At 42.4% G+C, this 144,179-nt stretch overlaps 1 protein-coding gene across 1 annotated transcript; it reads right to left on the bottom strand.

The window, feature by feature from the left end:
- Positions 1-35,710: 35,710 nt before the first annotated feature.
- On the bottom strand, positions 35,711-98,617 carry LOC124613546 (CD63 antigen-like). The gene is made up of 5 exons (XM_047142261.1): positions 98,476-98,617; positions 58,402-58,590; positions 53,973-54,143; positions 36,903-37,127; positions 35,711-36,029 (listed from the first exon to the last, which is right to left on the bottom strand). The coding sequence occupies exons 1-5, from the start codon at positions 98,539-98,541 to the stop codon at positions 35,964-35,966; spliced, it is 717 nt and encodes a 238-aa protein (XP_046998217.1). The 5' UTR covers positions 98,542-98,617; the 3' UTR covers positions 35,711-35,963.
- Between the last annotated feature and the right edge of the window lie 45,562 nt (positions 98,618-144,179).

The following is a 144,179-nucleotide window of genomic DNA, read 5'->3' as shown; positions in this document are numbered from 1 at the left end:
ACAAGACCTCAGATATATTTTGTGTTACAATGTACTTGTGATGGAAATTTCATTGCTTGATTTGCGTAATGTTTGCGTGTTGTACTCAAATGCTGAAAATATGTTTTATTATGAATAAGGATCTTTGTAATGTATATGCGAGTGATATATTGGACTCCTATAAGTGCTTAAACAATTAATTTGACAGGGTAGTATAAGTGGATTATTTCACTCTATTTTTGATATCGGAATTGCGTCAGCATTCCTTTTGTCTCCAGCATTAGCCAACAGAAATACAGTATTCTGAGGAGAGATGAAAACCTTCATCTTTGTGTTTGGAGACCTTAGTTCACACAGAAAAGCTGAAAGTGGTCTCTTGTGAGAGACAGGAAGCAAGTCTGGAATTAGCCGATCAACGGTATGTCGCCACTTGTTGCTTTGTTTGGGGGCTGCGAGATCAAAGGACGCGAATATCCAGTTCTTGGTCGCTGATATTTAGCAATGCGATGTGTAATTAGGACATTGGGCTGTTTTAACCTTCGTGGCGGCTCCCTGGCGACAGGCACACTCATGCAAGAGACCCACACTTCATTCCATTCCCTAGTGATTACAGTTATTATGTCATGGGGATCAAGGAGGATGAGGGTGGGGGGGCGGATGCAGTGAAGATGATTACCCAAGTGGGGGAACCCTGTCTCCCACTAACTGATTACATAGAGAATATGTATCAACATATTATTGACCTTTATTTGAATTTCATATCGTGAGATCCTTCCCGTCCAACACAGAGTGGTCTCTTTCCTATCAATTTTTTCTGGACTGGGTGCGGAGGGAGGGCGCGAGGGTTAGGGGTATGGGACGTCCTCTGGTGGTGGCACTGTGCACTAGCGCAGTCGATCCCTGCATGTCAAGGTGAGCACACACATGAAAACTTTTGCAATAAGACGACACCACCAATCTACAGCAGTGTAATTATGTAATTAGGACATGTAGTTGCTGTATGTGAGCTTTACCCACCAAATAAAAATCCCTGCTAATTGAGTTTTGTAAATAAAAAGTATATATCCTATGCTACATAACTGAATTTCCTGTTGTGAGATCCTTCCTCTACAGCACAGACAGCAACTTAGAGCCCATAGCAGGCATTTGGCTTGGAAGGAGTTCTCGTGTGTGCCGGTATTCCGCAGGGGTTCACCGGGTGTTTGCAGTTCGTGCCGACCATAACCGACGGCGCGTAAAGCCCTGGCAATGCGACACTACAGGAGGAGAAAGAGGCCATGTTTCGATAGGAATTTCTCAGGTATCCAGTATCAAAGGGTTGCCGCCACCTGATGCTTTTGTTCGGGAATTAGAGTGACATCCAGTGTGGCAGTCACGGGGCCCGAGTAGACACCTCTTGGACACAGGCACGTTGCGTGATCGCTGACGGAAATGTTGCTTCTGAGGTCCCGGCGCACCCCAGCTCCAGACAGCCCGCATGGGTGCCGCGAGGCAGCACTGGGTGTGGGATGGGGAACAGTGCATGCTTAACGATCGAAAGATTTTTATTAGTGTAATTACACGTGATGGGTGTTCCACAATGGTATTTCTTGTGCAATCAGAATGAAGAAGCATCGCAACTGTTTAAATATTCCGTACATCAAGTTCTATTCCGTGAATTCTTTATTTAAACAATATTCTACACGTTGTCTAAATTCTCTAAACAATATTTCATACACTGCAATTGATTTCCCACCAAATTCTTTAAATAATATTCCATACACTGCAATCGATTCCCCTCCAAATGACTGATCAACTGAGTCTTTTTCCTGCCAATTTCCGGAAGAGGTAGCGTAGGGGGAGGGCTGTGTGGCGCTTTCCAGACGGCGAATATATTTAATTGATCGATTTAATTAATTAGTTATCAAATTGATATCAAAAGTATGCTTGTACTGGTGAGGAGAGTTCCCAGAAGGATGGGGAGAGTAAGGGGGAGGGGGAGGGCAACAACAAGTTAAGGACCTATCAATCAAAAGGATAGATTATTCCCAGAGGGTCATAATCCTCTTGGCAGAACAATTGGTTAAGGACCTGTCAATCTAAAGAGAGCAATAGGTTTTCCTTGGAACGTATGCTTGCCCCTGATGTAGGCGACCTGCAATGTTAGGTGACATGAAGGTTGTCTCACTATTAAAATTTCTTTAAATTGAGGTTACAGCCCATTGTAGCTAAGACAGAATTTTCAATGATTCATCTAAACAATAAGTTGCCCAACAAAGAACTCAAAGTCTACTTTGACAGAAGGCTACTCAGATATAAAAGAGCCACAAATACGAGGTTCATTTTCAAAGTAAGATCTTATTTGTGTCACAAACTACAATGTGTACATTCTTCACTATTCATCATAGTCACCATGAACATTTAAACATTTGTCAAGCCGTGGCAACAGCGTTTGAATCCCAGCATTAAAGAAGTCTGTCACCTGGCCGTCATCATTTTCCAAGTGCTTTCCACCAAGAAATTCCTTCAGTTTTGGAAACAGATTAAAGTCGGTTGGTGCTAAGTCAGGACTGTATGATGGACATGCAGTAATACCCAATGAAAGTTGTCTAGTTGCGTCTTTGTTCTTGCCATAACATGAGGCCGAGCATTGCCATGAAGCAGAGCGACACCACTAGAGAGCAATCCCCGCCAGCAATCTGAATACCACACCTAAGCTTTAATGATGTTTCAATTACCTATCAACATCTGTTGCCTTTCCTCTTGGCAAATGCTTTTCTGGTACCAAAATGCGTGACTATGATTTTCTGTGTTGAAGGTTCTTGTTTGAATTTTCTTGATTTTTTTTTCTTCAGAGAGTTTGAATGATGCCACTCACTGGACTGACATTCATTCTCTAGAGTGTAGTGCAGAATTCACGTTTCACCACCGGTCACAATGTGACATGAACTGGTCATTATCCTTGTAATATCGACCCAAAGTGGACAAAGAATGGGTCATTCGCTTTTTTTGTGTTGTCTTGTTATGTCAATATTTTCGGCACCCACCTCTCTAACACATTTTTTTAGTGGGTTTTATCAGTAACAATGTAATGAACTATTGATTTTGAAACGTGTGGAAATTTCAGATGCAGCTCATCAATAGTGAAGTGCCTGTTTTGGCGAATTGCCTCATCAGCCTTTTGTGTCAAATCTTCGTTCATCTCAGTAGGCTGTCCAGATCATGCATCACCATGAACATTTCTGGTTCCTTCATTAAGGGGGAATGTAATGGATTTTGGTCCAAAAAACTGATTTTTCAAAAATATCATGTTTTTATCTATACAGTTTAATCTATGTTGTGTGTGAATTTAATCGTGATATCAGCTTTAGAAATGCCTTTAAATTGTTAAATTGATTAACTCTGCACTGGCGACCACTCCCACCTTCTCCGACATTTGGGAAACTGCTTGCATGCAGTAGAATCCTCTAAATTATAGTCGCTCAAGCGAGGGCATGGAGGTTGCTGCAGTTGTGAGGATGTTCTCCAGATCTGATGACCAGTATGGTGTTAGATATGCTAAATACCTTGGTGACAGTTACTCCTCTTTGTTCATAGCTGTAACAGATAAAATTCTGTAAAATACAACAGAAAAGTTGGAATGTGTTGGCCACATCCAAAAGAGGCTTGGTGGCAGCCTTCGTCGCTTGCTAAAAGAGAAGAAATGCGAAGTACTTGTGGATAGAAAACCACTAGGAGGAGAAAACAGGCTTACTCCAAAAGAAATTGATTCTCTTCAATTATTTTATGGGAGAGCTATCAGGAAAATCATACATAATTTAGAGGCAATGTGGCGCGCTGTGTGGGCAACTTTTTTCCACAGACTATTCACTGACCAGACACCAATGATCAATCTGTGTCCAAAAGACGACTGGTGTAAGTTCAACAACAGAAATCAGACGTATTCACATAAACACTCATTACCAGAACCTGTTATCAATGCAATTAAGCCTACATTCAGGTTTCTTGCAAACACTGATTTACTGAGGAGGTGTCTTCATGGAAAGACACAAAATGCAAAGTACTCAAAATAGGTGTCTATGATGCAGTTTTATGTTACAATAATGGAAATAATGGCAGAATTGGTGCTGAAGAGAGTTGGTATAGATCCTGATGTGTTTACAACAAAAGCATTTTACACCATCGACGAGAGCAGTGTCAAGAAAGCTAACAGATCGGTGTCTTACCTGCAAATACAGGCCAGGCAGATTCGAAGAGGAGAGGAGAGAAGAGAAGAGAAGAGAAGAGAAGAGAAAACCTGGAGGATGAGGAGTATCAGAATCGAGGATTTTTAAAATTGAGGTAAGCTTATTACAGGTAGAAGCATGAGATGAAAATCTTAGAACCTCATTTTCTCTATTTTACAGTTTTTACGTTATTAGAAGCTTTTTCTCAAAAAGTAAATGCGCTAATGCTATGAAATTATCAGGAACTGTTTCCACTGTGTTGCTGTCTCCCTGGTACTAAAAAATACGAGATCCTGTAATTACATTCTGATTTTTAGATGATTGTATGAAGAAAAAGAAGTTAATTTTGGATGTGCAAAATTAATAACTCTGTTAATGATACAGTTTATACCATGAATTAATAACTGTAGTTCAGTGGTATTATAACCTCCTCAGGACACTACAATAAAATTTTCAGATTAATTGCATGATTAGAATTTGAGTAATGGCAATTTATAAAAAAGACAATAAAAATTCAAATTTCTGGCAAAGTATTAATCCCGCATATTTTATTATATTTTCCATTAAAACACAGAACTTTTGCGTTACACATGCAAAATTTTATATTAGTACATTTATAAATATGGCTGTAATGCTTTTTTAAATAAATTTTTACATTTTCCGGTACATCCTCCCTTAAACATTCTACACCATTTACGCACATTTCCATTATTCATTACATATGCACCATAAACTTTAGCTAGCTGCCGGTGTATTTCAGCAGGACGAACTTGTTTTGCATTTAAGAAGCAAATAACCATGCGCACTGCACAATCGGCGGGATTACAGATTGACATGGCGACAAACGCTGGTCCAGATCTAGGGGGTTGGCAAACCAAGCTATCTATCCATGGCGGCAATTTCAGGGGGCGCTAAATTCATATTCTTGAAGACAAAAAACCTTGTTTCACAACGCTCCTAGCATCCAGCGCACGTTGGTCGATCGATTAGTCATACGATTTTGAAACGCATCCCTGTTGGTTTATGAACATTTGTGAACACATTCTGAGTTGCTTTCTGAGCGAATCATAGGTTGATTTTTGAATGCGTGCATAGTGTAGTGACTTCTCTGCTAGGGGAATCCCCATAGCATCAAAAAATGAACTTTCCCAAAAAGAAAACGGGACGGAGCTATAAGATCTGAGTTCAACAAACCTGAACATGTGAATACCAATCGCTGTTTGTTTGTTTGACTAACTGTGTGTGCAAATGATTAGCACTATTATAATTATTAGCGAAATCCGTAGATTCAGACTACCAGAGCGGAAATAAACAACTAACAGGAATAACAGGTACGAAAGATTACAAAATACCTTCTCGGTGTATCTAAGAAAATGAAATTTCGATAGAAAATTTTCGCCAGATCGCTGTACTACAAAGGGCCAGTTGTACAGTCCCCGGTTAACAGCCGCTAGGTTGTATTTCTGGAATAGCGTGGAGAACGCGTTATATGAACTCGTAATAACGCCTAACCGGAGAATAAATGCGAGATAACTGAACTGGTGATCCTGGCGGGGTTAGTGATATCAACAGGAGAGTAAGTTTTGACGATGACAGGATTAGTTACAGAATTAGTGATGACAAGATTGTTTGTTAGAGCGAAGAAGAGGAAGAAGAAGAAACGAGGACATCTCACAAATTATATGGATGAATGTGACAATTCCAAATTTATATGAAAATTTCGTACTACTACTACTACTACTACTACTACTACTACTGCTAGTTTACGATCTCATGCTTGAGAAACTGGAGCATATGAATGAAATGTGAAACTATTTCCTAACGTAAAACTTTTTGCTTGTAATAGGCCTAACAGGCATTTTATATCGGTACTTCGTGAACTATATTCTGCCGTGTTATTTATGTAAAATAAAATAAAAATGACCATTATTGCCAAAACAATCTCGCTTATTTGCCGTGTGTTGCAACTGCTGCAATATTAAAAAGGACTGTTTCGTTTTATCTAGCAGACAGTGACAAAATAGACGCAATCAGAATGAGAAACCACACCACTCTTGGGTACTATTCGCATTAACAGCTTTTTCAGTATTAGATAACGACATTTTGATTTTTCATGTAGCAAAACGTTTGACGAACCTTGATGAGGTTAGATTCTTTCGCAGAAAACAAAGCACTCTGTGTCAAGTTGTAAAAGATAGCTGGGATTAAGGATTGAAGATCCATCTTAGGGCCATTGCTTTTTCTTTTGTAAATTAATAATCTCTCATCAGTTACACTGCCAGAAGCAGAGTTCGTTTTGTTTGCAGATGACACAAGTATTGCAATAAATAGTGTATCGAGTGTAGTTTTAGAAAGATCTACTAATGATATTTTCATAGATATTAATAAATGGTTTAAAGCCAACTCATTGACATCAAACTTCGAAAAGACTCACTATATGCAATTCAGAACCTGTAAGAGGTTTCCACCCAGCGTATGCACAAAATATGAAGAAGAACAGATAGAAGAAGTTAACAGTCTTAAATTCCTGGGATTACAACTTGATAATAAATTCAGTTGGGAGGAGCACATCATAGAACCGCAGAAACGCCTTAACAAATCTGTATTTGCAATTCGAGTGTTAGCTGACATAGGCGACATAAAAATGAAAAAGCTTGCATACTTTGCCTACTTTCATTCCACAATGTCATATGGTATAATATTTTGGGGTAATTCTTCAAGTCAAACAACAGTTTTCAGAGTCCAAAAGCATGTAATACGTATTATTTGTGGAGTAAATTCACGGACGTCCTGTAGAAACCTCTTCAAAGAACTGGGCATACTAACTACTGCCTCTCAGTATATTTACTCCTTAATGAAATTTGTTCTAAATAATATATCTCTTTTTCCGACAAACAGCTCACTTCATACATCGAACACCATGAACAAATATGATCTGCACAAGGACTTAAAAGCACTTACTTTAGTTCAAAAAGGGGTCCACTACTCAGGAACACTCATCTTCAATGATTTGCCAGCAAACATAAAAAATTTAGTTACAAATAAAGATCAGTTTAAATGGAGCCTGTGACTTACTAGTGGCCAACTCCTTTTACGCCATTGACGAATTTTTTTAATAGAAACAAATGATGTATATATTCATGCTATTAGTATTGTTATTTCAGCTTAAAAAAATTTTGACATGTTCCACATCCACGAGGATCTCCTCAGCATGGATCCATGGAGCGAGAAACTAATCTAATCTAATCTGATGGATGTGTGTGATGTCCAAAGGTTAGTTAGATTTAAGTAGTTCTAAGTCTAGAGGACTGATAATCTCTGATGTTAAGTCCCATAGTGCTTAGAGCCATTTGAACCATTTGAAGGATGGAAGAAATGTGTATTGGCTTCATAGTCTTGTTTTTACTGGTTTCAAATTTCATTAATTTAATTTTATGTCACACAGAAGAGAAAGTTACTAGCTAATAGATAATAAAGATTGAAAATTTTCTGAAGAGTATTATTCTCCTATGCACAATTAATCCCACCCAGTATTAATATTTTTTTATTTTGTTTTAGGGGGTTAGATGTCAAACTGACCATATTGGAGTAGGAGAGGCACCACAGAACTATTTAATTTCCACTATTCTGAATATACAGGGTGATTGTAATTGAATTATATGAAAAAAACGTAAATTAGTTACCAACTATGGTGTGCACACACTTTGTTCAACATGTAAGCATCACTACAAAAATTCGGATTTAGGTTATGACATGTTCGATATGCCTGCCATCATTGGCGATTATGTGGCACAGACGAATAGCTAAATTGTGCATGACCCACTGACGTGCTGAAACATCAGTGCTGAAGTGCTGCTTTCAGCTCAGCAATGACCTTTCATGTTATTGCTGCACACCTTGTCTTTAATATAGCCCTCCAAAAAGGAGTCGCATGTGTTCAGATCCGGAAAATATGGCGGCCATTCGAGGCCCATGTCAGTGGCCTCTGGGTACAACAGAGCCAGAATGCGGTCCCCAAAGTTCTCCCGCAGGATGTGACTCTCCAGCTTCAATGGGGTTGAGTTCTGTTTTGCATGAACCACAACTTGTCGAAATCTGGGTCACTTTCGATAATGGGGTGAAATCATCTTCCAGAACCTTCACATACCATTCGGTAGTCACGTGACTGGACATTGCACAACACTCAGTCACCTGTTGAGGGTGAAGAGACTTCTCTATCGCGAAATGCGGGTTATCAGTCCCTCACATGCGCCAATTTTGCTTGTTGACAAACCCATCCTAATGAGAGCGGACTTCATTGCTGATGCACATGCTAATTCCCATCTTGCCTGGCAACCAACCGTGCAGTTTGAACAGCCTAACACAACCGTACATAAGTTATGACGATTTTATTTCCTCTAGATCAATAATTGTCACACTGTAGGTTTGATGACCTCTGTTACAAAATATGCACGTTAATAGTAGGACAAAGAGGGCATGGCCCACATTGCACTGTCGCCAAATTTTCAAGATGGTGGGTCCAAGACGGTGGCGATAGATGTTGCAATGTCACAGTTCTGTCTTTGCGGGAAGTTCAAATTTTGGTGGGAAAGTAGGTCACTTGGGCTACCTCCACTAACCTAAGTCATCTGACTGCCACCTCTCCCTTGGAACTGGTGGGAAAAGTACTCAGCCTATGCTGGGCTGTTGGATAGGACAGACATGAGTCTTTATTTTGCATGCAGTTCTCATTTAAACAATTTGACACAGTAGCTCAATTCAGTATGTTCACCACGAGGACTGGAGTCCAACTGACCTAGTACACAGTACTGCCACCAGAGGGCACTGTCGCCCCATGGTGGTCTGGGGAAAAATGGCAGGAAAAGGACTCATTTTGTGTCCAGCTGCTGGAGAGACGAAGGAGTTTACTTTATTTATTTTGGGACGAATTTCATGTAGTTTATTTATTACACTGATTCAAAACTCTCGCCCAAATGTGCTTGGTGTCACAGTAAATAGTCTACAGACTACTCATAAATTAACGAAATAATGCAATTCACTGATGTGCAGACACGCAGCAACTCGTAAAGTGTCAAAATAATGCATGTAAAAGGCCCTGCAAACACACTTGCTAATTGTCAACTGTCGAAATTATGCATTGCACAGACTGCACACCTGTTCACAAAATAATGCAACAGACACGAAAGAAACCGTAAATTGTCTAAAGATGCTTTCGAGCTATCGTCAACTGCAACATATCTGCGAACTCTTCCATATAAAGGTCTCAAGTCATACTTTGGACGATGCATTCACGCCAATGCCACACATGAGACACCTATGGGTCATGCGCTTGTGTTTACCATTGCCTCTCTAACTGCAGTCCAGCTAAGACCTAACTGATGAGCGTCTCACCATCGTAGGCACAGATAAAAGGTTGTCAGTGTTATACTGACGCCACATGGCTACGTAAATAAGAGCCAAGTCTACCTTCCTGAAATCGTAAAGTGCCATAGAAATACTTAATGTCCGCTTTAGTAGGAACTTTCATGATGTCTCAGCTTGTCTGCATGGAAATTCTTGTCCTAATAGAACCTATTTACGAAAATAGCCCAGAATAACACCGAATACATTCCTCCTGATTGTCCTAATGTGGCACCCCATTCATCACATGTTACCCTTCCTGGAAATCGTTAAGTCCTGCTTTCAACTAACATCTCCGAAACTCAGACGTTCTCACCACTATGTAGGGGCTCCTATGTCCAAGAACAAAGCATGTCTTGCGAATTAATGGAGCATTCTGATTGGTTCTTACTGAATTTACCCTACAAATTACTGATGCTGCTGGTTTGGACGCACTGTGCGCCTTTTTTTCCGCAGACGAGACTTTCAGCAGTAAAACTATTTTCTACAGAGCGCCATACTGCACTCACAGTTAAACCCTGCAAAAGTGACCTACAGATCGGCAAATACAGAAAGACTTGCTCAATTACACCGCTCTGCCACTGAATATGGAAGCTTGACTATTTCAGCATGAAACCGATCTCCACATACCATATCGATATAGTAAACATACAATTCCTATCCTGCGCCATACAAAATCGCCCGCTTTTGCATCATACATATAGCTATCAACCACCAGACACTCGTACATATACCGCAAAGACAGACAGCATAAGCATATGAGGGGGGGGTCCCAAAAATAACCGGAATTTCTTTCTAGAAAGCATATACATTATTGTTTTCATATACAACCTTAATCTCTTTCAAAGTACTCTCCATTAGCATTAACACACTTGTCCAAACGTTCATTCTAGTGTTCAAAGCACCTTTTGCATTCGTCCTCTTTGATACCTGCTAGCACTTTCATGACATTGCGTTTTACGTCTTCCACATCCTCAAAACGCTTCCCTTTCAAGTATCTTTTCATCCTTGGGAATAGGAAGAAGTCCGAGGGTGCTAAATCCGGCGAATAGAGCGCGTGGGTTAAGGTAGTCATCTACGTTGAGTCCAAAAACTGGCGAACACTGAGAGTTGTGTGTGCGGGAGTGTTGTGATGCCGGAACCATATGCCAGAATCCCACAAAGCTGGACGTTTTTGCGACAAACTTCTGTGAAGCTGTTTCGTAACCTCCAAATAGAATTGTTGGTTTACTGTCTGGTTTTGAGGGACAAATTCAGAGTGTACGATCCCTTCAATGTCAAAAAAAAAAACAGGTCAACATCGTTTTCACATTCGATTTCACTTGTCGAGCTTTTTTTTGGTCGAGGTGAGCCAGGTGACTCAATTGTGATGACTGTTTACTTTCTGGATCGTACCCATAGCACCATGACTCATCACCTGTAATGATATTGTTGAAAAAAGGTGGATCATCTTTGAACGCTTCCTTCATTTCGAGACAGGCTTGAACGCGACGATCCCTTTGATCTCTGGTAAGAAGCTTCAGCACGAATTTTGCTGCCACTGTTCGCATCCCTAAAACGATGGTCAAGATGCGCTGAATTGAGCTCCAGGACAACCCAAACAAGTTCTCGAGCTGGTCGAGTGTCGTGCGTCGATCCTCACTGATGAGATCACGGATTTTGTCGATTTTGTCTTCGCTTCGAGCAGTTGAAGGTCGACCAGAAAGGGGCCGATCTTCAACCACCATTTCTCCCTTTTTAAACCGAGAAAACCATTCGTACACTTGCATTTGACTAAGGCTATGGTCTTTGTAGGCTGTCTGAATCATTGCAACAGTTTCTGCTGCGTTCTTGCCGAGCAAGAAACAAAACTTCACTGCTGCACGTTGTTCGTAAGAACTAGCCCTTTCCTCGTGTCACGTATGCACTGTACGCACACTCAAAGAACTGCCAAAGAAACCACACTTCTCGCTGTTGGCTGATGCCGCGTGGCAGAATGACAGCAGAACTACTATAACCCTCTGGCGGTGCAACCTGCTACTACAAGTGCACGATGTGCAGCATTACGATTCCGGTTACTTTTGGGTCCCCCCTCGTATGCACCATATAGACACCTCACAGCACTAGATATTTCTCATGAGGTCGGGCAGGCATCCACTGCAGCCAATGATCACAAGTCATCCGCTCCCAATGCATGACCAGAGTGCCCTCAGTGCAATTAAGTCTCTCTCCAAACTGCTGTACAGAGTAAGTTTTGTATCCCCTAGGCACAAACGTGTTACTCTTTCTGGCCATGACCTGCTTGCTTGCTTGCTTTCTACACCCATCTCCAGACTCCAGGATTACAAGAACACACATATTTTCACATGGTTTGCCGGAATATTATACCATTTACACGATGATTCTTGATATCAAGCACACAGCAATATCGCTTGCATAGCAGTATCGCTCACACTGTATAATTCTGAAGATACAGACTCGAAATCAGTTTTCCAGAAAGTTGAAACCTTATGGAGATGGAGCATGCTGTAAACCATTGAGTAAGTAGAAACTTATCCCATGTGCGAGACCATTACGTGAGAAACATGCTGTCGCATCATTGGTTGGTGTTGAAATTACTGTAAAATTGCTAAAATTGTTCGCACTATCGATTGTGATGCTTATTATTACCATACATCGATGGTGTCTTTTCCATCACATCTGTCTGCTGGCATGCTGTTGGTTACCACGGAATGACTGACTGACATTGCTTGTTTGAGATGGAGGAAGAGCTTTGATGGAGGGGCAGCACCTTCTGGGGATGGCTAGCACTGAAACTGTGATCACATACATGACTTCAATATGAGGAATCTTTCACTGTGAAAGATGATTTTAAATGTAGACAAGCTGAGACATCACGAAAGTTCCTACAAAAGCGTCCATTAACTATTTCTATGGCACTTTACAATTTCAGAGAGGTAGACTTGGCTCTTATTTACATAGCCATGTTACGTCAGTATAACACTGAGAACCTTTTAGCTGTGCCTGCAACGGTGAGTCGCTATGCGAACAATCCACGGCAATGTGACATCTATGCTGGGCAGGCCGGTGGCTGTGGCCAAGCGGTTCAGTTTGGAACTGCGCTGCTGCTACGGTCGCAGGTTCAAATCCTGTCTCGGGCATGGATGTGTGCCATGTCCTTAGGTTAGTTAGGTTTAAGTAGTTCTAAGTCTAGGGGACTGATGACTTCAGATGTTAAGTCCCATAGTGCTTAGAGCCATTTGAACTGATGTGTTGGCAGAAGAGCCAACACCGTTTTACTAGAGGAGGCCAAAATGCACGCTTTTAAGCTCACGCAGTCTGGCATGAGGTCTGGAACAGGTCAGAGAAATAACACTAGAAAAACAGGAGGTAACTGGTAGAATACTTAACTTTAATCCATAAGTGGTGTACATCGGTCTGACGGTACAGGCATCACAAGTTAAATCAATTGCTATGGCGCCTTGCTAGGTCGTAGCAAATGACGTAGCTGAAGGCTATGCTAACTATCGTCTCGGCGAATGAGAGCATAGTTGTCAGTGTAGCTTCGCTAGCAAAGTCTGCTGTACAACTGGGGCGAGTGCTAGTAAGTCTCTGTAGACCTGCCGTGTGGTGGCGCTCGGTCTGCAATCACTGACAGTGGCGACACGCGGGTCCGACGTATACTAACTGACCGCGGCCGATTTAAAGGCTACCACCTAGCAAGTGTGGTGTCTGGCGGTGACACCACATGAACCACATTGGGCAGGTAAACCTGTGCACGGCTACACGCATCTTGCGTGTCCCATTAGGATCACTAGGAACAATGCACCCTGTGCTGCTCTGGGAAGCATTGTAACAGATTGCTATAGCGCATTCAGAGAGAGAAAGACTTTGCTGATGTTTACATAGGCTTGTGACGTCAGTATAACACTGACAACCTTTTATCTGCACCTACAATGGTGAGACGCTCGGCAATTAGGTCTTCGCTGGACCACAGGTAGAGTGGCATCGTGCCAGCAGTGGTAAACATGTGCATGTGGCCTGGAGGTGTCTCGAGTATGGGACCGGCGTGAGCACACCATCCAGTGTGCCTGCCTTCCGACCTTTGTAGGGAAAAGTTCGCTGATACATTGTGGTTGACAACAGCTCGAAAGCATTTTTTTTATGTGCAATGAGTGAGTGTGCACAGCATTATTTTCGTTGTTTAAGTGTTGTGAGTGTGTTTGCATAGTGTTAACATGCATTATCTTTTGACAGTTTAAGAGTTGTTTCAGTTTATGTTGATTTATTTTGTGAACAGATGTGCAGGCTGTGCAATGCATAATTTAGACAGTTGATTAGCAAGCATGTCTGCAGAGCCATTTACATGCATTATTTTGACAATTTACGAGTTGCTTTCGTGTCTGTACATCAATGTACTGCATAGTTTGCAGGTCTGTAGACTATTTACTGTGACCTCAAGCACGCCAGGGTTAGTGTTTTGTATCAGTGTAATAAATAAGCTACGTGAAATCTGTCCCTAAATAAATTGTTCCAAAATAAATAAAGTACATTCCTTCCTTTCTCCAGCAGCTGGACACAGAACGAGTCCTTTTTCCACCATTTTTTCCCAGACCGCCATGGGACAACAGTGCCCTCTGATGGCAGCACTGTGCACCTGGTCAGTTGGACTCTGAACCTCATAGTGAACATACTGGATGGAGCTACTGTCTCAAATTGTTTAAATAGAGACTGCATGCAAAATAAATACTTATGTCTGTCCTATCCAGCAGCCCAGCACAGGCTGAGTCCAATTCCAAGAAGGAAGTGGCAGTCGGATGACTTAGGTTAGTTGAGGTAGCCCCACTGACCTATTTTCCTGCAATTTTGTCAGGTTAGTGTAGGAAGCCCAATTGACCTATTTTCCACCAAAATTTGAACCTCCTGCCATTTTCTGGGGGAGGGGGTTTGGTTAGTGGAGGTAGCCCAACTGACCTATCTTCCCACTAAAATTTGAACTTCCCACCATTACGTCATTGTGATGTTGGCACACATGTTGCAGCTATCTTGGATCTGCCATCTTGAATAAATTCGGCAACAATGCAATGTGGGGTCACGCTCTCTTTGTCCTACTACTCACGTCTGAATTCCTCAGAGCAAAATACAGTGCTGTGCGATAGAAGAATGCTGTGGGAAGTGGCGTGGTGCTGCACTTTGGCACACTTAGGACCACATAGCATGTCTTGTGTTCCTTGAACTCTTCAGAAAGATGTGCACTACAAAGCGAACATATTTTTGATAAATCGATTTTTTATTTTTATTTTTGATATCCTATCTCAAGCGCTCATCTCTAAACACATCTTGTTGCACATTAGTACTTGGAAACAGTTTTTGAACATGTCATTGATGAGATTGCCAAGTTTGAGGCTTGGGATGACTTGAAGTTTCAAAATGACACCTTACCTCCAGGCAATATGACATGCAGCCACCATATGCGTACACATTGCAGACTAGCTCACCTGTGCTTTCCTCTGCCCTCAGTATGTAGCTTTCGCTTTTAAAATCCCTATCTCTCCCGTCATTTCTTCTCATTGTTTCCATCTTCAATTAAGACTCTCCTGCTGCTCCTTGAACCTCAGTAAATTCTGCACTTCCTTATTTCCAAGACGGGAACCAGGCACATACTGCCTGTTCCTTCACGCACATTTCTTATAACTTCAGTCATAACCTCACAGTTGCTCGTTTTCAGCTATTCCGTAGCCTCACACAGGTTCCATTTGATTTCCTGCTGTATTCTTGGCATCACTACTTCTGCCCCTTCAGTTCTCTATCCCACTTCCCCCATATGGCTGTCTTGTTTGTCTTCTTGTGGCTTACTTCGTTGATTCACTGTGACCAGTGTGAAGGGGTAAAGTCATAAAAGTGTCTTGGAACTGGCAGAGGATCGTCATGACGAAACCGGGCCACCGCCAAGTCGGTCACAGGTGTTTGAGGGGCTGCAGTTTCATAATGCTTCTGTGACATTCTGCAGGACTATACCTACCAAATTAAGACAGCCAGATGGTCACCAACACGTTCCAGATGTAAACAGCGCAGCAATGTAAACAGCAGAAATCAGCGCAGAGAAGAAGTATTTAAGACTGTGTGAGTCAGCCCATCGTCGTCGATTAGCCAGCCAATGATGTGACGTCGAGCCTATGCTACTCCACATTGCGCCAATGACAGACGCTTCTGCTTCAGTTTGAACATGAACTCTGCCAGCTGCCCAAGCCCAGGGGGAATCTCACACTTTGCCACCATCCTGGGAATTCAAAGCTGGGATCCAGCTATCTCTGCTCTTGTCAGAGTGCCAATAAAAGACCACTACACCTCGAGCTCAAGAATGTTACAGCCTGACGTCCCCATAATTGCCACCACCAGCCACAGTCAGGCAAATGGGAATGTGGTGATGCATCAGCAAACTGAACACACTGCCAGCAGCTGGTGGCCATCACCTGTCATTCTGTTGTAAGTCGTCTCCTTCAACACTTGGACGCATGAGTGGCTGGACTAACAAAAATGCGTGAGGGGTTTGAACGACCCGTGTCTTAAAGCAAATACTAGATGTTGGTATTAAAAGAAATATTATCAAATTCTGAGGGGATTGTTGACACAGGAATAAAATATTTATGATATTGTGACCTTTATTTTCGTATAATACTATTACATAAATTACGCCAAAATTTTCCCGAGTTGAATAACTGACTTAATTTTACTGATCCATACCAGATCATTAAAAATACTAGGGTTGGATAAAAAGTGGTGGCAATACTGCTGTAACATGAAGGACGTACATCCAGTGTCATGGGCTGTGTCTGTAGCTGAGAGCAGTTCAGTTGAACTAATGCAGTGAGCAGCAATGTCTGTATTCGAATCGGTTGTAGTGTGTACTCCCTGAAAGTGTGGCAGAACAGTTCAGGCGCCCTAACAACATGTTTAGGAACACTACATGGAAGGATCAAGAGTGAAAGAGCACAACAGTGTTTTCAGAGATTGCATGAGGCGAGTGGTAATGCAGTATTGTCATGTCATATGGTGGCGAGATGGGTGAAAGTATTTCGAGAGAGCAAGGACGTCATTGAAGATCAGCCCCATTCGAGACGTCTCCCCATCTTGTGTTCCTGTCATACACTACTTGATAGAGCACTGCACTGATCCCCACAGGAACTGTCATTTGCAAGATGAAACAAGACGGATGAACTGAAAGTCAGCTCTGTCTCGATCCTACAGAACTCATTTTCATATTGCTCCTCCCACTACCAAGATAGATTCTTCCCAGTAAGGGCTAAAATATGTGGTGCACTGAGAGTGACTGATGTACTTCCTCTTGTGAGGTCTGATCCGAGATTGATAGAGGCAGTGTGAAATTTTCCAGTATGGGGAATGAGCTAGAAGTTACAGTCTTTTCTGGGCTTAATGAATTATGATAGAAAGTTCGTGAGAGAATCTGCAGATATAGCTTGGCTGGTTATACTGTTACTACACAAAGGCATCAAGTTTGTCTGGCCTGAAGAGTGCCAGAGCGTTCGTTGAATCAAAAGAGGTGCTAACTCTGAATCCAGTGTTGGTGTTCCCAGATTTTTGTAATTATTTATATTATCATGTGACACATCAAACCATGCTCTCAGGTGCATTTTCAGCTAGGAAGTCAATGGACAGGAACATCGTATTGTTTTTTCATCAAGACAACTTTATGGAGAGGAGATGAATTTTGAGAGAGAGAGAGAGAGAGAGAGAGAGAGAGAGAGAGAGAGAGAGAGAGAGAGAGAGAGAGGCAGGCTTAGCCTGGGATCCTAGGGTACAGAGTAACGTACTTCCAGTGTTACCTGTATGGAAGTAAGTTTAAAGTAGTGGCAGACAATGCTTCTTTGAAGTGGTTAGTAGGTTTGAAGGGCCCACACAATAAACTGACAAGTTAGGTATTGGAACTCAGTGAATGGGAGTATAAAGTATTCTACAAACCAAGGAAGCAGCACAGAAATGCAGACACACTAAACAGCAAGAGAACAGTGGCACAGGCACTAGGTCAGAATCTTAAATCTTGCTGAGTGGCAAGCAGGACAGAATGCTGACAGTGTAAGCAATATAGCAATCAGCAGCAGTTTAGCACGTATGCCTGATTGTTGTGTATGGAGATGAAATTAGGACCATGAGTGGATGTACCAGCGAAGTTGAGGAAAGAAGTCCTGGGGGAAATGTGTGATCACGTTTTATCTCCCCATGAAGGTTGCAGAACGATGAATCAGAGGGTGAGATGGAAATACTAGAGGAGAGAACAGAAAATTGAGATCAATCAGTATGTCAGGAATTTTATACAGCGTGCACAGCACTCTTATTTGAGTCAGAAATAAACTATTGCAGAGGTTGCCAGAAGCCATGGAACATTTTAGTTTTATGATATTGCAGTGCCTGTGTTATTCAGAAATATGATGCAAAGGTCGACAGCATGCGGAGGTTTGGGTTGGCTGTGAGTCGTGTTTGGATACCAAGTGAGAGAGACCACTTACAGTAAGTGGAAACTGAGTTCAAGTCCCAGTCCGATGGTAATTTTCACTGTCATTCCATTACACAGTTTATGGTTGCCCATATTCGCAACTGAAAATACGTTGAATGACTTAGTTTCATGGAGGTGGATGTGTTAGGACCATTAATCATCTGGATGACCGCAGGAAACAGGTTTGTGTTAATCATCACATATCATTTTTCTCATTATATCAAGATGATGCCGATGCTGGACAGGCAGGCAGTCACAGTGACGCAAACAACAGCGAATGGGTATTGAAGTTACCATAAAAATAACTGCTCACGTAATGAACTTTATGTCCGACCTCATGAAGGAATTGGGTCAGTCGTAGAAATTAGAAACCATTCCACTTCATCCTCAGTCAAACGAAAGGACAGAGTGAGTTTATTCAACAACTGGCAGAATGCTTAGTTATTCGATCTCCCATCATACAGATTGGGACACATTTATCTTTTGTGGTGAGTACTTTTAATTCAAAAGTGCATACTAGTACAGGATTCTCACTGTTGGAAGTGATGTACAATAAGGTTATGCTACCGCCATTCAGTATGATTAAGCAGAAAGAGCAGGAATGGAAAGTCAGTCTGAAAATTGCGGAAATAGTGAGAGATCTGGAGGAAGGATTAGCAAGCAAACAACAAGGCATTGGAAAAACAAGAGGCGGCAATTAAAATAAGTAAGATTTTAATTCAGTTTTTTTGTTTTGGTTTTAGGGCGCAAAACTGCTATGGTCATTAGCGCCCAGTCCGTGACTTAGGAAACAGTAAAAAACCGAGAATGGAAACCAGCAGCAAAGGGAACGAAAGTCATAAAATTGGAGAAACAAAGCAGAAGGAAGTCTTAAAAATCCACTACAGAAAGGGGTTGGTTGTCCCCAAAAAAAGCTTCAAATGACTGACGTCATTTCACTGGCACTAATAAACTTGAGAACGCGGTCGGCTGAGCGCGTGTCATCTGCTAAAATCGACGATATATCAGGCGATAGCTGTAGACGGGAGCGTAACGGAATAAAATACAGCTCTCAATTAAAAGGTGTCTTACCATCCACAGCTGAGAGCAGTGGGGACAGAGTGGGGGAGGATCGCCGCTTAAAAGATGTCGATGGCTAATAAGACAGTGCCCTATCCGGAGTCTAGTTAAAATTACCTCCTCCTGACGACGCGTTCGGGAGGAAGAGGTCCAAGCACAAGGAAGAGCTTTCACGTCCCGCAATTTATTATGGGGGAGTGTCGACCTATGCGCGTGCCATAAATGAACACGACGACATAAAACGCTCCGTAGATCGGCGAAGGGAATCGATTGAATAGCTGGCCAAAGAAGAGACTGCAGCCTTGGCTGCAATATCGGCCGCCTCATTTCCACAGATACCAACGTGTCCCTGGAGCCAGAGGAACGCCACCGAGACGCCCCCCAGGTGGAGCAAGCGCACACAGTCCTGAGTCCGGTGGACCAGAGGGTGCACAGGATAAAGAGCTTGGAGACTGAGGAGAAAGCTGAGAGAATCTGAGCAGATAACATACTGTATCCGCTGATGGCGGCGGATGTAGTGGACAGCCTAGAGAACAGCGTAAAGCTCCGCAGTATAAACCGAACACTGGTCGGGAAGCCGAAAGTGATTTGGGGTGTCGCTAACAATATAGGCACTCCCTACACAGAACGATGTTTTCGAGCAGTCGGTGTAAATAAATGTGGCGTTCGTCATTTGTGCACATAGAGCAGCAAATGCCCGACGATAACCAAGTGAAGGGGTACCATCCTTCGGAAATCGACAAAGGTCACGGAGCAGGCTGATCCGGGGACGGAGCCAAGGCGGTGCTGTACCCCAAGTTGTTAAGAAGGTTTTAGCAAAGCGGAAGGAAAGAGAATGGAGTAGTTGACGGAAGCGGACTCCCGGTGGTGGTAGGGAGGAGGGGCGGCCTGCATACCCTACATCAAAGGAAGCGTGGAAAAAAATGTCATGGGCTGGATTAGCAGGCATGGAAGACAGATGGCTAGCATAACGACTCAGGACTGCTCCTAGATTGGACAGCAGAGGTTCAGCAGTCTCAGCATAAAGTCTTTCCACAGGGCTGGTGTAAAAAGCTCCAGACACTAAACGTAATCCACGGTGGTGGATAGAGTCGAGACGCCGAAGAATATACGGCCGAGAAGAGGAGTAGACTATGCTTCCATAGTCCAATTTCGAGCGCACTAAGGCGCGATAGAGGCGGAGAAGGACCACTCGGTCCGCTCCCCAGGAGGTACCATTCAGGACACGGAGGGTGTTGAGGGATCGCAAACAGCGAGCCGAAAGATAGCAAACGTGGGAGGACCAGCACAGTTTTCTGTCAAACGTAAGACCCAAGAATTTAGCGACGTCTGAAAACGGAGGGTTGACAGGACCTAGATGTAAGGAGGGCGGAAGAAACTCCTTACGTCGCCAAAAATTAACACACACGGTCTTACTGGGAGAAAAACGGAAGCCGGTTTCGATGCTCCAAGAGTGGAGGCGATCGAGACATCCTTGAAGACGTCGTTCAAGAAGGCTGGTCCGTTGAGAGCTGTAGTAGATCGCAAAATCGTCCACAAAGAGGGAGCCCGAGACATCAGGAAGGAGACATCCATAATTGGATTTATGGCAATAGCAAACAGTACAACACTCAGCACGGAGCCCTGGGGTACCCCGTTTTCTTGGGAGAAAGTACGGGAGAGTAGTGTTCACCCGCACCCTAAATGTGCGCTCTGCCATAAATTCGCGAAGAAAAAGGGGCAGCCGACCTCGAAAGCCCCAAGAGAACAATGTGCGGAGGATGCCTGTCCTCCAACAGGTATCGTATGGTCTCTCCAGACCAAAAAATATTGCTACTGTTTGGCGTTTCCGGAGAAAATTGTTCATGATACAAGTGGAGAGAGCAACAAGATGGTCAACTGCAGAACGATGCTTTCGGAATCCGCATTGGGCAGGTGTTAAAAGACTGCAGGATTCCAGCCACCACGCTAAACGGTAATTCACCATACGCTCAAAAACCTTACAGACACTACTCTTGAGAGAAATGGGGCGATAGCTAGAGGGGAGATGTTTGTCCTTTCCAGGTTTCGGAACAGGAACGACGATAGCTTCCCGCCATCGTCTGAGAAAAGTACTGTCGGTCCAAATTCGATTATAAAGGCGAAGGAGATAACGCAGACTATGGGTTGATAAATGCAGCAACATTTGGACGTGGATACCATCCGGTCCTGGGTCGGAGAAACGAGAAGAAGAGTGCATGTTGGAGTTCCCGCATGGAGAAAACAGTATTGTAGCTTTCGCGATTTTGAGAGGAGAAAGCAAGAGGTCGCATTTCCGCTGCACGTTTCTTCGGGAGGAACGCTGGCGGGTAATTTGAAGAGCTCGAAATCTCAGCAAAGTGCTGACCCAACGAGTTAGAAATTGCGACGGGGTCCACTAATGTATCATGCGCGACAGTGAGCCCAGAGACCGGGGAGAAACTAGGCGCGCCTGAGAACCGTCGAAGCCGACTCCAAACTTCCGAGGAGGGAGTGAAGGTGTTAAATGAGCTAATAAAGAATTTCCAGCTTGCCTTCTTGCTATCGCGGATGACACGACGGCATCGTGCTCGGAACTGCTTATATCGGATACAGTTGGCCAAAGTAGGATGGTGACGGAAAACGCGGAGAGCACGTCGCCGCTCACGTAGTGCATCACGGCATGCCTCGTTCCACCAAGGAACAGGGGGGCGCCGGGGCAACTCGGAGGTGCATGGTATGGAACGTCCTGCAGCTGTAAGAATAACGTCGGTAATATGTGTGACCACATCGTCGACGCTGGGAAAGTGACGGTCATCGAATTTCGCTAGAGACGAAAAAAGTGTCCAATCAGCTTGGGCAAACTTCCAGCGTCGCGGGCGCATATATGGCAGTTGAGGCTGCAGTCTAAGGACACATGGAAAGTGGTCACTCGAGTGGGTATCATCAAGGGCGAACCATTCGAAGCGCCGAGCCAGCGGAACAGTACCGACCGCAAGGTCCAAATGGGATAAATTTGTCGTGGAGGCAGACAAAAATGTAGGGACCCCAGTGTTGAGGCAAACTAGATCCGCGTCGTGGAAGACGTCCAGCAATAGTGAGCCACGTGGACAAGGATGTGGAGATCCCCAAAGCGGGCGGTGGGCATTTTTTGTTTTGTTTGTGGTTTTAGGGCGCAAAACTTCTATGGTCATTAGCGCCCAGCCCGTGACGTAGAAAACAGGAAAAAAACGAAATTTAAAATCAGCAGCAATGGAAACAAAGTCAGAAAATTTGAGAAACTAAAGGCAGAAGGAATGCTTAAAAGTCCACAATAGAAAGGGGTTGGTTGTCCCCCAAAAAAAAGCTTCAAATGACTGACGTCATTTCACTGTCACTAATAAACTGTAGAACGCGGTCAGCTGAGCGCGTGTCATCTGCTAAAATCGACGATAGATCAGGCGATAGCTGTAGACGGGAGCGTAACGGATTAAAATAGGGGCATTCAATTAAAAGGTGTCTGACCGTCCACAGCTGAGAGCAGTGGGGACAGAGTGGGGGAGGATCACCGCTTAAAAGATGTCGATGACTAAAAAGACAGCGCCCTATCCGGAGTCGAGCTAAAATTACCTCCTCCCGACGACGCGTTCGGGAGGAAGAGGTCCAAGCGCAAGGAAGGGCTTTCACTTCCCGCAATTTATTGTGGGGAAGTGTTGACCAATGCGCATGCCATAAATGAGTGACTTGGCGACATAAATCGCTCCGTAGATCGGTAAACGGAAGAGACTGAAGAGCTGGCCGAGGAAGAGAGACTGCAGCCTTGGCCGCTATATCGGCCGCCTCATTTCCACAGATACCAGCGTGTCCCGGGAGCCAGAGGAACGCCACTGAGACGCCCCCCAGGTGGAGCAAGCGCAGACAGTCCTGAATCCGGTGGACCAGAGGGTGCACAGGGTAAAGAGCTTGGAGACTTAGGAGAGAGCTGAGAGAATCGGAGCAGATTACGTACTGTATCCGCTGATGGCGGCGGATGTAGTGGACAGCCTGGAGAACAGCGTAAAGCTCCGCAGTATAGACCGAACACTGGTCGGGAAGCCGAAAGTGATTTGGGGTGTCGCCAACAATATAGGCACTCCCTACACCTAACGATGTTTTCGAGCCATCGGTGTAAATAAATGTGGCTTCCGTCATTTGTGCACATAGAGCAGCAAATGCCCGACGGTAAACAAGTGTAGGGGTACCATCCTTGGGAAATTGACATAGGTCTCTGAGCAAGTCGATCCGGGGACGGTGCCAAGGCGGTGCTGTACCCCAAGTTGTCAAGAAGGTTTTAGGAAAGCGGAAGGAAAGAGAATGGAGCAGTTGACGGAAGCGGACTCCCGGGGGTAGTAGGGAGGAGGAGCGGCCTGAATACCAGACATCAAAGGAGGCGTCGAAAAAAAGGTTATGGGCTGGATTAGCAGGCATGGAAGACAGATGGCTAGCATAACGACTCAGAAGGATTGCCCGCCGATTGGACAGCGGAGGTTCAGCAGTCTCAGCATAAAGGCTTTCCACAGGGCTGGTGTAAAAAGCTCCAGACACTAAACGTAATCCACGGTGGTGGATAGAGTCGAGTCGCCGAAGAATAGACGGCCGAGCAGAGGAGTAGACTATGCTTCCATAATCCAATTTCGAGCGCACTAAGGCGCGATAGAGGCGGAGAAGGACCACTCGGTCCGCTCCCCAAGAGGTACCATTCAGGACACGGAGGGTGTTAAGGGAACGCAGACAGCGAGCCGAAAGATAGCAAACGTGGGAGGACCAGCACAGTTTTCTGTCAAACGTAAGACCCAAGAATTTAGCGACGTCGGAAAACGGAAGGTTGACAGGGCCTAGATGTAAGGAGGGCGGAAGAAACTCCTTACGTCGCCAAAAATTAACACAAACGGTCTTACTGGGTGAGAAACGGAAGCCGCTTTCGATGCTCCACGAGTGGAGGCGATCGAGACATCCTTGAAGACGTCTTTCAAGAAGGCTGGTCCGTTGAGAGCTGTAGTAGATCGCAAAATCGTCCACAAAGAGGGAGCCCGAGACATCAGGAAGGAGACAATCCATAATTGGATTAATGGCGATGGCAAACAGTACAACACTCAGCACGGAGCCCTGGGGTACCCCGTTTTCTTGGGAGAAAGTACGGGAGAGAGTAGTGTTCACCCGCACCCTAAATGTGCGCTCTGCCATAAATTCGCGAAGAAAAAGGGGCAGCCGGCCTCTAAAGCCCCAAGAGAACAGTGTACGGAGGATGCCTGTCCTCCAACAGGTATCGTACGCTCTCTCCAGATCAAAAAATATTGCTACCGTTTGGCGTTTCCGGAGAAAATTGTTCATGATATAAGTGGAGAGAGCAACAAGATGGTCAACAGCAGAACGATGCTTTCGGAATCCGCATTGGGCAGGTGTTAAAAGACTGCGGGACTCCAGCCACCAAGCTAAACGGTAATTCACCATACGCTCCAAAACCTTACAGACACTACTCGTGAGAGAAATGGGCGATAGCTAGAGGGGAGATGTTTGTCCTTTCCAGGTTTCGGAACGGGAACGACAATAGCTTCCCGCCATCGCCTGGGAAAGGTACTGTCGGTCCAAATTCGATTATAAAGGCGAAGGAGGTAACGCAGGCTATGGGTTGATAAATGCAGCAACATTTGGACATGGATACCATCCGGTCCTGGGGCGGAGGAGCGAGAAGAAGAGAGTGCATGTTGGAGTTCGCGCATGGAGAAAACAGTATTGTAGCTTTCGCGATTTTGAGAGGAGAAAGCAAGATGTCGCACTTCCGCTGCACGTTTCTTCGGGAGAAACGCCGGCGGGTAATTTGAAGAGCTCGAAATCTCAGCAAAGTGCTGACCCAATGAGTTAGAAATTGCGACGGGGTCCACTAATGTATCATGCGCGACAGTGAGCCCAGAGACCGGGGAGAAACTAGGCGCGCCTGAGAACCGTCGAAGCCGACTCCAAACTTCCGAGGAGGGAGTGAAGTTGTTAAATGAGCTAGTAAAGAATTTCCAGCTTGCCTTCTTGCTATCGCGGATGACGCGACGGCATCGCGCACGGAGCTGCTTATATCGGATACAGTTGGACAAAGTTGGATGGTGACGGAAAATGCGAAGAGCACGTCGCCGCTCACGTATTGCGGCACGGCATGCCTCGTTCCACCAAGGGACTGGAGGGCGCCGGGGCAATTCGGAGGTGCGTGGTATTGAACGTTCCGCAGCTGTGAGAATAACGTCGGTAAAATGTGTGACCTCATCGTCGACGCTGGGAAAGCGACGGTCATCGAATGTCGCTAGAGACGAAAAAAGTGTCCAATCGGCTTGGGCAAACTTCCAGCGTCGCGAGCGCATATATGGCAGTTGAGGCTGCAGTCGAAGAACACATGGAAAGTGGTCACTCGAGTGTGTATCATCAAGGGCGAACCATTCGAAGCGCCGAGCTAGCGGAACAGTACCGACCGCAAGGTCCAAATGGGATAAATTTGCCGTGGAGGCAGACAAAAATGTGGGGACCCCAGTGTTGAGGCAGACTAGATCCGCTTGGTGGAAGACGTCTAGCAACAGTGAGCCACGTGGACAAGGATGTGGAGATCCCCAAAGCGGGTGGTGGGCATTGAAGTCCCCAACCAGCAAATAGGGGGGTGGAAGCTGATCAAGAAGATGAAGGAGATCAGCTCGTGCCATTGGTGTAGACGATGGAATGTATACCGTACAAAGAGAGAACGTGTATCCAGAAAGGGAAAGACGGACGGCGACAGCTTGGAAGGAAGTGTTTCAGGGGATTGGGTGATAATGGAGAGTATCATGGAGCAGAATCATGAGTCCTCCATGGGCTGGAGTGCCTTCAACAGAGGGGAGGTCATATCGGACGGACTGAAAATGAGGGAGAACAAAGCGGTCATGGGGACGCAGCTTTGTTTCCTGAAGACAGAAGATGACCGGCGAGTAGGATCGTAAGAGGATCGACAATTCCTCCCGATTGGCGCGAATGCCGCGGATATTCCAGTGGATAATGGACATAGGGTGAACAGAAATGGAGGAACGTCACCAAGGGTGCTGTCAACTCAACGACTGCTCAGAGCTTGCGACCGACAGGATGGAATGGCATTCAGTCGAAGGCAGAAGATCCTGATCCATAGGTTGGTCAGGAGCAGCTCCTGCCACCAACGATCGGCCAGTTGACCGGCCACCAACAGTGCGCCTCGGCGACACAGAAGATGGCCGAGGGCGATTTCCGCCAGGTGGTGCTGTAGATGGGACACGCCTTGGCGGAGAAGGAGAGGAACTGTGTTTCTTCGTAGCCTTCTTGGAGGTATGTTTAGATGAAGGAGGAACCGATGGTTGTGAAGTTGCAGTACGTAAAAACTCTTCACGAGAATGCTCTTTTTTGGAAGACTTGGCGTCTGACTTTTGGGCTCGAGATTTAGCAGAACCCGACGAAGGGTGAGCCATAGAGTGGGCAGGCGAAAGAGGTGAGGTTGAACGGGCGATCTTTGCGCTGGCCGATCTGACGACCGTGGTACTAAATGTGAGATCGCAAGTCTGCGTGGCCGCCTCCTTTGTTGGCCGAGGAGAAGCAAGGACAGTGCTGTATTTTCCTTTCTGAGGCACGGTGGGCTGTCGACTGGCGAGTAACTTTCGAGCAGCAAAGGTCGACACCTTTTCCTTCACTCTTATTTCCTGGATCAGCTTTTCGTCCTTAAAAACAGGGCAATCTCGAGAGGAAGCAGCGTGGTCACCCATACAGTTGATGCAGCGAGGGGATGGAGGTGGACAAGCACCCTCATGGGCATCCCTGCCACACGTAACACATTTGGCCGGATTGGAACAGGACTGGCTGGTGTGATTGAACCGCTGACATCGATAGCAACGCGTAGGGTTTGGGACATAAGGGCGAACGGAAATTATCTCATAGCCTGCTTTGATTTTTGATGGGAGTTGAACTTTGTCAAATGTCAAGAAGACAGTGCGGGTTGGAATGATGTTCGAGTCAACCCTTTTCATAACCCGATGAACAGCGGTGACGCCCTGGTCAGACAGGTAGTGCTGAATTTCTTCGTCAGACAATCCATCGAGGGAGCGTGTATAAACGACTCCACGCGAGGAATTTAAGGTACGGTGCGGTTCCACCCGGACAGGGAAGGTGTGGAGCAGAGAAGTACGCAGCAATTTTTGAGCCTGGAGGGCACTGTGTGTTTCCAACAACAGGGTGCCATTCCGTAGTCTGGAACAAGACTTTACAGGACCCGCAATTGCGTCGACACCTTTCTGAATAATGAAAGGGTTGACCGTGGAAAAGTCGTGACCTTCGTCAGACCGAGAAACAACAAGGAACTGTGGCAACGATGGAAGAATCGTCTGTGGCTGAGACTCAGTGAACTTACGTTTGTGAGCAGACATAGTGGAAGGTGAGGAAACCATTGCGGAAGAATCCCCCATGATTACCGGCGTCTCCGATGGCGCGCTCCTCCCTTGTGGGGGCCCTCACCGAGGGCACACCCGCCTTAGGTGATTGTTCACACCTCAGGTCACACCTCCCGACAAACGGACGGAGGGACCAATCGGCACTTTCGGAAGGTATCAGCTCGGGTAATCACCCCTCCCTGGGCCTGGCCTTTACCAGGGGGTACGTACGTGTCCTACCTGTCTACCCGGGGCGGGGAATTACGCGTTACCCCGTCACCGGCTACGCATGGAAGTGCGTGGGTCGGCCTTCAGACACGCACAGGGAGGAAGAAAGAGAAAGGGAAAGGAAAGAAGAGGGGGTCTCAAACGCCGCAGCGGAGAAAAGGGTAAAGAGAAGAGGTAAGGAAAGGAGATGGACAAAGGAAGGAAGAAGACATACAAGCAAGGAAGAAGAAGAATGCGGTACATTTACAAGCGTCCGTCTCCGGACGTAGGCGCAAACCATACTCCCAGAGGGGGAGAAAGTGAAGGAATCAGCCAGAGGTGAGGGGGGGAGGGTGAAGACAGGGGATGGGGAAGGATGCGGAAAGGGAAGGTATGCAGCCCGGAAAGGAAGGAAGGCCACATTAGCTCGGGGCCCCGTGCTCGCTACGCACGTATCCACAAAAGAGTTGTGGATCCCCTGGGGGGGGCGGTGGGCATTGAAGACCCCAACCAGCAAATAGGGGGGTGGAAGCTGACCAAGAAGATGAAGGAGATCAGCTCGTGCCATTGGTGTGGACGATGGAATGTATACAGTACAAAGAGAGAACGTGTATCCAGAAAGGGAAAGACGGACGGCGACAGCTTGGAAGGAAGTGTAAGTGGATTGGGTGATAATGGAGAGTATCATGAAGAAGAATCATGAGTCCTCCATGTGCTGGAGTGCCTTCAACAGAGGGGAGATCATATCGGACGGACTGAAAATGAGGGAGAACAAAGCGGTCATGGGGATGCAGCTTTGTTTCCTGAAGACAGAAGATGACCGGCGAGTAGGATCGTAAGAGGATCGACAATTCATCCCAATTGGCTCGAATACCGCGGACATTCCAGTGGATAATGGACATAAGGTGAACAGAAAATGGAGGAATGTGACCAAGGTTGCTGTCAACTCAACGACTGCTCAGAGCTTGCGACCGACAGCATGGAATGGCATTCGGCCGAAGGCAGAAGATCCTGATCCATAGGTTGTTCAGGAGCAGCTCCTGCCACCAGCGATCGGCCGGTAGATCGGCCGCCAGCAGAAGACGGCCGAGGGCGATTTCTGCCTGGTGGTGCTGTAGATGGGACATGCCTTGGCGGAGAAGGAGAGGAACTGGGTTTCTTTGTAGCCTTCTTGGAAGTATGATGTTTAGATGGAGGAGGAACCGATGGTTGGGAGGTTGCGATACGTAAAAACTCTTCACGAGTATGCTCTTTTTCGAAGTCTTGGTGTCTGACTTTTGGGCTCGAGATTTAGCAGAACCCAACGAAGGGTGAGCCAGAGAGTGGGCAGGCGAAAGTGGTGAGGTTGAACGGGCGATCTTTGCGCTGGCCGATCTGACGACCGTGGCACTAAAGGTGAGGTCGCAAGTCTGGGTGGACGACTCCTTTGTTGGCCGAGGAGAATCAAGGACAGTGCTGTATTTTCCTGTCGGAGGCACGGTGGGCTGTCGACTGGCGAATAATTTTCGAGCAGCAAAGGTCGACACCTTTTCCTTTACTCTAATTTCCTGGATGAGCTTTTCGTCCTTAAAAATGGGACAATCTCGAGAGGAAGCAGCGTGGTCACCAATACAGTTGATGCAGCGAGGGGATGGAGGTGGAAAAGCACCCTCATGGGCATCCTTGCCACACGTAACACATTTGGCCGGATTGGAACAGGACTGGCTGGTGTGATTGAACCGCTGACACTGATAGAAACGCGTAGGGTTTGGGACGTAAGGGCGAACGGGAATTATCTCATAGCCTGCTTTGATTTTCGATGGGAGTTGAACTTTGTCAAATGTCAAGAAGACAGTGCAGGTTGGAATGATGTTCGTGTCAACCCTTTTCATAACTATGAACAGCCGTTACGCCCTGGTCAGACAGGTAGTGCTGAATTTCTTCGTCAGACAATCCATCGAGGGAGCGTGTATAAACGACTCCATGCGAGGAATTTAAAGTGCGGTGCGCTTCAACCCGGACAGGGAAGGTGTGGAGCAGAAAAGTATGCAGCAATTTTTGTGCCTGGAGGGCAGTGACTGTTTCTAACAACAGGGTGCCATTCCGTAATCTGGAACAAGACTTTACAGGACCTGCAATTGCGTCGACACCTTTCTGAATAATGAAAGGGTTGACTGTGGAGAAGTCTTGACCTTCGTCAGACCGAGAAACAACAAGGAACTGTGGCAACGATGGAAGAACTGTCTGTGGCTGAGACTCGAACTTACGCTTGTGAGCAGACATAGTGGAAGGTGAGGAAACCATTGCGGAAGAATCCCCATGATTACTGGCGTCTCCGATGGCGCGCTCCTCCTTTGTGGGGGCCCTCTCTGAGGGCACTCCCGCCTTAGGTGATTGTTCACACCTAGGTCACACCTCCCGACAAACGGATGGAGGGACCAATCGGCACTTTCAGAAGATATCAGCTCGGGTAATCACCCCTCCCTGGGCCCGGCCATTACCGGGGGGTACGTACGTGTCCTGCCTGTCTACCCGGGGCGGGGAATTACGCGTTACCCCATCACCGGCTACGCATGGAAATGCGTGGGTCGGCCTTCAGGCACACACAGGGAGGAAAATAGAGAAAGGGAAAGGGAAAGGGAAGAAGAGGGGTCTCAAACACTGCAGCGGAGAAAAGGGCAAAGAGAGGAGGTAAGGAAAAGAGAAGGACAGAGGAAGGACAAAGACTTGCAAGTGTAGAAAGCAAGGAATTTGTAACAGTTTCGAGCATCCGTCTCCAGACGTAGGCACAGACCATACTCCCAGAGGGGGAGAAAGGGAAGGAAAGAGCCATTGGGGGGGGGGGGGGGTGAAGATGGGGGACGGGGAAGGATGCGGAATGGGAAGGTATGCAGCCCGGAAAGGAAGGAGGGCCACATTAGCTTGGGGTCCCGTGCTCGCTACGCACGTATCCACAAAAGAGTTGTGGACCCCCTGGGGGAATTTAAGTCAGTACGAGGTGGGCCAGTGGTAACCAGTCTGCATACAACAAAAGGAAAGATGTTAGTGACAAAGCACCAGGGTCTGTACCAAGTGATTGAACCCATATCCCAACAATGTCAACAATTTTACATGTAGGGCATCTGCTAAAATTCAAAGGTGCCCCAGAAGCAATCCCAGTCGGAGTATTAATGGAAGCGAGGAAAGAAGTGAGAAAGCTGTGGAAGAATGAACGGCAGGAGATGGTACATATACATCTTATGGCATAGGCATTAAAGTTTGAAGTAGTTAATCTATATTGTGTTTTGTTATGGTTCTTGTGAATTTGGTTATTTTATTTGTGTGTGGTATAGATTGTTGGGGGTAGCTATTGTATGTTAGGATAGGCAATATACGTAGTTACTGTATGGAATATGGAGGTTGTGGAGAGAAGGGGATACATTTAGGGTGTCTCTTCAGCCATTCAGCAGAAGTGGAAACATAACAAGTGGTTGCACATATCAGTGAAAGTACCAGTTTCAGACGAGCATGCATTTGTCAATTGTTACACAATGTACACCCATCTGGTGAGGCTACAAACAGTGGGGTAGATTATACAGATTAAAGGGCCTGTCATGTTACATTAGCATTGCTGAAACTCCCTCAGTTGTCACCACATGTTTATGACTGCGGGAGAGTTTCAGCAATGCCAAAGCAGGGAAGTTACTATATGTCCTACTTATGAGATTTAGATGGAAGTACTCCTGCCATGCAGAAGGAGGTGATGAAACCAAAATTCTTCCATTGGGTTGGGATACACAGGGTATATTCAGTGCATGACAACACAGTAGTGGTTGCACATTGCTATGAGCAACAAAAGTTCGTGGGTGTCAGATGCTCAGAACTAAGAAGAAGTCAGTTGTTTATAAACGAACTACTATGATGTGTGATATTACAGGACCAACTTCTCATCTAACAGCTACCGTGATGATTGCCACTGTGTTAAACATAACACAACAACAGCTACATTGGCCAGCTGAGCCCTTAAAGTATTACCTAAGCAAAATATTACCCTTTCTAGACAATACCTGGTAACCATGCCTAGTTCATTCACTGGGTCAGATGATAGTCGCAAAGGAAGGGCAGATCACTGGAGCAGGTAATGCAGCATGTGGAGCAGTATCAGGGTGGTAGACAAGTCTCCATTACCTTTAACACTGCAATTCCTAGTGCCATGATGAGATACTTTGCTCTGCAGAGCTTTTGTTTATCTGAGAGGAGCTGTACAAAAATTTATTCTACCAGTAATTCAGGTTCTAGTGGACTGGATCCCAAGAGCAAAAGATCGACAGTGAATTTGAAGAGTAAAGATGAGAGAAGCTAGCCATGAAATTTTAGTATAGTGAATGTATCATGTCTGAAGTTGATAGCGTTGTGTAAAGGTGGAAGTGGTCATTGTGGAGAACCAGTCCTAAGCAAAGCCTGAGGGGCTGGGTCTCAGCCACACAAAATAGTGTCACTACCTAATTCTGGTAGAACCAAACTACTGCTGGGCAGTCATAGGAACGTGTATGCTAAAAGATTTCAGGACAGGCTAGCCAAAATAAGTGGAAGTCTACTCTGTGCAGTGGTAATGGGCATGACTGTGTCGTTACACCAATACAATAATCCTGTTAGCAATGCGACTGGGTGCAAGCTTTTAGTGTAACAGGTGTACACCGGAGCCATATAGTAGTAGTAGATATAGAGTCCAGCAGCAGCACTGTGATGCCAGGACCACACCAGGTGACAGGATGACTGGAGAGCACCAGCTGCAGCAACAGGTTCAATATCAGTTCGGGCCCGTCGCCGCCGCCGCCACCACCACCACTGTCAGTGAGGCTGCCTGTGGGATTTGGTGCCACAGAGCAGCTATCTGCTACTGTCCAACTCCTGCCAGGGGAAGCCAGTTGTGTCTCATGCATGGCACTCTTTCTTCACCTTTGCAGTGGACAGCACCGGGTCTAAGCCACCTACGTGCGGGCATCGGTCATTGCAGAACACCATCACGGCACGCCATGGAGCATGCAAACATCAGAATGAACAATGGCCCACTGCCAGGCCATTGGACATCACTCTGCCCAATATAAGCATTTGAGGACACTGATTCTATTAGTTTTTGCCAAGGCTGAGGCCTTCATCTGCGAGCTTTTGCCAGCCAGAATCAGTGGAGTGGGACATGTTAGGATTACATTTTTCTGTAGCATTGTTTATCAGTCATCATTGTATCTACTGGGTCCAATCACCACCACCACTCACCCTACTGAGTGCCGCCAGCAGTCATCAGTTTAAACGTTTTCCAGGTCATTGTCTCTAACAAATTTGACAACAGCATTAATTTATGGTAATTGCAGACAGTATACATTCCTTTCAAGAAGGGAAAAATAGTGTGGCATGATATTTTACTTATTTACTTACCTGTAGGAACTAAACTGCAAATGCCGGTTTACCATGAAACTGATTATGCACAAAACTTGCAACTTAAAATTCACAAAAGTACTTTTGCAAGCATCCAAAAATTCTCAAAAATATATCTTTCACATAAATACATGACGAAATTAGTAAACGACTGGTTTTGAACAGGGATGTTGTGTCCCTAAGTTTCTAGAAAGCACAAATTAAAGTTGCGACTGATGATAAAGTATTTTGTTTGGCACCACCCATGTTACGGCCATCAACACGCAAGTGTTGACAATGAAAGACTCGGTGAAAACAGCACGAGCAGTATTTCAGAAAATCAGTCTAGATTTTTCGGATCTGACTTATCTGGCATATGCACTCAAAAGAAAATTCAAGAATCTGCTTTTATAAGCTGTCCTGGGAGGAATGGTCAACATTTGACGAGATGACAGGAATGATCATTTGAAGTAGAAGACTTCATATGGACATGCCATATTCAGAGTGGTTTCTGAACTAAAACACGTAATGTACATTGTTACTTTTCTGTATTATGCAACACATTGTCAGGTTTAACATGCGCAACCTTCACAAAACATTACTGCATGCGTTTTGAAAGTATAGATGGAAAAATACACATGTTTTACACGTTCACGTCTAAGCATTATTGTACATGTCACATTACAGCTGTTTTATGGTTCCCAAATGTACGAATATCCCACCACCAATTTCAGTCTATTGGTGCACTCTTGGGAGAACGTGTTTCTTGCGAGTGTGCCTCTGCACACTCCCTAATGAGGGCAGCAACACAGTCGTTGCACACCCAGACAATGAGAATTTGAAGTGTGAGCTCATGCAACATGCAGCCATTACCTCCAGATTTTGGCATAATTCATTTGGGTGATTAATAACCAATACAGATTTGTCCATGAACAAAAATATTTATTCAGAATTTCTATTTACATGAATAAAAACAATTACCACCTGTGATTAAGAATCTATGAATAATCCAGTCACATTCATTGCTCCACTTTGTTATACATATGTACATTGTTATTTCAAATTTATTTTCAGGACAATTCTTCAAGCATTTCATCAGAAATCGTTTATTTTCAAAGACTGGCCACTGTGACAGACTACATTCTCTACCTTCAAAGATATCACCTGAAATCATTTCATGTATTACTTTCAAATCACTATCTTCACCAAAAATTGAGAACTAATTCTGCTGTGATTTTTGGCACAGAACTTCCTGTGATTCCACGTTAGTGTAAGCTCTTGGACCAATTTTCTTTTTACATTTCCCATTACTTGTTTGGCTGTTATGTCTGTAGTTTGCTATCATAACTTTGTCATTGATAGCACAAGTCAACTGTTTTTAAATTGTAGGTAAGATATTGTAATAATCTCATTTGGTGAAGAAAGATAAGGGTCTTCCAATCATCTCTGAACTTTGATAAAGTTGCCAGTATTCTAGAATTCCATAAACACATGGTCAATTTCTCTTCTGAAATTTATCCATCTTTAAACTATTTGCTGGCCAGAGTGGCGGAGTGGTTCTGGAAGCTACAGTCTGGAACCGCGCAACCGCTATGGTCGCAGGTTCGAATCCTGCCTCGGGCATGGATGTGTGCGATATCCTTCGGTTGGTTAGGTTTAAGTAGTTCTAAGTTCTAGGGGACTGATGACCTCAGAAATTAAGTCTCATAGTGCTCAGAGCCATTTGAACCATTTAAACTATTTAAATACATAAAAGCATGTCTGATCTGAAAGCTATCACATCTCTTAGTAGAAGGCTTACCCCATTAATCTTTGAACACTTTCAGATGACGAAGTCCAGTAGCATTCCACACATACATATTTTAGTAGCTTTTCAAATCTGTTGGCAACCACTGAGTTGTTCTGAAGTGCTGTGTAGCATGCACACCTGTGCAACAAGTCTACATCAATTTTCTAAAGAAGCTTTCAAATGTTTATTCATATTATCCAAGTGAAGTACAAATGTGGGGACATTACGTAACACATTTACTTTGCATCTTCAAGTTATTTTTGCCCATACTACCTTTTTATGCTAACATTTCCCAACCCCAGCAATTTCTGTAATTGTACAATGTGTTGACAGTTCACTTTGAACAATGTTCTTACAGAGATGTGTGCCTGCCTGAAGGAACAGACATTGAATCCACAGCTGCTTATTATGTAACAACATTTGATTTGCAAATTATGAACATTTATTTCAGCTGTATTATTTATTGGCAACAAGAAAATTTTGCAATTTTGGCATCACTGAAGGAATCTACAATATATGCTCTCAATGTACTAATCTCCACTTCCAACACAGTCCTTCACATAATTGAAGTATTTATATCACCAAGGAATGTGGCAACTAGAATACATTGATCTCTCCAGACCCAGTACATTTTTGAATTTGTTGTTCAGCAACACTAGCAATTTTTGTTTACTGGTGTGATACAAGGAAGTTTGAAATTAAATTTTCTAAAGTCACCATACATTGTCTTTGTAGACCAGACCAATAATCCCATCAGTAGGATTAATTCACTGTAACTAAGTTGGAAGGTAGAGTAGAAAGTTTTTCACTATAATCAAACTTGAGCTCAATTTTATTTGTTAAAATTTTAGTTTTAATACAAAAGGAACACAGAATTAGCCATTATTTATTTACACAACAGTTCTCAGTAATTGTCTTCGACCAACAAGATCAACTGTAATAACTTTCAATGCTTTTAATTTTGAGTATGGCACAACATGATTTTACTTCATTTAACATGCATCAGTCCGAAAATTGCAGTTGATGAATCTTGTACATGTTTGCCTTACTTAGAGGAATTTCTAATGTTACACAGATTCATAGTGTTTTCGTATGGACTTGGCGAGACAGCAGGACAGAATAATTCCCAGTAGCTGAAACAAAAATATCACAATAGTACACTGCAGGTGTTGTGAGAAAGGAACGTATGGTGTACCTGTTCATAACAGGAAACATTCAGACAAAATTTTAAATCCTTCCAAAAATATAGGGTGTACTAGTTCCCCTTGAATTATTGTTATCACAATTAAAGTAGTTCATCTATTATCAAACACAGGAAGTATGTAATGCACCACTTTAAATGCTGTTAAATGCTTTAATTTCCCACACCATTCATTGAACATGCTCAGGTGTCAGGTACCTTGCACCTTGTGGAGTTGCACATGTAAGCATTTTTAGTAGCCTGTGGTTTATAGCATTTAGCAGCAAATGTAGTGGTAGTAGTAGTGGTGGTGATTTACATGTACTTTACAGTATTAACACCTGTGGCAGCACAGTGTGGAACATGCGTGAAGCTTTTTAATGGTAAGTATTGTTCAGTTCACACACAGTAAGAAATGGAGTGTGAAACCTTTTCTTGGCTGTAAAGCAATACATTAATCAGCAATTTAAATGGAAGAGGGGCTGACTATCTCCCTTGCCTCCTCACCAAAGTATTTCAAACACTTACGTTAACTATCGCCATATCAAACATTTCATTATTTATCCAAAGGCAGCACCACAACTGTGTTACAATACTTTTAAGGTTCAGAGGAAGATTGTTTACTGTAGTAGCTACATGACAAATTTTGGTAACCATCACTCAGGACTAAATGATTGGATATAAGGTAATATCCTTTCAATGAAGGCACTATTAGAGTTACCACACGCTATGCCTGGCATAGTATGATTCCTTTTTGAAGGAATCATCTGTGCTTTGCTCACAAGTGACAACTTTACCACAAACCTCAATTTTAATTTACACTAACCTGAATAAATGCTATTCCAACACCAACACCACCCAGTGTAACAGCATTTGCTATTACAGATTCTTGAACTGCAACATGACAGCTCCTAATGTGATGCTCTTCTGCCATTGTGACATTACAGCTGTACTGTGTATGTAAGAAACTGGCACAGCAAGAGTCTGGTAGTGACTCATTTTTGTATACAACACCCCAGTCTGTAATATTATTGGTCCCACAGCAACTGAACTGGAAAAGATGAATACTAATTGAGTACATACTGAATTAGGCACACTTTGTGAAACAGACATTTTAAGTTACATGACAATTGGCAGACATGAGGCATAGAAATAACTGAAGAGGGTCAGCAGAAGAAAGTACTAATAAACAGCAGCATATTTTGCATTACTGTCTTAAGGAAAGAAGATGTCTTAAAAGGCTAGGACATACAATGATACCAAACAATTTATGTAGGAGATAATATTTTCTGATAGTTGCCTACTTAAAGAACTAATTGTTACATTCAGTACATAACTTTATCAGATCAATCATTATTAAATGAGAGTTAGCACTTTTTGTGACCCCTTCAATTCCTGGCTACTCAAAACAAATTAAAGGAATTTGTTAATGAAAACTTGTGTAATTTTGAAAATATTTTAGTTCATGAGAACCTTCAACTCTCATTAAACAGATCTCAATTGTCCGTTTACAGACTAATGACAATATTCTGTTTAGTGTTACGTAAATGTTATTAAGTGTCTAGAAACAAATGCTAAGTAGCTTAAGCATAAAAGCCGTAATTTTTTCAGATTAGTTATTTTTCTCCAAATGGACAAAGTAATACAGCACTCAGCTTCTCTTATTTGCATGTGTGTGAGGTAGACAAATATAAATGCAACAAGCCAACAGCTTCTCTTAAATAGGAGCAAAGTTTCTTATCCATTCCTTGGTGAAGGCTTTTAAATTCCAGGTTTCTTCCAACTTTTGTAAGGTATAATGTCAGATGTGCCTTAAGTCACCTTATGGTATTTGCAATGGCAGCATGCCTACTGTGGATGTCTACTCAGCTCATATCAGCACAATCATTCCCTTGAATGTGTCAGTCAGCATCTAGAGCTTGGCCTCTATGTATGAGAATCAGGTCTTTCTACTGCTGTGTGTGCTACAGGAATAACTTGTACACTAGAATATCTTTAACACAACGACAGTAGTTTATTTGTTCATAGAATGCCAAATACAGAGCTCAGACAATGCTGAACTCGCGGACTAGGAATGTGGGAACAGATCACTTGCACTTTGTGAGTTCTGTTTGCCTGCATTACTAAATACATTGTGCATAGGAACCCACACAAGACAAAGTAAAAAACCAAGAACAACAAACATACAAAATGTAACAAAAGGGAGCTTTGCATGTCATGAGAACAAAGACAGCATCCCTAGTGGAATGTGCCCAACTACTTAGCGCACAAATGAAATTGACACTTGAGACTTGTGCACTAACAACATGTACCAGATGACATCTGCGGTCCCTACAACAGCCCCCTCAGTGGGAGCAGAGTGCCGTCTAGAAAGTACACTGCTAAGTGCACGTGACTGCCAGATCTTGTGCACTGTGGTACAGAGGTTGCTGGCTTCTGGGGCACAGGTGGAAGCTGGACCAGGCAGCAGAGTAGGTAGTGGTTGTCAGCCCACACATGGAATACATAGACTGTCATGTCTGGTGACCATGGTCTATTTTTGATCTAAGATAATATCCATGGTGCAGTTTCTCCTGCTGACAACCTCGTGTGGCCCTACGTAGTGTGGCTGGAGAGCCAGTCTGTCACCTCACAACACTACACTGCATCCTGTAAGAACAAGCTGAAGTCCTTTGTGTGTGAATAGTGGACCAGTACCACGTCTGGATAGCTGTGGGGGTGTATCTCTCCAAGATGCCCAATAAGTGTTGATAGGTCTCTTGATGGGGGACCGGGGTGTGGCAGCTTCTATGAAATTGCAGCATATTCTCAGTGTTTCTCCATGTACCAGCTGCCAAGGAACCACCCAGGTCTGGTCTGTAGGTGTTGTGAAGCCCAAGAATAACTGGTAGATCCTCAGTCCACCTGACCACAGAGTATATCAGACCCACTTTTAGGGTGCAGTGCCATCATTCCATGATTCTGTTCCTGGCCGGATAGTAGCTGGTCATCCAATTATGGCTCATGCTGCAAAGTGCTGCCTGTTTTGTGACTGCCTCTATCTATTGTGAAATGGGAAGGGCAGCCAAACTGCAAAATCCAGTGCCTTTTGAAGGTGTCAAGGTTTTGACTAAGATTGGCTACTAGGACTGCTTCAGGCCAACAAGTAAATCTGTTGAAAATGGTGAGCAGGTAATGTTGATCATTTGAGGGTGATAGCGATCAAAAGATATTGGTGTGGAAATGTGTAAAGCACACTGACATTGGGAAATTACCTAGTAGTGCATGAACATGCCTCCTAATCTTGCTGATTTGGTACTGCAGTCAACATTTCATCCACTCTCTGCAGTCCTCCATTTCCCCTGGATACACAAAGTGAGCTAAAATTAGATGGAGCATAGATCTTCTGCCTGGGTGGCTCAGGTTATGTGGATATTCAGACACTTGCTGACAGACGTTTGGAGGCATGTATGGACGTGGGCATGGCTATGGATGCATCACAATACAGTTGTACACTGGTTCCAGAAATGTTCACAAGCTGTTGTAATGATGACTGCATGTCTTCACAGGCCTTTAAGCTCCTGATCAAACTTCTACACTTTTGTAAGTGCCATATATTCCATTGTAGAGACTACTCTGATGCAAGAGGCATTCTGCCATAATGTTGTCCATACCTGAGATGTGCTGGACATATGTGGTAAATTGGGCTATGTACAGCAGCTCAAAGTATTGTCTCAGCAAGTGGTTCAGGTTATTTTTTTGCCATAATAATAATAATAATAATAATAATAATAAATCCCGTGGAGGCCCGGGAAAAGAATAGGCCTCCGGTATGTTCTGCCAGTCGTAAAAGGCGACGAAAAGAACAAACCACTAATAGGGCTAACCCCCCTTTTAGTGTGATTAGTTGGTTCAGGACAGAACTAATGAAGCCTCGGACAAGCGCCGTCATGGTCGGGGACGACGCTTGAACCCTATGCCCGCCCACAACGGTAACGACACTGCTAGCCAACTGGAAAATGATTTAAATCCAAATAGAGGTGTTTTTCAGGATATGCTTCCTGCAACCACCCTAGAAGGAAAACAAAGACAGAGGATGAGATGGTCAGATGAAGTTAATCTGACACCTCATGTTCTGTTATTACCAAGCAACAAACCTAGGAACCAACACAACTGGATACAGATTACGAGTATACACAACATTTATTACCAGATACCCAGAATTAAAATTTTTAACAGAACAACGACTAGCTGATCAGATCCATGTAATAATAAAAAATAACAGGATACCCCAGTCAGAATTAGATAACATCAAACAACAAGTACAACAAATACTGGAACAAAATAATGTGCAATCAGAAGAAGAAGAAAATACAGTAATGGACTCAAACATCCCAGAGCAAACAAACAAAGAACAACACGCACCAATTAAACAATCAGAGGAAAATGAAATCATAAGGCAGCCACCAGAACAAGCACAAATAGAACACAAAGTGACACAGATGTTAGATGTAGAAGAAAAATTTCAGCTAACATATATAGAATACAAAGACACAAATACAGACATTAGACCATTCTTGCATAGACCACCAAATAACCCACAAGTCGAAACAACAATAAAAACTATCAACACAATCATACACAACAAAATAAATGAAAACACAACTATGGAAGAGTTACAACTACTGGTTTATATAGGAGCACTCACTACACTAAATATACACACTAGGCAGAGATCAGAACCAACCAACACACAGAAGAAACCCACAAAACCAGCATGGCAACACAGGCTACAGATCAAAATAGAAAAACTGAGAAAAGACATCGGACAGCTAACACAATTTATAAGAAATGAAATCTCGGAAAAAAAAACGAAAAAGGTTAGGTAAAATCTCACAACAAGAAGCGACAGAGCAATTAGACGAAAAGAAGCAGAAATTACAAGCATTCGCCAAACGACTCAGAAGATACAAAAAAAGTGAAAATAGAAGGAAACAAAACCAAACATTCAACACAAACCAAAAGAAATTTTACCAGACAATAAATAACACACACATTAAAATAAACAATCCACCAAACACAACAGACATGGAACACTTCTGGAGCAACATATGGTCAAACCCGGTACAACATAACAGGCATGCACGGTGGATACAAGCAGAAACAGACACGTACAAGATGATACCACAAATGCCTGAAGTGACAATTTTGCAACATGAAGTCACCCAAGCAATTAATTCTACTCACAATTGGAAAGCCCCTGGAAATTATAAAATAGCAAATTTCTGGTTAAAGAAGTTCACCTCAACACATTCACATCTAACTAAATTATTTAACAGTTACATTGCAGACCCATACACATTCCCTGGTACACTTACACACGGAATAACATATCTGAAACCTAAAGATCAAGCAGACACAGCAAACCCAGCTAAATATCGCCCCATAACATGCCTACCAACAATATAAAAAATATTAACTTCAGTCATTAAACAGAAACTAGTGACACATACAACACAGAACAAAATTATAAATGAAGAACAGAAAGGCTGTTGCAAAGGAGCACGAGGATGTAAAGAGCAACTGATAATAGATGCAGAGGTGACATATCAAGCTAAAACTAAACAAAGGTCGCTACACTACGCATACATCGATTACCAAAAAGCTTTTGATAGTGTACCCCACTCATGGTTACTACAAATATTGGAAATATATAAAGCAGATCCTAAATTGATACAGTTCCTAAACATAGTAATGAAAAACTGGAAAACCACACGTAATATCCAAACAAATTCAAATAATATCACATCACAGCCAATACAGATTAAGCATGGAATATACCAAGGAGACTCATTAAGTCCTTTCTGGTTCTGCCTTGCTCTGAACCCACTATCCAACATGCTAAATAATACAAATTATGGATACAATATTACTGGAACATACCCACACAAAATCACACATTTGCTATACATGGATGATCTAAAAATACTGGCAGCAACAAATCAACAACTCAACCAATTACTAAAGATAACAGAGGGATTCAACAATGATATAAGTATGGCTTTTGGAACAGACAAATTTAAGAAAAATAGCATAGTCAAGGGAAAACATACTAAACAAGAAGATTACATATTGGATAACCACAGCGACTGCATAGAAGCGATGGAAAAAACGGATGCCTATAAATATCTAGGATACAGGCAAAAAATAGGAATAGATAGTACAAATATTAAAGAAGAACTAAAAGAAAAATATAGACAAAGACTAACAAAAATACTGAAAACAGAATTGACAGCAAGAAACAAGACAAAAGCTATAAATACCTATGCCATACCAATATTGACCTACTCATTTGGAGTAGTGAAATGGAGTAACACAGACCTAGAAGCACTCAATACACTTACACGATCACAATGCCACAAATATAGAATACATCACATACATTCAACAACAGAAAGATTCACATTAAGCAGAAAGGAAGGAGGAAGGGGATTTATCGACAAAAACAAACCTACATTATGGACAGGTAGACAATTTAAGAAAATTCTTTCTAGAACGTGCAGAAACTAGCAAAATACACAAAGCAATCACCCACATAAATACATCGGCTACACCACTACAATTTCATAACCACCTCTACAACCCTTTAGATCACGTAACATCAACAGATACAAAGAAAGTAAATTGGAAAAAGAAAACACTACATGGCAAGCACCCGTATCATCTAACACAGCCACACATCGATCAAGACGCATCCAACACATGGCTAAAAAGAGGCAATATATACAGTGAGACAGAAGGATTCATGATTGCAATACAGGATCAAACAATAAACACCAGATATTACAGCAAGCATATTATTAAAGATCCCAATACCACAACAGATAAATGCAGACTTTGCAAACAACAAATAGAAACAGTAGATCACATCACAAGCAGATGTACAATACTAGCAAATACAGAATACCCCAGAAGACATGACAACGTCGCAAAAATAATACATCAACAGCTTGCCTAACAACAAAAACTTTTAAAACAACACGTTCCTACATACAAGTATACACCACAAAATGTACTGGAGAATGATGAATACAAATTATACTGGAACAGAACCATTATAACAGATAAAACAACGCCACATAACAAACCTGACGTCATACTCACCAATAAAAAGAAGAAATTAACACAACTAATTGAAATATCCATACCCAATACAGCAAATATACAGAAGAAAACAGGAGGAAAAATACATCCAACTGGCTGAGGAAGTCAAGGACATGTGGCATCAGGATAAAGTTGACATTATACCAATTATACTTTCAACTACAGGAGTCATACCACACAATATCCACCAGTACATCAATGCAATACAGCTACATCCAAACTTATATATACAGCTTCAGAAATCCGTAATTATTGATACATGTTCAATTACCCGAAAGTTCCTAAACGCAATGTAGCATATACCGTACAGTTAAAACGAAGTGACGCTTGATCAAGGTCCGCGTCACTTTCATTCCGAACCAGACCTAAGGTCTGAGAAAGGAAAGATAATAATAATAATAATAATAATAATAATAATAGTCAGCAGCTTGGGGACAGTAAATATTTTGAAGGCATGAGCCTTGACATGAGGGTAGAAATACTCTATAGCTTCGTAAATCCCCAGTCATTTCCTCTCATATGTGCTCCATTTCTTTATGAGGGAGTCAGCTTTTTACAAAAGAAAGTTAGCAGCTGCCAGGTTTAACTGACATTTGAGAACACTGCCCACTGCAGTCTGATTCGCATCTACCACCACAGCCAACAGTGCATTTGGCTCAGGATGTGCCACCAGTGCCACATCCACTATAACTTGTTTAGACAGGAAGTCTTTAGGACATGCAAAGAATTATGGTGCTATTTAGGCACACTGAACCTTTGACAGTATATGCTGCATGCAATTTAGTTAGAGCCACTAATAGCCACTCTGATGGACTGACATCCTCAGGATGAGGTACTTTACCACAGTTTTGTTATGGTAAGTTGATATACGTTGATTGAAAACGTTTTTTACCTGTATCTTTAAATTTATTTTCTTTGTTGGTTTAAAGGTTTTATTTATTTCATTTATTTAGTGAAATAACGATGTCCTCAGGTCAGTCCACCAGAATGGATATCAGTGGCTTTAACTAAACTACATGCAGCATATACTGTCAAAGGTTCAATATGCCCTAAATAGCACCATAATTCTTTGCATGTGGCTGGCTGGGGCAGCTGGCAGATAACATCAGCCTTGCTTATCAATGGTACTGAGAGTGAGGGGGTAATGTGGTTGCCTAGAAAGTCTATTTGTGGCTACTCTGAGATGCACTTCATCACATTCAGCATTATTCCTTGTTCAATAAGTAACTGGAAAACTTAGAGATGCTGACAGCATTGTTCTGATGGTGCTGAGAAGACAGATGTCATCCAGGTATGTGAAGCAAAACACCAGACCATGCATCACTGATTCAACAAACCTCTGTCACATGTGCTGCATTCTGGAGGCTGAAAGTCATGAACTTTCAAATAAGCGAAAGTGTGTAGTAATAGATATTGATATGTCATTGGGATGTCATTTGCTACCAGAATCTGTGTGGGCATTGGCACAATCTAGTACACTGTATACACAAGCATCAGTCAATGCGTAGTTGTAGTCACAGAGCAGAGCAGAGCTGGTGGGCACCTGTGCAGGTGTTTAAAGCTCTAGTCTCTGCAAGGCTGCCCACGCACCCTACTTCTCAAATGAGATGCAGAGGAAAGAGCAGGGTCTATCAGATAAATGCATAATGCCTTCTTTGACCCATGTTATCAAACTCTGCTTTTGCTATCTTCAACTGGTCTGACACCAGTCTGATATTGGCAGGAGATTGGTGGCCCCTCATGTTGGACAGTGTAGTGTATGATGTCCCTCAGTATGCCTGGTGGCTTTGTTAAAGCCATAAAGTCTTTCAGTAGTGTGGCATATTCACAGATCACAGTGGTCATCTGGGCAGATTGGGTGGGTGTCTGGTGCTGGAAGCCTCTGGTTGTCAGCCCAGTGGTCCAGTCTGCAAGGCAGGTATTGGAGATGTCTTGCTAAAGATGCCAAGATATCTGTGCCTTAATTGGTTCACCAATGTCTGCCATAGTGAAATTCCATGGGAAGAGACAGCCGAGGCCGAAATATAGATTCTCATTCTCTGTGGCTCTGTGAAAAAAGCCGCGTTATTTGCAGATGCCGGGCAGAACGTCATATGCAGTTGGCACCAATGTAGACAGGGTGTGTGGGTAGATGCATAAATCTGAGCTAGTGTATCAGGTATTTACAGACAGTGGATCAATCCCTGATGAATAGACACTGTGGCATTAGCCAGCAATCTGACGAAGAGCCTATGGTCGATTGTCATCGGCATTTGGGTACACATACATCTTGGTACAGCATTGCACATGTTCTTTGAAACACAGATGCTACCAGCAGACAACACCCTGCATGTTATATGTCTGCATAGGCGAGTGAGATGCGGCACCTCTGCGGGAGCACCTTCTACCCTTCACCAGCTGCAGTCTCCACTGATGCTGCAAGACACTACCAGCTGGCTAATCTACAGCATCAGCTGGCCAACTTTCACCACTAATGCTTGTACTCTGCACATGCTACTGTGGTGGTTGTATCTTGCACTACGCAGTTGATACCATGATAGGCACAGGTGATATGGCATCCAGTACTCAGTTCTGCCTTGGCACCTAGTGATCTCTGAATTGCAATAATCACCTTGAGAGAGGGTGGCAAGCAGCTGCTTCAGATAGTACACAACAGCTGATTATGTATGTTTAACTGTGCCAATTTTGTTTCCAAGATGCTACAAGTACTGTTACAGTCTTCAGTTGCCAACAGTCTTGGATCTGTACCTGTCTAATGCACTACTCTTGAGAGGCAGAAATACAGTGGATCAGTTTCAAGTTCAATTGGTCATATGCATTCCCTTCAGGTAGGGTGACAGTGATGTCCTATCATGTCTTTCTGTTCTTTAGGCCTTGAGACTAGTTTTTGGCCAAACTGAAGTCTTAGAAAGTAAGCCGTCTGCCACTTACATTCTATTATCCAACTATACAAGTATCATGTCTGAAGTTGAAACAATGCAATCAGCATTGTTTATTCACATTATTTCACTGATTTATCAATAAAACATAATATGTCTTATCTTTTATCTTACCTCATGTAATTCAATTGGAACCACTGAATGGTAACATTTTCTGTAATTTTTAACCACTGAGTAATTGACAAAAATTGTTTGAGGAAGTGTTTCAATTGGGATGATAGCAAAATCTTTAATGGGGGCCACAAACTCATGGGAGTACTTTTTAGGATAAAGTCAGTATCCAGTCATCCTACATTGATTGAAATTAAGCTTAATGAAAATTTCAGGCAGGCAGGTACTACTGATGTGAAAATATCACAAGATTCTCATAACAGTACAGTGAAAAATAATAGTATGTCTAAAGATTCACTTAAAGGCACAGTAAAAAATGTTAATATATTGCATCAGAATATTAGGGGATTGAAAAAACAAAGTAGATGAGCTTCTTGTTTGTATACAAGATTTAGGAACTGAGGGTGGAATAGATGTACTATGCCTGTGATGATCATGTAGTCTCAGGTATGGAAATGGTAAATGTAGGTGGATAGAAGCTTTCAGCACATTTAAGTGGACAGACTATGGAGAGGAGTTGCCATATATGTTGAAATCAGTGTGAAAAATTTGGAAACTAAAAAATTTTGCATAGAGCAACACACAGAAGCTTGTGCATGTGAGCTTTAACTAAATAAAGGCACTTTTATAATTGTAGCTGTGTATAGGTCCCCACTGGGAAATTTTCAACTATTTTTGAAAAACTGATTCTTTGTTGTGCTATTTGTCAGACAGAAGAAAGCAAATTATTGTTTGTGAGGATTTCAAAGCAGATTTTCTGAAAGAGTCCAATAGAAAGCTTGACCTTGAAGTATTACTTTGTTCTTTCAACCTGGCATCAGTTATTGATTTTCCTACACGGGTGGTTCAGGAAGGCAGCACACAGAATTATTTCATAGACCAAGATAAATTTAATCAAATAAAAACTTTTCCTGTTGAGAATGGTCTGTCTGATCATGACACAGCTAGTTACAGTATATGATATTGCTCCATACAGTAATGCAAAACACTCCTCCAAAATAGTGCATTCCATTAACAATTCAACACTTCAAAATTTTAGCGAACACTTGCAACAACTACACTAGGATGAGATGTACAGGGAACGTGATGCTAATTTAAAATTTAACCTATTTCATTATACCTTTGTGAGTATATTTGAAAACAGTTTCACTAAGAAAACAGTGAAATATAATTGAAGAAACCATGTAGAAAGCCATGGCTTACTACAGGAATAAAAATATCTTGTAAACAGAAAAGGGAAATGTATCTTATAGCTAGGAGTAGTAATGATCCTGAAACAACGAAACACTATAAAAACTACTGCACTGTATTAAGAAAAGTTATTAAAAAGTCCAGAAGTATGTGCATTATGTCAGATTAGCACATCTGATAATAAAATTGAAACAATTTGGCGTATTGTAAAAAGGGAAACAGGGCAACCAAGGCATCAGGAAGACACTATCAAACACAATGGAAAGTTTGTTAACAAGAAGTCAGAAGTAGAAAACATAAAAAATCATTTAAGTGTTTTCTCTAAAACTGGTTCCAGCTATTCATTAGAAAATGCAAGGCAGTATATGGAAGAGGCAGTACCTATGCAATTTGATAAAGTTGAAGTTCAACCCATCTCTCCTACTGAAATCAGGAAAATAATAAATTTACTCTAAAGTAGCTCACATGGAATTGATGGCATTTCCAATACAGTACTAAAAGATTGTTCCCGACAACTAAGATTCTAAGCCACATATGTATCAGCTCATTGAAACGGGGAATTTTTCCAGGTAGACTGAAATACACTACTGTTAAACCATTGCGTAAAAAAGGGGATAGATCTTATGCTAAAAACAACCATACAATCTCACTGACAGCTTTATTTAAAATTCTTGAAAAAGTAATGTATTCAAGAGTAGCATCAAATATTTGTAAAAATGAAGTACTAACAAAATGTCAATTTAGTTTTCAGAAAGGCTTTTCAACAGAAAATGCTATATATGCTTTCACTGATCAAATATTAAATGCAATGAATAACCGACCATCACTCATTGGGATATTTTATGATCTCTCCAAGGCTTTTGATTGTGTGAATCAAAAAATTCTTCTAGATAAGCTTAAGTATGGTGGTATGAATGGGACAGTGCACATATGGTTTAATTCACACTTAACTGGAACAATGCAGAAGGTTGAAATTAACAGTACAGATAGCTACAAAAACCAGCAGAGTCCTCTAAGCGGGGAGGTATCAAGAATGGTGTCCCACAGAGTTCAGTCTTGGGTCCTTTATTCTTAATATATATATTAAGGACTTGCCACTCTATATTCATGAAGATATAAAGTTAGTTCTTTTGGCTGATACAAGTATAGTAATCACATCCAAGAAGCAAGAATCAGTTGAGGAAATTGTAAATGATGTCTTTCAGAAAATTATTAAGTGGTTCTCTGCAAATGGACTCACTACATTTTGAGAAAACACAGTTTATACAATTCTGTACAGTAAATGGCATAACACCATTGATAAATATAGACTGAATGGAAGTCTGTTGCTAAGGTAGATTACTCAAAATTACTGGGTCTGTACATTGATGAGAAATTGAGCTGGAAGAAACACATCGATGATCTGCTGAAACGGTTAGGTTCAGCTACTTATGCTATTAGAGTTATTGCAAATTTTGGTGATATACATTTCAGTAAATTAGCCTACTATGCCTATTTTATTCACTGCTTTCTTATGGCATCATATCTGGGGCAATTTGTCATTAAGAGAAATTATTCATAGCACAAAAGCATGTAATCAGAATAATAGCTGAAGCCCACCCAAGATCGCCTTGCAGACATTTAAGGAACTCTGGATATTCACAGTACCTTCACAATACATATATTCACTTATGAAATTCGTCAATAACCCATCCCAATTCAAAAATAACAGTGAAGCGCATAGCTACAACACTAGAAGAAAGGATGATATTCACTAGTCTGGATTAAATTTCACTTTGGCACAGAATAGGGTGAATTATGCTGCCACAAGAATCTTCAGTCATTTGCCAAATAGTATTAAAAATCTGACAGATAACTAACCAACTTGTAAAAGTAAATTAAAAGAATTTCTGAATGAGAACTCTTAGTCAATAGATGAATTCTTAGATGTGAAGTAGTAACTGTAAAAAATTATTTTGTGTGAAGAAAACTAACTTACTTTTACTAACTTGCTTACTGTCAGCAATTATGAGACCTGAGAATGTGTGTGAGACAGGGCCAGTACCTTAAAGACTGAGCTGCTCTGTGTGATGTAATGCCAAGTCACAGAAAGCAACTTTCAGTGTTCAAAATCTGAACACACCTGAATTGCTTTCACATTATCAGACAACCATGGTGTTCTCTGGACCACAACAACTACAGAAATTTATTAGAAGAGTCAACTGCAGCAGAGCAATGAGAAATTAAGTTCCCACAAACATTTATTTTTAAGCAATCAGATCTGTGCAGCTTATTTCAGCTATCTCCTTCAAAATTAACATTTGTAAAGACTTATTTTTTCAACAATTATCCACAGCAAAGGGGTTACATTGCAGTGCTGTTTGGTTTATCCATACAGTATGTCAGTTAATAAGTAACTGAACACTGTGCAGGGCAAAGATGCAATATAAACATAGCCAAACCAAAAAAGAGAGATGCATGAAGGAAAGATGAACATATCTGTAGTCTAATGTTATTGTAAGGTGACATCAAATTTTTCAATCTTTAACTTTCTTCCCCTGACCATGATTCTGGGTGGATGTATTGAATGTGTATGAGAATACATCTGCATCTACACTCCGCAAGCCACCCAACGGTGTGTGGCGGAGGGCACTTTACGTGCCACTGTCATTACCTCCCTTTCCTGTTCCAGTCGCGTATGGTTCGCGGGAAGAACGACTGTCTGAAAGCCTCCGTGCATGCTCTAATCTCTCTAATTTTACATTCGTGATCTCCTCGGGAGGTATAAGTAGGGGGAAGCAATATATTCGATACCTCATCCAGAAACGCACCCTCTCAAAACCTGGCGAGCAAGCTACACCACGATGCAGAGCGCCTCTCTTGCAGAGTCTGCCACTTGAGTTTGTTAAACATCTCCGTAACACTATCATGGTTACCAAATAACCCTGTGACAAAACGCGCCGCTCTTCTTTGGATCTTCTCTATCTCCTTCGTCAACCTGATCTGGTACGGATCCCACACTGATGAGCAATACTCAAGTATAGGTCGAACGAGAGTTTTGTAAGCCACCTTTGTTGATGGACTACATTTTCAAAGGACTCTCCCAATGAATCAACCTGGTAGCCGCCTTACCAACAATCAATTTTATATGATCGTTCCACTTCAAATCGTTCCGCACGTATACTCCCAAATATTTTACAGAAGTAACTGCTACCAGAGTGTTCCGCTATCATACAATAAAGGATCCTTCTTTCTATGTATTCGCAATACATTACATTTGTCTATGTTAAGGGTCAGTTGCCACTCCCTGCACCAAGTGCCTATCCGCTGCAGATCTTCCTGCATTTCACTACAATTTTCTAATGCTGCAACTTCTCTGTATACTACAGCATCATCCGCGAAAAGCCGCATGGAACTTCCGACAGTATCAACTAGGTCACTTATGTGTATTATGAAAAGCAATGGTCCCATAACACTCTCCTGTGGCACGCCAGAGGTTACTTTAACGTCTGTAGACGTCTCTCCATTGAGAACAACATGCTGTGTTCTGTTTGCTAAAAACTCTTCAATCCAGCCACACAGCTGGTCTGATATTCCGTAGGCTCTTACTTTGTTTATCAGGCGACAGTGCGGAACTGTATCGAACACCTTCCGGAAGTCAAGGAAAATAGCATCTACCTGGGAGCCTGTATCTAATATTTTCTGGGTCTCATGAACAAATAAAGTGAGTTCGGTCTCACACAATCGCTGTTTCCGGAATCCATGTTGATTCCTACACAGTAAATTCTGGGTTTCCAAAAACGACATGATACTCGAGCAAAAAATATGTTCTAAAATTCTACAACAGATTGACGTCAGAGATACAGGTCTATAGTTTTGCGCATCTGCTCGATGACCCTTCTTGAAGACTGGGACTACCTGTGCTCTTTTCCAATCATTTGGAACCTTCCGTTCCTCTAGAAACTTGCAGTACACGGCTGTTAGAAGGGGGGCAAGTTCTTTCGCGTACTCTGTGTAGAATCGAATTGGTATCCCATCAGGCCCAGTGTAGTTTCCTCTGTTGAGTGATTCCAGTTGCTTTTCTATTCCTTGGACACTTATTTCGATGTCGGCCATTTTTTCGTTTGTGCGAGGATTTAGAGAAGGAACTGCAGTGCGCTCTTCCTCTGTGAAACAGCTTTGGAAAAAGGTGTTTAGTATTTCAGTTTTACGCATGTCATCCTCTGTTTCAATGCCATCATCATCCTGGAGTGTCTGGATATGCTGTTTCGAGCCACTTACTGATTTAATGTAAGACCAGAACTTCCTAGGATTTTCTGTCAAGTCGGTACATAGAATTTTACTTTCGAATTCACTGAACGCTTCACGCATAGCCCTCCTTACGCTAACTTTGACATCATTTAGCTTCTGTTTGTCAGAGGTTTTGGCTGCATTTAAACTTGGAGTGAAGCTCTTTGCTTTCGCAGTAGTTTCCTAACTTTGTTGTTTTACCACGGTGTGTTTTTCCCATCCCTCACAGTTTTACTCGGCACGTACCTGCCTAAAACGCATTTTATGATTGCCTTGAACTTTTTCCATAAACACTCAACATTGTCAGTGTCGGAACAGATTTTCGTTTTGATCTTAGTCTGAAATCTGCCTTCTATTACTCTTGCTAAACAAATAAACCTTTCTCCCTTTTTTTATATTCCTACTAACTTCCATATTCAGGGATGCTGCAACAGCCTTATGATCACTGATTCCCTGTTCTGTACATACAGAGTCGAAAAGTTCGGGTCTGTTTGTTATCAGTAGGTCCAAGATGTTATCTCCACGAGTCGGTTCTCTGTTTAATTGCTCGAGGTAATTTTCGGATAGTGCACTCAGTATAATGTCACTCGATTCTCTGTCCCTACCACCTGTCCTAAACATCTGAGTGTCCCAGTCTATATCTGGTAAATTGAAATCTCCACGTAAGACTATAACATGCTGAGAAAATGTATGTGAAATGTATTCCAAATTTTCTCTCAGTTGTTCTGCCACTAATGCTGCTGAGTCGGGAGGTCGGTAAAAGGAGCCAATTATTAACCTAGCTCGGTTGTTGAGTGTAACCTCCACCCACAATAATTCACAGGAACTATCCACTTATATTTCACTACAGGATAAGCTACTACTAACAGCGACGAACACTCCACCACCGGTTGCATACAATCTATCCTTTCTAAACACCGTCTGTACCTTTGTAAAAATTTCGGCAGAATTTCTCATACATACTTGCATACATACTTGCATAAAAGTCTTTACAGTACATCCTCTGAAAATGATACCTGGATATACCATAATATGGTAACTTTGGAAGCCATTGTGGCATGATTTATTACACAGCATTCTTTATCACAAAGCTGGATGATACCGCATCTCCAAGAAGGAAGAGGTAAATATCTCTCTTTTCAAATGAGTGAATATTTCAATTTAGACTGCTACAGCAGTAATTTTAGTGAGACTAGAGGTGCAAGCCTGGATGCTTGACTTGCCACTGGTTAAAGTATCCACCAGCCACACACCTTGAATGGTCTACATTCACACCACCTTACAGCACCAGTATTTGAACACTGGTAGTGTTATCTTTTGCACATTAAATATTTTTTCTATGTATTTTAATTATGGCCATATCAGTGTCAGTACTTTAATACTAAATAGATTTAAAAATTTTGGTCCATGAGTACTACCATCCAGTATCTGGATTTGCCCCAAATTTAACATTCCAAAGGTACACCCAGTTTTGCTGACAGCCAGAACTGCTTTGTTAATGATAGTCTTAATATACAGCTTTTCTTTTCTCTTTTCTAAAATTTGCTTCTTAAACGTGTACCATATGAAAACAGGAGTTATATACTTTAGTACTGTGATACCCTTTACACAAGCTTTACTTTGTGTACTTGTCTTAGTCTAAGGATTTAGGTTCTGCTTGACTTTTTGATCGTTGGTCAATTTCTATGAAAATATTGTTTTCATCATCATTATAATTATAATGTAGAAATGCACAAAACTATCAGAACAGTTGTGTATCACCCAACTATATTATATTTTGCTGCTTGTATTATAGACACTCTGCACAACATTACTTGTGTTACTAGTAATCAGAAATTTTATGAATGAAAATATACTGAAAGAACACAACTACTCCAGACAAATAGAGGTTAAATATGCTGAATCGTATTTTTGTACACAGAAGCAAAGGATCAAATCACCAAATCACCGGAGTGGGGAGTGGGCATAATAATTACGATGATAAATAATCACTCACTCCTGTCACTATGAATACTTTTATTCTCGCAACATATACACAGTGCTTGTCACATAGAGCACATACTACAGATAACTGATCTGGCGAAGATACAGTTGGTATTCCTGCAGTAGACTAGTGCTATTATTGGGGGCGGAGGAGAGTAGAACCAGTGGTTTATGTCCCCAGAAAACCATATGTTTTAATTCCAAATGAAAAGTCAATGTGACCAAAATTGCAACAGTAGTGTAAAAGTCAGAGTACTTACTTCTTTTTGAATGCTGTCCCATACAATAGTTATTTCTGGACTATCTCTATAATGCACCATACTGTCATTCATTCTCTTGTTTATTACTTCCACAGCTGCATCTTCAAGAACATAACCAGCTATTCCAGCTGCCAATTCTAAGATGAATATAACTCCCAACAATGCAGAAAACTGGAAAACATTGTATACAAAGTTAACAGTAATCTTACACTTGAGAAACATTGCATATGTATGAATATGTGTAATATTTGTGAGGGTATTAGATATTGAAATACCCATTAACTAAACATCATAATTCTTACTTTTTTCTATACGCACAGTTGGGTAACTGTTGCATGGATTAATGATCATTATTTACTAATTATTTGAGGGGAAAGTTTAATCTCTTTCAAAACAATACTGTTTCAGTCATGGTCTTCATTTCCGAAGTCAGTCACACTCATGAATCCACAATATATCTTTCTGTCCTTTTTCTTATTGGCTCTGCAACATTACAATATCATTGTAAACTCTTAGATAGTACCTCAGGCCTGAAGGTATGATATTAGCAGATTAGTTCCACAAGAAATCTGAGCTCTCAGTCACAGTGTGTATCCATGGAGCATGTATTTGTCTCCCCTCTTGAGTACATTATTTCATAAGAACAAACTTAACATTTAATTCCACAGTAATTTTATTTGGAATGCCAGAATGTTTGAAATTTGTAGGAATTATTTTTGGAAAGGCCTGTAGGAGTTTCTTCTCACCCAGTCAGTGCAGGCTGTTAGTAGTACTGTAGTCAATTTAAATAAATATAATTATGTATTAAGAGTAACATTCTTTGACCAACTAGCTGTTTACATTTAATGAACAATGATTTCAGATTCTTTATTCACCATTGACCACCTGAGGTTGAATAGGCAATTTACATTGATAATTTAATATTTTCCTTGAACAGTAACTTAAAGCTAAATTAGCATTGCAAATAGTGCCCATAGATGATAACATAGACCCTAACATAAGAAATACATTCAGTGACATCACATAATGAAATCCTTAAAAATTAATGTCAATTGATTTTATATTCATAAATTGTTATAGTGTAAAAAGGATTTATAGTAACCAGTTTAGTAGCTTGCTCCTGAATCTACTTATGTGAGGTGACCGAGAAGAAAATGGAAGTTTATTAAATATTTTTAAACTATTGATTAGATGGGAATTCCCTGTTCTTGTCAGCCTGTGCCTAGGTACATCTAATTTTGTTTTGCTCTGGTATTATTGTGGTGTATGTTTTCCCTCATTTCAAAATCTGTTATATTGTTTTTGCATACAATGCTGAGGCATATATAAAAAGATTAGTAACTTAATATTTTCAGCTGACTGAACAATGGCCAGCAGTGCTCTGATCTACCAGAATTGCTCATTGCCCATATCACTTTCTTCTGAATTTTTAGAACTTCAGGGATGTTAAGAGCATGTCCCCATATCAGCACTCCATACTTTATGTGTAACTGAAAGAGTCCAAAATAAATAACACTTAAATATTCTTTTGTCACCAGGCTTCTCAGTTTCCACATGAAATACGTAACAAGAGGCAATTTTGTGCAGGTATGGTTGGTGTGTTTCCCACATTAACTTTGAGTCTACATGAATTCCTAGAATTTCAACTGCTTTCACCTCAACCTCTTGACAACCCTAGTATAATCTGTTGGTTTTTATCAGGATTACAAAGCAGTGTATTTGATGAGAACCAATTTAGTGCTGCTTCCAGGCCATCTTGCATCGTATCTTGCAGAACTGATGTTCTCATGCTGAGCAAGCAAAGTTGTCAGCATAACAAATAACAGTATTGGGGATGCAATGGGGTAAATCATTGACTGAAATTATAAAAAAGAAGGGTCCAAGGACAGAACCTTGTGGGACTCTTGTCTTTACTTCTAGCAATTGAAGAGTTTCTGACAGAGGTAAACTGATTCCTATTGTTTAGGTATGATCCAATTACTGCCAATGCAGAATCTTGCACATCATAGAATTTGAGTTTAGCAAGTAAGATGATATGAGAAATGCAGTCAAATGCCTTACTTAAATCACATAAAAGAAGTGAGGCTTTATTTTTATTCTTAAAGGCCGTTATTACTTTATTCACAATTGAAAGAACAGCAGTGGTGGTATTTCTTCCCTTGCAGAAGCCAAATTGGCTATTAGAGAGTAAGTTATGTGACTCAAAGTAATAGTTTAGTTGGTTATAAGAGATTCAAATATTTTCGAGAAAACGGGAACTATTGAAACTGGTCGGTAATTTTTGAGATCATGTTTGTCCCTTTTTTATACATTGGGATAACTTTTGATATTTTTAAAGTTGTAGGATAGACTCCAAACTCTAGATACCTATTAAACAGAAAAGCCAATGGTTCACTAATTATATGCACTGTTTTTTAATTATGTAACTGGATAATAAGAGTAGTCCATGCTCTTAGAGTTTGAGAACTTTGCCACTATCTTTGTAATCTCCACTTAAAGGTATTGTTTGCAGGTGGTTGTTGCTTAAGTAGATCACTTGCATTAGTGTGTTTCAGTTTTGTTCCTAATCTCACTTAAAGAGTCCATGAAAAAACAATTAACTTTATCCGGGTCAAGAGCTATGCTAAATTCACCATTCCTGCAATGCTCTTGCACAACATTCCATGCTGCTCTGCACTTATTAGGAGCCCCTTCAATGAATCTTTCGTATGCTGTTCATTTTGCCATTCTAAGCTTAGTTCTGTAGGTTCTCTTACATTCAAGATACACTTTGTACAGTTCATATTTCTGCTCCATTCCATATTTAAGAGAATTTTTATACATGTGGTACAATGATAACATTTTCCCTCATATTGGTAAGTTCATCTGTGTACCACTTAATGTTTTTCTTTATATGTTGGCTTTTATGATTAATTTTTATAAGAACAAGAATACCACAAATCTAAATAAATTTTAATGAAGTTCTCAAAAGCAGTTTCAGTTTTATTTATTCTCACTTGACAGTTATATATACAATCCACTACTTTAATACACAACTGGCTCTGCAAAATAGCAAGATTTAATATTTATGTAATTCACTGAAGAGCCAGATAAACAGTACCCTTTTACATGAAGATTTCATAGCCAGAAGTTATGCTTAACACTAAGGCTCTATTAAATAGGTTTATACTGAACAAGCTCTTATTAAGCACAGTATATTAGAACTTTACTCAACCTGTTCATTTTAATAACAGTTCTTTAAAAGCACAAAAATTATAAATACCTCTTAAAACTTATCTGAGTGCAGCCTGTATACACTTCAGTCTATTGGTATGTGTCTAAGGGTCACTGAAGTTAGATAGTTGGGCATTGTTGGAAAGAGGTTATCAGTGCTGTCAGTTAAGTATTCAGCCATTACCATGAGCCAAAGCAGTGAAGTTCTACTTTGCAATGGTCAATTATGGTTCATAATTCTAGTTGATTGCTTTCAGGTACTCCATGAGAATGCAACAGAACTGTGTGCTACCTTCTTGAAGGTAATTTGAGGGCTTTTTCAACCCAGAAAGTTCACAACCCTCTCCACACAATCAATGTAGCTTCATTATGAACAGGAGATCTGCTCAGCGTGGGTGCATGAGGAAAGAAGACCAGAGGGCAGGAAGCACCTGCAAAGAAACCTGGAACAATATAATTGCTATTTTGTCACCAATAACTGCATGATGTATGCAGCACCCAATTAATGGAGAAGAGTAGGTTGCCAGGCATGCAGTTCCATGGGTTCAACAGGAAAACTGTTTAGTCACTTTATCTTATCACATATGGATGTCCAATGTCATCAAGGGTAATTTGAGGGCTGCACAATCCCAGGAAAGAATCCTACAACCAACTGTCCAGCTACCACCAAAGTTTTGACAGTGAATTCATCTTTCAAGATGAATGCTGGAGTAACTACACCTTCCTGGTGAACACTTCCCATGAGGAGTTGAACAAATGGAATGTCTGCAATATCACCAGACAAACCTGAAAGAACATAATACCAGTTGAAATGTGCAATGTCATAGCAGTAAGCCTGCTTACATAATGGATGACCTGAGGGCCAATCAGAATGGGATATACTTCAGCAGCAATGTGTGTACCAGCTATCAGACAACGTACCAAGGAACAGCCAAACACATTACAATGCACAATGTAGGGCAACACTATTCAAACTTACCAAGCAGCAGATTTTGTAATCACAGATGTGAAAACCACCTTGCCTTTATTTTGGTTCTTTTTTATTTCACAGTAAAGTTATTTATTAGTTTCATTATCTCAGCCCTTTAATCTATGCACCACTAAATTCATAGGTATACAGGTGGAAAGAAACTGAGCAGTTTACTGTTTTAAAAGGGAGTGTATTACAACCCCTACAATTAACATTTAAAAAGTCACTTTCAAATTTCTAACTTACAGTAAGTATCATACAGTGGTTCTCTTTCACAGCACCACAGCATCCAAAAAATGATATTATCAGCACAATTGTTCCCACAGCAATAAGCAGTGCAGGTGCAGAAAAGAATCTATTATCCAGGAAGTGTTCATATTTGTAGTAAACTCCCTGAATGACAGCACCAACTGACAGGATAATTACTCCTGTAATCTGAAAAAGAAAAGAACACACAAAGAATTACACACCTCTTAACAAGATTTGTGTTACACCTGACCAAGGTAGCTGACTCAAGAGTAAGTAAATTCAAATAAGCTGTACCTAAACAATACAAAGTGAGAATGCTGGAATTAATTTGATGTATGCCTCTGTAATCATCCCGCTGTCATGATCTGTAGATAAGTTTCAGTAATGTATAAATCAAGTAATTTGAAAGAAAGTGAAATGCCTCATTAAGAAAATAACCTCTCAGCACATTAGCTAACAAAGCAAAAATTCAAACATTTATAGCTGACTATCAGTCATGTTCCTAGAGTAAAATTACGTAAAGATATTTTTCAATAACTTTAATATTAAAATCTTTCCCCAGCTGTGATTTAATAATACTTTAAGGTTTCTTATTTCCTTTGTTACTGTAAGTGAATTTCAGCTTGTGGTCATTGAATGTTTAAAATAACAAAACTTAATAAAAAGAATTATAGTTCATCACAATCCATTTGATTGCCATGGAAAAGGGCTTCATTTTTAGCTAGTCAATTCACAAAGAAACTTAATTCTGTGCTCTGTATTAGTAATTGGCTGTCAATTGCTATGAACTACTCATGCTTATTCAACTTAAGTTTAACAAAAAGCAAAGAACTACTTCATCAGATACATAACTGACATTTTTCAATGACCACATTGATATTTATCCATGATTTAATGCAGGGTGATTCAAAAGTCACAACATGCCACAACTCATTTGTGCAGATACAAAAAAAATGATAGAGGACAAAATTTTCAGTGTTTTAAATCATGACCTCGCAGTTTTTTTTTTCCACTACCCAACAATGTCACTACATAATTCAGGGAAGGTTGGCTCTGAGCACTATGGGACTCAACTGCTGTGGTCATTAGTCCCCTAGAAATTAGAACTACTTAAACCTAACTAACCTAAGGACATCACACACATCCATGCCCGAGGCAGGATTCGAACCTGCGACCGTGGCAGTCGCACGGTTCCGGACTGCACGCCTAGAACCGCGAGACCACCGCGGCCAGCAGGGAAGGTTGGAAATTGTTCTTTTCTATGCTGCCAATCTACAGAAATCTGTGGAGAAATATCAGCCAGCATCCTTATCAACCACCCCCACATTACACAACCATTGGTCATTTACTGAAGCTGTTCAAGGCAAGAAGCACTATCCATGACAAACAATGGTCTGGGCAGCCATGTACAGCAACAGATCACCCAATCTCAGCTAGCATACTAGCTGACAGTCCAACACAGTCAACACGGTAAGTAGCTCAAGAATGTGACAGGCACTCTTGTCCAGGAGCTTCATGGATATGGCAAAGACACAGTCCTGTGAGTTGTTTACAGGAAGATGAATGCACCAGCCACACATTTAAACTTTCATTCATTTAAGTAATGAGACCTATTTCCATCTGAATGGAACTGAATAGACAACCCTCTTTATTTGGCCACTGTGAACCTATTCACTGTTGCAGATGCTTATCAGACTGACCAAGGGTAAATGTGTGATGTGGCATACATGGGAATGATGTCATAGATCCTGTATTTAATGAACAGCTCACTGCTGGACTGTACAGATTGCATCTAGAGAGATTACCCCTGCCCTATATGTATGATGTACCCCCTATCAAGTCAACAGTATTTTCTTTCAGCAAGATGGGCCTCCGCCACATTTCAGATGAGCAACACTAATTCCTAATGAAGTTTCACCTGAGCACTGGATAAGTCAAAGGGATCCAGTGGAACAGCCACATAGGTCACCAGATTTCACACCACTTTTTCCTCTGGGGCCATCTCAAATCTGTAGTGTACAGAAGCACACCACAGGGAAACATCAGACAAGTCTGTGCAGCAATAACATCTACAGTATTACATGAAGTGCAGAAGAGTTATGTGAATCTGATTTGGATGTGGCTTCAACAAGATGGCAACCAAATTTAACAATTCCTCCAGTTTCGTCCAAGCAGTGCAACTGCAGGACATAGAAGTTTAACTATTTGTTTCAGTTTGCCACTCTGCAAGTGCTTTTGCAATTGTCAGTTTTATTAAGTCTTAAATGGTGTACAGATATGACATTGATTTGTTTCAGTTTGTCATTCACCTCAAATGGTGAATTGTGTGTCACAACAATTAAGTACATGATGTATAATTCCATTTGCAACAACTCTGCCCTCTGTTTTTCAGCATCTCCACAAATAATGTAGTTGCAACTTTTGACTCACCTTATATGACCTAAATGCAAATATGAATACCTGCAAAAAGAAACATTCACTAGAAGAAACAAAATGAGCAGTTTTACATGCATGGGTATGCCAGCAAACAGTTTCTGCAGCTTCCTTCATTTTTCATATATGATGTGTGTGCTGTTAGAGCATGTGGTGTCTGTCTACATAAACTACCTCCAATTGCCCATTTTTGTCCTTGCATTTTCAACTAATTTTAAGTGTAATTCATTTAACTTAGCAGCCAATGATTTGCACCGAACACCTATTCTGGGGATAATTTTCTTTTTGCTCATAGTGCCTGTTTAAGTTGTGATTAGAATTACACTGTGTTAAAGCTCTCTTCTATTTCTCACACAAGGTACTTTGACAGCAGATGTACATTTATTAGACTCAACCTACAGGAATGGTGTTCAATGATTAAATCCAACTTTTGTAGAACAAAAGCAAAGACAATGGATGGCCAATACTTGGCTCTAAGTGAAAATTTCAATAATGCTGACAGTTGGAAGAGAAACAACTGTTCCTAGCTTTCAGAACAATTTCTTCCTTCCTCAGAGGAAAGAGTGACATTCTGAGAATATTTGAAAGGCCAAGCAAGTGTCTCAGACACCAAAATGAAAGGAACCCACCTGTTTGGATGAGGGAAACAAAGATGAACGGGGAAATGTCAGAGGGTAGATGGTGAAATAAATGCTCTGTTTACTCTGGAGATGATATAAAGAGAGTGAGAAAAAATAGATAAAGGGAAGCATGAAGTAAAATAATAATGCAATTTCAAACTGGGAAAAATAGATAACTGAGTAAATAATAGGATTGGGTGATTTTATGTTAATGGAGATCTAGTCCAGGACAGTGGTGGGATTCAAGGATTTTTTTAAGAACAGTATCCTATCACCTCCCCCCATGAACCATGGAACTTGCCTTTGGTGGGGAGGCTCACATGCCTCAGCGACAGCCATACCGTAGGTGCAACCACAATGGAGGGGTATCTGTTGAGGATTCAAACAAACGTGTGGTTCCTGAAGATGGGCACCAGCCTTTTCACTAGTTGCAGGGCAACAAGTCTGGATGATTGACTGATCTGGCCCTGTAACACTAACCAAAACGGCCTTGCTGTGCCATTACTGTGAACGGCTGAAAGTAAGGCGAAACTACAGCCATAATTTTTCCTGAGGGCATGCAGCATTACTGTACGGCTAAATGATCCTCTTGGGTAAAAAATTTCAAGGGTAAAATAGTCCCCCATTTGGATCTCCAGGTGGGGACTACTTAGGAGGACCTTATCAGGAAAAAGGCAACTGGGGCTCTACAGATCAGAGCGTGGAATGTCAGATTCCTTAATTGGAGAGGTAGGTTGGAAATTTTAAAAGAGAAATGGATAGGTTGAAGTTGGATGTAGTGGGAATTCAGTGGCAGGACTACCAAGACTTCTGGTCAGGTGAATCCAAGGCTATAAATACAAAATCAAATAGGGGTAATGCAGGAGTAGGTTTAATAATGAATTAAAAAATAGGAGTGCAGGTAAGCTACTACAAACAGCATAATGAACGCATTATTGTGGCCAAGATAGACATGAAGCCCACGCCTACCACAGCAGTACAAGTTTATATGCCAACTAACTCCACAGATGAAGAGATTGATGAATGTGAGGAGATTAATGAAGTGGTGAATATGGAATGGGGATGAGAAATTAAAGAGGAAGCCGCCTGGTAGAATTTTGCACAGAGTAACTTTATCACAGCTGACACTTGGTTTAAGAATCATGGAAGAAGGTTGTATTCATGGAAGAGGCCTGGAGATACTGAAAGGTTTCAGCTAGATTATGTAATGGTAAGACAGATTTAGGAACCAGGTTTTAAATTTTAAGACATTTCATTTCAGGGGCAGATGTGGATTCTGACCACAATCTATTTGTTATGAACTGTAGATTAAAACTGAAGAAACTGCAAAAAGGTGGGAATTTAAGGAGATGGGACCTGGATAAACTGAAAGAACCAGAGGTTGTACAGAGTTTCAGGGAGAGCATAAGGAAACAAATGACAGGAATGGGGGAAAGAAATACAGTAGAAGAAGAATGGGTAGCTTTTTCAGAATGGAATAGTGAAGGCAGCAGAGGATCAAGTACATAAAAAGGCTAGTAGAAATCCTTGGGTAATAGAAGAGATACTGAATTTAACTGATGAAAGGAGAAAATATAAAAATTCAGTAAATGAAGGAGGCAAAAAGGAATACAAATGTCTCAAAAACAAGATTGACAGGAAGTGCAAAATGGCTAAGCAGGTATGGCTAGAGGTCAAATTTAAGGATGTAGAGGCATATCTCACTAGGGGGTAAGATAGATACTGCCTACAGGAAAACTAAAGAGAACCATTTGTATGAATATTAAGAACTCAGATGGAAACCAAGTTCTAAGCAAAGAAGGGATAGCAGAAAGGTGGAAGGAGTATATAGAGGGTCTATACAAGGGCAATGTACTTCAGGACAATATTACAGAAATGGAAGAGGATGTAGATGAAATGAAATGGGAGATATGATACTGCATGGAAAGTTTGACAGAGCACTGAAAGACCTAAGTCAAAACAAGGCCCTTGGAGTAGACAATATTCTATTAGAACTATTGACAGCCTTGGGAGAGCCAGTCCCGACAAAACTCTACCATCTGGTGAGCAAGATGTATGAAACAGGTGAAATACCCTCAGACTTCAAGAAGAATATAATAATTCCAATCCCAAAGAAAGCAGGTGTTGACAGATGTGAAAATTACCGAACTATCAGTTTAATAACTCACAGCTGCAAAATACTAACGCGAATTCTTTACAGACGGATGGAAAAACTGGTAGAAGCGGACCTCGGGGAAGATCAGTTTGGATTCCATAGAAATGTTGTTACACGTGAGGCAATACTGACCCTATGACTTATCTTAGAAGAAAGATAAAGGAAAGGCAAACCCACGTTTCTAGCATTTGTAGACTTAGAGAAAGCTTTCAACAATGTTGACTGGAGTATTCTCTTTCAAATTCTGAAGGTGGCAGGGGTAAAATACAGGGAGTGAAAGGCTATATACAATTTGTACAGAAACTAGATGGCAGTTACAAGAGTAGAGGGGCATGAAAGGGAAGCAGCAGTTGGGAAGGGAGTGAGACTGTTTTAGCCTATCCCCAGTGTTATTCAATCTGTATATTGAGCAAGCAGTAAAGGAAACAAAAGAAAATTTCAGTATAGGAATTAAAATCCATGAAGAAATAAAAACTTTGAGGTTCGCCATTGACATCTTAATTCTGTCAGACAGCAAAGGATCTGGAAGAGCAGCTCAACGGAATGGACAGTGTCTTGAAAGGAGGATATAAGATGAACATCAAGAAAAGCAAAACAAGGATAATGGAATGTTATCGAATTAAGTCAGGTGATGCTGAGGCAATTAGATTAGGAAATGAGACAAAGTAGTGAAGGAGTTTTGCTATTTGGGGAGCAAAGTAACTGACGATTGTCGAAGTAGGGAGGATATGACTATAGACTGGCATTGGCAAGGAAAGTGTTTCTGAAGAAGAGAAATTTGTTAACAGAGGACAGATGCATCAGGAAGTCGTTTCTGAAATTATTTGTATGGAGTGTAGCCATGTATGGAAGTGAAACATGGACAATAAATAGTTTGGACAAGAAGAGAATAGAAGCTTTCAAAATGTGGTGCTACAGAAGAATGCTGAAGATTAGATGGGTAGATCATGTAACTAATGAGGAGGTACTGAATAGAATCAGGGAGAAGAGAAATTTGTGGCACAACCTGACTAGAAGGAGGGATCAGTTAGTATGACACATTCTGTGGCATCAAGGGATCACCAATTTAGTATTGGAGGGCAGCATGGAGGGTAAAAATCGTAGAGGGAGACCAAGAGATGAATACACTAAATAGATTCAGTAGGATGTAGGTTGCAGTAGTTAATTGGAGATGAAGCTTGCACAGGATAGAGAAGTATGAAGAGCTGCATCAAACCAGAATGAAGCCAACAGCGTATCACCAAACTTCAGGGAACTGTTGTGGTATCACTGGCCAGGCACTCGGGTCCATTCAGTCACTCTGCAGAGCAATATCAGTAGTGAGGTACCGAGTCAAGGCCTATTTCCTTTCATGCCCTCAGCCAGTTTAGGGATTATCATTCCTACAGAAGACACCATGCAGTGAACATGTGTTAATTTGTGAATAACATTTATTATATCACATTCGTCTGTCTTATGTTTTAGAATTTATCAGTAGCGGAACTGAAAGAAGGTGGTAGCAGGTATGCATAGAGCACGTTTATGTGGCAATAGTTGCAACAGTGTGTATCTTGGTGTAGGGGTAACTACTTTTTCCCTATCTTTCACCCTTTCCTCAGTTTTTAATTGCACAATGCATTCCACTTACCTGCCTATATGTCCATATTTGTTTCTCCCTCCACCCTTACACATGTGGACAGGCTGCCACAGTGCTTATCCATGTATCATCTTTTATATCTTATTCTGATTCCTTTATCTTTTCACCCTTTAGCTTCACAAACAGGTGGACACCTCTTACCCTAACTGAGTTACCTACCAGCACAACTAACACTTCATCAACCTAATTCTCTTTCCTCCCTAAGGAAAGGAACCATGGTTCAGCTGGGAGGGTCTGAACTGTTAGTGTAATTCCATTTACGTGTAGTAGACGTTTAATGAAGATTGGCTCATTGTGAGAAAATCCTCACAATTTCTAGTGCCTCCAATGGATTGCTCCTTCCAACAGGGGGGGGGGGGGGGGGCTGCAGAAGGGGCTGCACCTTCCTTAGGTGACTTCACATATCAGCTCAAACCTCCCTAACAACAGATCAATCAGCAGTTTGGGACAGTAGCAGCTCAGGCAATCACCCCTCCCTGAGCCCGGCCTGTACCAGCAGTATGTGCAAACCCTACCTGTCGACTCAAGGTTCAAAATTATGCATTACCCAGTCACCTGTTATGCATCAGACGTGTGGGCCAGGCTTCAGGAGTGCACCAAGAGGAAGAAAAAGAAGAATCTCAGATGTCGAAGCAGGTGAGTGATAGAAGACGACCGAAGAAGAAGGTAATGATAAACAGTGGAGAGTATTCTTTTACTGATCACTGAAAATGCAGAATACATTTTCGTTAACAGCCAATACAAGTTCCCCAGGGGAGAGGATAAAGAATAGCACGAGGATAAATGTGCAGCACAGAAGGGAAAAGATGCTGCAAAGGCTGAGGCCCCACGGAAATCAAACCCACCAAAGAGCAGTCAGTCCCCTGGGGAGGGGTGAGTATCATGTAATGTCTGGTATATATCACAGCCATTACAGACTTAAGACTAGCTTAAACAGGGCTGAATTGTCATTTGTTGCAATGAATGGCAGCTTGCTGTATATGCAGATATATCAGAGTTAGAGCACATAGGTAGAAGTAAAATTTCTATAATATTTAAATGTAATATCAGCATTATTGGCTTCCTGTTTATCTCAGACCCGTAAATGAGCTACAAAAGCTGCAAAATGATATGAATTTGACCAATCAGTTATGTATGACAGTGGCTGATTGGTTTACTGGTATAATTCTCTTGTCACCCAGTCCAGACATACACATCTTTCAAGTATTTCAACAGTTACATTAAAAGAAGGCACAAATAATTCAAAGGATTGTTGCCAGATTTGTTCTTGTGCAATGCAAACTGTACAAAAAAGCTATAAAAGCTTTGAAATGCTAATCTTTTCAAGTCAATATTTTTTCACTCTATCACAAAAAACTAGAGATGAGGGCTCATAGACAAGCAAGCAGATACTGTTTCCCATTGCTCTGTTTTGTGAACAGGACAGGACTGACAAGCCAACCGTTAAGCATACAGGGGCCATGACTCCACCACATAGACTGGCTAATGCCCTGGCTATCTAACGTTGAATGAAAATGCCGTTGAGTAGGAGATGGAAGGCAGTCTGGCCACACGGCTAAGACACTAAGTAAGGTGTTCCAGCCCAGTTGTTTGCTTTTTGTCAGTCTTCTGCCTGGTTTGATGTAACCTGCCACGAAATCCTCTCCTGTGCTAGTCTTCATCTGAGCACCACTTGCAACCTACATCCTCTGTTTGCTGGATGTATTCCATTGTTTTTCCCTATAGTTTTTACCTCCTACAGCTCCCTGTAGTACCATGGAAGTTATTCCCTGATGTCTTAACAGATATCTTACCATCCTGTCCTTGTCAATGATTTCAATGTATTCTTTTCCCTGCCAATTCTGCAGAGAACCAGCCCATTCCTGATCAGTCAACAATTTTCTACATTCTTCTGTAAGATCACATCTCAGATGCTTTTATTCTATTCCAGTTTCTTTTTTCAATTCATGTTTCATTACTATACAATGCTGTGCTCCAAAAGTACTTCCTCAAATTTCTTCTTTTAAGACCTGTGTTTGATGCTAGTAGACTTCTCTGACAGGAGTGTCCTTGGTGCCAGTGCTAGTCTGCTTTTCATGTCACCCTCACTCCGCCCATCACAGGTTATTTTGCAGACTAGACAGCGGAGTTCCTTAATCTACTCTGACCACCAATCCTGATAAGTTTGTCACTGTCCTCATTTCTGCTGGTTCTCGTTACTTTCGCCTCTTCGATTTACTCGAAATCCATATTCTGTATTCAGACTTCATTCCATCCAGCAAATCTTTTAATTCTTCACTTTCATTAAAGATAGCAATGCCATCAGCAAATTTTATCAGTGATTCTTTCACCTTAAATTTTAATTCCACTCTTAATCTTTCTTTTATGTGTCATTGGTTCTTTGATGGAGACTGAACAGTAGGGGCAAAAGACTGCATAGATGTTCACCCATTCTAATCTGAGCACCTCGTTCTTGGTCATCCAGTCTTATTCCCTCTTGACACACATACTACCATTCTTTCCCTACAGTTTACCCCTATTTTTCTCAGAATTTTTAACATCTTGCGCCATTTGACACTGTCTAATGCTTTTTCGAGGTAGACATATCCTACGAAAGAGTGTTGCTTCTATTACCACCACAGTGTCAGAACTGCCTCTGGTGCATTTGCCTTTCCTGAAGTCAAACTGATCATCTACCACATTATCAATTTTCTGTTCCACTCTTCTGCATATTATTTTATGCAACTTTGTTGCAATGAGCTGTCAAGAACTTTGTGCCTTAATTCTCACACTTGGCTCTTGCAGTCTTCGCAATTGTGTAGATTGTGTATTGCAAGAATCTCACATTCTGTGTACTAAAATAGTCTTGTTGCCACTTCTCCCAGTGATTTTTGAAATTCTGATGGAATGCTATCTGTCCCTTGTCTCCAAAGCTTTTAATGGTTGATTCTAATACTGGATCCCCAGCTCGACTCCTGTTTCTTCTATCACATCTTACAAGTCTTCCGCTCAGAGGACTTCAGTGTCCACTTTACACTTATCCACTGTCTTCTGCAATTAACAGTCATTTCCAGTGCACTCAGTGTTACCACCCTACATTTTAATTTCTCCAAAGGTTGTTTTGACTTTTCTATATTTTGGATCACGCTACAGAAAGAGAATTTAGAAGGGGGTCAAAGCCCAGATGGGGAACAAAATACCGGAAAGGGAAGGTTAAACAGAAAAGAGTAACAAAAACTGGTTGGTTGGTTGGTTTAAAAGAGGGAGAGAGACCAAACTGCTAGGTCATCAGTCCCTTTTTCCAATTAAAATAATTCCACAATGGTGGGAATAAAATAATCGAGACATACAGAACAGCTAGAAGAAAAGAGGAAAATCACAAGAATGACAGAAGGGCAACAAACACTAAAATGAACAAAATAGGACAAGAAAACCACAGAGATGCAAGAAACATGTAGAAGAGATCAAAACAAGATAGATTACCATGGCTGGCTGACCATGAGAATAAGAAGGCAGCCACTCTGCAACACATTAAAACCTCCACCCTTAAAGCAGTAGGATGGAGGACACAGAGGGACGAAGGACATGTGCTAAAACTCAGATCAAATGATAAATCCACCCTCACGAATAAAACGAACTAAAGCTGCTGCTGAGGCATTGTCGCCCAACACCGAAGGTAGGGTGCTGGGAAGTTAAAAGCCCACTGCAGAGCTTCTAAAAGTAGGCAGTCCGGGGCATGAGCGGATGTGGTCAAGAACACGAGATATGGCCGCCAGCTCTGCAGTGAAAACACTGCAGCCAACTGGCACGGGGTGCTGCTCAATGTGTCCTCCATGAACACACGCAAAGCCTACATGACTATCAGCCATCGAGCCGTCTGTGTAAACCACTTCATGGCCCCAGTATATGTCGAGAATCGAGATGAAGTGGTAGCGGAGAGCTGCAGGGTTGACGAGTCCTTAGGGCCATGCGAAAGGTCCGGAAGAATCTGTGGCCTAGGTGTTCACTATGGAGCTGTACGTGAGTGGACCTCACGGAGAGATAACGTCAAGGACTGCAGTTCAGACAGAAGGGACCGGGCGCAGACCGCAATCATAAGCCCTAACCTGGGCCGCCGATGCAGGGAGTTGAAACCGCCATGGTTGGCATAAGGTGAGAGTAATTCGGACGCGCGGGAGGACTACGAACGTGTGCAACGTAACTGGCGAGCACTTGTGCACGCCCGACCTTCAATGGAGGCATTCAGGCCTCCACCAGGACACTGGTCACCTAACTCGTTCTAAAAGCTCCCGTCACTATGCCAACACCAGTGGTGCACTGGGTCGAGTAAACGCAATGCTGAGGGCGCCACCAAACCATAAACCAGACTCCCATAGTCGAGGCGGGATTGAACAAGGGCTCTGTAGAGCTGCAGCAGTGTAGAGCTATCTGCACCCCAGTTGGTGTTGCTCAGGCAGCGGAGAGCAATGAGGTGCTGTCAGCACTCCCACTTAAGCTGACGAAGGTGAGGTAGCCAAGTCAATCGGGCGTAGAAAACCAGTCCTAAGAATCTATATGCCTCCACTACAGCAAGTGGATCGTTATTAAGGTAAAGTTCTGGTTCTGGACGAATGGTGTGACGCCGACAAAAATGCCTGATAGGACTTCACGGCTGAAAACTAAGCCGTGGGCTAGAGCCCGTGACTGCGCCTTGCGAATGGCTCCCTGTAGGCCACTCAGCAACACCAGTACTGGAAGAGCAGTACGAAATGCAGAAGTCATCCACATACAGATGATGTAAGACCAACGGCCCTACAGCTGCTGCTAGACCGTTAATAGCCACTAAAAATAGACAATACGGAGCCCTGCAGAACGCCATTCTCCTGAATACGGTGGGAACTATTGGAGACACTAACTTGGACACGGAAAGTATGGAGTGACGGGAAGTTTTGAATAAAAATCGGGAGTGGGTCCCAGAGACACCGCTCATACAATGTGGCAAGGATATGACGCCAGGTCGTGTCGTATGCTTTACGTATGTCAGAGAAGACAGCAACCAGATGTTGGCCTCTGGAAAAGGCTTTTTAGATGGTAGACTCGAGGGACACAAGATTATCAGTGGTAGAGCGACCCTGGCGGAAGCCGCCCTGAAATGGAGCCGGTAGGCCACGTGACTCCAGGACCCAACCCAACTGCCGACACCATACGTTCCAGCCGCTTACAAAGAAAGTTGGTGAGGCTGATGGGTCGGTAGCTATCTACATCAAGCGGATTTTGACCAGGTTTGAGCACTGGAATGACGCTCTCCCGCCATTGCAATAGAAAGACGCCATCGCACCAGATCCAGTTGAAGAAGAGGAAATGTCGCTTGTACTCAGACGAGAGATGTTTAATCATCTGACTGTGGATCCGATCCAGACCAGACTGTGTCGGGGCAATGTGCAAGGGCACTGAGGAGCTCCCACTTTGTAAATGGGGCGTTATACGGTTCACTGCTGCGTGTAGTGAACGAGAGGACTTTCCGTCCGCCGTTTGAGCGTGCGAAAGGTTAGGGTAGTTCAACCGAGAGGCTCGAGCATAATGTTCAACCAAGTGCTTGGCAATCGCGGTTGCATCAGTATATAACACGCCATTGGTCTTAATACCACGGACATCTGTTTGGGTTTTCCGCCACAGAAACTATCGCTGTAGCGACCTGCTGAACGAAACCATCGATGGCACCATGCAGGGGAGATTCAGTGGTGACAACAGAGGTGAGGGCTTCCCAGTCTGCCTTGTTTTAAGCCCATCTGGGAAGGAGTCCGTGGGCATGACACTGGGGGGAGTGACAGGAAGATGGGGAAGTTGTCATTACCACACAGGTTATCATGTCCTCTCCAGCAGATAGATACGAAACGGCCAGGGTTGCAAACCAAGATAGCAATGGCCGAGTATGTGCAATGTGGCACACTGAAAAGTGTGGGGCCACCTGTATTTAAGAGGCAGGGGTCAAGTTGTGAAAGTAAACTTTCTACCTCCCTACCTTGGCCAGTAAGCATGGCGCCACCTCGCAAGAGGCTATGCTCATTAAAATCTCCCAGAAGTAGGAAAGATTTAGGGAGTTGATCAATCAGTGCAGCCAATATGTTCAGAGGTACTGCATCATCTGGAGGAAGATATACATTGCAAACAGTTATTTACTGTGTCGTCCTTTTCCTGACAGCCACAGCTTCAAACTCCTCTCAAAGGGGCACATACTGATTTCAGGATATAGGCGCAAACTCCACCTGATACTATTATAGTCGCTACAGTTCCTATAATATCCTTTATAGCTGTGGAGGGTAGGGTCTGCATTGCTGGGAACCAGGTTTCCTCGTGGGCAATGCAGAAAGCAGGTGTAAAGCTTAACAATTTCCGTAGCCCAGCCAGGTGGAGGCAAAAACAGCCACAATTCCACTGGAGCATTACATGATTGTAAGACTGGGAAGGCATGAAACAATGAGGCTGTCTATGCCTCAGGGTCACCTGCTGCCACAAGATGATTACCTGTGCAATCGACATCCATTGTGTCTGAGGTCCAGTGAGATCCAGGGCCTCAGCAGGTGCCAGAATCTCCACCTCATCCTCCGAAGCAAAGCTTGTAGGTAGTGGTGGTATGGGTGCCACTGCACTGCCTTGGTTCTTGGGGTCTTGTTCTTTTTAGGTTTCTCTCGCTGCTCCTTAGGTTTGTCCAGATGGGAGGGCTTCACTGATTCAGTCTCAGAGACTGAGGAGGACCGTGAAGCCCTACCAGCTACATGTGGTTGCTTCAGCCACTGGAGGTGTCAGCATTGCCACTGGTAGGAACCTGGGAAGGGAGTGACCCAGGTGATCCCTTCCTGGTGAGAAGAGCCGAAAAAGACTTTCGCTTCTCCATGCAGGAGGAACAGCGAGGAAAGTGCCGTCCACCATCAAGGGGACAGGTGGAATCTGACAGCTCAGAGCCAATGTACATGGCAGAATGGATGATGGTAGAACCATTATAGTGGCGGCATAGGTTGACGTCATATGCAAAGGATGTAGCCTCTCATTTTCTCTTAGCTTCAGTGTAGGTCAGTCTGTCCAGGATCTTTTATTCCATTATTTTTCTTTCTTTCTGAAGAATCCTGCAGTCAGGTGAGCAAGGCGAATGGTGCTCTCCGCCGTTGACATGATGGGAGGCGGGGCACGTGGAATGTTGGTATGTGATGGGCATCCACAATCTCTGCGTGTGACACGAAGTACAGCAGGAAGACATGGCCAAACTCCCAGCACTTTATGCACTGCATTGTGGGAGGGATATATGGCTTTATGTCGCAGTGGTAGACCGTCACTGACCGCCTTTGGTAATCAGTCATCCTCTAAGACCAATATGAAGGCACTAGTGGCAACGTGATTATCCCTCTGACCCCGGTGGATGCGTCTGACGAAATGGACACCTCGCCACTCTAAATTGGCACACAGCTCATCGTCAGACTGCAAAAGAAGGTCCCTGTGAAATATGATACCCTGGACCATATTTAAGCTCTTATGGGGCATGATGGAAACATCCCCAGCTTATCACATGCGAGTAGTGCCCACAACTGGGCAGAGGATGCTGGTTTGATCAAGACTGACCCTGACCCCTCCACCTACCCAAACTTGTCCTCTAAATGCTCCAAAAAACTGAGGATTGATTAACAAGAAATATTTTCCATCAACACCAGGTTGAACAAGCTTCGCTGCCATCCTTAGCCTGGCAATCCTCCCATGGTGCCAGAGGGAGGGGGGACAACGATTTGGGGTTGTATTTCTTAGCATTGAAGTTAGACCTTGATCACTTAGAGACACTGTTTGGCCACCAACATGAGATGATTTCCTACGCTTCATTGTGTCATCCAGCCGGATGCCACCCACTCCAACCAGGGGCCCTCTGCACAGGCGCCACTCAGCCACAGCAAAGGCCACCTGGCAGGATGGCCATTGCTGGGAGTCCCGATGCCCCAGGGGAATGGGCATCTACCCCTTGGCATAGATGGGTAGTTTGCGGCGCAGTCATCAGCAGAGTGATCCCTGTGTGGTCAAGGGGCTACAACCAACAGGGTACACGGCAGCCCCACCACAATAGACTGGCTACCGTGCTGGATATCAGGTGCAAACAAGCAAGTCCATTATCGTCAGCGTAGAAAAAGACACCGCCCAGCTGATGGAAAAATACGCACCCATTACGGTGACCTCGCCATCAGTTGGAGAATGAGCGGAAGTGCAGATCCAAGTCGACGAAGGATGCGACAGGTCTCTGTGCATGATGGACACGATGCACCATGTAGGGCATCCTTCCCAAATTGGCTCGCTCTTCGGGAAAACTTTAAAAAATTAAGGTCAAAACCTACAGGGGACACGTGTGAGATTCCTTTTAGTCGCTTCTTACGACAGGCAGGAATACCTCAGGTCCATTCTTACCCCCGGACCCACAGGGGGAGGTGCAGAAGGGAGGGGGTGTATAATCGTATTGGATATCAAAGCTTATGACTGGCTTTAGGATATCTTGGTAGGGAGGACACAGCATATTACAAGTCATCGACAGATGAAGTTGCTTCAGTTGTGCCCCAGGAAAATGTAGGAGTCTCTGTTTTACATTATTGGTCCTACGACACACAAGACCGAGTTTAGGAAACACGCCCGACAAGGTCACAACCTCTATAAGCAACATAGCAGACGAAGTATCTCATGCACCATATGCAGCACACAAACAGGGGAGACCGTATGCTAGAGTAACAGGCTCCACATGAGAGATCACCAAGAGACAGTAAACGACACAGACACGGAATCAGATGCTGTCACACACAGGAAGCGAAAACGAACATACAAACGTAGCAAAAGTAAGCGAAGCTTCTACAACTCTAAATGGAATAACTCTGAAAATTTAACTATGTAGCTGTTTTTGTACGATTTCGTAGCTTGTAATACCACCTGAAGATGTGACTTTCTTTCGCTGGATCAGGTGTGACTGGCTTGAAGTTTTACCGTGCCCTCGCACCTGATACAGCTGACATTTTAAATAAACTCGCAATCTCCACTGTTACTTAAGTTCGGAAACTCATAACCTAACTAATCAATACATTAAATTATTGCCATTGTCAATATAACATGTAACCACACACGCAGAAGGTATGAAGGGGAGAACTGTCATGTCTAAAGAAAATTTCTGTCTTGTTTCTTCCATTAAATACACTTCAATGTAAAACATCCACAACCTATTATGTATCTTATTATTATCTAAGATGGCAACAAGTTCAAACAAAACGTGTATAAGCATTTATACTTTGCTTTTTTAATTTTATCCTTTTCTAAAATTTTCAACAGAAAGTTTTCTTGTAAAAAAACTAAATTTGTTGATGTAGCATAACATATCGCACAATGTACGACCTGCTAAACAATAACAGACAGAAGGTCTTGAGACAAATATTGGCCTGGCAATCTGTATTAATGTAACCTCTAACATTGTTGATTAATCTTTTGTCTATAATGAAGTACTAGCTGAGAAAATATGCTCAAATACCCAAGCTTATCTAGTGGCCTAAGAAGAACCATCTCTTAGACAATCAATGCCTGTTGATATCTGGTTATAACAATTTGTAGAGGTATGAAGTGCAATAAACACAAACCCAGTCTTAGGTAAAACTGGTGGTAGAGTTCTGTTTCCAGGGTGAATTTTCACTCTGCAGCGGATCGTGCATTGATAATCTTACTGGTACATTAAAACTGTGTGCCTGATTGGGTCTCTAACCTGGGACCTTTCCCTTTCGTGGGCAAGTGCTTCAACTGAGCTACTTGAGCTCAGCTAACGACACGTGCTCCACACATTTACTTCCGCCAGTATTTAATATCCCACCTTCCGAATTCACAGACAGATCTTTCAGCAGTACCACGCTTGGAAGAAAGGATATTGCAGAATGCGAAAGTCCTAGGTTCCAGTCCCAGTGCGGCAGACAGTTAATCCGTCAGGAAGTTTCAAACTTAAGTTCATTGGCATACTTGAAGTGCAGTCATTCTACAAAGGAGACTGCTTACAAAATACACGTGCCCCAATGGCTGAATTGTGTGGGCGCATACCAGATATGACTAATAGGGTGTATTGAACGTATTCGAAGAAGTGAAGGAGTCAATGTCACAGGTTGACCTTACGGAACAGCACCATAGCAATCCTGCAAAACCTGTAATGGCCAACGTTCGAAAACAAGTTGTCCCACAAGATCGTTACTAAATTTCAGGAACCCTCATTATGTGAAGGAATCAGACGTTACTTCAGCCCTCTCTGTATCACTCCTGCAGAGACCATGAAGCCAACATCAGATTCATTACAGCAGTCATTTCAGCAGTTTTTCTTCCCATGCTCCTTATGCAATTGCAAGTGGAAGAAACCTTGTTGTAAAATGTTACGTACTCTTTGCCATTCAATTCAGTGGGTTGCAGGATTTGCACCCCACTTATTTACCACTGACCCATAGTATATGCTGAAACAAGTTTTTCACCAAAGTTTGAACCACTTTAAAATGGAAACAACGTTCACACCAATTTGTGAATCTTGATATTTATCGGCGGTCCACACAAAAATTGATTTCATCTACCAGCAAAGTTCCCTGGAATGCAATACGTAAAGCTTGCAGTCTGAAGAGTGGCTTGAGTATCTAAGTGCTTTGCTATGCATGATCCTGGAATGGCTATGACAGTGTGCCCCTGCCTTAAGCCTCTGAACTGCCATACCCGGCCATTTCTAAGAGAACCAACGGTTTAATTTTGATTCCGAACTACGATGTAACTTCGCATTTTTATCAGTAGCAAATCAGAATTTAAACTGTGTGACAAAAATGCTAGCAAAACTAAGATTGGGATAACAGCCTGTTGGCTTTGCAGTTTTATGGCTACTTCCTTACATAGCAACACTTTAAACAACTTGCAGATATTACTGAAGTATTCAGAATTAATTGCATTAAAATACATGGAAAGAAGATACATCACCAGGAAAATGCTTTGGCAGTGAGGGAAACATTCAATGCTAGCATTTTTGTAACATCCAGCTGCATCATACTCGATACTCTTACTTCCAACATTTTCAAACATGTGGCAGGAAAACTGAGGCCAATGACGAGGTCATGGAAGCCGCAGATGGATATGCTGCAGACAGATTCTGCTTTTCAGGCTTGGAACATACTCCCTAAACAGACAGTTGGGCAAAGTGCATTCGAAAGAATATTATGTGACCACAAAGCAAACTATTTCTGCGAGCCTTGAAATTTTCACTTTATCCTGTAATGTGCGGAGACCGTGAAAAGACGTCCACGTCCAGTGTCTACTTCGCTGGACTAAAATCTTTGCGTCTGCTTATTAGGCAGAAGACGAGAAACTGCTCACGTATTTAGTGCTACCTCTAGTTTAAATCGGTCCTTATTAAGTATTTTGGAACATTCACTGGGAAGACCGTGGCGAGAACTGTGACATCTATCTACATCCATACTCCGCAAGCCACCTGACGGTGAGTGGCGGAGGGTAAGTTGTGTGCGCAAATCGGTGCTACGATATATAGCAATCTTGGCTCCATTGCACTGCACGAGCGGTCCTAACAAGCTACGTTTACTAGCTACGAGGTTAATAAAACAGATTGGGCACTCATGTGTCCCGCATGCCCTTCATGCTGTCCTGTTCAACAATCATCTGAGGTCAACGTGCCCAAAAATTAATGACTGCTGAGACTAGATACTGAAGAGAGCCAAACTATCTCAATTTTCGGGAGCTTAAAACATTGCAGGTATGAAGCAAACATTAACGCTCGCTATCAAAAAGCAACTTTTGCTGTCGAAAAAACTTGACTAAATGAGATGCACATCCTGATATGAAACTCAGCTTTCATCCAGTCGCAATAAGTATGTGAACATCCAAGAATTTTTAACTATTATCAATTAGGTAGACTAACTCTCTGGTATTTTTTCGTTCAGTATATGACAGCTTCCTCTCTAGACTGCTCCCAAGAACTCTAGTTTCTACTGATAGAATTCTGTCGACTTAACACTAACATCTTTCAGTCTATTACAAATACGTGAAATGGTTTCTCGCGTCAGAGAAGTCACATTCGTCGACGGGAGGAAAGAAATTGTCAGTACCAGTAGTGAACTTAGGGACTGAGCTCATTCGGGATGCAACCGTAATAAACTTCCCAGCATGCGGTTTCTAATGCTACAAGGAATAGCTGTCTCAGAACAGAAAAAAAATTACGGGAATTTGAATCATATTCGTTCAGAATGCTAGCCGATGGAATGACCATGACCTCGTATGGACTCAGACATACGCATTATTAGAATTACATTACTACCTTCAGCTGCCAACGGGCGTTGATATTTATCAGCGGGGACAGTTTAAAATGTGTGCCCCGACCGGGACTCTAGCCCGGGATCCCTGATTACATGGCAGACGCTCTACCCATCTGAGCCACCGAGGGCACAGAGGATAGCGCGACTGTAGGGAATATCTCGCGCACGCCTCCCGCGAGACCCACATTCTCACCTTTTATGTCCACACACTACACTCGCAGTGTCCCACACGAACGCTCATTACTAGTGGAAAACGTTCTTACCAAGTCCCGTAAGAGGTCGGGGAATGTGTGTGCATCCGCACAGGTCATGGCCGGTGTTGCCAGAACTATGTACTTATATGGATATGTCGGAAAGATCAGACACCATATCCATATAAGAATACACATTATCCTCTTAACAGAAAAATGATTTTTAACGTTTCTAGTTCTCCATCGGAGATAAGCTCAAGAAATGACGTATCGCAATGGTTCCTAGTTGTCAGAAAAATGCAGTGTGGCGAATATTCAGTTGATGCCGAAATTGGGCCGGCTCTTAAGATTAGTGAATCTTAATCTGGCAACACACACGTCACACTTTCCAATCTACCAGAACGACTGGTGTAACAAGTACCAGCAGCACCATTCTCACTTATTACTAGTCTGGAGTTACATTGTCAACAATAGTGAGACGTCACAGCACTCCGTGAACTCCCACGTCTTATACGTCATTTTTGTCGGGCAAAAAAAGCCGTGCTTTTTCCCCCCACAGAATTGTGACAGCTGAAGGATAAGCAATGTTATTTGAATAGATTCCGAAAGGCAACATTTTAATCCAGTGGAGTAACCTTCAAAGCTTCGTCAATGCATATCTCCCAATTCACCTGAGGAACAAAATTTTGCAGTAAATTTCATACTGTCAGCTACAGGTCGGCAGCGTTTCGGTAAATAGGGAGAGATTCCAGTTGGGCGAATAATATCGCTGTTAGTGATAAACTTGTGGTTGCCCTTTCAGCAACGAAGACAATTTCTTTAAGAACTACATACACCTCGGCCAATTTAAGCTGGTTCCTCTTCAAGGCGAATCCTATATTTTCACTGTAGTCTTGACCATACACTAGCAAACTGAAAATAGCGTTAATACATTTGTGCTGCGTGTAACAAATGTTGAGAGTATCTCCCATTCAAAAATGGGCTGTGTAACAATGAAGTTTAATTTATGTTCCCTTCCCCAACCCAACAATTACGTACTTTGTACGAGGGCAATTGCAGAAACTTTTTGAAACAGTGTGTAACTATAGAACGTTTTATAAAGAAAGGTTGTCAAACATAACACGGCTTTAAACTTTCACAGCTACAAGGAAGCCTTTCAGTCACGGCAAGAATATGAAACTTTAAAACACTTTACACAATTTTGAGTCGGCTTTTTGAAAATAGGCTTTTACATCATTTTTCCCTCGTTTTAAAGAAATAACTATTGTTTTTAGTGGGTTACAAAAGAAAAATGGCAGTATATAACACTAAAAGAAACGCTCAAGGCTTCAAAGGTGACTATTTTTGAAGAGTGTGTAGAAATCCTAACTTTCTATCCGTGATTGTTCTTGGTTGGTTGGTTGTTTGAGGTTAAAGGGACCAAACAGCAAGGTCATCAGTCCCTTGTTTCAAATAGACTCCATTCTGCTAACGGGACATCTCAGTAGTCAGAAAAATAAAACAGAAAAAGGGGAAACGTAAAAGGGCAGTCACGTTGTCATTAGTAAAAACAAATGAAGGAAGTTGGCAAGAGAACGGACCCAACACTATGCTGAAGCAGCATAGGCAAGACCACCTGTGTCTTAAAAGGTACAACTGCTATAATGCAGAAAGTACGGATGGGAATAGAAAAACTAACCAAGCCTTAAAAAGAAGGGGTAAAAACAGAGTAAAAGGGAAAGAAAAGAGGATTCCGGTCAGGGAGGTGAATCGGGAATCTCTGAACACTGCCTACAGTGGGAGACACCCAAACACTCACCGCCCCGCCCCAACACCAGAGGGAGATTAAAAACTTTAAAACTGAGAATAAAAACCACTCTCCCGGAGGAAACCTAGAACCAGAGAGACCATCCGGGAATCGTCAGCCAACATCAAAGGTAAAGTGTGGGGGAGTCTGTACTTAGCACGCAGAGCCAAAAGAAGGGGGCATTCAACCAAAATGTGGGCCACTGACTGGAAGGCTCCACAACCACATAGCGGGGGTGGCTCATCACGCAAAAGGAAACCATGGGTCAGCCTGGTATGGCCAATGCGGAGACGACACAGTGTGGTCGAGTCCTTGCGGGAGAGGCTAAAGGAAGAACGCCATGGGCCTGGATTCACCTTAATGGCACGAAGTTTATTAGACAGTGGAGTAGCCTCCCAAGAATTGGCCCATGACTGTGCAAAGTGGGATTTGATGTGAAGCCGTAAATCCGCTGCAGGAGGGGTTACAGAAAACGGGGGGTAAGTAACTGCTCCCCTAGCCAAACGATCAGCGAGCTCATTACCCGGGATACCCACATGGCCCGGGACCCATAGGAAATCAATGGAACAAGCAGCACGGTGAAGATCAGCGAGATGGTCATGGATGGCAGAGACCAAGGGATGGCGCGAAAAACACCGGTCAATAGCAACAAGGCCACTCAACGAGTCCGTACATAACAAAACGCGGTTGTGTTGGGATTGTTTAATAAAGGTAAGGGCCCGGGAAATTGCCATCAATTCCGCAGTAAACACCCCACATGAGGGTGGCAGTAGATGATTTTCCGTTCCAACGAAGGACGTGAAGGCATACCCAACATGATCAGCAGATTTAGAGCCATCAGTGTAAAAAACAACAGCATCCCGAAACTCCCATAAAATGTGGCGGAAAAAGGAACGGAACACCACCGGGGGGATGGAATCTTTCGGACCGCGGCGGAGATCCATCCGAATTCGAGGCCGAGGAACTAACCAAGGAGGGGTGGAGGGGAGGGAGCGAGGAAGACAGGACAAAGAAGGAAGCCGAAAATCACGGGTAAGAGACGCAAGGCGCAGCCCAACCGGTAAACCCGCCCGAGGGCGGGAGTCAGGCGGGCGACGTCCATGGTCTGGGAATAGGATAGAATAGGAAGGATGAGCGGGAGAAGAACGGATAGTAAGGGCATAAGACACCAGAAGCTGGGACCGCCGAACAGAAAGGGGGGGGATCCCAGCTTCAACCAGGAGACTATCAACAGGGCTAGTAGGGAAGGCACCGGTGGCCAAACGGATACCACGATGGTGGACTGGATCCAGCACGTGCAGCGTGGAAGGAGCAGCTGAACCATAAACTTGACAACCATAGTCCAAACGTGACAGAACTAGAGCACGATAAAGACGGAGGAGGAGGGAACGGTCCGCACCCCAGGAGGAGTGGGCAAGGAAGCGAAGGACATTGAGTTTACGGAAACATCCTACCTTCAGGAGTCTGATATGGGGCAGCCAAGTGAGCTTGTTGTCGAAAAGAAGACCTAGGAAACGAAACTGTGGAACCACAGGCAATCTTTGTGCAGCGAGATAGAGCTCTGGATCAGGGTGGACCGTAGTACGGCGACAGAAGTGGACCACCCGCGATTTTAAAGGAGAGAATTGAAACCCGTGGGAGAGGGTCCATGCAGAGGCACGCCGTATAGCCACCTGGAGCTGCCGTTCTGCAGATGGCATCGAGGAGGAACTAACCCAAATGCAGAAATCATCCACATACAGGGCAGGGGCGACCAAGGGACCGACAGAGGCCACAAGTCCATCGATAGCAATGAGGAAAAGAAGGACACTCAAGACAGAACCCTGTGGGATGCCCGTCTCCTGGGTCCGTGGAGAACTAAAAGCAGTACCAACTCGAACTCTGAATGACCGATGGATCAGGAACTGGCGGATAAAAATCGGGAGTGGGCCCCGAAGACCCCACTGATGAAGGGTTAGTAAGATGTGATGGCGCCAGGCCGTGTCATAGGCCTTGCGAAGGTCAAAAAACACTGCAACCAAATGGCGGCGCTGGGAAAAAGCCTGCCGAACTGCGGATTCCAAGCGAAGTAAATGATCGATTGGAGATCGTCCCTCTCGAAAGCCACACTGGTAAAGGGACAATAGATCCCGAGATTCGAGGACCCAAGTGAGCCGACGGGCTACCAGCCGTTCAAGTAACTTACAACCAACATTGGTCAAACTAATTGGCCGATAGCTGTCAACAGATAGGGGGTTCTGACCAGGCTTAAGGACAGGAACCACAATGCTATCCCTCCACTGAGAAGGGAAGTCACCCTGGAGCCAGATACGGTTAAACACCCGAAGAAGATGGTGCCGTTGTGGAGCACTGAGATGTTGAAGCAGCTGGTTATGAATGGAATCTGGGCCAGGAGCCGTATCATGAGAAGCAGATAGAGCAGAAAGAAATTCCCATTCAGTGAAAGGTTCGTTGTAAGATTCTGACTCACAAGTGGTGAAACATAAGGTGACAGCTTCAGCCTGCTGTTTTTGATGAAGGAAAGCAGCTGGATAGGAGGCCGACGCTGATGCCACTGCAAAATGGGTCGCAAGATGTTCTGCGAGAACTAATGGGTCCGTACAAATGCCATCTGGGAGGTGAAGGCCTGGGAGGGTGGACTGCCGATGGCAACCTTGGAGAGAGCGAAGTGTAGCCCATACCCGTGACAGAGGTGTGATTGTTCTCGAAAAATACTGCGAGGTTAGGTCTTCTGCTGAAATTAGTACGGCAAACGCGTTCTCAGACACGTAGTGTGAGCGTTGTTGCAGTCATTGCACAAGAAACGGAGAACAGTTTCCCATTGTCTAACAAGCACTGGCTCCATATATGGCGGCAACTTTACCAGAGAAAGATATAAAAAGTTACATTGGGACGAACATGTACCAGCTCACGCTGAAAAGCTCAATCACTGCAGTTTTAACGTAGCACTTCGTGCTACAGGAAATTGTTTTAAATATTCAAGCGACAGCTTTTTGTGTACGACCCCAATGCCGAAGTTGGGCAACGAAATTTGATAGTTACACAAAATCTAATCCCAAAATCTTAGTGAACAGCTAATACTGTAAGAGATTCATTACCTGTGTTCTTAGGCAATTACCGTTAAACTATTGTTGGATATTAAAATTACGTTTCATATAACTGGCAAGTTCGTGTCAGCCCGCTAATTAAATTTGTCTATCACTGATAAAGTTCAGTGATATTTCTGTTGTAGTATCCAAGGGATTTAACCAATGTTGGCACGAACTTAAACCAGCAAAAAAGGGCAAAGCTGTCCTCAACCACAAGGTTGGTACGGTAATTTACTAGGGATAGATCTACTGGATGCAGCGCGCACTTAACTTCTTTTGACATCTCATCTGACTTACCCTCCAAGTTGCAGTGGTACATTTAGTTACGTAAGGCACGGTTCAGCTTCGGCGCACATCTTGCAGTATCTAAGGAATTTTTTTCACAGTCTGCTTCATAGGAATAGTACCGGAAATTTAATTGAGGATGCTCTGATATGACGATAAATGGTTGCTCATCGTATCCGTTTCTAGTATTCCTGAAAATACTTTGAGACGAGACGAGGAAATGACGGAGGTGGGGGTAGAGATTTATTGAACAAGTGACGGAATCGTCACGTAACAGAGGGCCGAATGAAAATCGCGACTGCCTTGTCCGGCTACTGAACGAGCCAACTTTTAATCTACACAGCACTGCATGGCCTTATGCTACGACCGTAAGCAGCTGTGTGGTTTAGGAGCGAATGGCAGTTTTCGAACGCGTTCTGACCGAATTATTTGTATCAGAAATAAAAGTATCATGAATATGTTGTTTACTAGCTACGTGAAAAGCTCACTGTAAAATTTTACCATATTAGTTCAACCGTAGATGCAGAACTGACAATCCCATTACGCATGGTAAACCGTTTCGGTTGCACCTCGCGTTGTCTAAATCTGGAAGGCGTACAGCATTCACGAATTGGCGTTGAGAGCCTTTACGTTCACATCTTTTGCAAATCTATTACATTTCCCTCAAGCTCCTACAAACAAATTTTGCTCGTTTCTGACTCACCTGATCACTTCTTAACACATCAAAAATGCTATTTAATAGTTGAAAGAAATACTTGATAAATAAGCCTAGAAACTATCGGCAGAGAATGGAGTGTTCCTACATTATACCTAATAACACTAGTTTCGCGCGACTCATTACATTAGAAATACTTGTAAACACGATTGACACTAGCCTGATACATTGTGTATTTGGATGAAATACAAACACGGAGTGAACCACAATATCAGCGCACCCTTGAGCAAATCTGGTATAGCTGCGAGAAAACTATGGTAGCTGAACAGTATGTCCCTTATCACGCAGTGTGCAGGTGCTGTAGGACTCATACGGCTACCGTTTGATGCTTTGAAGAGTCAGATAATCCGGAAATCTGAAATTATCCCACGCTGTTTGATTAACAAGTTCTAGCTTTGATTTTGATCATCAAAGACGTTGTTTCATTTCTTCGTCTAAGCGATCCTTTAAAGCACTTTGGAGACTCAAAATTACCTCGAGCTTTAGAATGGTTTTCTTTTGGGAAGTCTCTCACAGTAGAATTTCATAAACTAGTATGTGAAATATACCCGTTAGATTACAGCTAATGGGTATAGCATGCGGTATTTCATCGCAGGCTGTAGAATCAATGTGAAAAACTTCTGTGAACGATTATAGGTGCGTGCCGATAAGCGTACAAATTATCATACCCTCTGACGCGTCGCCTTAATCATTACACTCTTAGTTCTCTTCAACCTTTACTATCTGAACACAGCAGAAAATAATCTGTACCACTACACAACACTGCCACGTTTTCTAAATCATTTTCTGTATCAGGAACCAGACTTGGGGACAATCTTCCTTAAAAGATTAGACAACATAAAATCGTTTCAAACTTTGAAAGACAGCTAATGGCTCACCTACCACAATAGCTCTCTTCTTGCAGCCCACTCTTATCAACCCGCCCTCCACTTTTCCCCCTCTCGTCTACAGAGCGCTATTGAAATGCTCTTCTTTACTAACAGCCAGTCATTTTCATGTCAGTCTACTCTTTCATTATCCCTACCACTTCTAATATCAAAGAAGGCTTCGCAAGATTCAAACTAATCGATATTCTTAATGTCCCGATTGTTTTGTCTTAATGTTACTGCTAGCCTCTGTATATAATTGAGAATGTCCCTACTGACACTGACATCACCCAGCCCAAACAATCAAGAACAAATTTTAAATTTGCGGAGGGTGTTTATTGTATACTATAGACGTTCAAGAATGGGTTTTTTGAAATTCCATCCCTAAGTGGGTGAAATAGGGAACGGAAGTTTTTGAAAATATTTCGCGATTACCGCAATTTTGAGGCTAGACCTATGAAAACTGGTCTTTTGTTTCTTGGTCAGAAAGAGGTGTTTCAGCATTTCTGGAAATTTAACCCTAATTCGGTGAAATGTGGGATGAAAATTTTGAAGAAAATTTCGGTATATCAAAAAGCTAGATCTATGAAAACTCATTACACTTCTCCCTTAGATATAAAAGAATTGTGTTAGGTGATTAAAGGTTCTATGGAAATTTCACCACAAGAACGCAACAGGCATGATTAACAGAAACCTTAGACTCCATTTACCAGAATGCCTTTTTGGTCAGGAGTACATTCGGAGCAGCTCATGCTTCTATGACCTTAATTGGCGTGAAAAATTTAGACGTTGCAATCGGTGAAAATTCGATTAGAGAAAAACCTGCAGATGCGCAGTTTACGCGTGCGAAACAATGGGCACTAAGCTAGTTATTAATGCAAATAATTATTGTGAGGTATTTTTTATACGTTAATATGTTTTATACGTGTCGTTCCTGGTAATGTTTAAGAGGACCTTCTGGCCCTTATCTGATCAGGCTAAATCAGCAATAAACAAATTTGATGTAAAGGACCACTGTTTCCGGCGACTCGTTACAGAATAATTACGATTTGTTCGGTTTGTTGTCCAAACTGCCTCTTTCTGTTTTAACAATGGCAACAGCGAAAAATCCTTGTAAATTACAACCACCACAACGTACAACACGAACTAGAGTAATACGACAATCCGCAGACTGTGCCGAACTGCTGTGATGGTGCTGCCGTCTTCGTCACTTTTGCAGTGCGTTCGGAGACACCTGAATGACGTGGCTAGCGGCCAACTATCACTGAACCTACCCGGTTTAGTCCAGTCAACGAAGCAAAATTAGGGGAAAACATTTTCTAGTCGCCGAATGGAAGGAGGGAGCGTCGCGAACATTTTCGCTAAGAATGAAACTGCGATTCCTATCGAAAATATTTTACTATATAAAATTACATTAAATTTCCTACAAAAAAGGTCCCGTTTTTCTCTAGGACTAATAGTTCCACGTTGAAGGGGTCGAAAAATCTGTATTAAAAGTGTTAACGGTATAAAATTAATGTCTATTGTTAAATGAATCCGGTTAAGAATAAATATTAAAAGATTACCACGTCTAATAGTAAGTGTATTAGAGCCATATTAAGAGATAATGTGTGTTTTGGGGTGAATAGTAGAAGCGCAGGTGAGGGTATGTCGCCGGATTGTGATGATCCAGTTCTCCTCCCCCCCCCCCCCCCCCCCCCCCCCCCCCCTCCACCGTTCTGCAAACCGGAAAGTAAGCAGCAGATTCCTCATCGTCTACCCCATCATATCACAAGAAGCAACTGAAAGATGTTTCTAAGTTATACCGAGCCTCCGCAGCGCGACTTACAAATCACTGCTGATTCAGCACGCAGACTTGCCTTGGGGTGCATTTTCGACGAAGTGCGTCAGCACTACATGGAACATTTGAGCTAATGCAACTACTGCAAGAAACTTAACATCTGAGTGTGTGTGCACACTGATCTACACTGCCGCAGGGGAAATTTGTTCCCAGTCGTCCTGTACGACAGCTTTAATGTTCTTCCGGAAAAAAACTTGCCCCACAACTACTGCTGCTCGCTTTTCAGTTTACGGAGGCTACACCCCACCACCATTTTCCGGGCTTTTCTCTTACCTGAGCAGACAAAGGAAGATAATGTTTATATAGGAGTTTTTTTCAGTTCATTAAATCAATACATATTTACAGTTCAGGAAACTTTTTTTAGAGTTACGTTCCTCTAAAGAATGGCTGCGAAATGAATATGGAAGTATTATTTTGTCATTGCTTCGTAGTGTTGGTTGGGATCGGACAGGATTCCTAAGTGCACTACGTCGCTGCATAGTAAAGCTGTGTACCCATGTCATTTTGTGACTAATAATGAAGCAGTTACCGCACTTCTCTCACCTTTATGTTACTGGTAGAGCGCACAACTTTTTCGTTAAGAAATTCCTGGCACTTTTAGAGTGGGCTGCAATGAGTGGCGCCATTTACCACGCATCCACAGCGTGTCTTGCGATGTGGGTATCAATGTCTGGCGGAATAGGACTAATCATGTTTAAATCTAGAACAGTACTCTGCTGTAAGCCATTGACTTACGTTGAAATTTGAATTTCCGTGACATCAAGGGGACCTAGTTCTGTTGCAGACAGTCAATCTGCCTCTGAGTCTCTGCAGGTATTGGGAGAGCTGAGGCTGGAGTGATGCAGTGGATACTCTTCATGCTGCAGGAAGTATTCTGGACACGTCAGACAATGAAACCGACATTGACTAACACTTGGGACAGGCTCTTCAGTGTTACATAGTTGACCGCTCCAGCTGCTTACGTTTTGTAAATAAAAGCTAGTTAACCAGTGGAAATAAAGTAGTTGCACTGTATAAACATGAGCTGGGTGAGGTTATTTGGTCTGCCCACATTAGCAAACACGACAGGGAATGCTGAGTAGGAACACCAATTTAATGTTTGTTTTCAACCCACTTCATTTAGCAGGAAACATTTTATACCATTAAAGTGGGACATGAGAAAATACACTGGTACATAATAGCTAACGTAATTTTCACTGTTAGAGAAACCAAACCCCACTTATTGTGTTATTGCCTATAATCTGAATTTTTCAATTTTGTTCTGGTAATATGATAAGGACGCAGCTAGATACTTTCTGATCCGCGATCAGATGAACATTTTCTCAGAGTTTACTTATTTTCAAAATGTAAGTTATTCTTAGTAATTAGGTGAACAAACCTGTACCAGTTTGACATCAGTCTGAACTCTCGCAATAATTTTATAAATTTATATATGACAGCAATTTTTATTTCACAAAGAAAGTTTTGTTACAGTTTGCACAAAGACTGTGGCAAATTTCACCGTTTAACCAGGAATGGTTCAGCAAAAAATTTTCGTTACATACTGAGAAATGAGAGCTGTGGAAAATGTAGAAAGATTTCATTATGTTTTATGCTAGAAAAACAAACTTCAGTCTTAGCCGTCCAGATTTATTTGCTCTTTTTGATCCTCACGTAGCTCTTATAGTGTGATGCTTCCAGCGTGCCCTTTTGGCAGTGATCACTGATTTTGGAACCAGCAATACGGACATCAGTCTTCAATAAGTTTTCAGTGAAGCAACTGGCATTAAATTCTAGTTTCGTAAGGGTGGTAATTCTTCCAGTGTTACCATCTATGAACACCAGACAGGCATGAAATGACGAAATTTCAGCAGCAGTACATAAACGTAGTGTCTGGGTCTCTTATAAATGACGTTATGGAAGTTTTCGTTTGGGTTGTGTTTTGTGAAGTACGTATTTTTTAAAAATAAATCTGATCGTAAAGGGGCTCACAGCTCTACTCTCAGATGCCTTTTCTGATGGCACGACATAAAATCTCACAAACAATGAGTTATGTAGAGGGGGGAGGGGGGGCGTGGTCTGCGTATTGGTTGAAACAAGAGCTGTTCTATTATTTGTAGCACGAATTGAACTCTGGAAAATTGAGACATTCTAAAATGCTGCAGAACTAGCCGCTGGCAAAAAAACGTTTCTTACCAATTTTACGTACATCCCCTTAAACCACTTTAATAGCTGCTGTTTTCCGATACCCTGGAACCTGGAACCTATGACAACTATTAGTCCTAGATAAAAATGAATAGTATCTTTGAAAGAAATTTGATATAGTTTAATTTTTACTGGGGGACATTTTGGCTAAGAACCACAACATTCGAGTTGTTCAAGGTAAAGTTTTCTTTAAATGCCACGTCAAAACTTTTTCAGGCATGCATGGCTCAAGGGTATTGTAAGATTCAGACACTATAAGCACATTGCCATGTATAGATTCCCAATAATCTTAAACGATAATGGTAGAAGTTTTTCTTCCAATTGTGCTGGAGTCGCAAATGCGAGCATAAGAGACGGACAACCTGATCAAAGTACACAAAGTGCAGGAGAGTGACCAAGGAGTTTTGTGTAAACTACATATGAGCAAAAAGCATACGCTCATATCATCGCCAACAACACCAACAGAAAATAATATCCCTGCACTGCAGTGCTTACATCGTAAAAGAAAAATTTTTACACGTCCGCCTCAGTAGCTGCGCTGTCAACGCGGCGGATTGCTAAGCGAAGGAGTCCGCTTTCGATTTCTGGCCGGGTCCGAGATTTTTCTCCACTCGCGGTCTGTTGTGTTGTCCCTACTTTCGTATCGTCACAGCTGACATTACACTGTTGAGGTGGGTGGATGAGCACGGTCTGAAAACCAATAAACTGAAGAAAAGTTCTGGTATAATGAAAGCTGGCATTGGAACCCTTTTTCGGCGAAATTTATTGCTCTCTGGTATTAGGCAATTTATGATTCTATGTTTCTGTAAACTGTGTTCCTTAAATTTTACTTAATGTTACTTGTCCAATTTTATCAATGTCCTTTTACATTCCTATTTCATAATGGAACATTTTAACTCTTACGTTTCTCTTTTGACTTTAGTACTAATTTTGCCTGATGTAGGTCCGAATGTCTTATGACATTACATTAAGTAAAAAGTATTTGTGATGGAAAAGACTTTTTACACGAGGAGTCAAAGCGTTTAGAAAGGCAAGAAAGTGACAACTCAATGGACTAATAATTAACTGGTAACATTCGACGAGGGAGAACTGCATGTCCATATTACTGTTTTACAGAATTAATGGAATTCACTGCCAAAATTACTTTGAAGGGAGGTTAACTATTAATACAATTTCATTGAATTCAAGTCGAGTTTTATCGAGTATTGCATTTCTGAGTTGCGTCACTGTTCTTGTCCGGTTGCAACATACACTCCGCAAGCCACGGCACAGAGCTTGGCCGAGTACCAGTATTTTTAGATTTTCTGTCTTATTTCATTCGCGAACTGAGCGAGGGGGGCAATGACTATACACCTTCATACATGCTCTAATATCTTATTTGGTCATTACTGAACTACCTTTGCTAGCTCCTTAATACTGAACTTCAAACACTAATGCCAACTTCCCCTCAACCTTCAGTATTGGGTTGACCCGCGACTCAAGCTGGTGCTCCACCTTGAGTGAGCAACATTTGAGGAAGTATTTCTGTGATGATCCGTTAACGTCCAGTGCAATCACATTTTTCCTGATACCGTGGTGGTTGAACGTTTGTGTTCCTAACTGGCGCTTCAACACGCGTTCTCGGTGACGAGCGGGTGCCGGGGAGTATCGCAGCCCAAGACGCGTGCCCCGCTGCGTTACGTTACGCCTAAGCGGCGGCAGCCTCGCCTTGTCTGCTATGCGAGCAAACTGGTTTGGCAGCCGCGGGCCCGAGGCCTGCCGCCGCTGCCGCTGCCAAACGCTACCGCCCAAGCTCACTTGAAAACCATCTCTGTCTGAAGGCACCTGAATATGTTCGCGTGGGTTCAATCGACACTGCTACGTGTCAGTAATTCGTAAAACATGTCAGCCATAGCCATTGCGTAATCGCAGCAGGAAAATAACGGGAGAATTCTCAAGCAGAAGGGCAGGAGAGTCCATATACAAACCTTGCAATTTGTTTCTGTTTAGACTATCCGAGATAGTAAAACGTCTAATGAAATATCAAAATGATGGAACGGTGATTAACTATGCGCACGAAAACTGTTCCCAGCGATTTGATTGAACGCAGTCCTAAGCCAGATGCTATCTCCAGCTAAAGTGACCAACTGTCCCGTATTCCCGGAATCTCCCATTTTAACAATTTCCCTGCTCCCTTCCTGACCGCCTGTTTCATATTTTGCAAGTGATCACTAATTCCGCGAAGTACTATAGACCAAATTCCCTGCCCAACAGATCTCCAAGAATTTTCATATTCTAATCCCTACTATTGTCTCTTCTCTTCGTGCTTCTATTTAGGAGGAAATTTGTGTTTAGCGTCCCGTCAATAACGAGGTCATTGGAGATTGATCACTAGCTCACTTTAGGGAAGGATGGTAAAGGAAAGCTGCCGTGCCCTTTCGAAGGAACCATCCCAGCGTTTGTCTTCAGCGATTGAGGGAAATCACGGAAAACCTAGATCAGGTTGGCCGGACGCGTGTTTGAACTGTCGTCGTACCGAATGCGAGTCGAGTGATAACCACTGCGCCACTTCGCTCTGCCTGTTCTTATGGGAAGTAGACAGTTTGGCTCGAGGAAATGCGAGGAGTGGAGAAGGGTTGACAGCTTATGCGTATAGAAGAGATCATGAGAGAGGGCTGTTTAATTGTCAGTATAGCCGGCCGGAGTTGCCGTGCGGTTCCAGGCGCTACAACCTGGAGCCGCGTGACCGCTACGGTCGAAGGTTCGAATCCTGCCTCGGGCATGGATGTGTGTGATAGGTTAGTTAAGTTTAAGTAGTTCTAGGGGACTGATGACCTCAGAAGTTGAGTCCCATAGTGCTCAGAGCCATTTGAACCATTTTTTGATTTGGTCAGTATAGGCATTCAACGGATGCGTTCGTCTCGAACCGATCAGCAGGGGTGGTATAAAGTTATCAACAAGACTCGCAAAATTGTGGAGCTACCACGAAATATACCATATGAGTTAGGAGTAAAAATAAAGTATGCCAGTTTTTCATGTTTATACCCATAGTCACTCATTTCAAGGAAATACGATGTAGCTGTGCAATTGAAATTTATTGCGATTACATCTCCCTTGAAATAATGGTCATGTAAACGTAAGTGACATGTCTATTCAGTAGTTTGTATCTCTGTGCATTGCCTTCAATACATTGAATGTTTGACCTTTCTACAGTGGATGAATATACCACACAAATGTAAGAGGTTAAAAGGACAATGTTAAGTATTAACTAATTTCAATGATGGAGCAATGTACATCTATAACTTTTCCAATTACGCAAATGCCTAGCTGAAATGGTTGTGTAATGACTGTTACAGTGACATAAGATATCTAATGTTTCACGGAACAGCTGCATACTTTAGTATTACACAATTTTTGGTATAGTGACGCCAGTCTAACAAAATATACCGTTACAGCTCCGTATCGCATTGTAAAGTTCCTAAAATTTACAAACCTCTACCGTGCCACAAGATATTTATGAAATCAGACAAAGTCAATATCTGTAGGTTTCTTTTTCTTCGTGTAAGAAGTAACATGTTTAGCATATGCCTATCTGCAGAACGGAGTTACCTACAAACAAAAATCATTTCCAGACGTTTTTCACCCTGCCACAAACACTATGGTTAACAGCAAATATCTGGAAGTTGCGTGGAACACCGGATAAAATAAATTAAGCTTCTCCACTGTGGATACTGTAAACTACATGAAAACATAGCTGTGACCAGCTACTTATGAAATATTTGTTTTCATAGACTAGCTTCATGGGCATCCGACTCTTCAAATGAGGCAGAAATTTGCATATCTATACAGCGATGTTGGGCACTGGAGGTTTCTTCACTGCGACGATATGGGAAACACGTATCGCCTCAGGTAACATGGAAAGCTGTCAAAAACTATTTACTTACTGTGGCAGAATGATTTCGGCGTGATCAAAATGGTACCTCCTGTTAACACCAAGTCGCCCACAGCACTACAGCAAGTGAAGGAATTTATTTTTTAACAACTTGCCACGTAACATACGAGGTGAGAAAGCGTTTCCTTTCTTACCACAATGAACAAATGTAGAGCTCCCAGCGTCCTGCTATAAATATGCAAGTTTCTGCATGTCACCTGAATATCAGTCTGAAGAAACTAGTCCATCACAATGTTTCATAAGCGACTGATCGCTGCTCTCTACGTTTATATTTCATTACTGTTGGCCAATGTGGAACTTGGAAACGCACGAGCATTTTCAGCATTACGTGATTTGTGTCCGTGCATACCCTTAGATAACTTAGTAATACGAAGTTTACGTTTTATAATAACCACTAAGCTGATACTATATTTTTAAAACATTACTTTTAGCAGTTTCGAACAGTTTGTTAATCAGCTACATTGCATTTATAGGGTGTATTTATCAATTACTGAATATTTAAAGTGGCATAATGCCTCTCCAAGAGCCCCACGTAAGTTATGAAAACTTGCATATTCCCTGTAGCGCTACACACGGCGTTGGTACCACCAGCGTATTCTGTGCCTCTGTTAGCACAGTCACGTGAGAGTCGAGAAAGCGAAACACCATTAGCACTGACAAATAGGCAGGTATTACTAACGACACGCGTTCTTTACACGCACTGGCAGCACAAATATAGAACACTACCATACAACCACGAAACTACAATTTAGCACAGGTAAACCATTTTAATCTAACCAAACACTATTCGTTTTAATATAGTGATAACAGTGCATTTTGGAACTTCAGATGCATACCCAAGGCCCCTGGGAACTTTTCGTTCAAATATACGATTCGGTTTCTAATAATGATTTGCTCGTAAGTACATCTTCTACCTCTTGAGTAAAACTCCTTGTTTCCACCTTTTAGGTCCCACTTTACTGTATAGGTCACAAGTGACATTCCTTTCTCTGACGAGTTCCCTGTTATGTTCAGGACAACGATTTCGGAATGACGAGTGAAGTAATGTTCCAAAGATAACACTGGAAAATGCTACAAACAACTTCGAAACCGGAAATCTAAACTTTAACAAAATGTAATATTACTCTTGTTGCAAATTCTGCACTTGTTTCATGAGCGGACAAAAATATTAAAACTTAACTGACCCATCTTTTCTGCTGTCTTTAAGCATTGGTATCTTCGAGATATACACTGAAGCTACAGAAACAACGCATTTCGTGCCAAGAATCCGATAAGTGCACATGAGACAATACGTCAAGAGATGCTTCTGACTCGAATCCTGTTACATAAACCGGCCAACAAGTGTTCGGCTCCAATACGGCGTCAAGGGCCGGCTAGCTTCAATCAAGCTTCGTTGCCACAGCGATTTCAGTGTTCGACTGTTTACCGGCGCTCTCTGCTCAATAAAACAGCGTGTTACATTTGCCAGCCTGGCCATAGAGCGCATGAACAATTTTGAGAAACTGTCTGTTCATTTCCCGGTGCAAAGAAAGTTTATAGTACCTGCATGCTACCTACCGCACTTAGTTTTTCCTGAATTTTGTCTGATACTGCGCCATATAAGGTATTAGCAAGTACATGCTATCAAGGAGCCGAAACTAAATACCAACAGATTCCTTGAACGCTGTTTCCTTTCCGGGATCTTTTCCTGTGCTGTTCTCTTATTTTATAATGCAGTGCTTTTGATGGGCAAACTATTTCCCTAAAATATACGCTGCAGAAAAAACATTTAACAAAATTGTTTCATCTTGTGCGACAGACGAAAAATGTTTCACTGTCAGTTTTCGAACTAACCATTATCCTGGAAAGTTTCTACCAATTACGCATAGCTATTTTATCTTTACTTCATACATTCATACTTAGAAACAGACATACTGCCTTAATAAAACATCGCTCCACACTACACTTTAGCGACCTGAGGCTGAAAAATGACCCTTATCAGTTACTACGCGATACCTTAAATGACAAAGCTGTGAAACTTTTGCTGTAAAATCTGGCCTCTTCCTAATAACTGATGTATGCTCGGTGATTCTAGTGAATAATTCTGTGGTTATAGAAGTATTTATTCAATTTTTATTAAAAATACAACTTATTTTTCTGAGTACCTGTAGCGCAGTTTATACATATTCATGTTACTACCTTACCTACTTTTGCCTTTGTGTATGTCACATTCTGCAGATACGCACATGCTTAACATTTCACTTACACGAAGAAAACACCTACGAAAGCATACCACCTATGCTTTTGCGTAATTGGAGTAAGTTGTCAGATGTACATTGTTCCATCATTGAAATTACGTCCATTTAACTGCCCAGGCATCCACTGAACAAAGGAGGTCAAATATTCAATGAAGCATTTAAGGCACTGTAAATGCTGTACCTGCTAGTGAATAGAATGATCAGTAAGTTTGTGTAAACTCGAAATGCATGTTACATTAATAATTGAATTACGAACCATTTGCATTTTTTGGTTACTACATAACGTACGTACTTTGGTACAGTGATTTAAGCTGTGATTAAGGTTTCGCGTAACAGCTGCATATTTAAATGTTACACATGTTTTGTACTTTGGTACATTGGACCCGGTGATACGAACCTAGACCGAAATCGATCGTCTGTAACAGACTACACCGTTACAGGTCTGTATTGCTAATGCAATTCTTAACATTCATTGAAGCTGTACAACACCTCTATAAAATATTTTGAACTGTATTCAGTGCTTTATTCCCTATGCAGTCCTGTAACTTTACCAGCTTTCCGAAGCTGGTCGAGTCCTAGACCGCCTTTTGGTTTGTGGCAAGATTAGTAAGCTGTTCTTGCAGGTAGGAAATTGAAGTGTTAGCACCTGCTGGCAGCTGATAGCACGCGCCACCTGCTGGCTAGTTTCGTAATCGCAACCCAGCGATGTTAGACGCGGAATGCTGGTGAAAGCGGCCCTAACCTGAACCAGATTTAATTCTTGCTCCAGCCCCTCCCTGCCTGCCCTGTGTGCTTTAGGTTACCGTGTCATCTGTCTCTACAACATACCATGTAAGCCATAGACAAATCTCACCGAAAGCTTTCCATCGAGGAATGATCTTCCCAAACACCACAGCTGTTTCGAATACTTTGAACTCTTCATGCAAACGCAACAAAAATTACTTTAGTCGGCACAGCTTCACAAAACTCCAAACTAGACTATACTCGTCGGTACGAGCTAAGTAGTGACCGCCTTGCCTTTTTCATTCAAAAATGGTTCAAATGGCTCTGAGCACTATGGACTTAACATCTGAGGTCATCAGTCCCCTAGAACTTAGAACTACTTAAAGCTAACTAACGTAAGGCCATCACACATCCATGCCCGAGGCAGGATTCGAACCCGCGACCGTAGCGGTAGCATCAAAATACTCAGATTTTTGATGCAGCTTTTGTGGCTTTACACGTTTTTAATTTTTATACTAAAATGTGCGTTAAATGTGGCGTGAACTTAGTCACTGAGCTACGCTACAGATCACTCACCACATCCTTTATTTCACATTCGTTAGCTTCATCTCAACCAGGTACCTTCCAACCTAGGGCAGACCTTTACCTACTCTACAGATTAACCAATCATAACCAAGACTTCGTGGTTCGTCCACTACCACGCCGTAGCCCACCCGTCCTTACCTTCGCTATGTATACACTGGTGTCTAGACGCTTGCAGGGATTTTGCCTATCAGCTGCTTCGGCCGACCGTACGAACAGCACCCAGTGAGGCCTCCATGAAATGGAGAGCAGTGAGGGGCCAAGCAGCAGGCCCTGTCTCTCCGTGGAAACGGCCTACCTAGCATCAGACTCTGCTCATTACGCCACAGGCGAGCCTCGAGCGCGCGCTCCTGGCTACAAGCGCAGAGCCAGGTGTTGGTGGAGTGCTTGTTCTAGCCATGCAAGCTTGCCAGCACAAAACTTTCAGCATTGTCAAATTTTGTACGTGCTCTACGGTATCGTGTAGGAACGAGGCCTCAAGTCTATTAGCTTCAAGCAATCAATTACTTTCTTGGGTTTGAGGTCCACAAGTTATGCAAAACACCGTTTTTCTCAGTACCCAAACATGTTTCGGCACCACTGTGCCATCAGTGGGTTTTCGTTTTTATTTTTCTTTACATTTAGTGAGCATGAGTTTTCTGGACCACTTTCACAAACCACAATAACACTATTCTGGTTTAGTGTAAACCGTTTTACTAAGTTATTTGTGGAAAATAAATGTTACAGCTACGTATGCATCACAACATCTCAGCATGAACCGGAGAAGGGAAGTGCTTGAAACACGAAAACATGACCAGCTGCCTGTCATAACAAAAGTGGTCAAGGAAATTCATGCTCACCAAATGTAAAGAAAAATAAAAACGAAAACCCACTGATGATGGCACAGTGGTGCCGAAACATGTTTGGGTACTGAGAAAACAGGTGTTTTGCATAACTGGCGGACCTCAAATCCAAAAAATTTTGACTGCAAACACGGCCAATACAAGTAACTGCAAATCAAAAAATCGATAAATCTAAATTACGTTTAGGTATAATACCCTTTGTTACAGTGGCGGAAGAATTAATGGATATAAAATGGGCGATAACACTTTCTGGCAAATAGCTTCGTCCTTTAGAAAATTCATTCACGTAAATGCCTGTTTTTGCGATCATAGCAGTTAATAAAACTGTCGTCAGTGTTGTAAGGTGTCAAAGTCACTCGCCGAATACAAAGACGTTGCGCACTGCAACTGTGACCGAAATTTAGGTTTTATTCAGAGGCAATTTCCAGACAGATGACAAACAGTTTGCTTGGTACCATCGCAATTTTTTTAATCAGACATCACTTAACATTCCCGGGTATTTTTCACATGTGACAAACTAAGGCAAGTGCCACATGTTCATAAGTAGTGATTATAGCAAGTGGTTTTAATTATCACCGACTCACACTGAAGATGGCAGTGTGGTTACTGAACATAATATCTGAAATATTCCCCTTCTGGGTGTCGCCTGAAAGACGATTGAATAAAATGGCTAACATTGACAATTTTGGGTCGTGAAGCAGTACCATTGTCAGTCCACGAGAAAGTAATGGACATTCACGACGAGAGTGTTGTATTAATATCTACCCGGACACAATATGGACTAAAAAGTTAGGAAACTGTCCCGAACAGTGAATGCCCGAGTATGAAGCGATACCAACCAAGTTTCTCGATACAAACTGTAATAAAGTTTGAAGTCCCTGTTCAGCTCTTGTTCTGCAGCCAGATCATACGCTATACACACTGAAAGATTTTGACTGCAGTACGCTCTTACGGAAGACTAAGAAACTTCTGGTCGCTACAAATTCAACAAAAGAATGCACGAGTGTGAGTAATCGTATGTTTATATCAGGTTGCTATAGCTAACATAATTCGAACACGCCATCTGATCCAACTAACTTTTCGGAAGCCTCATTCGTCACTACCATGCAAGAAAACCAATTACATTGGAATACCGTCTAACATTAGTAATACTGAGGCTGCAGTCTGCTGCCACGGACACTTTCACTTTAGGCGGGCCAACGTGTCACCGCTGCCCGATACAAGCTGCTCACTCACGTGCTGGCAACAGGGAAAAGCGGTGGACAAGACTTCCGCGTGGTGTGTGGTTCCAAAGTTCCTGATAAAGAGTGGCAAATCACCGACCAGCAAACTCTTGAGAGCGTTTACCATCTAGATTTATACACAGAACCGGAAACAATTTCTGAAGAAAGCGGCGACACGGAAAGGGGCGGGGCAGATTTGCGGCGACACGGGAAAGTCGATGGCCCACGCGCCGAGCGCGCTTAAAGTGACACCACACAAGAGAAGCAGTAGGCCCATCCGACGAACTTGCGGGTGCAGGTGGCCGTGACGATGCCGCGCAGTGAAATCCGAATGACACCTTACCCCGATGAACCTCGGCACGAGACATAGCTGTTTCTTCCTGTTCATGTCCGGGCGACGGCGCGAGCGATAGATAAATGCGAGCACTCACTACGAAGATGAGGTTGAAGATGAAGAGCAAGTATTTGACGCAGGCGGAGCTTCCGCGGAGACCCATTGCGCTGTCGCTGTGTCCGAATCGCTGTCTGCGCGTCCACTACGGCGGCTGCACGCTGGGTAACTGGAGACTGGCGCCTTGCGCAGCCGACGTGGCCGCCGGGCCGCGGGGTGGCGGCGGTGGAGGGGATGACCGGCGCGCCAGCGCAGCGCACCACGCCGCGCCGGCCCGTGTTGACACGTCCCTACGTACAGTGCTGTTGTTTGACGGCTCTCGCGTTATCACAGAACGCGTTGGCACACCATTTGTTTCTCTTGACGATAGTCCCCAGGTAGGTGCTCTGTTTCGACGCGGTCGACAATACTTAGAAAAAGCTGCATTTTACTGTGACGAAAATTAGGGAGAAAGACGTCGGTAATTAAGAGTACATTGGCGATGAAATGCATTTCATCGCTGAGCAGTAATGCTGTTGCTTTTGGAATACCTGTTAAACAGCAACAACGGGTTCTTTCTTAACTCTAGAACACTTCAATAAAGGGGGAGGCATGTCACATTGCTACTAAACTGTCGTAAAGTTTACTAACTCCACATTTTATTGAAAGGAAGTCATAATTTATAGATTATGCAGTAGTTAATTACAACTGTTAGATCCTCAGTGGTATGTTACATACCAAATTAAGTACAAATATCCTGTTTCATATCCAACTGCAATCGTAAATTTTACGAGGGTTTAGTAATCTATGGTTAACTAGTTTCTGCACAGAAAACATCCAGCAGACTGAAGGGTAGTCCTGAACATTCAAACTCACATTGTTTTTACAGGGGTTACGCATATATATATATATATATATATATATATATATATATATATATATATATATATATATATATATAATATGGTGTTACAAAAAGGTACGGCCAAACTTTCAGGAAACATTCCTCACACACAAAGAAAGAAAATGTTATGTGGACATGCGTCCGGAAACGCTTACTTTCCATGTTAGAGCTCATTTTATTACTTCTCTTCAAATCACATTAATCATGGATTGGAAACACAGCAACAGAACGTACCAGCTTGACTTCAAACACTTTGTTACAGGAAATGTTCAAAATGTCCTTCGTTAGCGAGGATACATGCATCCACCCTCGGTCACGTGGAGTCCCTGATGCGCTGATGCAGCCCGGGAGAATGGCGTATTGTATCACAGCCGTCCACAATACGAGCACGAAGAGTCTCTACATTTGGTACCGGGGTTGCGTAGACAAGAGCTTTCAAATGCCCCCATAAATGAAAGTCAAGAGGGTTGAGGTCAGGAGAGCGTGGAGGCCATGGAATTGGTCCGCCTCTACCAATCCATCGGTCACCGAAACTGTTGTTGAGAAGCGTACGAACACTTCGACTGAAATGTGCAGGAGTTCCATCGTGCATGAACCACATGTTGTGTCGTACTTGTAAAGGCACATGTTCTAGAAGCACAGGTAGAGTATCCCGTATGAAATCATGGCGGTGAATCGAGGAAGTACAGTACATACTGACGAAACTAAAATGAGCTGTAACATGGAAATTAAGCGTTTCCGGACACATGTCCACGTAACATCTTTTCATTATTTGTGTGTGAGGAATGATTCCTGAAAGTTTGGCCGTACCTTTCTGTAACACCAAATAAATGCGAGTAGGACTCGCGCACCGGATGTTCCGTACAAACTTAATTATATATGCAGATAGTTCATCCATCCCCGGAATCGCGAATCTAGACCATTTTTGGTTGGTATCGATACAAGCAAGATTACACGTCTGCCCATTCCTGAGAAAAAGGTGTCTTTACAGGAGGACAGACAGTCAGATAACAAATAACGAAAAATATTTTTTCGTTTGTTGAAGATACGAATTAACAATTTACGGATTTTTTTTCCTTTAACTGAACTGTGAAACATTGCTTCTTGTCAAATTTTATGATTCTAGATCATCGGGAAGTACCGTATAGGTTTCGATGAGTGAGTTTGCGTTTGTCAAAATATGTGACATAAATGGTCATATCTTTCAACTGCATAGACTTAGGATGTTACCCTCTTTACACCACCAAGGGCCAGTAGAGCGTAATACGTGACGTAAGCTTCAACTTTATACTTCTATCCGTTCCTGACAAAAAGGGGACTTAACATATGGACAGACTAGCAGACAACAAATGAGTCTTTTCATGTGATATAATTACAAATTGACAATTTTAAAATTTTTTCCTTTCCTTTGACAGTGAAACCCAGCGCCTTGCCAAATTTCATGACTTTAGACCAACGGAAAGTACCCTATAGGTTTTGATGAGTGAGTTTCCGAGTGTCAAAATATGTGACATAAAACGCCGTATCTTTTGGCTTTATTGACCTAGAACCTTACATTTATCACACCGCTAAGGGTCTGTAGACCTTAGTCTGTGACATAAATTTCAACTTGATAGCTCTAGCCGTTCCTGAGAAAAAGGTGTCTTAGCAGATGGACGGAAAGACAGTGAGATAACAGGTGACAAATGTTTTTCGTGCGATATTGTTACAGATTTACAATTTTAGGAATTTTTCTTTTGGTTGTAGTGTGAAACCTTGGTTCTTGCCACATTTCATGATTCTAGGCGAAAGGAAAGTGCCCTATAGGTTTCGAGGAGTGTGTTTGCTAATATCAAAATATTTGACATAAATGGCCGTATCGTTTGAGTGCACCGACTTTGAAGCTATTGACGTGATACGTCCACATATTGCTGAGAAAAAGGTTTTTTAACAGACGGAGGAACAGACAGACAACGGAGTGATCTTATAAGGGTTCCGTTTTTACCGACTGAGGTACGGAACCCTAAAACAGACAATATTAAAAAAAAAAGACAAGTGCGAGTAGAATTCTTTCTTTGTGGGATGCATACAAACTTTATATATATAATTATTAGCTAGGTCGTCTATAGGTTTTGATGAGTGAGTTTGGGAGTATCAAAATATGTGAAATAAATGGCCGTATCTTTTGATTGCATTGGCTTACAAGCTTAATTTTTTACGCCACTAAGGGGTTGCAGTCCTCAGTGTTTGACATAAATTTCGACGTGGTACATCTGCCTTTTCCTGCGATAAAACCAGTGTTAATTGTGGTTTAGCTGGTAATAAATAGGCAACCAGTCGCTTTTTTTACGATTTATTCATCCATGAACATGTTTTCGAGACACTGCAGGCTCATCATCAGATGGAGGTGCTGCAAGCGGGAATGACACAAATTTAGTAATCGCTGACGAAACATTTACGAACCAGAAAGTTTTTTATGTTTTAGGTACTTACAGATTCCTTACGGCATCCGCGTCAAATGGCTTCTTATAACGTGCATTATTAAGCTATGTGCACCAATAAACACAGTATGTAGCTACAGTCGGTTTTTCAACTGGTTCACAGGATGTAAATACTTGATGTTTTTACAAAGAATATGGATATGACTTTACTACAAAATAGTCTTTGGCAAGAGATGCATTGTATTATGGTACAAATATTACTAGTACAGATTTTACATTTAAGTAAATGTTGCTAGTTACAGGAGTGTCTTTACTTTGGCAAAAAGTTTTAATACGGGTTAAACGTTATACAAAGGGCAAACAACTAGAATGGAATATTTAATTCATAATTAAAAACGTTTTGTAAATTGCGGAGTACCATAGTCGTTACATGCCAAGAAGAACAAGATTTATGCAGGAAGATGAATTGTTGTCAGTTTTGTTGTTTTGGTGCCGGGATATCCTGGAAATTCTGGAAGAAAAGTTTTTGTGTTGACTCTATCTGTTCATGCAGAATTTTTTTGGGGTGATTTTAGTTTGTGGATGAAAAATTCTAATTGTTCAAGGAGGTCCATCTGTATTCCTTTCTCAGCAGTGTGTAGCACCGAAAGATTGTTCAAAATGGTTCAAATGGCTCTGAACACTATGGGACTTAAATACTGAGGTCATCAGTCCCCTCGAACTTAGAACTGCTTAAACCTAACTAACCTAAGGACATCACACACATCCATGCCCGAGGCAGGATTCGAACCTGCGACCGTAGCGGTCGCGCCGTTCCAGACTGAAGTGCCTAGAACCCCTCGGCCACACAGGCCGGCTGGCGAGCCGTGTTCAAACCTCCACCGAGCCACTTTTTTTTTTTTTTTTTTTTTTCGCTGTTCGATTTATTCAAATTTATGCCTGTGTCGTGGTGTAACGTCCGTTCGCAACAGCGAGGTATAAGGTAGGGACCGATAATGACAGCTGATTCTGCACCACCATTCTATCAGCAGCGGCTTTCGAATGGGAATCGCAAACGTTGACGACAAGGCGACAAGTCAACCGAATCCTCCACTGGGAAACACATCTGGTGACCGTACGTGTCATGATAGGATGTGCGTCGATAAGAATATAATTTTGACGACTGGTAAGTTTGTGAGATATGCGTCCTTGCCCGATCTAGGTCTTCGTACGAATGTGAATATTCACAAGGAAATGATGAAAACATAATATTTTGTCACATAAGCTGCAACAAATGCACGCAATAGTTTCACGATCACACAGTTTCTCTGTGCTCTGTCAATGTTTTTGAACGAGGTATTACTGCAGACATCACTACCGAAATGCTAGCATGCGTGCAGCAGTTATTCCATAGCAGGCTGGAAGCGTGGTGATCATTTTAAACACAGTCTATGATGGTCAGTTTTCTCGTTAGTGGTCAGAATACACATAACCAGTGTATGCACTTGGGTTGTTCTTTAATGTGTGCTACCATAGGTACTGTACAAGTGTCGAAGTAGAAACTATTTTTAGTTTGTTAATGTCAACAGGCATTGTTCCATTTAAAAAATGTATTTTAGTACAAGATGAACTTTCTACGTGTTATTAAAATCTGTTGACTGGCTAACAGTACGAACCCCTGATTACCAATTAATTAAATATTACTATTATTATTTAGGTGAAATAGTCTACATGTGGATTAATATTGCTGCGACTGATAAAACAGTAAAAGCAATCTAGCAACGTTATGCAAATTCTAGGCCACATAAGATCGATATCTTACGAACACATTAAAACAGAAGCAAATGCACCTTGATGAGTATTCGTGAAAATAAATATGATTTTAGCTGTCACTTTGCTTTCCAACGTGCTAGGTCAAATATAATGTAAACTTTTTTTAATGTAAGTCGTCCTCCTTTAGACGTAGTACGAGCCAAGGCTTAATTCCACACAATTCTTTTAAAATGAATGGCAAATTCGTCATTAAACTGCCTGATCCAAGTCTCCAGCTTTGCTAGAAGAAAAATTATTAAATAATCTGCGCTGAAGTAACACGCCTATGAAGCAAGAATGTAAATTTCAAATGTGCCGCGTAATGGCTGTGGACAGCAGCGTTACAGCACTGCCGTTTTCTCCCTGCTGCAGACAGTGCTATAATTCTGAAAACTGGGGTTATTTGACATGCGTTTAGCGCTTATAGAAATAAAACTAAGCTCACACTTTAACTTATTATCTATTTGACATAAGCTCAGTAAATTACATTACATTACATTGCATTACAGATACTGCGGAGCTTTACGCTGTTCTCCAGGCTGTCCTCTACATCCGCCATCAGCGGATACGGTATGTTATCTGCTCAGATTCTCTCAGCTCTCTCCTCCGTCTCCAAGCTCTTTACCCTGTCCACCCTCTGGCCCACCGGATTCAGGACTGTCTGCGCTTGCTCCACCTGGGGGGCATCTCGGTGGCGTTCCTCTGGCTCCCGGGACACGTTGGTATATGTGGAAATTAGACGGCCGATATAGCGGCCAAGGCTGCAGTCTCTCTTCTTCGGCCAGCTATTCAATCGATTCTCTTCGCCGATCTACGGAGCGTTTTATGTCGTCGTGTTGTTCTTTTATGGCACGCACATTGGTCAACACTTCCCCATAATAAATTGCGGGACGTGAAAGCTCTTCCTTGTGCTTGGACCTCTTCCTCCCGAACGCGTCATCGGGAGCAGGTAATTTTAACTCGACTCCGGATAGGGCACTGTCTTTTTAGCCATCGACACCTTTTAAGCGGCGATCCTCCCCCACTCTGTCCCCACTGCTCTCAGCTGTGGACGGTAAGACACCTTTTAATTGAGTGCCCCTATTTTACTCCGTTACGCGCCCGTCTACGGCTGTCGCCTGATATATCGTCAGTTTTAGCAGATGATACGCGCTCGGCCGATCGCGTTCTCGAGTTTATTAGTGCCAGTGAAATGACGTCAGTCATTTGAAGCTTTTTTTGGGGACAACCAACCCCTTTCTGTAGTGGATTTTTAAGCCTTCCTTCTGCTTTTAGTTTCTCCAATTTTTTGAGTTTCGTTCCCATTGCTGCTGGTTTCCATTTTTGGTTTTTTACCGTTTCCTAAGTCACGGACCGGGTGCTAATGACCATAGCAGTTTTGCGCCCTAAAACCAAAATAAACAAAAAATTGCATTACAGACCTGATAAGCGGTATACGTAATAAATCTTCGGAAGACAACCAGAGAGAGAGAGAGAGAGAGAGAGAGAGAGAGAGAGAGAGAGAGAGAGAGAGAGAATCTTTACATATATAAATCGGTCGAAGACCGCAGATGAATACTTATCAGTACTAGGACATCGTTTATTTTTCAAATAAATCATTATTTCTCTCATGGTTTTTCTACGTCTCACTTCACTTGAAAAAAAATTATTACTACATATTGATATAGGGACGTTATAAACGTACATCTGTTAGAGCTTTACTTCGAAATATTTATATACTGAACATATTTTTCTTTTCGAGGAGTGCCTGTGCAGTCTTTATTACATTAACAGAAAGTGGTCTTCGAGCAATATTTTCTCGTTACTTTAATTCTAATCCATGGATACCGTTTTCCTGGAAATTACACATTACTGGGTGATTTACTTATAACAATACTAATAAGCTGGCTATTTCAAGAGGCTGGAATATCTTAGCGAGAAATTTCTCAAAGAACACCAGTCTTGTATTTGGCAGCGTCACGCACCAGTAATTTCAGATACAAAACTTTAAGCTGCGGAGGATATGAAAATTTAGGGATAAGCACCAACAAGAAACAGAAAGTCGGTTGAATCCACAGAGCATCTGCTTATCTGCGTTTTATGGCCTCCCAAGAGACTTACCTGTAAGACTCAGTACCCTGAAATTTCTGTATTAAAGCAGAAAGCCCTTGTAGTATAGCTTCTGCTTCGAAATACCACATAGTTAAAAAAATCTTGGAAAAATACCATCCGGTTATTCATACTGACAATAAATATTACTATGACTTCACTGAAACTGAAACTTTAATAATCGTCGCTCATGAGTGATTAACCGGTCAGAACGACGGACGTTTGCATGTTTGTTGATGAGGTTACCACGCCACGGATAGATTCACTGTGCATGGAACGCAACATCTCTGTTATTAGTTTGAGGAATGTGTGAGACACCAACTGAGTAGCTTCGATCTGCATAAGAACATGAGTGGATGATAAAACGACAAAAAAACACAAAAATGACAAAACAATTATTTTAAAGAAAACACGAGTCTAAATTATTTTAAATTCTCATCGAGGAGTGCAACAGGAGAGTACTTTTATGAGAGTAAAACATATGTATGATCTGTCTTTATCAATACCAGTAGGTACAAAACCAATATGATTTTTAATGTAAACATCAGAAATGTATGTGAACTGTCTTTATTAACATTTATGAGTGCAAAATCAATATGATTTTTAATATAAACATTTCGTACAGCTCTCTTTAAAGTTCACTCAAGCTTACACCTGCAATGATGCAATGTAAAGAAAGAGCTTGCGTTGAAAATGAGAAAGTGGATGGGACACCCGTCTCATCAGGTTCCAAGACAATAAACTGGAGCAAAATAACAGCCGTGCGGCAATGTCAGACAGCTGCCTGAACAAAAATGGTTCAAATGGCTCTGAGCACTATGGGACTTAACTTCTGAGGTCATCAGTCCCCTAGAACTTAGAATTACTTAAACCTAACTAAACCTAAGGACATCACACACATCCATGCCCGAGGCGGGATTCGAACCTGCGACCGTAGCGGTCGCGCGGTTCCAGACTGTAGCGCCTAGAACCGCTCGGCCACCTCGGCCGGCCTGCCTGAACATCAATATCTGATATCTAATACTACAAACCCAATGAAGATAGAGAAACTTCTCCTAAATATTTTGGGTATTAAAACAAGAAGAATTTGAATTTGTTCACGGCAGAACAGCATTTCCATATTAAGTATTATGAAGTAAAAGTGGACAAAAAGAGAGCCACAGCCACAAGACCCCAATCAACGAAGTTTATGTGCCATATCTGTAAAAACCATGGCTTCACAGGGCGCTGAATTCTAAAATTCAAAGATCATACACATTTTTGTAAACATATTCGTTCGTTTTTTGTCATGTAGCTCGTCTTATTATAAGGGAGTCTTATTATAAGGGAGATGAAGCAATTCGCCCTCAGAAATTCGAAAGGAAACGATTGACAGAAAGTGTAAATGAAGAAACACTGGTATTTTCGGTATGTGGTTGCTCTAGCTAGGAGGTGTACTGGAAATATCAGATAAGCTGGGCAAGGAGGCTCGTGGATGTTGCAGCCGGCTTAGTGTAGGAGCTTAGCGAGTTCTGTGAACTCCAACACTATAATATGTAGCACGGGTAACACGATTACCGTAGCAGGTGAATTTTCTCGCCACTGCAGGTATCCCATGGTCGAGAGGACTTAAACAATGGGATGGGCAGGGCGTGGCTCAGAGTTATAATGGACTAGCTAGGGTACCCGGCTTCGCTCAGGAAGTTGATATGAGGTTGTGTGGTAGCTCGAATGAAACGATAAACTTTGAAGTGTAAGAGATAAATTTTTTTATTGAAAACATGTTACAGCTATTTACAATGTGTATAGTTGACCATGAGAGAAGCAGGAGAATTTGAGGATGACGCCGAAATATTATAAAGTTTTTCCTTGCGCTTTGTTAATTATAAAACAATAGGCTAATTTGATAGGAAATTGCACTCTTCTAAATTGGACTGGCAGTATAGAAGAAATCAGTGGTATTCTGGGGCTAAATAGTATATGTCCTTTGTACTTTCCACTCATAAGTTCGGCTTCGATGAAGTTATTTCGTATCTGTTTGACGATCATCATTAGTCCATTGCATAGTTTTGATGAGTTGAGATTTCTGAGTAGTCTGATGGGCGATCCAATTTTAAGTCGCAGGCAGTGTAATGGCATTCCTAGTACTTGCAAAGAGTTTAGAAACTCTGTAGGCAAGTTCATACTTTCCTTCAACGTTCACGCTCGTATCGATCGATTTGCATACTCTCTCTCACGGGGAATTTTCTTTTGAAAGCCTTTTCAGTAGTTGCAGGGTAACAGTCTGGATGATTGACTGATCTGGCCTTGTAACACTAGCCAAAACGGCCTTTTTGTGCTGGTACTGCGAACGGCTGAAAGCAAGGGGAAACTACGGCCGTAATTTTTCCCGAGGGCATGCAGCTTTACAGTATGGATAAATGATGATGGCGTCCTCTTGGGTAAAATATTCCCCCATTCGGATCTCCGGGCGGGAAGTACTCAGGAGGACTTCGTTATCAGGAGAAAGAAAACTGGCGTTCTACGGATCGGAGCGTGGTATGAGAGATCCCTTAATGGGGCAGGTAAGTTAGAAAATTTGAACAAACGAAAAATTCGGAGTAGGTATTAAAATCCGTGGAGAAGAAATAAAACCGTTGAGGTTCGCCGGTGTTCTGTCAGAGACAGCAAAGGACTTGGAAGAGCAGTTGAACGGAATGGACAGTGTCGTAAAAGGAGGATATAAGATGAACATCAACAAAAGCAAAACGAGGATAATGGAATGTAATCGAATTAAGTCGGGTGATGCTGAGGGAATTAGATTAGGAAATGAGACAAAGTAGTAAAGAAGTTTTGCTGTTTGGGGAGCAAAATAACTGATGATGGTCGAAGTAGAGAGGATATAAAATGTAGACTGGCAGTGGCAAGGAAAGTGTTTCTGAAGAAGAGAAATTTGTTAACAAGTATAGATTTAAGAGCCAGGAAGTCGTTTCTGAAAGTATTTGTATGGAGTGTAGCCATGTATGGAAGTGAAACATGGAGGATAAATAGTTTGGACAAGAAGAGAATAGAAGCTTTCGAAATGTGGTGCTACAAAAGAATGCTGAAGATTAGATGGGTAGATCACATAACTAATGAGGTACTGAATAGGGTTGGGGAGAAGTTGAGTTTGTGGCACAACTTGACAAGAAGAAGGGATCTGTTGGTAGGACATGTTCTGAGGCATCAATGGATCACCAATTTAGTATTGGAGGGCAGCGTGGAGGGTAAAAATCGTAGAGGGAGACCAAGAGGTGAATACACTAAGCAGATTTAGAAGGATGTAGGCTGCAGTAGGTACTGGGAGATGAAGAAGCTTGCACAGGATAGAGTAGCGTGGAGAGCTGCATCAAACCAGTCTCAGGACTGAAGACCACAACAACAACAACAACAACATTAAAACTGATATTGTCGACAATGTTATTTGTAGGTGCCAAAATTGCCCTTTCAAATAGCCAGTCAGAACCGGTATAGTTATGAACAATGTCTGGATAAATTTGGGCGATGAGTTCGTTTTGGGCAGTGGCCATGTTGCAGAAATCACTGTTAAGTTTAGTGCGCCCGGTCGTCTGATCAGTAAGGTGTGTGCCTTCGCCTATTTGTAAAAGCTGTTGAGCAACTCCCATATTTTTTGTTAGTCGCAGTATTTGCATGCGTGGCCAGAGATGTGACATTTTTAAAGCATGCATTGCTCTCGTCTGCTGATGTTGATTTGCGGATAACTGGAAGTGTTTGTCGAAAATCTCCTGAAAGTATAAGTAGAGCTCCTCCAAACACTTGAGTTTCCTCGCAAGTTTTGTAATGTTATGACAGCGGCTTCGAGTGATTTCTTATGTGTCATTGTGCATTCGTCCCAGAAGATAATTTTAGCTTGCTTTAGAAGTCCACCCTGTCGAGATGCTCATGAGATGTTACATACCGGGAATTGTTCTTGGCTTCTTTCAACGGAATAGGCTGTCCCCCCGCCCCCCCCCCCCCCTTTTCAAAACTTTTCCTTAGGTGTTGTACAATGGTTCCACTCATACCTTACATACCGCCAACATTGTGTAATGATCGAAACAATGAGGTCACAGTGGAAGAATGTAGTATCAGGGGTCCCGCTGGGACCAGTATTTTGCTCATTACTCTCTCATTATATGTTAATGATGTATCGTCTATCATCTCCCATTATAAGTATCATTTATACGTCGATGACCTTCAATTATACCTGAGCGCAAGCCCTACAAATCTGCCACAGCCATCCAGAACGCAAATGCTGACTCACTTGTTTTATCAGAACAGGCGCAGAACATAGGTTTGAAACTTAACCCATCTAAAACGCAATCAATCTTAGTCTCTCACAAAAGACGTATTATCCTCAGTTCGAAGAACATATTCCACAGTTGATGCCAAACAGCACAGAAATCGCCTTTTCGTCTTCTGCAAAGAATTTGGGGATAAATCTGGACCATCACCTACACTGGACCGAACACACAACTACAGTCTGTAAGAAGGTGTCAGCGTGTTAACATAGAAAATGCAGGTGAAATACCTTCTGCACCAACAAACAATTTTCGTCGTTTAATATCCGTTGTTAACTTGTATTGTACTTTTGATTCTGAAGCTGTAAGCTGTATTACAGAAAATATATTTAATAAGTAATCTACATAATAGTGTATTTTTTACTGTATATAATTGATTGTAATTATAATGAGTCTTGTAAACTGCTGGGTAATAGCCAAGGGAACTTTATGTAAATGTATCGATAGCAACGACGAAATTGTAGTAGCTGTGCCGTTGTTTATCTTTGCGTATGGAGAGTCTCTGCCGCGTTGCGGGCATGGCAGCTTGAGTTTTGAAAGAGTGCGGAACTGTTTGTTGGGCGCTCCCGCCGATGCGGTGTGCGGCTACGCTCGCTTCAATGGGCCTGATTCGTTAAGCTGCGAGTATGGAGCGCACGGTAGGAGTGGATAGGAGGAGGAAGCTACAATTCCAGCTATTGACTGTCCCGTAATTATGCGTGGCTCTGGGGACGACTCGGGGCTCTTCTCATCGAACAGTAGGAGCAGCAACGACGTCAGCTCAGCATTGTCGTCGGCTACATTCTTCATCGCCTGCACAGCTACATCATCATAAGAATGCTAAGCAAAAATTTATAAACTTACGTAGGCATTACCCAGCCAAATTTCCTTCGCAAAGTATGGCTAAGCTGAATAATAACCTGCAATAGTTAAAACTTGTAGGGCACCTGCGTTGCCATTGGCCTCAGACATTAGCACCAAGCAGGGTCCCTTTCCTTTCCAGGCAATCACCGAGTATTGTAAGAATACGAAAATTTATTTACTATTCACTGTCAGTTTTGTGTTTGCTAGTGACCAGTTTCAGCCCAAATATTCTGCCTCAGTAATTGTTCATTCTTGTATTGCATCACAGAGGCTACTTCAAGTAAAATTTCACTGGCAAAACTAGTAACTAAAGATACAACACAAATTAAGAGTGCGCAATTTAATTAATTCCGTATTTAGCTTAGCGCGTGACTTCTACTGGCTTGGTATGTGTTTTATTATTGTTATTTTAAAAGTAAAATCAGTTGCTCATTTGCTTAAATTCAGTTTAGTCTTTCAATAATCAAAAGTAAATTGTTTGCCTCGATCTAAATCTTGCAGTACATTACACTGAGGTTACTGAAAGTAATTTGTTTTGCAGAACAGAGTCAAACATAAGCCATTCATTCATCTAACTAGTGACTCCATTTAATTGTACTTTCAAAATTTAGTACTTCAGAATAAGTAACTGCAAACTCAGTGGTTTCTGATTTACTTTCTCGTCAACTGTTGTGCTGTGGTTCAAATGGTTCAATGGCTCTGAGTACTATGGGACTTAACTTCTGAGGTCATCAGTCCCCTAGAACTACTTAAACCTAACGAACCTAAGGACATCACACACATACATGCCCGACGGAGGATTCGAACCTGCGACCATAGCAGTCGCGCGGTTCCGGACTGAAGCACCTAGAACCGCTCGGCCACAGCGGCCGACAGTGATGAGGAAAAGCGTGACAAACTTCTATTGCCACGCCAGTGATTATTTGCTTAAATTTCTTTGCCATTACCATTCTCACGTTTCTGGTGAGTCATTGCCCCAGCATGCTGAAGAGGGTTCCATTAGCCGCTTTTTCGCTAATCAGTGTTTTCTTTGCGTTATCAGTGGTTTTTGTAGTAAACATTACGTGCTACCCTTTTTCCATCGTGTGCGGTTTGTCAGCGATTGCACTATATTCCACTCATTTCAAAATTATCATCAGTATTTAGCTTAAGTTTAGAATGGATTCTTCCTTCGGAAGAGTATGTTGTACACTTTCCTACAACTAACCGGTGTTATTTTCCTTCGGTAACGATGGCCTTACTCACTGTAAAATTTCATTAGGCAGATGCGATCACGGTCAGTTATATCGCAATCCAGTAGGCCGATTAGGAAGGGGGACTTTTCAAGCATCACTTCATTCATTTCAGAAATACAGAAAAGTTTTTCCTTTCGAGCTTAAAAAGAGACGCGTAGAGTCACTAATACTTCACATCCTTGATTTTGGTGTTCCTATTCTCCAAGGACTCTCGTGTGAGAGCTCATGTCAGCTCAAACTGGCAATGAATGCTTGTGTGCGATACATTTCTGATGTACGCTGTTTCGACCCTAGCACTCCTGCCTCTGAACAGTTACCATAGCTACGAGTTGACGACCGTAGACATCATCATGTCCTGTTTTTGCCGTATCGCCTGCTCAGTCACTGCAATCCTTCCAAGCTATTTTCAACCCTTACGCTAATAACCGAACAACACAGCAGAAATACTCGTTCCCAACAAAGTAAAATCCTCTCTACACCACTACACAACACTGCCAAGCTCCCGAAATCATTGTCTCCATCAGAAGCCGGACTTTGGAACAATCTTCCTCAAGCTATTAGCGACATTATAATCCTCTCAAAAAAGACAACTAATGGCTGATCTTGTATCACAACAGCTATCTCTTCTTGCAGCTCAATCTCGTCAACCCTCCCTCTCCAAAAATTTTCCCTTTTCTTTGTCTACGGAGTTCTCTTTAGAAATTCTCTTCTACTGTCGCAACCATTGTGACTTTCATTTCGATTTTCTTCTCTTTGATTATCCTTTCCACTTTTCCTAATGCCGAACAAGGCTTCAAAAATGCTGAACTAATCAATATCATTCTTAATGCCTCCATTATTTTATTTTTATTGCAAATTATTTCTTTTGTTAGTAACGCAAATTACTATTGTTGAGTTTGTTATGTAATAACTAATTAATATCATTCCTAATTCCTCCATTATTTTATCATCGTTATTAGTGCTACTATTATTATTATTATTATTATAGGCAATTATTATTTTAATTTATAATTTGAATTATTATTATTGTGACTGTTGCGTAATATTTTTTGTATGTCTGTTTCCTGATCAGATGTAAGAGAGGGCTTAAGGCCCTGATCTTGTCGGACTAAACAAGCAATAAATAAAGTGAGGCTGGCAACCCTTACATGTAAATTGTGAAGTACGAGGAGAGCTGGACAGCGGTTTGGTAGTTTACTCGGGCCTCTGAGTAGTGTCCCAAAGGATGGCGGTATCGTTCAGAAAGAGTACGAGGCGGGAAGCAACGGGGACATTTGAAGCGTGTATCTCTTCTGGTGTCAGTATTTTCAGAAAATTTACGAGGGGCGTTCGAAAAGTCCGTGCAAAAATAAAAACTACTTACGTGTTTGGGGTAAACCTTTTTTATTTTTCGACATAGTCTCCTTTTAGACTTATACACTTCGTCCAACGCTGTTGTAATTTGTTGATCCCTTACGAGTAATAGGAATTGTCCAAGCCTGCAATCACCTCCTCGTTTGAATAAAATCTTTGTCCCGCCAGCCATTTCTTCAAATCTGTGAACAAATAGTAGTCCGAGGGAGCCAAGTCTGGAGAATAGAGGGGATGTGAAACGAGTTGGAATGCTATTTCCATTAATTTTGCGACCACAACTGCTGAGGTCTGAGCTGGTGCATTGTCGTGATGGAAAAGGACTTTTTTGCGGTCCAATCGCCGGCGTTTTTCTTGCTGCTCGATTTTCAAACGGTCCAATAACGAGGAATGATATGCACCTGTAATATTTTCACCCTTTTCCAGATAGTCGATGAGGATTATCCCTTGCGAATCCCAAAAGACAGTCGCCATAACCTTTGCGACCGAAGGAATGGTCTTCGCCTTTTTTGGTGCAGATTCCCCCTTGGTAACCCATTGTTTAGATTATTCTTTGGTCTCAGGAGTATAGTAATGTATCCATGTTTCATCCACGGTGACGGAACGACGCTTAAACTCCTGCGGATTCTTCCTGAACAGCTGCAAACCATCCTTGCAACACTTCACACGATTCCGTTTTTGGTCAAACGTGAGCAATTGCAGGACCCATCTTGCGGATAGCTCTCTCATGTCCAAATGTTCATGCAATATATTATTTATCCGTTCATTCGAGATTCCCACAGTACTAGCAATCTACGCACCTTAACTCTTCTGTCATCCATCACCAATCTTGTATTTTATCGATGATTTCTGGAGTCGTAACCTCCACAGGGCGTCCAGAACGTTCAACATCACTTGTGCCCATATGACCACTCCAAAAATTTTGAAATCGCTTATAAACTGTTCTAATCGAAGGTGCAGAGTCACCATAATGTTTATTTAGCCTCTCTTTAGTCTCCTGAGGCGTTTTGTCTTTCATAAAGTAATGTTTGATCACCACGCAAAATTCTTTTTCGTCCACCTTTTGACAATTACTAGACTTCAGTGGTCACACGAATGCCAACCACAAAGAAATAGACCAGTCTGGCTGAAACTTGGTGTGCGTTCTTTCCAAAGATGCTACTAACTAAACATGACGTCGATACGCGCCGGTGGTGCCATCTCTCGGACTTTGCACGGACTTTCCAAACGCCCCTCGTAGTGTGTATTACAACTCAAACTTGTAAAAAATTTGTACCTTAATTCCTCAGGAACTTGACCAGTCCCTACCGTAGCTTGGATATTTTTAGAACTGGAGGCGTGCGGAGCGATGTGTGTGGTGAGACAGACAGGGTACAGGGATAGGATTCCGCAGGCCGCAGCGCCGGCCACGTAACCAGACCGCTACCCGCTGCTCCGCTGCTCAAGGACGCCTGCACTCAGCTGCACCTGTAAACCTTGTCGCCCGCCACAGGGCTGGCTGGCCGCCTCTTTCGTCCTAGCAGAGAGCGAGCCTCTCTGCATTACTCTCACAACTAACGCGGTCCGTGCTCTGAGGACGAAGTAATTCTTAACACCAACAAACATAGACAACGTTAGCGTTCTACACTGATGAGCCAGAACATTATGACCAGCTACATAAAAGCGTGTGAGTGCACCTCTGGTACGCAATTCAGCAGTGATTCGTTTGTGGGCGCGGAGCTGGTTTAACGATAAACGAGATTCGTCCGCCCTGGCAACACGACTCCACTGATCTGCCGTCTGATCTCAATGATCCCGTTCCTACTGTAATCATAACTGAGGACGTTGTTGGGCTAACATGGGAACACGTAGGGGTCCTCTGCTGCTGAACGCTATGTACAACACTGTACACTGAAAGGTGAGCTCCGAAACACTTGTGCCGCGCCAGCACTGTACTGTGTCGTCAGATCTGCCATAGATCGCCGCCTATCCTGTTTCAGTGAGCGGCCAAACCTCCGATCCCTATGTTGTGTGATGAGGTATGGACGTCCAATTTCAAGTCGCCTACTCGAGGTTTCAGCATTCTTCACCCACTTTCCACTGACGCTCACGACAGTAGCACGCGAACAGCCGACCAGTTTCACCGTTTCCTAGATGCTCGCTCCCAGGCACTGAGCCACAAAAATCTGTCTTTTGCCAAAGTCGCTATGTCGGCGGATCTCCACATTTGCGATAATTATTGTCGCTATTGTCTCCGCTGCGCTCATATACTGCCTTTCAATTTCTTAGCAGAGGCACTAGTTCCTTCCGAAACGCTCTCAGCATCATATCGATTCTTTGAACTCTTTGATGACATACTACTTCGACGCCGCGTTGGATACGAAGTTTTCGTACGTTTTCTGCCCGAGTACACTTTCTTGCCACGCGTTTCTTACTTGAAAGATTCACAGATAAACTATCAAAAGTCAATACTGCACCAAAAAATCAAGATTAGTAGCGAAAGATTTGTCTTCTTCGTACACGTACTGACACTTGCTAACGATAGGCTAACGTATTATTGTTGTGAATTACTTCTAACTGTACCCAAACACAACAGGGGTTATCGAGTTGGCACACGTAGACCGTTTCGGGTTATTCGAGGCGCTAGAGGAGCAGCTCGGAATTCTATAGAATTTGTTCAGTGATTAGACTTTAGACTTTTTCGCTCATATTTAAGAAGGTTCAAAGTATTTTTAAACGAATAAAAATGATTTTTTGAAAATTCTGCAGCGGTGTTACCCCTTAAGGGTGTACGAGGTCTGCTCAGATATTCCGGAACATTTGTAATTTCCGCTAATGGTGTGTTGGAGCGAAATGCCGTTGGAATCCTTACATACACCTGTGTTCAGGGTGCAACTACCGGAAGTTTCATTTTTGTTATGTCTGTCAGTTATTGTTCAGTGCTGTAGTGAGTAGAACTTTGAGTCGTACAGTTTTCGAATTCCGAGGTGGCAGATTTATAGGAGTAACGCATCTGCATTAAATTTTGCGTGAAACTCAAGGAAACCTTTGCAGAGACACAACAAGTGATGCAGGAAGCCTACGTTGATGAGCGCTTAAGCCGTTCTTGGTGTTACGAATGGTTCACTCTGTTGAAAAATGGCCGGACGGAAGTCCAAGATGACTCTCATTCAGGACGCCCTTCGACTTCTACCGACGACACTCGTGCCAGGAACGTCAATGACACTGTGCGTGACAATCGAAGACTGACTGTCCGAGAGATTGCAGAAGAATATAACATTTCAGGTGGATCATGTCATGAAATCGTGACAGCGTCTTGGCATGCATCGTGTTGCTGCCTTTCGTCCCACGGCTCATCAGTCAAGACTAGAAAGATCTTCGCCTCGGAGTCTTTGAAGGGCTTTTGGATCGATCAACGAGACATTCCTTAAGAGAATGATAACTAGCGATGATACGGTTATGATGTCGAGACCTTGGTTCTATCTTCACAATTGGTCGGGAAAGGTTCTCTGAGACCAAACGAAGCTAATCAGATCAGGTCAAGCGTTAAAGCCATGCTGATAGTTTTCTTCGACTATGAAGAAATAGTTCATCACGAATTCGTGCAAAAGGGACAAAATGTTAATCGATGGTACTATCGGGACGTGTTGCGACACCTGCGATGTTAGAAGGAAACGGCCTGAAATGTGGCGAGACAATTCATGGCTCTTACATCGCGATAACAAACCCTCACATTCATCCCTGTTGGTGCGTGACTACTGAACAAAAAACGAAATATGCTGCTTCATCCTCCGCATTCTCCAGACCTGGACCCTACGAACTTTTTTTATTTCCGATGTTGAAAACCGCGTTGAAAGGACGGAGATTTCCAATGACAGACGAAATAAAAGAAAATTCGCAGACCGCACTTCCCGCGATCCTGCAAGAGGCGAACCAAGACAGCTTCCGGAAGTGGAATCGGCGTTGGGAGAAGTGTATCAGTTGTGGAGCAAAGTGTTTCGAAGGAGACGGTGCACAATAAGTAAAAGGTAAACGAAGAAAAAATTTATGGACGAAGTTTCAGAATTTTCTGAACAGGCCTCGTTGACCAGGGTTGGAACCGATATTCATGATTTTTTTCAGTAAAGTAAAGAAATTACAAAATTATTTTCAGATCTTTATTGGACGCTCTTAAGATGGTATTACATATTTTTTAAAGTAAACAACCCATAGTCCACTACACGACATAAGCAATAGGCCTTCGCGGAGTGCGATGGCGGTTGGTGGGAGCTCTGAACGCCACAGTTTTAAAAATAGAACAAAATTTCAAAAACTGCTTTCAAACTGATGATGTTGTCTAACGTAGTAAGTGGGGATATTTTTATAAAAAGAGGTTTTTAACAAAATGGTGGCGCTGTGAAATAAAAATCAATGTTTTCGACAAAAAAGTCTTTATAAAAATGTGCACCACAAATCGAAACGAAAATTTCTCGCAAAATGCTACTTACTACAGTAGAAAAAACGCAGACTCACAGGTTACAAAAAAGTATTGTCTAATTGCATGTATATTTCACGAGTTATAGCTCCCACCTACGTGAAAAATGTTGTTTTGAAAAAAAAAAGTGTTTAAAGTTTCAACTCGTCTTTTTTTTAATAATGAAATTGAACAAACATTTAATCGGCAATGCCAACACCGTGTAGTTGTCCAGTTGTCCTTTTTTTCGCCGCTGTCCAAACACTCTCATTTTGACGAAATTATATCGATTAACTGGATTCCGCTTACCGACCGAAGCGCTTTTTTTTTGTGCGACTGGGATTATTTTTTTGACCTTTTCTATCCGTATAAATACATTTGTCATTCTCAAACAGTGGTGATGAATAGGACTTTAATTAATATTCAGACCTGTACGTAGGCCATATTGCGCCACTAGCTGGGAGATCGCCAAAAAATTTGTTTACTGCTATAAAATTTTTGTATTTTACGATGTTAATTGGCGTAAGAAAGCCTGTAATTTTGTTTACTACCTATAAAAGATATTTGAAAGTTTTAGTATATGTTTTGCTTAGTCATTACTGTGTTCACATGTGTAAACGTACCTCCACGGTTGCGTAAATCTGGCCCATACCCGGGATGCATTTATGCCTATACAAAATTATTTTGCACTCTTAACTGCAATGTTGAGTTACGAGTATATATGCCAAGCTATATTTCAATAACCATGTAAACCATTGTAAACGTGAGAAATGTAATAATTTTTTTTTAAATTCTGAAAAAAATCCGCGTAAATGTGCCTCTGTCTCCCCTACAATATACGCAACAACCAAGAGGGAAACAAGAATGAATTGCTCGGATTAAGAAGGGTGTAAGATAGGGATGCATGTTTGCACTCCTCTGTTCGATCTATACATCTAAGAAGCAATGTCGAAATTAAAAGAAAAATTCGGGAGTTGTATAAAAATACAAAGTGAAAAGTTATCAATGGTGAGTCGGTGATGACTGCGCTGCCCTCAATTAAAGTGAGGAACAAATACAGGACTTGTTGAATAGAATGAACAGTATAGTGAGCACAAAATGTGGATGGTGAGTACATCGAAGGAAGACGAAAGTTACGAAGAGTAACAGCAATGTGATTAGAGATAAACTTATCATCAAAATCGCGGACAATGAAGAAGACGATGTAAAGAGATTCTGCTACTTTGCAAGTAAAAAACACGTGATGGAAGAAGTAAGAACATAAAGAGCAGACTGGAACTGGCATGAAGGGCATTCCTTGCCAAAAGATGTCTGCTAGTATCAAAGATTGGCCTTAATTTGAGGAAGAATTTTCTGAGGAAGTAAGAGTAGAGCACAGCATTGTATGGAGGAGAATCATGGACTGTAAGAAAACAGGAAAAGAAGAGAATCGAAGTGTATGACATAAGCTGTCATAGAAGGATATTAAAAACTATATGGACTGATAAGATAAGAAAAAGGACGTTCTCTGAAGAATCAGTGGTGTGAATGACGTATGGAAAACACTGACAAAAAGAGGGGATGGACGATAGGACATCTGATACGACATCGGAGAATAACTTCGATGGTGGTAGAGGAAGTGTGAGGGTGTAAAGAGTAGGGGAAGACTGAAAATGGAATATATCCAACTAACAAATGTGGATGTCGGGTGTAAATGCTGCTCTGACATAAAGGGACAAGAGTTCGGGCCTGGCTGCTCCAAACCAGTCAGAAGAAAATAACAAAAAACAATCTTCGAGTCTCAATTTTTCGTTCAGTTCTCTAATGTGTACATCAAAGGGTCTAAAAAAAAGGTATTAGTTATATGGAATAAGATCATAATGAAGGAGAATGTGATTTTCAAGAAAGTAGCTTCTGTCGACGGATTTTTGGTGTGCGTCAACAGCACACTATTATTAGTTGAGAAGAATGAAGTCTATTTTGAAAGTCCGAGGTGACTTTTGAAACGTGTGTACGGACTGATAGATACTTGTTTGGGGCAATGTGATGGTGGATATTTTCTTGTCTGTTCTGAAAGCAGCGTGTTCAGTGTTTCTTGTTTAAAACTCGTTTCTGGTTTATCTTATGTAAGTTGAAAAACATGCTCTACGTGGTATTTCGTAGTCGGCTGTCACTTGAAATGGAGCAGGTTGTTGCTTGTTACGAGAAATAACTTCAGTGGTAGGTTGTTAGCTATGGAGAACTGTTTTCATTCCGTACGATCTCAATAAACAGATCTTTCTGCACTTTACTTAAGACTGTTGCATGTGACTGTACATGATAACAAAGTTTCGAGAGGCAATATTGATTTACGTAACAGCTTCATGACATCTACTAATAACAGAAAAAATATCGATTTCTCAGCCCTGCCAACTTACCCTTCCATTGATGGACCAACAGGTCGACGTAACATAGGAAATTTTGATTTTTGAGACGCATAGAGCATCACTAGAGCTGAAAATCGAGATTGAAAATTCGAAGACCGTCCGGTCTCGAGCCTAGACTTTCCGGCAAAGAGTAATAGAAATAAAAACAGTACTAAAAGAGAACTGAGATTACGTAGCATTAGATCACATTTTATCAAGATGATTACGATTGTCTTGCATTGTTCAATCAAATGGAATAAGCTCCGTTACGCCCGCAGAATACTTACATAACTGGCGGAAAAAATGTCAGGAATAGCTGGAGCCCGTTCTCGTCATACCGGTTTCGCGTCGGTCCTGAACCTACACACTTTCTTAACGAGCAAGCTGCTTCTCAAAGCTACAGTGTCTAATGACCGCTTCATCCAGCGGAGCATTAAACGCTAATAGAACGGGATGTCGTCTTTCTATTGAACCATAACCAACCAGCTCTGTGGTATTGTTCCAGCCTGGAGTTCAAAAAACCTTGTAACGATCTATAGCCATAATTCCTGTTATACGACTGACTGTTTGTTAAAATTAGTAAATACGTGTTATACTAGCTGCTATAGGTCGCCTTTTGTTGATATTCCGCTTAGACTTTTATTAATGCTGAAAGTCTGGTTAAATAAACGAAAATTCATCTATGTCATCATTGTATTGGCATGTACTGGGATCGAACTGTCCGACAGTGTGTTTTATAAGACCACAAGGTAAACGGAGTTTTTGTAATCTCTATATATAAAAGGCAATGTCTCACTCACTGATTCTTCATTGCCCAGCCCAAACTGTTAAGGATAGAAACTTCAAATTTGGAGAAGGGGTTGATCTTATACTATAAGCGTCGTTTCAGAAAGGATTTTTCGAAATTCAACTCCTAAGAGGTGAACTAGGGGATGAAAGGATTTTTGAAAATATGTCGCTATTAAAGCAATTTTGAACAGAGAAATCAGAAAATTGGTATTTGGTTTCTCGGCCAGAAAAAGAAATGAGAGTTTCAGCATTATTGAAAATTTAACCGCAATGTGTGTGAAATGGTGGGTAGAAGTTTTTTTCTTAATAAACCATTGTTAAAGAATTAAAATATTTTTGAAGCTACATCTATGAAAATTAATATTTGACTTCTTTCTCAGTTACAAAAAAAAAAAAAAACACGTCTCAGCATTTTTGGAAATCCACCTCCTAAGGGGGTAAAATACTGCATGAAAGGTTTTTTGAAAATAAATAGTTATTAAAGAAAGTAATAAGGCATTCCTAAAGCTGCATCTATAAAATTTGGTATTTGACTTCTCGCTCTGAAATAAAAAAAAATACGTGTTTCAGTGTTTTTGAAAATCCGGCGTCCTAAGGTGGGGAAATAAGGGATAAAAAGTTTTACGAAATTATTTCATTGTGAAAGCACTGTCAATTCTAAATCTACAAAAAATTTTATTTCGTTTCTGTGTTAGAAATAAAAAATACGTTTCACTGCTTTTAAAAATTAAGAAAATTAATAGGAAAATAGTATCGCTTTTGGTCAGAAGTAGATTCGGAAAAGATAATACTTCCATAGTTTTATTAGCGTGAAAAGTGTTGCAATTTGTGAACATAAAACTTCGATAAAAGAAAAACAAAACAAAAAATCTGTCCCGGCCATACAGTCTACTCGAGTGAAACAGCGGGTGCTAAGCTAGTCATTTATGTTTATGATACGTGATGTTTAGGACTCAAATATCAGTCTTCAAAAGCATTTCGATACAACTCTCAAAAATTCTCGCGAAAATCGACTATGAATTTGCCCAAACGTTTTTATTACCCTAAAGTAAGGTAATTTTTTCTACAGGCAGTTTTGCTCCGTGCTAGGGCGTTGGGTTACTGTATAGGTGGCTAAGGTTCGATTCCCGGTCGATGCAACTTTGTAAACAATTATGCATATTTTACGGCAGTTTCTGTGAAGCGTAAAATATATGAAGACGAAAAAAATCAATAGCCCTTGAGACTGACAATCATTGGATCGCTGGTTCGATTTCGTATTTATCCATTCATTTGGAATACCTAGGACATTTATACACAAAATTCACCAGATATATGTTAATTAACAATTATCTAACAGCCATTTTATGAAAAATGTGCATCCCTTTATTTCTAATTACACATCGCAAACAAAGTCCAGTTTTCGTTGCAAATACAAATCCTTAACTACCGATCTTGTATAAATGATTGCGAATAAAGGTCATTTAAACTAAAAAAGAGATTACAAATCACTTTTTCATATTTATATATTTTACTCTTCATGAAAATACTCAGAGCACAAATTTACGAACTCCAGAACTCTAACTAAGCCAAGACACAGGTCGGAAAAACTGTCTTTTTTGAGAGTTATTGCAGACACTCGGAAAACTTCAAAGTCGTTTTCCTCGAGAATTTTTTGCTAGATGAAAGATGTTCTTCCGAGTCTGAAAACTCTTTAGAACACATCGAAATTATTTACCATGCTAGTAGTAGTTTTAATCTACAGCTCATCTGAGGATTTCTTAGTTCTTGATACAGAATTTGAGTTGAGACATCAGATGGACTAGGACGTTTTGCTTCATGCGACACTTGTGGCACGTTAAGATGTACGATATACCTCTGAAAATGCCGTAGAACAAAGTGTAGTCATACAATCATTGAACCTATGAGAACGAAAATATGGACACTCAGCAATAGTTCATTTGGTTCATTAGAGGATGAAGAGTGTCCAGTCTGGTATTGGAACGTCACCGGGAAAATAAAGGTACAAAGAACAGAAAGCAATACAGAAGCACTATATATTCGTGTTAATTTTGGCTATTATGCAGAAGAGCTCTTTAGTTCCTCGATCTTCCAGGAAGATAAAACTTCTGGCTGGAATAAGACTCGAAGCCGAACCTTTGCCTGCCACGAGAAGTGCTCTTAGCGTCCGAGAACGCCTAATAGGTCGAGTCAGTGTTTCAATCTACTGTTCCAATGAATGGCAAAGCCAAAGTTCTGTAACGGTTGAAATAGAAGGAGAGAGAGAGAGAGAGAGAGAGAGAGAGAGAGAGAGAGAATGGCAGATTGAGCTTCGAAACGGCCTGGAGTGCCAGCAGGACTCTGTTGCTAAGATTCTTCCTTCTGAGCTACCGAGGGATAAGTTTGAAACTCTGTGCTGCGTGCATATTTAAATAGTCAAGAAATTTGCACACAAACGAAGATTTGGATTTTTAGTCGCTGGCTGAATTATAGGGTCGTGTTTTAGTGTTCAGCCATACATTTTGGAATACCAGGCATATGACAGGTTTCCGTGTGTGTGTGTGTGTGTGTGTGTGTGTGTGTGTGTGTGTGTGTGTGTGTGTGTGTATGTGTGTGCGTAGATTGGTTTGAACGTCATCGTGTCGTGTGAGAGTTGTTGATGTTTAACGTAACGCACTTGAGAATGCAGTTTGACCATTACATTGTTCTCAAAGGGTATGCCTGTATGGATGATACGTGGAACCCACAAAAAATTAAAAATAAATTTGAAAATTTCTACTTCATCACTGCTTCCAAACCGTCATCGCTGCCTGCAAAAGTTTCTTCAGCAGGAGAAAATAATTTGGCACGAGACCCGATATACACAAAAAATGCGCTTTAACACCCCACACGAAAGGCAGCAGTTCTTGTATGCTACGCTCAAGGCGTCCTCGAAGCAAAAGTGATCATGCCCCGCCCAAAAAGACATTGCAGTGATTCTTTGGTGTTCAGCTGGTACTATGATGTTTTAACAGTTACATTGTTTGCCCCTATTTAGTTGATTACAGTTTATTTTCAGGAGCTACCCAGGTTTCACAGTCCAGCACTATACAGTTCAAAACTCGTGTTCCCTTTCCGGTATGAGGTAAAGCTGTCCTAAGCTCGAAGGTTAGTTTGGACGTTTCAGTGCTTTACTAAACGCGGTTTAGCTGATCGTGGTAGGCCCTAGCCTTCTTCAGAGCTCTCAACTAACTTATTCAGCCAGTTATAGAGCTCCTTACTGTTTGACATGGTCTTTGAATCGCGGCGTTTGCATTTTTCACATAACGAAACCGTTGCTGGACGGGAAAAAAGCTGTAAGTGACAGAGGAAACCTAGAATCAGCGAAGATTTTAACACTGCGTCTTTGAAATTGTAGTCTGACATACTTCTAGAAATTTTAAACGCAATTTCCTTGGAACGCTGGCCTTAGGGGCCGTGGATAAGGTCTGGTGAACCGCTGACGGTAAATATCAGTGCCGTCACTTGCGAGAATATAATTGTTCTTCCATTTTTGCTAGACCTGCATCGCATCTTCGGGTAACGCTCTTATCATCGTACCCCGCCTTTGAGAGTCTATCCATAGCCGAGGGTATTAAATTCTTCGAATTATGAGCAAATCAACGTTGTTTTTAGAAACACGATTTCTGCTAAGAAGAAACTATTGTCACCATTTCAGCCAGTTAGGCATTTCTGAGCACTGTAGCATCTATTTTTTTATTCCTCATTACATGCCGTTAACAGCGAAGTTACAGTTTGATATTTTCAGTCAGACAGTATAAACTGAAAGCATATTATGATTTTGTCGTAACATCTTTCCTTAATTGATGCGTACATTATTTTATACAAAATTGTCATCTTCATTTTTTTCATATTACAGTGACTGTCTTATCTTAAATATGTACCAATAACTGATAAAAGAAAACGTTCACGTCACAGAAATACAGTGCTGGAAGCTAGCAAAAATATTTTATATTTCACTATAGTAATTTTTCGACACCAGAGCAAAATCAAATCACCATAAATTTCGCCGTATGAATGCTTCAAAAACTTTAGATGACAGGCTACTCAGCGTACTACAGTGTCCGGTCTGCCTCGCTTTAGCAGGGATGGGATGGTTCCTCTGCAGCTACGTCAGCGTTTGCTGCGCTTTGGACACACCTTGTCCCTGATACAGGAGGTGGAGAACTCCTTGGCCTTGCGCCTTACTTGCACTTTCATTTCGCTGCGTGCTACTGCTGTCTCGTGGAATTTCAACAAGGCTGTTTTCCATTCTTTCATACGAAAGTGAAAGGGCCAATGCCCTTCAACCAGCGCTCGTATATTTTTCTTTAGTAAAGTACCTCTTTACTTCGATGAATTACCTTTTTAGCCCTCCCGAGAAACCTAAGTTCTGCAGGTCTTAGTTACTGCCCGGAGAAACGTTTTATACTGGCTACATTAGTGGCTTTTATGGCTTTTGTGGCTTTCCTAATTCCGTTAAAGCAAATGCCGGGATGCTTCCGCCGGCCGGAGTGGCCGTGGGGTTCTAGGCGTTACAGTCTGGAACCGCGAGACCGCTACGGTCGCAGGTTCGAATCCTGCCTCGGACATGGATGTGTGTGTTGTCCTTAGGTTAGTTGGGTTTAAGTAGTTTTAAGTTCTAGGGGACTGATGACCTCAGAACTTAAGTCCCATAGTCCTCAGATCCAATTTTTGTAACACCCAGACAATGTAACACAAGGAAACAAGTGACGACAAAAGAGGAGGAAATTATTGTTGTTGCTGCTGTTAGCACCTTAGCTGTCACGTAATTGTGTTATGAATCAGGCAAGTGTCCTACACGTTCTCCATCGACATAGGTCCCATCTCTATCACATCTCTCTCCACCAAGAACTGCATGGAAACGATTAAGAGAATCGTGTTAACTTCTGTACCTGAGCATTAAGACAGGATACTCCTGATGTATCATGCATCGTGTTTAGTGATGTAGCCACTTTTACCAGGTAAACCGCTGAAACATACACTATTGGTCTTTTGCAGTCCCTGTTGGCTTTTTCAGATGAAAAATCAGTGTCCATGGGGTGTAAATGTGTAGTGTGAGATAGTGAACCATCAGCTCACATTTCTGTTTTTCATAGACAGAACACTGAATGCACATAAGTATTGCAGCCTCTTTACAGAACGTCTTCCACTAATACTAGAAGGCATTCATTTGAAGATTAATAGGAACCTGTTGTACCTGTAGTGGGATAAAACCCATCTTGGTGCACTGTTAATATCAAATTGGCATGGTAATTAATTAAATTGATCAATTAAAGCATCACTCCCCCTACCACCTTAACCTATTGTTCTGCTAATTGATTTATGATCGCTTTGGGGTTGATTTATGATCCCCTGTGGATAATCCATCCTTCTGACAACCCCCCCCCCCCCACCTCTTCCCCACTCCTTGCAGAAAAGGGACACTTTTTTGTCACCCCCTCCTCAGTTCAATTGTGAGCTCTTTTTCCACTCCTGAGAAATTTCCCACGCCTACCGCCCCCCCCTCCTACACCCTCCACACTTCAGTTCTGAGCTCTTTTCCCCTCCTGGGGAATTCCCCACCCCATTCCCCAACTCCACCTGAAAATCGGTGGGAAGAAAGACTCATTCCATGCTAAGATGCTCATACAGGTAAGAAACTATGATGATGATGATGATGATGATGATGATGATGATGATGATGATGATGATATTTGGTTTGTGTGCCACTCAACTGCATGGTTCTCACGGCCCATACATATTTCCAATCTTTTCACTGTCCAGTCTTGCCACTTTTCCGAATGATCATGAAATGGTGAGGACGACACAAACACCCAGTACCTGGGTGAAGAAAATCTGTGACCCATCCAGGATCGAATCTGGGTGCCCATGATCAAGAGTTAGCAATGCTAGGTAAGAAATGAGGGTTACTATATTTTCAATTACCTAATTTCAACTATTTTTCAAGGTCATTTGCCCTCCTATCCATCCCCTCAACACAAACAATCCAAAGGGTACACATATGAATCTTTGTAAACAGGAGACTCTCTTAGGATGTTTGACTGGGTAGAGAACATGAAAACAAATTTTCTTGAACAAAAACTTCTGTTAATGTTTGCATATATATTTACGCACAGAAAACCACTCTTTCTTTTTGTTTGATGATGTTATAATAACATCCACCTTAATTTTTAACTTGCAGTTTAATTTTACATCGAATCATATATTTCAATCTCTAGCCAGTAATTTAACAAGCACAAGGAAATTATCTTCTCAAATTCTAATACACATCTAGTTTTTCCTGTAACCCATTTCCTTTGTCTTTATCAGTTAGCATTTGAGGATTTTAATTTTCCCTCTTATTTCCTGCATAGCACAGTTACTAGAACGCTCCGCATCATCCTGGGTGTATGCTGACAAAACACCAGCTCCACATTTTGCTGAATTTCCATATAGAACTTTAATATTAGAATTCTTTGCAAATAAATTACCGTTAAAGGTTGTTACTCCGTCAGTTTTAAACTCTGCAAACGGTTGTTATGTTGCTAAGAGCACAACATTGAGTCCAGAACATTTATAAACGATGTAACCATCCTTTTTAAGCAGATACAGATGGAACTGGAGCTTTATAAACAAATTTTTCGTGTGTCCTTTACTGTAGTGAACGTTCTTGTTGCCGGCATTTTCGGTCAGTACTCCAAAATATGGCCACTTACCACTGGTATTTACAATAAATGTTCATGTTGTATATTCTCCACTTGTATCCAGAATTTTTCACACTCCGAGTTTGAGGTAATATGTTAGTCCTGCCTGTACATCTCCAATTGCTTCTTCTTTTTCCAGTAGCGTCTTATACTCCGCCTTTGTGTCATTTGTTTTCGTCATATACTCCAATTTTAGTTTTTTGGCTTCGACCTCTTCTATCTCCAATTTCCTTTTTTGTACACTTAATACATTAACTATACTTAAATGAGTCATTTCTGTAATTGGGAATGGTTTAAGTCTGTTTGGTACATTGGTTCTTTTTCTTAAGACCTGTGGTATGACATTATTTGTAGGAACCAATCCAAATTCAGCAATATCTATATCTGACAGTATCGTGGAGAAAACGTCCTAGATTGAGAGAAATAAGATTCTCATGCTTTAATATTGAATTTCCATGTAATATTTATATTGTTTTTGTTGGAGTCAGCGTTAAGAATCTCCACATAGTTTACAGGTAGATAATTAAAACTTTATGTAGACGAGCATAACTTATAAGCTTTTCTCGGTGTTGAGACTCTGGCGGACTTCCTTGGACACCAATTAATTTTCGAGTATTCTAATTACCCCACTAGACAAATCGCAAAATGCTGTTGAACACCACACAGCAGCTGTTCTGTAAGTTATTAGTTAGACACCACATGAATATGAATGGGGCAGAGTACAGTGGAGCTCATTTTAAATACCGTTTGTTAGAGCTTAAAAAAACTTACAGTTTTGCACACAGTCAAACACACGATCAGTACTGTAACTGTATATTGTAGCCTCCAGTCTGGTAATATCATATTGTTTAGCCAAGGCTGACATAAAAGTTTCTCGTAGTCGCATATCTGGACAGTTTTTAAAATCTATAAGGTGGTTACTGATAACTTTGTTCACACCTGGGCTCCTGATTTGACGTACAAATTTGTCATAAATCTTTACTCTATAGTCGGAGGAAATCAAAATTAAACAGTCTATTACAACTATCTTATCGTTGTCCACAATCACATTGCTTCTTCCCTGGCGGTCTCCTTCCATTCAGAAGTTGTGGTTTAATATTAGGTAGTCTCACATCCCGATTTTATTTAAAATTCCGGTGAAATCTTACGTTATGTACAAATCCAAAAGGTTACAGCCATCTACAAGTACCTGCTGGAATACTCCAGGCGGCTTTTCCATCAGAACATCCACTTTAACGTCAGCTAATTCCACTTTATATGGTACAGTCACAGGATTTTTATATTTCTTCGAAATGGTTTCCAGTGCTTTCTTGCCGATGTTATCCAGATTTCCTCTTGTTGTCACACTGTCCCCTCCACGTAAGAGAAATGGTAGCTTCGCCTTGATACTATGTTTTCCAGCGACGAACTTGAAGAATTACCCAGGAGATTATTGTTAAATGAGCCACTCATCTCTAACTCCCCTTCACATTCCACTTGATCACAAATTTTAACTACTATAATGTCATTGGGAAACTGTTCTGTAATAGCAATAAGCACAATTAAATTATTTCTAAGGAGCATACCAGTTTTGGTGTAATCAAGACTGTCCAGTTTCTCCACTAGTAACTATAAACATAAGCGTTCGTCGTTGGTCTCATCCTCCTCCCTAATAGCTGACGTATGTTAAGCACTTTGGAGGAATCCGTGTTGACACTTTCAACTACCAGAGAAGACTGAGTACTCGTGGCTGGTAAGCCTCCTTTTATACTTTAAAGATCCAAGATGGTGGCAGTTTTGGGCACGTGATCTTCTAGTCATACATTTTAAATTTGGTTGTACTCGCAATCCACTTGAAAAAACCTACCCCAGTTGTGCTATGTTGTGTGCAAGATGTCCGTGGGAGGGAGGGAGACTGCTCGAATTTACCATCCTTTTTGTTTTGCGAGATCCTTCCCCTCTACCAGCTCAGCACAGATTGAGTCTTTTTCCCATAAAATTCCAGATGGGGAAGGTAGGGCAGAGAGAGGGTGGGGAAGAGAGGGCTGAAGCATTTACCAAGATGGTGAAAAGAATGATGAAAAGACCCTCAGAACAGAAGTGGGGAGGTGGTGAGAAAGAGGAAAGTGTCCCCTTTGCCAAAGGGGTTGGGGATGAGGGAAGGATAGAGGGGGGGGGGGGTTCTCAGAAGGACGGATTATCCGTAGGGGCTCATAAATCAACCACCAGGGGATGGTAAATCAATTAACAGAACAATAGGTTAAGGGAAAGAGGTGGTTTAATTGATCAGTTTAATTAATTATCATAACAATTTGATGTCAAAAGTGCACCAGGATCGGCTTTATCGCACTATTGGTATCAACATGATGGTTTTCTAGTCCATAGTACATGAAGTGCCACAGCACATCTTCACAAATTGTTTCCAAATCGTTGAATTGGATGAAGACCTTGGCTGTTCCTTTCCCTATGTGTGAGGCCCATAGAACTCTTTCCGTGGGAAAAGCTGAAAGACGCTGTCTACAACATACCAACTACAACCAATGATATGCAATGATGTATTACTGCGGCCTGCTCGGATATCTCCACTGAAATGATAGCACATGTGCAGCAGTCGTTCCATACCAGATTGGAAGCAAGTACTGCTGCTGCCAGTAGTCAATTTGAACACAACATGAGATGGTCAGTTATCACATTACTGATCAAACTCGATATAACTAGTGTATGCACTTGTGCTATTCTTTAGTGGGTGCTACCCCAGGAATTATACCAGCTTTGGTGTGCGATCTTTTCAAAATACGATATCGCACTAGAATCCTGCTACAAACACCAAAATTCTGAAAATTACACATCAGCAGTATTTGCGGTGCAAGTTTTAGTTGATTCACCCTGCATATACCGATGGATAAAAATCCCACAACACCAACAAGGAGTTGTGCGTCATAATGAAAGTTGATAGGCGTGTATTTACATATGAATAAGTTATCTATTCACTACTATTCACCACTAGCATATGAGTAGCGCTGTTAGTGCCACTAAGAGGACGCACATCAGGATTGCTTCAAATAAAAGTTGTAACGGTCGTGAGCGTTAGTTACCTTTGAGATAGCACGCGATGATTTTACGTTAGTTTGATGAAATCTAGTTCTGCCTCGGTGCCAGCGATAGCCGTGTCTTAGTTAGGAGGAGGCCATTTGAGGGCCTGCAACCAACCTGTTGCATACTAGACACACTGGAACTATACCTGGAGTTATGTTTTCTGGGGTGCGATTTCGTATGACAGCTGGAGCACTCTCGTGGTTATCCCATGTATCTTGGTTGCAAATTTGTATGTCAGTCTGGTGATTCAGCCTGTTGTGCTGTCATTCATGAACAGCATTCCAGGGTGGTTTTCAACAGTATAACGCTCGCCCACATACCGCTGTTGTAACTTAACATGCTCTACAGAGTGCCGACATGTTGCCATGGCCTAATAATCAACCCTGTCTCCAATCGAGCGCATATGGGACATCATCGTACGACAACCCCAGCGTCGTCCACAAACAGCACTGACCGTCCCTGTATTGACCAACCACCTGCAACGGGCATGGAACTCCAACCCACAAACTGACATCCGGCACCTGTACAGCACAATTCAAGCACTTTTGCATTCTTGCATTCAACATTCGGGTAATCACACCAGTTATTAATATATCTCCATTTGACATTTGCAACGGCATATCTCGCTCTTACTTTAACCTGTGATCTTGCAATGTTAATCACTTAAGTACACTGAAGCACCAAAGGAACTGGTACAACTGCTTAATATCGTGTAGGGCTCCCGCGAGCACGCAGAAGTGCGCAACACGACGTCGCATCGACTCGTCTAATGTCTGAAGTAGAGCTGGAGGGAACTGACACTATGAGTCCTGAGCAGAGCTGTCCGTCAATACGCAAGAGTACGAGGGGGTGGATTCGCATTCGGGAGGACGACGGTTCAATCCCGCGTCCGGCCATCCTGATTTAGGTTTTCCGTGATTTCCCTAAATCACTCCAGGCAAATGCCGGGATGGTTCCTCTGAAAGGGCACGGCCGACTTCCTTCCCCATCCTTCCCTAATTCGATGAGACCGATGACCACGCTGTCTGGTCTCCTTCCCCAAAACCAACCAACCAACCTACGAGGGGGTGAAGCTCTCTTCTGGACAGCACGTATCAAGGCATACCAGATATGCTGAATAATGTTCATGTCTGGGGAGTTGGGTGACCAGTGGAAGCATTTAAACTCAGAACACTATTCCTGTAGCACTCTGTAGAAATATTGGACGTGAAGGGCGTCGCATTGTCTTTCTGAAACTGCCCAAGTCCGTCGGAATGCACAATCGACACGAATGGATGCAGGTGATCAGACAGGATGTTTGCGTACATATCACCTGTCAGAGTCGTATCTAGACGTGTCAGGGGTGCCATACCACTCCAGCTGCACACGCCCCAGACCATTACAGAGCCTCCACCAGCTTGATCAGTCCCCTGCTGACATGATGGATCCTTGGATTCATGAGGTTGTCTCCATACCCGTACACGTCCATCCGCTCGATACAATCTGAAAAGAGACTCGCCCGACCAGGGGACATGTTTCCAGTCATCAACAGTCCAATGTCGGTGTTCACAGGCCCACCAGGCGAGGCTTAAAGCTTTGTGTCATGCACTCATCAAGGGAACACGAGCGTGCCTTCGGTTCCGAAATCCCATATCGAAGACGTTTCGTTGAATGATTCGTACTCTGACACTTGTTGAACCAACATTGATATCTGCAGCAATTTGAGGAAGGGTTGTTGAACGATTCTCTTCAGTCGTCGTTGATCCCGCTCTTACAGGATCTTTTTCCCACCGCAGCGGATTCCTGATGTTCAAGGTACACCGGTGAAATGATCGTACGGGAAAATCCTCACTTCATCGCTACCTCGGCATGCTGTGTCCCATCGCTCGTGCGCCAACTATAACACCGCGTTCAGACTTACTTAAACCTTGATATCCTGCCATTGAAGCAGCAGTAACCGATCTAACATTTGCCCCAGACACTTGTTGTCTTATATAGACGTTGATGACCGCAGTGCCGTATTCTACCTGTTTACATATCTCTGTGTTTGAATACGCATTCCTAAACCACTTTCTTTAGAGCTTCAGTGTATGTTACCTGGACAAATAGACTCCCGAAATTTCACTTCACTACACAATTATTTTTGGTGTTGCCATTTTTTCTGTAAGTGTATTTGCTTGAAATACCCTTTGTAATGTAGACGCTGTTTAACTGACAGAGCGCGGAGGCGTTGTAACGGAAACGAGTATGTTTAAGAAGGCCACGAGCAAAATCGTGATTTGGGAGTCATGGTATTCGGTTCCTCTTTGATCTAGGAACTTGGTGTAAAATGTTTTTGGCTCAGTACGGACCAGTGGCCGTTTTTATAGCCATTCCAAAATCATTCTGTACCTACGTATGTTCTATTGCATCAAACAAAGGTTGAACGATGAACTGGAGCTGGCGCCCAGGAAAAATGGCCGAACCCATTAATTCCTTTTGCAAAAGATGTTAATTGAGCTGAAATTGATTCTCAGTTGATGGCAATGCTATTATGTCCACCGTTCGAATTTTACGTGCAAGTATGTTTAAAAACACGTTTTCCTGGCAGTTGTTTGAAGAGCACCACTTCTATACTTTAAATTTGTACGAAACGGTTCAAACTCTGCAGTAAGGTGGATGAATAGATAAACTCAAAAAGAAACTTTCCTTAGCCAATAAACATTATCCATTATAGAGATACGACTGTCTAAAGCCGAGCTAAATGTAGCACGTAAAAATCATACTTTCGTAAATTGAAAGCGTGAAAACAGTTAAAGTGATTTAAATAAATAAAGAAATGTGTTCTTACGATGAAATTGAAAATACGCTCTCAAAAATCCAGCTTCATTCGGATTTTGCATGAAAAAAATATTTTTTCTTTGAATTTTTTCACTCACGCCATTTCTATGTTTTAAACTTGTGGGAATCGGTTGAAATTTTGCTAAAAGTTAGACAAATACTGTACATATAATTAATGGCCCTCCTGTTGTTTTGTGAAAACCTTCTCCGTTACCACGATATAAACAACATGGTTCGAAAGACAATAAGAAAACCTATACCGGATCACTCGTCGCACGAGTCAACAGCTACATTGGTTACCAAGCTGTGGCGCTCTGATGTCAAAATTGTGGTAGAGTAAAAGTTGGGAACTATCATTAAAAAAGGTGAATATCTCCTGGAAAGAGTTAGGAATATAAAGGAAAGGAACTAGCTTTTTGACTTACCTGGCAGCCGCAAAGACATTTAAATCAAAACATCTTGACATTTTCACGTTTTTTTGTGAGGTAATCCTGCTCCTCCGGTGCAGTGAGCTTTCTTAGCTGCAAGTTGTTGGCACATCTCCATCTTGCAATTTTAAGACTAAAGTTCCTGATCCTGAGTCCAAAAGCCAAAAGATTCGCCAACCATAGCAAACGTTATGTAATATCATATGGCTGAGGAGCATACTTGTAACGATTAAACAAGTTTTTCTGGGGGGATAAAATTTCTGGGTGTAGATTTGTTCCTGGTACGATGACATGATGTGTCATGTTACTTTACTTGGCGCGGTGCATTATATTACGTGACATAGGTACTGATACCAACTAGCAAAAAAGCACGAATATGTCAATATGTTGTAATTCAAACGTCTTTGAAGCTGCCAGATAGGTTGAAACGATAGTTGCCTTCATTCACATCCGTAACTTTACGCAGGACATATTCGTCTTTTTTGTGCCATGATAGGAGCATTTTTCATTCTGGTGCTTGTACAGAGGGTTCTGCGGTCCCGCACTAACTTCAACCGACACGTACCTGATCAAGGTAATTGGCTCTTCAAATGGCTCTGAGCACTATGGGACTTAACATCTGAGGTCATCAGTCCCCTAGAACTTAGAAGTACTAAAACCTAACTAACCAAAGGACATCACACACATCCATGCCCGAGGCAGGATTCGAACCTGCAACCGTAGCGGTCGCGCCCTTCCAGACTGAAGCGGATAAAGGTAATTCCAACAACAAAAGGACAGAAAGAAGGCGAAAGTATCTGATTACAAAACTAGTAGTTAACATCTGGCCCGACCAGAAGCACGGCACGGTAAAACAGACGTTGAAGGCTTTACTTACAAACTCTTCTGTTTTATTTGTAAGTGCCATCTTAGACAAAATGATACAAAGTAAGTCAACTGGGAACAGATGCGACGTCGTAAACAATGCAGATGTGTTTCTTTCGTATCTGTGTCTACAAGGCACTGTACAGAGCACGCGTCACGCCAATATTCTCGGTTTTCTATCATATTCCATCCGCTTATCGACCGAAGCCAGTAGAACCGTCTATGCGCCTTGGTACGCGTCCTCATCTCTGTTATCTTATTCTCTATACGCCTTGGTATGCGCCCTTATTGCTCTTATCTTATTGTCTATACGTCTCATCCCTCTTCTCTTTTCTCTATACGCCAAAGTGTATGCTCTCATTATCTTATTCTCTGTATGCTCTGGTATTCGCCCCTCATTTCTTGTCTTATTCGCTATATGCCTCGGTACGCGCTTTCCTCCTTCCGCTCTTATTCACGGTTCGTACCTGAGGTATACGACAGTCGCTGTAGAACTGTGGCGCGGTCTTCCTCGACTGTCGGTTCTCTAAACTTACCCATCATGGATTTACCCATCAAGGTCTTTCTTCGGTTATCCTTTCGTATACGCTATACCGATCTTTTGCGATCCAATCAGGCTGAAATCGTTTGGTTTCTGCAGTCGTGCACACTTGATTAGGACACCAAACGCCGAAATAATAATTCAAGACCAGATCATTGTTCACGATTTTGTTTACAAATGCATCGTCATTTTGCAGTGCCCTTCCATAAAATCTTAAGCACTATAAGGCGCCACCCACTAACAGCGAGAGATGTCCCCCCTCATACCGTAACACCAGTTGCTTCGTACTTCACTCTGAGTGCACATTTCATCTTCTTGATACTCAGTTCTGAGAGTAATGACAGTAATTCACCTGGACGTGGACGTCACAGTTCCGGACAATAAATTCAGCCTTGCTTGTGAACACCTGCGTCATGCCTTCCTCGAAAGATGGATAGGAAGAGGGCTCCGTCTTTCGTGTTCAGGTCGCCCGCTTGGTCCGGCCCTCTTCATTTCTTCTTGTGCAGTCATGTGAAAAGTATTATGGAAAGACATCTCGAGGCTGACTGTTATATGTCGACAAGCAACCTCGCTGTCCGTGGCTTTCTTCGAAGAGCGTAAGGATTATTCGAACTCGTACGACAGAAGTACACTATCTGACAAAAGTGTTCTGACACTCCCATGTACCGCGAAATTAATAACCGGATGTCACAAGACGCGGACATTTCAGTATAAAAGGAGCCGAGAAATAGTGTCTTGTCAGCAGAGAAGTAGTAACAGCACAATGGGTCGGTCAGAAAAGCTCAAAGACTTCGAACGTGGACTAGACATTGTTTGTCAACTAAATAACAAATCCGCCAGGGACATTCCACCCCTTCTAAAGCTCCACAAGTCGACTGTTCGTGGTGTGACTGTGAAGTGGGAAGGCGAAAGAACACACAGCTAAATCAAGACTAAGCAGACCTTGTGTACTGACGGAACGCGTCAGGTATTGGGGAGGCCGGCTGTGAAGAAACTACATGAAATCGGTGGAAGAAGTCACTCGTGAATTTCGAAGTGCTACCATCAGTCCAGCAAGAAGAGCGCCTGTGTGTAGGAAGTAAAAAAAAAAGGGGGGGAGGGGGCACAGTGGTCGAGTAGTTCCCCATAAGCCAGTTTCTACACTGAGCTGAGAAAAGTCATGTGGTATCTCCTAACGTCGTGTTGGACCTCCTTTTGACCGGCGTAATGCAGCAACTCGACGTCGCATGGACTTAGAAGTCGTCAGAAGTCCCCTGCAAAAATATTGAGCCATGCTGCCTCTATAGTCGTCCATAATTGCGGAAGTGTTGCCGGTACAGGATTTTGTGCACTAACTTACCCCTCGGTTATGTCCCATAAATGTTCGATGGGGGCCAAATCGTTCGCTCTAATTGTCAAGAAAGTTCTTCAAGCCAATCGCAAATGACTTTGTTCTCGTGACATGACGCATTGTCATCTATAAAAAGGCCATCGTTGTTTGGGAACATGAAGTCCATGAGTGGTTTTAAATGGTCTCCACGTAGCTGAACATAACCATTCCCACTCAACGTTCGGTTCAGTTGTACCAGAGGATCTAACCTATTCCATGTAAACACAGATGATACGCCCGCTAAACCCGCTAAACCCGCTGGGCAGAACAGGTAATTAGGATTGTGAAAAGGGCCAAATAAGATGGGGGTCAGTTTCACCTTCTAATTGTAATTTATTGTAATTTAATAACACTTTTACAACCAAAGCGGCACATAGCCGGACCTTTATCGAATGCAACTCTTTCACGACTGAAGGCCTCCAAACAAGAAATCTTAACAAATCGACAAGACAAAAATCCAATTAAGACAGCAATAAAATAATGAAAAAAAACATTACAGCAAAGTAGATAGAACAAACATATGCAAGGTGCAATACCATAGGCTCAAGGCCACAATTAAGTTTCAAAATTTTAAAATATATTGCCGTAATCTTTTAAACGCAGAAGGTCGCAATGTTTAAGCTTGAGGATAAATCAAAGAATTAATTTTGCAAAATTTTTAAGAAAAAAAGGAAAAATAACCATAAGCCTTAAATTTTAAGCAACTAAAAACAGATCAATAAACACCGGTGGCACTCTGAAGCCTCCAGGGAGGTCGGTCTGTCCTGTTCACTTAGGCGAGACAGGTGGTGAGCCTAACTACACTTGATCCGTCGGAACCCAACCAGGGATAGCCACGGACCGACCAACACAACGACTTGCTTCACATCATTCAGTACATGAGAACTCAAACAGAAAAGGTTACAAACGTGATAATCCACAATGGAGTATGTATGAGCTGTTAAAATTACACACCATGTTGGGCAGCGACAACAGATGAGGAAAGGACGCTGCCTGCAATTGCGTTAGTGGCCAGGGCAGGTAACCGGAACACTAACGGCCACTAGGCAGAACAATTCCGCTGGTACGCTTAAATTTGAAACACGTTAATATAGTTAACTTCACCCAAAAGAACACTTCCTGAATTTATGTCAGTGCCCAGGGCAGTTAACCGGAACACTAACGGCCACAAGGCAGAAAATTCCACTGGTGCACTCGAATTGTAGTCAACCAAAATAGTTATTTGCACCGCATGGCGGCTAAATTTCAGCAGTTGAAATACTCGGTGTTGCTCACAGGGAAACTTCCCGAACAGCAAACCACCGAAACGAACCACCACAACATGAAAGGGCGTGGCTTGGGTAGTTGAAACCACTACTCAACTTTGACGTCCTGGGTCGGTAAACCACGAAGCTCGTAGCGATCGGACGCCTCCACACACGCTGCCAACTGACCCAGCCGACTGCACTTCCCTCGTCTGCAACAACCGACCGACTGCACTGCTGGTTCGTCGCGACTGCACTGCTGGTGCGTCACCCACTCACTTCCAGACACACGACGGCGGAAGTACTGTCTGGGACCCAACCGTGCAGAGGAAACACGCCCAATGGCTAAACGACATCCCTGCACCAGGAAGGGGCCGACCCAAGTTCCACAAGATGGTAATTGAAGGAGCCCTGAAGCGCTCTAATAACCAGTTACACGTCGCTCCGTGAGACGACCGATCTCTCAGAGGCAGTACGCCGACAACATTTAAGATAAAATGTCAATTGAAATAGCGCCAACTACACACACACAACCTGACTTGAACGATACACACACACACACACACACACACACACACACACACACACACACACACACACACACACACAGCCGACTCATGAACGATCGGCGAGCCAAAACGCGTCGTCCGATCCACCGAGACCGTGGCCCTGCTCACGTGATGCGTGGCGACCATGTCGACGCAGCCCTCACAGCTGCTCCAACCCGACTGCACTAGTGCCGCATTGCAACTCCCCGACTGGCAGGTCCAGACTGCGCTCCAGACACTTTCCCACTGACCGGCAGACTCAAACTCGCAACCCGAATTGCGACTAACTAACTTACAACAGACAACGAGCGGGAAGTAATAGCAGTCGAGCAAAGATACTACGAGAGGGAATATATCGATACGCGCTGCTAACGCCGCTCACGGTCAGGCAAAGCAGCAACTCAGTGACAGTAGTAATTTAAATTAACGTAGTGAGGTGGAAGTACGTTAAAAACACGTAAAATACATAATGGCGGAAACACGAGCCACACACGGCTCAGTAACCAACGCCATTATGGAGCCACCACCAGCTTGCGCAGTAATTTGTTGGCAACATAAGTCCATGGGATCTGCAACACACTCAATCCCTACCATCAGCTCTTACCAACTGACGTCGGAACTCATCTGACGCCGGCCGGGCTGGCCGAGCGGTTCTAGGCGCTACAGTCCGGAACCGCGAGACCGCTGCGTCGCAGGTTCGAATCCTGCCTCGGGCATGGATGTGTGTGATGTCCTTAGGTTAGTTAGGTTTAAGTAGTTCTAAGTTCTAGGGGACTGATGACCTCAGAAGTTAAGTCCCATAGTGCTCAGATCCACTCATCTGACCAGATCAAGGTTTTCCAGTCGTCTAGGGTTCAACCGATATTGTCATGCTCTGCTGCAGAGTGTAAAATGGCTCTGAGCACTATGGGACTTACCTTCTGAGGTCATCAGTCCCCTAGAACTTAGAACTACTTAATTGGTAGAAGTACAGACAAATAAATGATTTCAAATTGACAAAAATTTGATAATTTATTCAAGAGAAAGAGCTTCACAAATTGAGCAAGTCAATAACGCTTTGGTCCACCTCTGGCGCTTATGCAAGCAATTTTTCGGCCTCGCATTGATTGGCAGAGTTGTTAGATGTCCTCGCGACTGTTATTGTGTCAAATCCTGTCGAATAGTTGCGTTAGATCGTCAAAATTCCGAGCTCGATGTATGTCCCTACCCACAATACTCCAAACTTTCTCATTTGGTGTGAGATCCGGCGAACGTTCTGGCCAAGGTAGAGTTTGGCGAGCACGAAGACACGTGGTAGACACTCTCAATGTATGCGGGCAGGCATTGCCTTACTGAAAGGTAAGCCCAGGGTGCTTCGCCATGAAGAGCAACATAAGGGGGGGGGGGGGGGTAGAATATCGTGCTGTGCTGTAAGAGTGCCCCGGATGCCGACCAGACGGGTCGCTCTATGAAATGAAATGGCACCCCAGACCATCAGTCCTGGAAGTGGGGCCTTTTAGTGATCGACAGTCAGGTTTGTATCCCACGTCTGTCTGGGACTACTCCAGACACATCTTCACTAGTCACTGGGGCGGGACTCATCACTGTAGACAAATTTGCTCCAATCAATGGGATTCCAGGCTGAATATGCCCGACACCACTGCAAACGGGCTTGTTGAGAGTCGACGCAAGGGGCGCCTTGAGCTCAGCCCCCTTTCTGTGAGCCGCCTATTAATGGTCCTCTGTGGTCACTGCAGCGCCAACTGCACGTCGGATCGATGGTAATGTTGAATCGACGGCTCTGAGTGAGACTCAGTGCGACTCAGTCGATTGCTCGGCCCTCAAGTACTGTCGTCTCTCTACGATGATTGCTTCCATCTTGACACTGTATTCGACCATGGTTTTCCCATTCCTGCCAACATCGTCGAATACTGGCATCGCTCCTATTCAGACGTAGAGTGATTCGCCGAATACTTCACTCGGCTTCTTTGGATCCAACTTCACACCCTCTCTCAAATGCTGACATCTGCGCATATGCAAGGCATAGTTACTGTCCAGCTGGGTGCATGGAGTGAAAATCTCAAAAATTTTATGCCCTGGTATCGACATGTGCGCCAACGGCCTTGCCGCAGTGGTAACACCGGTTCCTGTCATATCACCGAAGTTAAGCGCTGTCGGGCTGGGCTAGCACTTGGATAGGTGACCATCCGGTCTGCCGAGCGCTGTTGGCAAGCAGGGTGCACTCAGCCCTTGTGAGGCAAACTGAGGAGCTACTTGATTGAGAAGTAGCGACTCCGGTCTCGGAAACTGACTTACGGCTGGGAGAGCAGTGTGCTGACCACATGCCCCTCCGTCTCCGCATCCAGTGACGCCTGTGGACTGAGTATGACGCGGCGGCCGGTCGGTACCTTTGGGCCTTCATGGCCTGTGCGGGAGAAGAGAGTCGACATGTACCCTATTTACTATCCTTGCCAGCTGCGCGGTGAAATGCGCTGCAGCGTCACACATCATCCGTCGGCCACCAAAGTTAACAACTTTGCATTTTCCGTCGATACCTAATAGGAGGGCTATCCACAAAGCACATTACGTTTTGGAATTAAAAATAAATAAAGTATTGGAAATTTTTTTTATTATATACAGATGAAAGCCACACTTAAATACTCCTTTTCTACATAGTTGCCATTTAAATTAAGGCACTTATCGTAGCGATGGACTAGCTTGGAAATTCCTTCGTCGTAAAATTCGACCACCTGGGCCTTCAACCACGTGGTTACCTCTTCTTGAAGCTGTGCGTCGTCATCAAAACGCTGCATAGCCAACCACTTCCTCATTGCTGGGAATAAGTGGAAGTCGCTCGGTGCCCGGTCGGGACTGTACGGCGGATGAGGAAACAACTCCCACTTAAGATTCGAGAACTTCACGAGTGGCATTTGTCGTGTGGGCCCGGGTGTTGTCGTGAATCAGCAAGATCTTTGAGCCCAACTTTCACCTGCGCTTGTTTTGTATTGCTCTTCTGAGGTTGTGTAGAGTTTGGAAATACCTTTGAGAGTTTATTGTAGTGCCTCTTTCCAGGAAATCCACAAAAATCACACCTTTTCTGTCCCAAAAGACAGTCGCCATCACCTTCCTTGCCGACATTATCTGCATGCATTTCTTGGGTTTTTGGGGGGAATTTGTGTGCCCCCACTGTATTGACTGCAATTTTGTCTCGCAGTTCATATGCTTAACCCATTTTTCGTCACCAGTAACGATGCGATCGAGTAATGAGTCGCCATCTTTCTCGTAAGCGTCCAAAAACGTTAACGCTGCAGCCATTCGCTGGTTTTTTGTGAATCTCTGTCAAGATTTTTGGTATCCATCTTGCACAAAACTTGTGGTAACCAAGCTTTTCGGTAATGATTTCGTGCAACAAACTTCGTGAAATTTGTGGAAAACTCATAGAGAGTTCCGTTATTGCGAAATTACGATTTTCACGGACTGCGGCATCGACTTTTTCGACAAGTTCGGCAGTCACTATGCTGGGTCTTCCACTTCGCTCTTCGTCGTGAACGTTAGTTCGGCCATTTTTAAATTTTATGACCCGCTGACGCAATCCATCTTCAGTGATTGTGTTGTCCCCATACACTTCACAAAGCTGCCGATAGATTTCTATCGGTGTACAGTTTTGTGCAGTCAGAAACCTTATTACAGCACGCACTTCACATTTCGCGGCATTTTCAATTAACGCTGACATTTCAAACTGTCACAGTAACTCAACGGAGTACAGCACGAACCTCTCACTAGCACAGCAGGATGCCGACTGACCGGCGGAATGCCATGACACCAAGATGGCCGCGCTAGCCCCACCCCCAACGGACACAAACGAAAACGTAATCTACTTTGTGGATAGCCCTCGTAGAAGCCGACCTCGGGGCAGATCAGTTTGGATTCCGTAGAAATGTTGGAACACGTTAGGCAATACTGGCCCTACGACTTATCTTAGAAAATAGATTAAGGAAAGGCAAACCTACATTTCTAGCATTTGTAGACTTGGAGAAAGCTTTTGACAATGTTGACTGGAATACTCTCTTTCAGATTCTGAAGGTGGCAGGGGTGAAATACAGAGAGCGAAAGGCTATTTACAATTTGCACAGAAACCAGATGGCAGTTATAAGAGTCGAGGGGCATGAAAGGGAAGCAGTGGTTGGGAAGGGAGTGAGACAGGGTTGTAGCCTCTCCCCTGTATATTGAGCAAGCAGTAAAGGAAACAAAAGAAATGTTCGAAGTACGTATTAAAATCCATGGAGAAGAAATAAAAACTTTGAGGTTTGCTGATGACATTGTAATTCTGTCAGAGACAGCAAAGGACCTGGAGGAGAAGCTGGACGGAATGGACATGGTCTTTAAAGGAGGATATAAGATGAACATCAACAAAAGCAAAACGAGGATAATGGAATGTAGTCGAATTAAATCGGGCGATTCTGAGGGAATTAGGTTAGGAAATGAGACACTTGAAGTAGTAAAGGAGTTTTGCTATTTGGGGAGCAAAATAACTGATAATAGTCGAAGTAGAGAGGATATAAAATGTAGACTGGCAATGGCAAGGAAAGCGTTTCTGAAGAAGAGAAATTTGTTAACATAGAGTATAGATTTAAGTGTCAGGAAGTCGTTTCTGATAGTATTTGTATGGAGTGTAGCCATGTATGGAAGTGAAACATGGAGGTTAAGTAGTTTGGACAAGAAGAGAATAGAAGCTTTCGAAATGTGGTGCTAAAGAAGAATGCTGAAGATTAGATGGGTAGATAACATAACTAATGAGGAAGTATTGAATAGAATTGGGGAGAAGAGGAGTTTGTGGCACAACTTGACCAGAAGAAGGGATCGCTTGGTAGGACATGTTCCGAGGCATCAAGCGATCACCAGTTTAGTATTGGAGGGCAGCGTGGAGCGTAAAAATCGTAGAGGCAGACCAAGAGATGAATACACTAAGCAGATTCAGAAGGATGTAGGCTGCAGTAGGTACTGGGAGATGAAGAAGCTTGCACTGGATAGAGTAGCATGGAGAGCTGCATCAAACCAGTCTGATTACTGAAGACAACAACAACAACAACAACACCTGTATTAAGATCAATTTCTAACTAATTTGCATAACTCATTTGTGTTGCGTCGGTTTTTTTTTTCTTTTTGGTTTTAAGAGCACTTCAAGCGACGCCGACAGCGGAACAGGCAGTTGGGTCTGTGATGTTCGTTGCGGCAAAACGTCCTACATCTATCGCGTGTTTTCGTTTCTGCAGTATTTGTGGAATCTGAACAGCGGATGCTTTGTACGTAGCTATGACGGTGAAGGCATCCAACCTCCAGCTGCCTCTATCCGATCAGCAACGAACCACTAACCATGCAAAGCAGTACATATCACAAAGCTGTCTGCGTCACCATCGATGGCCTAGAAATCAAAGAAGTGAATTCATTTACAAGCAGGCTATTGTCAACTCGAAAATTTATCCAGTCGTCACATTTAAACTGAAAGCTTTTGCAAAGAAAAACGAGGTGACTGCTTAAGTTAATACGATACATATAACATTTATTTCTTTTGTTGCTTACCAAGGCACTTCTTACCTTTCCTCAACTAGACGCCTCGGTGGAATTTAAAACAGTGTGCTCTCAGGTCGCAGACTCCCCATTGCAAATACATCTACAGTCC

Source organism: Schistocerca americana, chromosome 1, assembly GCF_021461395.2.
Source record: "Schistocerca americana isolate TAMUIC-IGC-003095 chromosome 1, iqSchAmer2.1, whole genome shotgun sequence".
NCBI classification, from domain to species: Eukaryota; Metazoa; Arthropoda; class Insecta; order Orthoptera; family Acrididae; genus Schistocerca; species Schistocerca americana.
The sequence above is the reverse complement of the archived record's forward strand: the minus strand, read 5'-3'. Positions and strand labels throughout refer to the sequence as shown.

Coding starts and splice junctions, on each gene's coding strand:
- LOC124613546 (XM_047142261.1), bottom strand. CDS start 98,541: ATGGGTCTCCGCGGAAGCTCCGCCTGCGTCAAATACTTGCTCTTCATC. Junction 37,128..53,972: donor GGGACAGCATTCAAAAAGAA/GTAAGTACTCTG, acceptor CATCTTTTCCAG/TTCAGTTGCTGTGGGACCAA. Junction 36,030..36,902: donor TTGGAATAGCATTTATTCAG/GTTAGTGTAAAT, acceptor TTTTTGTTTCAG/CTACTGGGAATTATTCTGTC.